The sequence below is a fragment of the Antedon bifida genome, chromosome 7, assembly GCF_963402885.1.
Source record: "Antedon bifida chromosome 7, ecAntBifi1.1, whole genome shotgun sequence".
Lineage (NCBI taxonomy): Eukaryota > Metazoa > Echinodermata > Crinoidea > Comatulida > Antedonidae > Antedon > Antedon bifida.
The window spans coordinates 22,327,951-22,440,619 of NC_136232.1; the positions used below are offsets into that span (position 1 = coordinate 22,327,951).

The following is a 112,669-nucleotide window of genomic DNA, read 5'->3' on the forward strand; positions in this document are numbered from 1 at the left end:
TATAGATAGAGTGAGGCTGGGTGTGTCTAGTTACATTAGATATAGATAGAGTGAGGCTGGGTGTGTCTAGTTTCATTAGATATAGATAGAGTGAGGCTGGGTGTGTCTAGTTACATTAGGTATAGATAGAGTGGGGCTGGGTGTGTCTAGTTTCGTTAGATATAGGTAGAGTGAGGCTGGGTGTGTCTAGTTACATTAGATATAGATAGAGTGAGGCTGGGTGTGTCTAGTTACATTAGATATAGATAGAGTGAGGCTGGGTGTGTCTAGTTTCATTAGATATAGATAGAGTGAGGCTGGGTGTGTCTAGTTACATTAGGTATAGATAGAGTGAGGCTGGGTGTGTCTAGTTTCATTAGATATAGATAGAGTGAGGCTGGGTGTGTCTAGTTACATTAGATATAGATAGAGTGAGGCTGGGTGTGTCTAGTTACATTAGATATAGATAGAGTGAGGCTGGATGTGTCTAGTTTTATTAGATATAGATAGAGTGAGGCTAGGTGTGTCTAGTTACATTAGACATAGATAGAGTGAGGCTAGGTGTGTCTAGTTACATTAGATATAGGTAGAGTGAGGCTGGGTGTGTCTAGTTACATTAGATATAGATAGAGTGAGGCTGGGTGTGTCTAGTTACATTAGATATAGATAGGGTGAGGCTGGGTGTGTCTAGTTACATTAGATATAGATAGAGTGAGGCTAGGTGTGTCTAGTTACATTAGGTATAGATAGAGTGAGGCTGGGTGTGTCTCGTTACATTAGGTATAGATAGAGTGAGGCTGGGTGTGTCTAGTTACATTAGGTATAGATAGAGTGAGGCTGGGTGTGTCTCGTTACATTAGGTATAGATAGAGTGAGGCTGGGTGTGTTCATTCTGCTACTAAAACCTCAGATCTACATTTCATTATGTAGGTCCTATAGTTTCTTTTTTATTCATTGTAAGTTACAGTATTCTCAATACAGGGTTTGCATATATTTATATCTATTATATCATTCTTTTCATAATGTATTATTTGAACATTTTCCTTTTTACGTTTACTCTACATTGAATATCATCAAACTTTGAGAGTAAACAACTTTGTGAAATATGGTGACTATATAGTTTGGTTCCAAGTAGGACGCAACGCAAGGTCGTATGCCGAGTTGACCAATGAAAAGCGACTGTTACGAATAAGCTATCGCTTGTGATTGGTCAGATTTCTTACGTTGCGCTTCCGTCCTTTTGGTTGCGTCCTAGTGAGAACCAAGCTTCAACGACGGTAGTGCGGTGAATCCCCACCATCTAATTAACATTAATCAGTCAATACACAATTAACAATAATCAATACAATACACAATTAACAATAATCAATCAATACAATAACAATGATCAATAAAATACACAATCAACAATAATCAATAGGCCTATAATACCCTCTTTAAATTAAACTTAAAATATGTCATTACAGAAACTCATACGTGATTTTGCGAACCGGGTCCTAAGAAAATTGTTCACAAATTTAAAAAAAGACAGTGATTGATCCTTTATATATATAACTAATATTTAAAATAGAATTATTTAAAAATGACAAACAGACAGTTGCTTTCAGGTAAGAGTGAAATTACATTACGTCTGGTTGCTTTATAGGCCGGGTCGTATTTTATTTATTTTTTTAAGCCTCCCCAACCCCCACCCCATTTCAGTTTTGTTGACAGTAATGAATACATTATTTTTATGTTTAATTATTTCAATTTTTAAATTAAACACCTTTTCTCAGTCATTATAAATCCCAAATCCTTGTAACCATGGCCTATCAACATCCCAACCACATGGTCCACTCCAGACGTTCAATTTAACGTATTATATTAACAGAAAACAAACAAACATTTTTAATTTAATATAATATATATGTAATATAGTGACGCAGAAAAAGCATTGTCTAAGGTGCAATTCTAATGTAGCAAGAATTGTTATCAATAATGCATAATGTTTCGGTTGTGAGTCATTGATTGGCTCACTTAGTAGTGACGTTTCATAATAATATTAAAGTATAATTATCATTCTGCTGATGCAGTTCCGACTGCTTACGTGGGATCGAATCTAGCCACCAGGCAAGCTCGGTGGTTTAGAGTTATAAACGCCAGGCAAGTGATCTATAGGTCATGGGTTCGAATCCCACTGCCGAATTGGTTTGCAACTGTACAAAATTAAGTCAAATCATTATATCCTAATGATGATGATGATAAAGAATGAGGATCTTCAGCTGACATCTATGATGATTTTGTTTTATAATTTAAGATATTGTTTCCTGGTTGCAGATGTTGAATTGGCGTTGTAGTAAACTGCTTCGCATACTGAATTGGAAAATTTTGTTAAAAAATTGTGAATCGATTAAGTTGAAAAAAAACTTTTTTTTTTCTTTATGACGAACAAAAATAATTACTTTTAAAAAGACAAAAATAAACGGTTAAATTCAACCAAAACCCGATAATTTGACTATTTTTTTGCTTTAAGTTAGGCCTACATGAGTACTAGTATATTCAGATATTTTAATTTTGTTTTTCAATTTGAAGTCTTGGTCAAAGCGAATCATTTTTTGTGACATTAAAATGGAATATTCAACAACAACAAATGTTTAAATATTTGTTTTCAGGTGGACAATCTTTAGGCCTAATGTAGAATATTTTTAAAAATTAACAATTTGGTCTATTCTTTAATATTAAGGCAACATCGGTTTTTTTATATGATAAGCTCTGTAATCTTCCTATAACGTATTGAAAGGAAAACGAACGTTGTGAATTCAATATATAATGTATGAACATGTGGTTACAAAAATAACCAGAACAAGTGAGAATATGAAGCATCATAATAATATATAATAATAAAAATGAAATGTTTAGTATTTAAGTAAAAGCTATTTCTTTAATTCTTTCTTAAAGATGTATTGTCCCCCAGAAAAAATAATTCTTAAACATTTTGAATATTCCATTTTAATTTAACATAATAGTTATCCACTTTGGCCAAAAATTGGATCGAAAAAAAATGTTTTTACCTGAAAAAAAAAAGTAATTTAAAGCAAAAAATGGTCAAATTGGCTGCCAGCCAATGGTTTTTGGTTGAATTTAACCATTTATTTTAAGTGAAAACATTATTATTTTTTTTTGTTCTATGGAAGTGATTAACTTTATTAAAACTACAAAATAATATATTCAAAGTCTAATTTAATTAATCTTCAATTTTTCATGTTTTTGGGGGGACAATAAATCTTTGAATTGAACAAAATGTTTGATTTATTTTATATTAATAGGAAGCTTGTTCCATTGGCGGATTACAAACAAAAATGTTTTTTTATCTAGAATATGAAATAATCAAATTTCGAGTATATTATAAGTTTGTCTCGAAAAAAGGCTGAGAGTAACAGAAAGGGCAATAGAAAGAGTACTAATAGGTGTCACAAAGTAAGATATAGTGTCAAATACAAATCTCAGATTTAAATCAGGAGTTCAGGACATAATAAACAGCATAAAGTCAAAGAAATGGAGGTGGGCATGACATTTGGTCAAGAGATATGACAACAGATGGACAGTCAGACTGACAAATTGGACTCCAAGAACCTACAACAGAGGCAGAGGGAGAGAAAAGATGAGACGGAGGAATGAACTAACAACACATGGTAGCATTGCATGACAAAGAGTAGCTAGAGAGAGAAGTGAATGGTCAATTGGTGAAGAGGCCTTCGTCCTGCAGTGGAGAGAAATAAGTTAAGAAAAGAAGAATAAGTTTGAAAATAGTATTAATTGAAATTGGCAATTGGTTATCCCAAGCGTTTATATAAAGCATATATTGAGACTGTGGGCAATGGCGTTCGTTCCACCTGCGTATTTTTAGCTTTCTTCCAATATAATAATATATTTAATATTGTAAGTTTTGACGGAGGAAGATAGTTGCATGTTAATTTATTTAGTACGTACGGAAGTATACGGAAAATAATGTTATCAATTATGCACATATCATAATGGCTTTAATTCAGCTGATGATGTTAACATGTTTCGCTGAAACAATAACATCAGGCTGAATTGGCTGAATATTTGATCACCGTTGTAGGTCGTTGATTTACTTACTTAGCAACCGCTGCGTATTTTGAACTTTCTGTACAACGATTGGACATTATTTATGTCAAGGGGTAATCAGTGACGTAACGCAGAAGAAGCATGAGGCCCCTGGTTTAGGAACCCTATGCGGCCTTCCAACATTGGAGGTTTCTGACGTTTTTAGCCTTTAATTTTGACATATTATTTTAATGCCTGTTTTTTCCTCTGGGCCCTGCTCAGGGGTCCTCATAAGCTCTAGGGCACCTGGGTTTAGCCAGTGACCGCTCATATTTTTGATTTGGACTCATTTAAACAAACCCAATTTGTGTTTTGTATGTATTGTAACATTAGGGTTGAGGGATGGGGAAGAGCGTGTGTACAAAGAGAAACAATTTTTAAATATATTCTTTATCCCCTAAGTAACGAAATATTTGTAAAATAATATACCACTATACAGTAGAACATTTGCGATTTAATACTTTGTGTTAAAACTATCACAGTCATAGTCGATTGAAAAGTACATGTGACAATACACCACTACGACGTTTATATTTTTTTGGAATTATTAATGCAAACGTTGAGAAGCAACTGTCAGTAATAAAGTTTAATTGTATATTATGTGTTTATATATCTAACAGTACCCACACTCGCAGTAAGAAATTTGCTATTCAAATGGCGACCAAAAATGGTTAATACGTATTTACAATATTGTCAAAGTATTACAATACTATATCTAAAGGTTTTAAGTTAAATGCGAAGCATCCTCGTATTATTGTGTGCGGGTATTTTTCAAGATGAACGTACATCCATTAGACAGTATACCACGATCGGAAAACACCCCTATTTGGGGCAAATCGTTGAACCTAAATTCGTTTTAATTGTCAATAACTAATTATCTAACTCAATTTAATTAGTAAACAGGGTTACATCAGGTGTTTAAAATTAGTACCGAAAGTACGAACCAACTGTATATACCATCGAGTAAACATTCTACTGTAGAAGTGACGCGCGATTTACCGAATTTTGCCCTTACGTAAATTTATATATAGAAGCCCCCCTTTTCAATTTTGTAATTTTTTTCTCTTTCGTTTTTGACTTATATTATTGTTTATTGTTTTATACATTTTTTCTGTATATATATGTATGTATTTCTGCATATCTGTATTGTAGGGGCCCTCATGAGACAAGCTATTGCTTCTAGTGCGGGCCTCAGTTTGTCATACTAACTGAATAAATGTGTATGTGAATACAAATTAGTAATTAGCAAACAAAATATTTTGTGTTTTAAGTTTGAGACTTGTATAACTTTTTAGGTTTCATTTTAGTTTGTAAATTGAAACTCAATTCTCCCACTCTTAAATCTTAAATCCTTGTAACCATGGGCTGTCAACATCTCAACCACATGGTTGTTATGCAAGACCCCTGCGTATTGACGTATACAGAAAACAATTGAGTATAATATATAATTTAATATTGTGACGCAGGAACGTATTGTATATACATGTATTTCTAATAATATCGTAAGTATTGTTATCAATTATGCATACTACATAATGGTCTTGATGCAGCTAATGATATTAACAGATTTCTAAACAATATTCTTAGGTTAAATTTGATTGGCTGAATCTTTGGTTTCGGTTGAGTCGTTGATTGGCTTACTTAGTAGTGACGTTTCAACGTTTGAACTTTCTGTGGATTGGATAAAGTTTTTAGATATTAGATATATTAGATATATATGATATACGTTTATAAATTTGAATGTAAATTATTTATGAGATTCTGCTTAATAAAGTGAAACAATAGCATGCTAATTATTATCAACGTTGTTTTATTTCATTGCTGTGAATTCAACAAAATAGAGGGCGTTCAAAATAATATAAATTTAAAAATACTGTCCCTGATTTTTTTTAATATACCATTTTAATGTCGCATAATAGTTATTCACTTTGACAAAAATTTGATCGGAAAGAAAATTGTTTACTTAAAAAAAAAATGTAATTTAAAACAAACAGGCCTAGTCAAAGTCAAAGTGAAGTCATATATGTGTGTGTTTGTTTTTTTCTAAGGAAGTGAAATAACTCAAAGTCTGATTTTATTAATCCTCATTGTTTTGGGGGGACAACATGCCTACATCTTTATAATGATTTCTATGTTTTTTTTAAAAACCACCAAACGTGAAGCTTTGAGCTCTATGAACAACAATGAAAAATGGGGAAACGGCTTTTGCATGCATTGATGCTATTGTGCCAAAGTACCGACTGCTTATTGGGCTCGAATCTAACATCTATTCATCAGCGCAAGCTCGGTGGTCTAGAGGTATGAATGCCAGGCTAGTGATTTGGAGGTCGTGGGTTCGAATGCCACCCAAAAATTACTGTTGGATTTGTTCGCAAGTGTACCAAATTAATTGGTTTATAATATATAAGAAATTGGCTCCTTGCAGATGTTGAATTGGGAAAATGTAAACAAAAATTGTGTGAATCGGTTTAAATTGACAATTATTTTATTTTATTCCTACATCACTTAGTAACCATAAATAGCGCCACCATTCGTTAGTTGTTGTGGGTGGTGGTTGTCGAGTTTGTACTTAAGTTCAAAGGTTGTTACTTTCGCGGTAATGGTGTGTATACGGACGCTAGTCTAAACAAATAAATGTTACGGAAGACACACATAAACTACACACTTATAACTTCTAGATCAAGACACAATCCTTAGGAATAGTTATCGTAGATTGTTCATCCGAACTTAGGTGAAGTATTTCCAATTTCCAAAATGGTGAGTGACAAAGAAAAGAGGAGGTCTCGGTCATCTAAATCAAAATCTGACGTTCCACCAAGTGAGCCAAGGTTATGCACTATTGAAAGAGGACCGGCGGGTTATGGCTTCAATCTCCACGGTGAAAAGGGCCAACACGGCCAATATATCAGGGCGGTTGATCAAGGTAAGTAAACACTCTCGGGCCTAGCCTAGATGATTTATAATTTCTATGTGAATGGTTGCTTCTTTTTGTGACTATCCACTGAGTGCGTGAGCTCTGACTAGACTAAGTACCTGCTTAGCTTGTAGACACTTGTGTTTAGTCTTATGTACAGTAGAGAGGTCTGTATTTTCAATTAAAGGGGCCTATATAAAATAATTAATGTCGGAAATTTTTATGTGGTGTTTTCTAATTTACAATTCTAGAAATTAAGTTCATTTGATTTGTTGTCTTCATTTAATTAAAGGATTAAATAGACAACAATAACAATGAATGATTGTTTCATATGTCATGGTTGAAAGGTGTGACTGTGAACAAAAACATTGTTTTTAATGAAAAAATCATGTTTTTTTAGCAAGTTATTTATGCACTGTATTTTTTGTGTGCATTTTATATTTCTCTGCGACCAACTCTGATACAGATACAGTATATCCAGCCCTCTTGTGATGGACATCAATCCACAGGTGTTCTCATTCAACTTATTGGTCTGAAAATCACCTGCAATAAATTTTACGTTTTACTGGACAAGTACAGTATTTGATACTATTACTGTACTACAGTAATTCTCTTTCTTTGCATAGATAAGTAAATTTAAGAACATGTTGAAGTTCAGAGACACTCTCATGTAATGAACAGTACCATCTAACTGAAATTGGATCATAATCTTTGTGAAATTGGTATTTTATAAAAGAATCCAATAAAAATTGATTCTAGGCCTGATTGTCAAAACCGGTTTTAAAAACAATTTTTTTGCTACAACGCAATCACGGTCTCAATTTGACCTCATCTCAGATGGTTCCTGAATTGCGCGAGCATCTATCTACCGTATTCATGACATCACCAACTACAAACGACCAGCAAATGAGAAACCGGTTTTACTGTAGTACACAGAGTAGTAGCCTACAAAGTGATTTTTGTCAAATTAGTTTCAAAGAGATACCATAAATCTTCTAATAGTAACCCACACTCTAAAAGTAACCCCCCTTCTAATAGTAACCCACCTTATAAGTCAATCTATAATAATAACCCACTACTCTAATAGTAACCCATCTGGGTTACTAGTAGAGTCACAAAAACTACTGACAAAATGACATTATGAAGACGTTTATGACAGCCGTATTGTATAAGGAGATAATGCATGTTGATCTCGAGAGTGGGGGAGGATTGAGTGTTTTTGAGTTTATAAAATAAAGTTAGAGTTCTATTTTATTATTTTGCTATGAGTTGCTGACCGGAAAAGTTGGGGTGGGTTACTATTTTCAGGTGCCTAATTTAAGATTAGTAATACTAGTAACCCACTATCTCTAATAGTAACCTCCCCTAAAAAACAATCAAAGAATAATAACCCAGGGTTACAATTTACGGTATCCGTTCTTTTGGATTTTTTCTATAGAAACATACACTTACAGTACATAGCATTTTCATTTTGTTTATTATTGTGATTTGAGATTTTAATACTGTTATTGGTTGTCATGCAGTGGTTGCCATGATGATTGATGAGTTTAATCCGGTTTCTCCACAGGGAATGTTGGATAATTGGTTAGTAATGCGTACGTTTACACTTTACTCGGTACAGAAAAAACGTAAGCTTTGAGCTTGATCTAACCACATGGTATCAGTGCATTAATGAATAAAGTGATGAAAAAATGCTGGGTACCTTTTATTCATGCACAATACAACTAATATTACAGAATCGAGGTGTTTTATAAAATAAATTGACTGATTGTGAAAATCATCAGTATTGGAAAAATGAAGCGATTAGCTGTGATTAGCACCTGGATGCGAAATCGTGAAACATGTAATTGATTCGTTATAGCTCTCGTATCATTAGATAATTATATTTACCATCGAAATTTGATATCACTTTGAAGAGTGTGTTGTGATTTTATCAATGTTTACCTGGTCAAATTGGCGTCCTAACCAATTGAAACATACAGTTACAGTAATACAGGCCTTGTCTTTTGAAAATTATAAGTGTGCTACAAATTGCACTCCTCAATACATTCAGGGGTGCTCTAGGTGTGCTGTTTGTATTTTGTAGAAGTTTACCAAATTTAAGCGTGTTGTAAATCGCACTCCTCAATGGCAGTTTAGCAGTGTGTTAGGTGAGTGATCGCACTCGCTCGCCTTAAAAAACAAGGCAGTAATATCTTGAAATTGAATATATTGTATTCCATGTTTTTTACTTTGCAAAATGTATGCAAATCATTTTCTACAAAGTGTATTTGCTTTGTATATTTAACCGTATTTATTTGAATAAACTACCCCCATTGTTTATTGTTCAGGAGGGTTTATTTGAGTTTTCTCCCTCAAAATGAAAAAATACAACATCATTAATATAGTGATAATACTGTATATAGTAAAAATTCTATCAAATAAATGCTTTGCCAATCAGGGCCGTACGCAGGGTACCCCCCCCCCCCCAAACTGTAAAAGGTCCACATTTTATAGGGTCTTAAAATAAATAAGTACTCAATATTATGAAAAAGGTCCAAAATATATTAATCTGCACCCACCCAAATAAAATCCTGCGTACGGCCCTGCCAATTATAGATCATGGGAATTCAATAAATTCTACTACACATTACAGTAAATGTCTTATACTGAATACTGTATATATGCATGTGGCGGGCCGTTTGTTTGAGAAAAAAATAAAGGCCCATGGGCATTTATTTGAGAGTAGTGGGGGGTGGGGGGCGTTTATTCCAATCGATGTTCTGTTGAGGACGTTCAGTCGAGGGAGGAGTTTATTTAAAGCCGTGCATTTACTCGAATAAATACGGTAATTTTTTTTGTAATTTTCGACATCTTTAAATTTAGGAAAATTTATTTATTGGTGATGTCACCATTAAAAGCCTATTAAAATCTGGGGGTTCTCAATATTACTGTACTGTATATCTTAATTATGTGCCGAATAAATATAAAATTTAGCCTAGTTTCTACTGTAAGTGATTGATTTAATTTATCAATTTGTATACAACATATTTCAATTTACAGCTAATCGTTACAACGTTTATAGACATTGCATCCTACTGTAATTCATGTAGCCCTAGGAGTCATTTGTAATAAAATCTCGCTTATTAATAATTATAGATTATTTATTATCGTACTACTGTAGTGTAAGTACAAAGGGGTCATTCCATGCCAACTCAACAAATGGGATGGCTGGGTACCCCCTCAGATTTCCTTGAAACTCACATATAATATGCAACTATATGTCTCACGAACACAGCAAAAATTTCAGTTGCCAACTCCAAGTCGTTTAAAAGTTATGGTCATTTGAAAATGTGTCGTCTGTAGAATTTTTGGTCTTAATAAATTACCTTTTTGTAAAGTTGCATTTTTAATTAGCCATATTTTAAAAACTATTAAAGCTAATAAGCTGAATATTGATACATTGACATAATTTTGCTCATAGGTTAAAAATATGAAAAAAAATTTGCTGTATCTCAATTAATTTTCGAGATTTTGGTCCCTAGAGACCCCAATTTATTTTGTCGCAAACAGCTTCGGCAATTTTTACCCCTTATTTAAATATGAAAATACATTTTTAAATTGATTTTTTCCTATACAATGTTAATATATGGTGCTAAATGTATCCATACAAAAAAGTTCATCATTTTAAAAATTCATCCTAGGGGTACACTGCGCGTCAAAAAGTCACTCGGGACACAAAATACAAAAAATCATTACTTTTTCGTTTTGAACTTTGACCTTGTGGGCAATAATTCCCAAAATTAAAACTCATCATATAAGTTCATCAATGCATGATTCAGCTAAGTTCCAAAAACCAGTTTGGTGTCTTTATTCCTTCATGTCCAAATATGACTATTAAATTAGGGCATTTTGTGTATACTTATAGCAATTTCAATGTAAAACGTGCTATCGTCAATTTTCGGAAGATCATAATTTCAGTATTTTATCTCCTAGTGCTATCAATATATTTAATTTTAGACAATTTTTGGCCCTGAATCCATTTCTGCAACATTCAAAGTAACAAAATGAATAGTTTAAGAGATATACGTGGTCAAAAATGGCTCAAGTGCATAAATAGTATGCACATATTGCTACAATCGCGATATTTAAATGGACATAAGTTTTATATTGAAAACCCCTAGAACATCACAACTTGTTATCCTAGCAAAACTTTTGATCCTGAATCCATTTCTGCAACATTTAAAGTAACAAAATGAATAGTTTAAAAGATATATGTGGTCAAAAATGGCTCAAGTGCATAAATAGTGTGCACATATTGCTACAATCGCGATATTTAAATGGACATAAGTTTTATACTGAAACCCCTAGAACATCACAACTTGTTTTCCTAGCAAAACTTTTGATCCTGAATCCATTTTTACAATCAATGAAGTAACAAAATCAATAGTTTTAAAGATACATGTGCTAAAAAATAGCCCTTGAGTGAATGCACACAGCAACAATTGCAAATATGTATATAATATGGGCAATTAATTCCAGCAAAATGTCACCCAGTGCAACAAAAATTTAAATTGACATTGAAAAATCATAAATGGTGTCATTTTAAATATTATTAGTTGAACTTTTATTGATTATAATTGTTTTTTTATATATAAATAATCAGAAAAAAACAAATATTTTGTCTGTTGAATATGTACGTACATTTGAAAAATGTTTTTTTCCCATTTTTTTTCTGAATTTTGCTAAAAATTCAATTTACAAACATATAATGTAAAATGATTTTTCTAACATGATAGGGCAATTTATTTTAATGTTTTTAAAAAGGAAATGCATAATTATTATAATTTTTCCCTAGAAATAAAAAAATTCTGGCTGTGCAAAATTTGTAAATTTTAGGTGTGACGTGTATGTCCATAACAACATTACAACAAATCATTTTTTCTTAGTTGCGTAATTGCATATTGATATGGATTTTTTTTAGCTGAACTATCATTTTTTAGCCTTATGATTAAAAAATAATTCATAAATCATGAACATTTCATTTAATTTTCTTTTCTTTTTGTTGTCGTTATATGGACGTACATTTTTATGTATGTCCATAACAGTACGTCCAAACGTTAGTTGAACGGGCTGAGATGATAAATTTCCTAACAAAATGTATACATCAAATGTTAATATAGGTAGTGGTGTTCCCTCTCAAATATAGTCATCTTTTTATAAAAGTACTTATGATAAAGAATGGAACATTGGAGGAACAATACTTGAAAGATCAGAAGAAAATATGGCCTGGACGTCTATGTAAAATTCATGAACATCCAAGAAGCACACCATCAGTCTAATGAATACTTCAATAAATAATGTACCTCCTGCATTCGATTCATTCTTTTGGTTTACTGTATTCTCTTAAAAACTAAACATTGTATCATTTTGGAGAAGCAGCTACTGTACAGGTGTTTCAGTATACACATGCGGAGAGAGAGAGATGTGACATGCATAATGGTCAAATTTGTGCACATTTTGAGAACTTATGTCTTTAAAACTATTCATTTTGTCACTTTGAATGAAGCAGAAATGGATTCAGGATCAAAAGTTTTGCTATGATAACAAGTTGTGATGTTCTAGGGGTTTCAGTATAAAACTTATGTCCATTTAAATATTGCGATTATAGCAATATGTGCACATTAATTATGCACTTGAGCCATTTTTGCCTATGTATATCTCTTAAACTATTTATTTTGTTACTTTGAATGTTGCAGAAATGGATTCAGGATCAAAAGTTTTGCTAGGATAACAAGTTGTGATGTTCTAGGGGTTTCAGTATAAAACTTATGTCCATTTAAATATCGCGATTGTAGCAATATGTGCACACTATTTATGCACTTGAGCCATTTTTGACCACGTATATCTTTTAAACTATTCATTTTGTTACTGTGAATGTTGCAGAAATGGATTCAGGGCCAAAAATTGTCTAAAATTGAATGTATTAAAAGCAACTAGGAGATAAAATACTGAAATTATGATCTTCCGAAAATTGACGATAGCATGTTTTACATTGAAATTGCTACAATTGGACACAAAACGCCTTCATTTCATAGTCATATTTGGACATGAAGGAATAAAGACACCAAACTGGTATTTGGAACATAGCTGAATCATACATTGATGAACTTATATGATGAGTTTCAACTTCGGGAATAATTGCCCACAAGGTCAAAGTTCAAAACGAAAAAGTAATGATTTTTTGTATTTTGTGTCCCGAGTGACTTTTTGACGCGCAGTGTACCCCTAGGATGAATTTTTAATATGATGAACTTTTTTGTATGGATACATTTAGCACCATATATTAACATTGTATAGGAAAAAATCAATTTAAAAATGTATTTTCATATTTAAATAAGGGGTAAAAATTGCCGAAACTGTTTGCAACAAAATAAATTGGGGTCTCTAGGGACCAAAAACTCGGAAAATAATTGAGATACAGCAAATTTTTTTTCATATTTTTAACCTATGACCAAAATTATGTCAGTGTATCAATATTCAGCTTATTAGCTTTAATAGTTTTTAAAATATGGCTAATTAAAAATGCAACTTTACAAAAAGGTAATTTATTAAGACCAAAATTTCTACAGACGACACATTTTCAAATGGCCATAACTTTTTAACGACTTGGAGTTGGCAACTGAAATTTTTGGTGTGTTCGTGAGACATATTGTTGCATATTATATAAAAGTTTCAAGAAAATCTGAGGGGGTACCCAGCCATGATTTTCAGAAAATTTGTTGAGTTGGCATGGAATGACCCAAAGGTAATTAAATGCTATGCATGGTAATTTGCTGTAGATAATATACTGTATAGTCTTTAAGATTTGTAACTTTTTTTCATGTTCTTTGTTGTCAGTAGCGTAGTGAGCGTCTTTTTTTTAGACGGATGTTTGCGCTTTACAAATTTCCATTATTATTGTTATTATTATCTGTATGTAGTAACTGTAGATCCACCATAAAAAACAAAGAGGCACAGAAGTCCATATTGTGGGGAGACTAGAGGGAGGACAGGTTATTTCTTGTCCCTGTAATGACAGGCTCAGTCTTTCACACCTGTTCCGGCATGGTTCTGGTTCGGCGCCGGCAAATCCAATTGAACGGCAATGTTTTGCTTAGGCGGGAAATAAACAGGCTTTAAACCCCCCCCCCCCCCCCCTCTCAATTCCAATTAAGAGGTGCCATGTCTTTTTAAAATAAAATAATGCTATTTTCATTTTTCTGCAATCCGACGAATGGTTTTTATCACTTATAAAATATTTAGCCCTCTCCCCACCCCCAACCCCAATCTATAATGCTGGATCCGCCCCTGATTGAGGTGTTAAGTTTACTCTGGTATTTCTTAATTATTGAATGAACACTTTGTGTACTCTAAACCAAAACCAGGAAGTACTGTAGTGTTTGAATAGCTAGATCCACTGTACAGTATACTCCTGTCAACATACACTAATTTATTGAAGAATTTTAGAGGAAATTTGCCTCCTTGACAACCGTTTCTTTATATGACCCTTTTGACATTAACAAACTCTGTGTGATGTACATTAATGGCTGAGTTATATGAAATGAAAAATATCGGTATATCTGTAGCTTTCTCTACACTATCTAACTAGTTCATAACAAAAAAGTGTAATGTGCCCAAGTATGGTAGTGATATAACCAAATATGGTAGTGATATGACATCATCATCATTATCATATATGGGCAAATCACATTTTTTTTGTCATATAAAGTTCAATAGTGTAGACAGAGCTTTAGGAATATTTAATTCCAAAGATACCGTAACAGTATTATAGAGTTGAAGGAAAAAAATGAATGAAGTCTCCTTGCAGGATAGGATATGATTGGATCGGGATTATTACAATATCCGGCGGTATTATATACTGTAAGCCAGGAACTGGGAAACCCCAGGAACCATAGGAACACCAACAACCATAAATCAGGATGACCCAGTTCTGAGAACACCAACTGTACTTAAGATATGTTCAGATCATATCGCAAGCAATGTCATATTATACAAATTGTTCAGATTTGCTTAACTAACGTTTTCGTTTGAAACTGAAGTGTCACCGATTTGGGTCTGCAGGAGTAAATTTGATTGGTTAGAAATCAAAATCGTTGATGCATGACTTTTCTATCGTAAGCATCGTTCACTATTCTTGTATTTTGAGCTGTCGGAACGAACTAAAGATCAGTGTCGTAAGAGGTGGCCACTAATCTTTTCCTGGTTCAGACATATGGAGTTGTACGGCACCTACGATAAGAAAGAATAACTAAATAGGTCTGAACAGGCCCTTAGGCTCAGCAAATCAGCAGATGATCTCTCTAACTGTTTTTTATTATACATTATGCCCAACAACTTAATAGCCTAAACCGAAGGATGAGGAGAGAGTATCATCTTTCCTACTGTATTTCACTGACAAGGCACAGACAATAATATACATGTTTACGTGTATTTATAGATATAAAGGTGGTATTCTTCATTGTGCGTGTTATTGATTGGAAATGTGTAATATTAATTGCTACAGTATTTTATACAGTGTACACTGATTCCTCATAGTTGAGTGCATAAACACTGTATTGCTATTTTGTATGTAGAATTGATCTATATCTTAAATACAACAGACTCGCTGTGTTATATTTTGTCTCGATAAGAACAATTATTACATTTTATATCTCAGAAATTCATTAGATTTCTTCTAAAAAACCATTTAGGGATCATGTAAAAAATTATTCTACACTGCAGTAACTACTGTACATTTAAAAGAAAGTACTTTAAACCTGTTTTATTACTGTATGTTATATCATTATTTAGCAAGGTTTTTTTGTCGAAATACACACTATCTATTGCAGTGAGTGATTTTTATTAAATTATTCTACAGAATACTGCAGTAACCAACTTTACATTTAAAAAAAAGTATTTTAACCCGTTTTACTATATTATTATTTAGTAAGTTTTTTTGTCGAAATACACACTATTTATTGCAGTAACTGCCTCATAAGCTTTCTACATTAACACCAACTAATCATACATTATTGCTGTGAAAAAAATGTACAGTAGTTACTGCAGTAACTGCAGTAGAATAAAACAGACATGATCACTTATTCTACAGATAGTTTCCCTTCACACAGAATTAATCACTAGTGGGTACAGTATACAGTTTTGTTTACATGTTTGACTATAATTGTGATTTTTTTTATTTTCGTATATTTGCGTAAATTTTGCTTACAAATTTGTTTTTTTGAGAACATTATGAATAACATAACTGGTTCAGCCTATATATTGTGCCAGTTCTGCGGTACTGTACATTTCATTTCGAAACCTGAGCTGCACTGACGAGATCTAATAAAATCGAAACAGTACTTTGTGCAGATTGGATAAATATATATATATATCGGTTGGGGCGACTTTTTCTCATTCTCACAGATTTCCTCATCTTTATCGTTTCAAATTAATTAATTAAATTTCAGTATATCACCGTGCAGTTTAGAATTAATGTTCTTTGCCTGATGTGTTTATATATATAAAAGTATCTTTTCGGAGATCCCGATTCAAGAATAAAAATACTGAATAGATGAGGGCGTATCAATTTTATCTCTGGTGCGCGTGCGTACAATTGAGGGACTAGTGCTGTTCCGCCGTACCACGCCGAGAATGTTAAAGAATCGCTATCCAATCGAGTTTGAACAATACCATGAAAGCCCCAGTGGTCTAATGGCGACTTTTTCTCATTCTCAGATTTCCTCATCTTTATCGTTTCAAATTAATTAATTAAATTTCAGTATATTACCAGGCGGTTTAGAAGTAATGTTCTTTGCCTGATGTGTTTATATATATAAATATATATTTCATAGCCTGTACAGTACCGTAGTATATCAATTAATATTAGGATTAGGTATTGAGGTGTACTTAGCTAGCAAATGCCTAAGTTTCCGCCTCATTACCCTGCAAACAAAAGATCACCTCAAAAATACATGTCACTCCTGTAGTTGTGATGAATAGCAGGATTTGTATCAAATACATGTTTAATTTTTGTCTGGTGTTTTTGTGTGTGTATAATCTGATAGTGTTTATATTGTTAGACACTGTGTTCATTTTAGTATCCATTCTAGCGTGTATTACACTGTGTGTTATATTTTATACAGTATTTGAAAAAGAAAATAAATTATCAGAGGCAGATCCAGTGGGTACAATACACTATACTGTAGATGTTTTTAAAAAAATGAAAATCTTTTCCGTGTAAATTAGACTGTGTCGTGTTATAGAGTATTTAAAAAGAAAATAAATATCAGAGGCAGATCCAGGGGGTACAGTACACTATACATGATAAAACAAAGCAGTACTGTATATAATAATTACTATTTTTGAATAGTGTAGGCCTAAAAAATACTCCCAAAATAACATGTATAATCTAACTACAGTATGATTTTTTTGGTTTTTTTTCACTTTAGTTTTAAGTGAGTCTAAAATATTCTTCTAATTTTCTCAATATCACTTATCATAATAGTATTATGATAGTACTGTTAGTAGCTAATGATTTAGTGGATGATAAATTATATCTTAGCTCCAATTAAATGTGAAATTTAAGTATACAGTACAATGGCCTAACTAATTAGGCCTATATATCTGAGCAGCTATCCTATAGCACTAGCACTATAGGTCTAATTAATTAAGCCCATATATTTGTATATGTCCTAATATCTGATTAATGAGTATTAGAACTAATGAAGTATTAAAATAATCTTGTTGTTTTGATTAAATTCTTTACATCATGGCTGACGCGTTGCCCAGGCATTCGTGTGCCTTGCTTTAATACATGGATAAACCAAAAATGGCATATTCTCCTCAAAGAGTGATATTTCTGTACAGTATTTCATAAACACATTGAACACCCCTCTCCATAAATGGTACAGTCCGTGACCCATGGCCTCAAGTGGGAACATATACCCACCATCATCATTTGATTTTGCTGTACCCTCTACTATAGTAGCAGAGCCATAGCCACTAGTATGGTTGGTGTTAGGTTTCAACCTGACCACTTTTTCACAGAGGCCTTTGACAACCCAGTGGCTTGAACAGAGAATGTTGCCTTTTCTTGTGAAAATCGCACCATTTTATTTCTTGAGTACAAGGTGTCTAGGTATGCCATGGAAATGAAAGCGGGAGTTGCACCACAGAATTGCTTAAATGCAATTCTGTGATGTTCAATTCCTTCATGTTAAATAAAGTATTGTTTAAGAATATATATGATCTTATTGAGTTCAAGAAACCTGTTGTACCGTACAGGACTAGATACACCATATTGCTTTTATTTTTATGCAATTATGTGGTCTTAAATTACTTCGTGTTAAATAAAGTATTGTTTAAGAATATATAGGATCCTATTGAGTTCAAGAAACTTGTTGTACAAGGCTAGATTTATATTACTGCTTTTGTGCAATTATGTGGTTTTAAATTCCTTCATGTAAATAAAAGTATTGTTTAAGAATATATAGGATCCTATTGAGTTTCAAGAACCATGTTGTACTTGACCTTGAGGTCAATGCTAAACTGTCATCACAACAATGACCAAGTGTACATCTTCGCCTCGTTGAAATATAACCTTTCATCATTCACCTCATGTCATTACTTGTACCAATTACACTCATAAACATTCATTATTTGTATACAGTAATATTCCTACCCATACTTTTTAACACATTTTAAGAGATTTAATGTTGAAACTCTCCAGAATGTATCAGTCCTTGAAATTGTGGAGTTGGGATATTCATATTGTACTGTATAATAAACTGTATTGGTATTTCGTTGTTTTATATAGCGAGTTATGTTAAAATAAGATGTACATTGATACGGCAGTGACAGCTGGAATTCAGGCATCAGGGTGAATTGAAGTGAAAAGATTCACACATTCCTACCATTATATTCAGGTCATAAACATAAACGAAGTATTATAAACACAGATAATACTAGTGAATCTGTATAAATAGAAACAAGTGGTTGTATTATTTTATAGCAGTGTACAAATATGTACAGTACTGGAAAAGGTGTATGTTTGAGAGAGTATAAAACTGTATATTGGGTTATAAATTGCCCAAATATGCTACCTATCAATGCATGTACCAATCATATGCTGAGAGGTTACAGAAGACCACCCTTTTTCCATACCCTTTCTCACTATGCCATGCCATTTTCCTTTCCCCTTTCACCCTTCCATTTTCCTCTCCCCCTTTATCGTCACATTTTCCTCTCCCATTTTCCTCTCCCCCTTTACCGTCACATTTTCCTCTCCCCCTTTACCGTCACATTTTCCTCTCCCCTTTCACCCTCCCATTTTCCTCTCCCCCTTTACCGTCACATTTTCCTCTCCCCCTTTACCGTCACATTTTCCTCTCCCCCTTTACCATCACATTTTCCTCTCCCCTTTCAGCCTCACATTTTTCTCTCCCCTTTTACCCTCACATTTTTCTCTCCCCTTTCACCCTCACATTTTTCTCTCCCCTTTCACCCTCCCATTTTCCTCTCCCCTTTCAGCCTCACATTTTTCTCTCCCCTTTCACCCTCACATTTTCCTCTCCCCTTTCAGCCTCACATTTTTCTCTCCCCTTTCACCCTCACATTTTCCTCTCCCTTTTCACCCTCCCATTTTCCTCTCCCCTTTCAGCCTCACATTTTTCTCTCCCCTTTCACCCTCACATTTTCCTCTCCCCTTTCAGCCTCACATTTTTCTCTCCCCTTTCACCCTCACATTTTCCTCTCCCCTTTCAGCCTCACATTTTTCTCTCCCCTTTTACCCTCACATTTTTCTCTCCCCTTTCACCCTCACATTTTTCTCTCCCCTTTCACCCTCCCATTTTCCTCTCCCCTTTCAGCCTCACATTTTTCTCTCCCCTTTCACCCTCACATTTTCCTCTCCCCTTTCAGCCTCACATTTTTCTCTCCCCTTTCACCCTCACATTTTCCTCTCCCTTTTCACCCTCCCATTTTCCTCTCCCTTTTCACCCTCCCATTTTCCTCTCCCTTTTCACCCTCCCATTTTCCTCTCCCTTTTCACCCTCCTATTTTTCTCTCCCCTTTCAGCCTCACATTTTTCTGTCCCCTTTCACCCTCACATTTTCCTCTCCCCTTTCAGCCTCACATTTTGCTCTCCCCTTTCACCCTCACATTTTCCTCTCCCTTTTCACCCTCCCATTTTCCTCTCCCCTTTCAGCCTCACATTTTCCTCTCCCCTTTCAGCCTCACATTTTCCTCTCCCCTTTCACCCTCCCATTTTTCTCTCCCCTTTCACCCTCACATTTTCCTCTCCCTTTTCACCCTCCCATTTTCCTCTCCCTTTTCACCCTCCCATTTTCCTCTCCCTTTTCACCTTCCCATTTTCCTCTCCCTTTTCACCCTCACATTTTCCCAATCTCCTTTTCCCCTTCCTTCACATTGCTTCCGACATTCTGAAGTTGGCTTGGGCCTTTGTCTATCAGCCTAAATCTGGTAAATGTGTTTGAAAGAGATCTTAAATTATCAAAAATTCCTCTGATCCACCCAGTGATAAGCTGTGTCGCTAGGTGGATCAGTGAACTTCTAGTTACTGTACAGTCATGGTACTGTACACCCATATAAAAGTCCGTCTACTATTACTATACATACAATTCTATCAATATGAAGGCCAGTCTCGGTCACAAAGTATAACTACTGATCCGTTAAATGAGTCACCTATATATATAACCATTCATGTCAACCCAAAAGTATTCTTTGCCTTTGAAATCTTATTGAATTCTGAATGGCAGTTGTTATCGTGGGAGTTTTTCTTTTATTCTTTACACATGGTTGAATTCAAATCCAAGAGTTTTAAAGTTATATTTTAAAAATAAAATGATTACATTCTAGCTCCAATGGCCCATCGACTAGAGAGCAATTGACAGCTCGCGATTGGTTTTACAGTCAGACATGTGAACAAGGTTTAAATAAATCGTGGAGTGTTCCGTTTGCCTTGATTTTTCTATGATTTTATAGTTTTACTTTTAAATTGAGGTGTTGATATTAGCTGTGTCAAATTGTGTTATTATTTGTTACACTTTATTTAAATTTAGTATGAGGTGGTTGAATTACGAAGTTTGTTGATTAAAAATAATGGGTTTTATGTAAAATCAATTGTAAAAAAAAAATAATAAAAAAAAAAAAATTAAAATTAGAAAATATATACAGAAACGGTTAAAAAATCAAAAGCCAAAAAAACTTAGGTGTACCTGTAGACATAATTTTATTTTTATACTTGGTTTTATGTAAAATCAAAATAATTCAACCAAAAAAAATGTTATTTTTATACCTCCATGCTTAAACTGAATGCTGAAAATGTGAACAGATGAAGAAAACATATTTATCTGACAAGTTTTTTCAGAAATAACTTTTAAAATGATTTTTTAGTTTGGAAGAAACCATATCAATTTCAGGAGAATTGAATACCCTTCATGGTAGTGAATTGAAATTTGCATTGTATAGGATAGTAATTACAATAGTAATAGGTGTTGAGTGTTCTTTAGTAAATAATAAATAAACAAACATGGGTGTAGGTTGATGAGTGGGAGAGGGATATAGATTAGTTCCGCCATGACCATGTAAAAATTATTCTACTGCAGTAACTGCAGTAATTACATTTGTTTACTATTTAAACTGTTTATGCAATTATTTGGCAAGCTCTTTTTGGTAAAAAAATCATATACAAGTTGATTGCAGTGACTAACTCAATACCTGGAAACAAAATAATATACATTATTGCAGTAAAAAAATGCGGTTACTGCAGTAACTACAGCAGAATAATTTTGAAATGATTCCTAAATTCACATAACAAATTGTTGAATTTGGTTGTTAATAATATTCTTGATTATTAACACATTTATGAAGTTGTTATTTCACTCTTATATACCAGCTAATCTTTAGTTCTTTACTACTGTAAGCCATCAACCAAATAAAAATTTATTGTTTAAGAAAATGATAATCTGTATTTGAAGAATATACAGTACCGAGAACATAATTTATATTCACTATGGTTTATATTTCAACAAGATAATGTTTGTTTCTTCAAGAATAATATGAATATTAATTAGTTTATTGTCTGTGTCTTCCTTTGTAAATATTAATTATTATTGGTATCTCATTTCAACATACATCATTTATTTAGAAACTTAAATATTAATTATTATTGTTTGTTTCTTTAATAATGTTTAAAATTTGTTCTATGCCTGTTAATTATGAATATTAGGATTTGGTATTTCAGCAACATATTTACCTCCGCCAGAATGGCAGGAGGTTATGAGGTCAATCGGGTGTGTTCCTTTCTGTGTTTGTTAGTTAGCAGGATTACTCAAAAAATGAGTGCTCGATTTTCATAAGATTTTAAAGGATGGTTTTATGGCTGTATGGGAATATGTGATTTTTATATGCCTAGACAGGGGTTTGCGCTCTTGGAGTTTATGTATATTTCTATAGAATATGAATAATTAGTTAGGTGATCATTTAGAATAAAATGATCACCTATTGTTATTGTACAAAATCTTTATTATTATTGTTATTATTCTTCTTTCTGTACACTTTTGTTTAACAATTATCTCAAAAAGTTGAATAACAATGATCACAACAATTTCACAATGTCTTTCAAATACTTTAACTTAGCCATAATAAGCTTTTCAGCGTGATCACTCAACCGTGACGTCATTAATACGCGATTTTATGAAATCACACTATCAATCATATCTCCATAACTCTTTATCACATATCAATAAAATTCACTATACGTAAACTTCAGGTGAAGGATAAAAATATTAACAAATAAAAACTTACATTTTTCAAGGTCATGCACGTGAAATTGCGCGTTAAAAATTTAAAAAGCTCCAAATTAAGTTTTGATCAATTTAGAGCATGAGTTAGGCCATTTGCGTGTTTCAAAAAATTACTGCGCAAAAATGCATTTTTGCGTGCGCAATTCTTAAAATGCGTAAAAAATATGATTTTTTTTTACAAATCGTATTCTACTCACCATCCTTAGTACATTCACCAAATTTGAGTCTGTTCCGACTTAAAATAACGCTATACGAGCAGGTTAAAAATGACAAAATGCGCACATTAATTGTACAAAAGTGCTAAAAATGGTAAAAAATAAGGCCTTTTTAAAATTAATATAACTCTTCAGAATGCACGATGACCCCCAATTTGTTTAACTTATTCTGGAAGCCAATGAGTTGTAGATATAAATGTATATACACATTAGACGTACAAAATGGTATGACGTCATCATTTGGCCACATTAATTTTTAAAATAACGTTTTTTCCCCTTTTGTAATGGACCACCATATTCAACAGAGCGCAACTCGCTTATCTGTGATCGATTTTCTTTAAATTTTTAATATATTCTACCTCAACCAATTATGTTACTTAGGAGTTGCCAATATTTTCATTTGGATGATGTCATCACGTCTTAAAATTTAAATAACGGTGGTTACGTAATTTCACCTACAAGGTATACTTGAATACCTTACAGCTCTTCTGAATTAAAGTTGACCTTGATGTTTATAACTTATTATGAGAGCTGGTGAAATTTAGATATGAATTATTATAAAAATTAAGCCTATCGGATGTTGTGACGTTATCATATGGCCAGTTGAAGTTAAAAAGTAGTTTTTTCATCTCTTTCGTCAAAGTTATACAATTTTTAAAGAGCGCGCACCGCCCTTCTACGTGCCAAATTTTCTTCCAATTGTTATATTTTATTGCTCAATTCATTATCTTTCGATATTGTTATCCACAAATTTATTTTGATAATGTCATCAGTGCCGAAAAATTAGAACATGATGTGTGTCCGTAATTTCACCAATGCTACACTGTATATAGATATACAGTATATACTGTACATAATGTATATGGCATATAATAGGCACAGCACTATAGTATAACCGTATAATAGGATGGCATACATCAACATTTTCTGATTGTATTTTAAAATACGTGCATGTTTAAAAAATATTAATGTCAATAAAATTATAAAAATGATCACCTATAATTCGTCAAAGTGACGAATTAAATTCTAGTTTATTTTAACATTGTCTCTTATGAATAGCTGAGACTGGCTATAGAGCTTCACTGTGTCTTTAGAAAGTGAAATGAAATATGATCAATTTATTTCTTTAGATTCGCCTGCAGAACGAGCAGGACTTTTAGCCGGTGACAGAGTTATTGAAGTAAATCATGTAAATATTGAACGAGAAACACATTCGCAAGTTGTAGCGAGGATAAAAGCGAAACCAGGCGTGACCATTTTATTGGTCGTTGACAAAGACCTAGATGCTTGGTTTAAGAAACGAGGGGTTACCGTAAAAAAAGAAATGATAACGGGATACAAAGAAGAAGAGAAAGAAAAACCACAACAGAATGGAAAAGCAGAAGAAAAGCCTGAGGTAATTTAAAAATAATAATACTATCCTGGATACACCAGCTTAGGAGACGTAAGGAATAAAGAACCCAATAAAGTACCATCAATGTTATAAAGTTCCTAAAGTTGTGAAACCTCTAAGCTCACACCAAACACAAACTGAAGTACTGTATGGGGATGCATCTTTGTCACTAACCAGTGTTCATTGAATTTATTCTTTACAGTCATCCACTGTTGATTATAGTAAATGCCATATACAGTAGACCTCCACATAGAAACAAACTGAATCATGTGTTGGAGTAACAAATGTAGTTACTGCAGTAACTGCAGTAGAAGTTTTGACATGATCCTGAATGTTTTTATATTTATATGTACAGGTAAATGGTGTAAGTCAATCTAGTGAAGAAATTGAAGTTCCAGTAGCTGCTGCGGCAGCAATCGCCATCACAGAAGATCCAGTTGACAACCAAGAAGAGAAAACAGAAGAATACCCAGCACCAGTAGAAACACAATTAGATTCACAAGTAGAAGAACAGCCATCAGATTCTGGCGACGACTTTCCTCCTCCTCCACCACCTGAAGAACCAGAACCAGTACCAGAACCAGAACCAGAACCAGTCCATCAAGAGGAAGATGTGCCATCACCAGTAGTAGTTGTAGAAGAAGAGCATGAAGAAGAGGAAGTACCTATACCAGCCCAAGTAGTCCAAGCTCCAGTAGTACCAGCCCCAGTAGAACCAGCAAAACCACAGGTAAGAGAATGTCCATGTACATCAAACTTAACATATTTCTTTATGATCATAGAGGCCATAGGCTGAACAGATTACACTATTATATTGGTTAATACATTGACTTTGATTGGCACTGGTTCACCTAATTTCAAATTTGATATCTATATGTTGAATGAAGTGAAAAATAGGTTATGAAACAAAGTTATTTCTTCAAAATAACTGCAATTTGCTGAACACAAGCTTGCGGAGGTGCAATACCTCTTCCACATTGCCTAGCAAAACTTGGAGTTTATATATAGTACATCAGGACGTAACAAGGGAGTTTTGTATGGTGTTTGTATACTAGTAGTTTTGCTAGGCAAAAGTTGGTATTATTACCCATTTCTAAAAATATGTTATCACTGAAAATAAGGTCGCAAATGGAGAAAGATTTATTAATATTATTCATCAAATGTTTGAGAATTATGAATTATTAACCCATCATGGTTGGCCTGCATGTTAGAAAAGCCAAGTCATATATTCATGCATAGTTAATGGCTACCTTAGTAGATAATTCTCATGGCCTGCTATCGCCATACCGCACGTATAGGCAATTGTATCATCGTTTCTACTGGTACCGGCCCTAGCAAGCAAACAAAATTACTGATAAAAGAGATCGTTGTCTGTAGACTTTGAGCTGACCATAGTCAACTTATTATAACACCTTGTATGCATGACATTTATTTAAATAAGATCGTCAAAGCTAAGTGGGGCTACTAGGCAATTGCAACACAGATAATTTTATTTTACTTATTGTATATTTATACAGGATACCATTTGACCTAGTAGCTCAATAAAATCCTGCACCTTCATATACTTACAGTATAAACTAAATTTCAGATACCACACACTGTTTAATTATAATCCCAGCACCAACAGTATGTTTAAAAAAAATCATCACATCCTTATGTTGGCACACCTACTTGTTTGCAGTTACGGAAACTATAAACAAATGTTAAAATTTTGAACTGCTCAATTCCGCAATTATTTTCGCACCTCTTTTCTATACATACATACATAAATGACAAATCTACACCTTTTAGTGGGACCATTTTCACATTTAATTTTCACGAATAAGTCGCTGCAATATTACTTTTTGCTTGCGTTTTAATCAGCAATAATACTGGGTTTCAGCTTCAAAGCCGTAACCACCAGTTTGGTTGGTAAGGTTTCAACCTGACCACTTTTTTACATAGGCCTTTGATAACCCAGTGGCTTGAACAGGAATTGTTCCCTTTTTCTTGCGAAAATCGCACAACCTTATTAAGTGGTTGATCCAGGATTTTGAAATAAGAGTGGAGGGGGGGGGGGGGAGATCTCAGGGCCTAAAAATGGTGAAATGAAGGGCTGAGCTTAATTTGATGATCTTCCAACTTTTGCATTACAATTTACGAAATTTAGGTGGGGGAAGTGAGCCAGAGGGACCCCCCTCCCCCTCCCTTGATCCCCCTGTTATTTCTTGTGGCTACATCACTGAGCTTACTACAATTGTGTGTGAATAGAGCTTCTGTGTTGGTACATGATAATACATAATATTTGTAAGTGTGGACATGTAACAATTTCCATCATGCCAGAACAACTAGATCCATGTTGGTAATTTATTACCGGAAAATCAGTGTCAATATCATTGTGGTAGGTCTAATTTCAAGTGCTGTAGAATTTAATTTGGATTACCAGGATGTATATGCAGTGAATTCATTCCTTGTTACTGGTCATTCAACCATTATGAATTGAATGATTATTATCAACTACAAGGTCATTTACATTGGCTGCTAAAATTTTGATTTTCTATTTTTTTATTTATATCAGCTGTCAGCTGCTGCTTTTTAAAGGATTTTTTCCGAGAGTCCTTGATGCTGTCGGAAGTTTGGCAACATTATTCATTTATTTATTTATTTTATTATTTATTTTATTTACTTTTATTTATTCAACTTCTCACTAACACTGTTAGTGAAGGAACGGGACCAATAGGTGGTAAACACCTTTTAAAACGGTCGAGTCCCAATTGCACAGTGGCTGTGTGTGACAGTGGCTGTGTTTTGTGTGGACTAGTACATCGGGGTAGCCCCCTACTCGTCTCGAAAGATGTACTAGGTTCTTTTAAGTGCACATGAGCTATGTGTACACTGGAGCTACAGTTTATAGTCCTTATCCGAGAAGACTCGTTCTACCACCAGAACCATGGAGCGAGTGAGCCTCGAACCCTTGCCGATGTTATGGTTACGTAATTACGGTTCCACTGTCTGAACCGCTCGGCCACTCACTCTATTTCAGGACATCACCCTAAACACTTTGGTGTCAATCAAAGACTTACGAAAGTTGGAAAAAAAAAATCTGTAAAAGCAGAAGCTGATATGAAATTTTTTTTAAAATCAAATCATTTGTTTTAAATTTCTCACTCAGAGTAAGATTTCTTTTTTTCTCAGATCTAACCCTTTCTTTATGCTTTAGAAGAACATAGGTCTACAGTATGTAAATATCATTAGAATGTATACTAACATATGTTTGTGTAGTAGTTCCATTTTATAATTATCTTAGTGTAAACATCATTTCCAATAACAAAATTATGATTTTGATACACATAGACCAAATCGATTGATTCAAATTTCTACCTCAGAGAGTAAAGATTTCTTTTTTTGCCCGAACCTAACCCTTTCTCTACTGTATGCTTCCTTCCTAATCTTTTTTTTTGTATCTCCATTGAGATCCAGCCATTGATACCCACAGCATTGTCATTTTTTCAGTAATTTGCCTTTGGATTTATATATTATATATATAGATATATTATATATATTTGAAACGATAAGGATGAGGAAATCTGTGAGAATGAGAAAAAGTCGCCCCAACCAGATTTCCTCATCTTTATCGTTTCAAATTAATTAATTAAATTTCAGTATATCACCGGGCGGTTTAGAATTAATGTTCTTGCCTGACGTGTTTATATATATAAACACATCAGGTACAGAACATTAATTCTAAACCGAACAGTGATATACTGAAATTTAATTACTTAATTTGAAACGATAAAGATGAGGAAATCTGTGAGAATGAGAAAAAGTCGGCCCAACCGAGACTTGAACCCGGAACCTTCTGCTTGATATGCAGATGTCCTAACCATTAGACCATATATATATATATATATTAATAGCAAGAAATATTTGTAGTTTCATCTGATTGCATCTATGGAAACATCCTTTCCATTTATATAAACATATCCCTCCCCCATACCCCACACCCCCACCCCCAAAATGTCATGTTTATGAACATCATGAACACAAAATATGGATCTATCAGTGAAAAATACAACAATAAAAATTGACATGACAAATGATGTATATTTAAGCTGGCTTGCAATCTGCATGTGTTGTGCCAAACCCTTGCTATATTCCATACGTTCTGTCTTTAAAATTATTCACAAAATAAGTTTAAACATTGTATGTTTGTTATTCAAAAAAGGGATGTAGGACTACGTTTGATTATTTTTTCCTAGAATCTTTATGCCTCTGATCTAAATTCAATTCATAGTTATAAATGTAGTCATGTCGTGCATGTATTATTAAAATATTGGAAAAACATATAGAGGATTATTTACTGTAACATTACATGCATACATTGTGTATTACATTTTGTGTTAGTGTATCATGTATAGGGAGACTTATTTCAAAAGGCCACAACCCCATACATTTTCCGTTGGGATAAGGCACAATCCCATAAACTTTCCATAGGGATATGATGATATTCCTCGGGAGTTTAATTTCATTGTTACTTAATAGACGTGTTGGTTGTGCATTTCCTGTATGCTTTGCCAAGTTCAGTGCTGTGACATCATTCTCTATAAATTAATATCGTGTCATGTTGGATTGGCGACAGAAGCTGTTGGCCTTCTTTGCTACTTCTTGGCACAATAAAGCTATTTGTGCCAAGCTTATTTGTATTTGCCGTAAATTAATCAAATGAAATAAATAATATCATATCATAGAGTATTTTATAGTCTGATATGATTAATTTGTTTTACTGTACATTAACACTGGCTTAAATGAATTCAAATGTTTTTGAGGACACCTTTGGTACCAAAAAATGTGTACCCTGAATATATAGGTGTCATATGGCCATAGTCTTTTAAAACATGTATTTTTTCCTTAATCATTTTTCGTGGATAAGTGTCCCCTTACAGTTACTTTAGTGTGTAACATACACATCTATTTTGTGCCTAGCTTACCTGGATAAACCGACATTAGCCTGTGCTCTCTAGAGCGAGGGCTTAGATACAAAAAGTTAATGTTCCTAGGATACTCCTGAACCATAATGGACTAGTCCGCAACCACGCCCTCGTGTGGGAACATTTGCAAATACAAGCCACCTATTTAACTTTAACTACCTTTTATTCAACTTCAAGTGTACAAATCTATCATCTATGTTTTTGTTTATTCCAGAAAACCAGCGGACTTGACCTATCGGACATGTCGAAGGCACGAAACCTGGCAATGGGCCAATCTAAGAAGAAAAATGCGCACGCTAGCGATTGGAAATCAAAGAACCAAGCATTTAATCAGCTGTAGGCAATAATTAGCCAGAATTAGAGGAAAGAATTAAATATCCGGTCCAGTTGAGAGTAAAAATGAGCTTTACATAATATGAAACATTGCTTATTTTCTAAATATAATTTTAAAATCTATATTCATATAAATTTGTATGATTTGAACATGATATATGTTCATATATGGTAATGTTGATGGGACTATCTATTTTATGAATAAGAATACAGTAGAACTCCTCTATTCAAGGGACACCTCTATTAAGGGGACATCCATATTATGGGTCATTTTCCTATTAAATTGATATTGATAATAATAGTTATAACACTACGACTAGCTTCTTCATGGGACACCCCTATTAAGGACAGTTTCCGTAAATTGCATGAGGTGTAATATATGTTATAACATTACCATCAGCACCTGTTAACCCTTTCACTGCAAGAATTTCTTATAGAAAATATAGTTTTTATCATTGATTCGATAAAAAACACGAAATCCAAAATACCTGTAATGACGTCACATGACGTCATCAATATGCAAATTACTTTTTTTTTTTATACCGGACTGTAGACTAACCCTTTGGCCATCACACACCACAAAAATAATGACACAATTATCTCAATTAGTATTTTTTTGCAATTTATTAATATATCATGTTTTTCTTAAATATATATTACACACAGGTGGGAATAATGCTCCGCAGTGAAAGGGTTAAGGGGGCACTTTGTGGGGTCCTAAAGGTGTGTTCTTAATTAAGGTTCTACTGTATACAATAAAAAAGATTGAATTTCATCAAAATATTAATGTTGAAATTTCTAAAAAAAAATTGAAGAAAACAAAAAAAAATGTAGTATAGGTTTTACGTAATTGTAAAAAGGTATCACAAATAATTTATATGACTAATTTAGAAATATCTACTTATAAAAATTTATTTTAATTTAGATTTTGCATTATTTCTGAAGGATAATCTTTAATGTTATTATTCAAATTCAAATATAAAAATAACTTATACTAAATAACTTATTATTTTAGTTTTATTGTTTTTCCGATATTATTAGTAGAATGTTGAAACTTCAGACATTGCATTTTTTAAAAATATAAAAACATATACCCTAAATAAAGAGCCATATTATTGCAGAATTTGTAAAAATTAAAGTTTCCTTCGGGCAACCAATCTAAATGTGTGTGCCCCAACTAATTTATCTGCTCAATATTTTGGTTAATAATTTGTTTGTGAGAAAAACTAATTAACATTCATTTTACTTTTGATCCATAAAAAGATGCAAATGTTTTTAGCGCAATACTCCTTTTGTAATGATAAGCGATTTCACAGCATGCGTTCCTGCTTCCCGCTCAGGTTGTCTGGTATTCAGTGAATTTAATGTGAATGTTTACAATAATAACATTTTTTTATTTTACTATTAAACTGATTATGCTATGCTATTATGATGCTTAAAATTATATTTTATCATCTAGTATTTGTTACAGTTCTTTTTGCTGGTTAATTTTATTTTTCTATTAAATTGTGATGTGTTAAAATCAAAATATGTTGCAGACTATGCGTATTTATCTATTTTTGTAAATCTTAAAAATGTTGCTTTGTGAATATGATCCTTATATATAATTTTTGTAATAATTATTTTTTTTTTTTCAATGAATTATTAGTGTTGTATTCCTATTGCTGTGTTATTTTTACATTACATAACTTTCTTAAAAATTAATTTCTCTTTTAGAATAAGAATCTTTCTCAAATAAGCACTTATATTTGCACTTATTATTGTAAATGAAGTAAATACATAGTGTGGCAAGTGTCACTTGCCCAAATACTAAATTAAGCAGGTCACATGACACTGACTCCGCAGTGAAACCTAAATTTTATAAGCAATGTTTTGGTTATCATCTTCAATACACCTATTGGACCTATTACAGTATGTTATTTGGTTTCATTAAATGTAATAAATATACTGCTATTTTTGTCAATTGTTATTTAAAAATTATAATTGTTGCATTTTGAAAATCAAATTTGTTTTTGCAAACTTCTGAATACCGTCACTTATTATAACATGGCCAAAGATTTTTATATTTTGTTAAAATAGTATACTTTTATTATACAAAATATTTTGTCTCTAGTCTTTCATATAATCAGTAAACTGATTTTATGATAGTTTAGATAAATTTTGACGCAACAATAGTCTTAATTAAACTGCCAATTTCAGTTTGAGATTGTTCTAATTATAAAGTAAAATTTAGATTTTGGATGTTCAACATTTTGTTCAAGGTTTTATACCCTCTGTAGGTTTTACACAATTGTATTATAAAAGAAAAACAATTAAATATTTTATAAATGAAGCCAAGGACAGCATTGAAAGTGACGATTTTTATTTCATAAGGGATCATGTTAAAATTATTCTACTGCAGTTTACTGCAGTAACTGTATTTTGTTTATTCTTTAACCTGTTTATGTAATTATCTTTTATTGGGGGTGGGGTGGGGGGGGGGGGGTTGTATCATACATATTGTTTATTGCAATGACTGCCTCATAAACTTCTACATTTAAACAAACTAAAATTATACATTGTTGTATGTAATTAATGTAATTACTGCAGTAACTGCAGTGAATAATTTAACATGGTCCCTAAATGAACTAGAACTAGATTGAAGCATTTATTATTTCTACTAAAATATGGAAAACACATAGAACTGTTAAAATATGTATAAAAACACACACACTCTTGTTGTACTATATACAAATGCATTAAGTCGTGTTTTACTTATAGGGCCTATAAATAAACTAGTGCTCAATTACTTTAACAAATGGCATTGAAATAGTGTAGTGTAATATGCTTAGCTGGTTATTGACATGAATGGTATTACAAAATCAATTTATAATGATAAATATATTTATATTATACTTTATTAATTTTGTTTAGATTATCAGCTATAGGTGGATTGTACATGTATTGTGAATTACATTTGTTTATTTGTTGTTTGATTGTATTATTGCAAGCAAATAAAATAATCTGACTAAAAAAGTGAGGTGATAAAAATATGAATTATAGATTATGCCAAATATGTATGTAAATGTATAAAAGCATATTATGATGTGTATTGCTTTTTATTTTTATTTTTTGGTTTTTAGATAAGTTTTAGTGCTCTATCTAACAGTAGGTAATTAACCCCAAGTTATATTAGGGGCATGGGAACGAGTTTAGGAAGTAGTTATAAACTTAATAATATTACCAATATTCTATGAAAATTAAAGCTGTATTCCCACTGAACTTTATTTTGTCAAAAACCGATCGTGGTTCAGCATGTTTAAGTTCGTCTCTCAGTAGAACACAGTGCAACAACGTAGGCACAATGCAAGTGAGTTGACCAATCACACGCGACAGTTCAAGGAAGATGAAAAAGCGTTTGACGAACCAAACTTTTTAAATCAGTTTGATAAAAAAAAGAACATATGCAAAATTGTGTTTTGTAAGATTATTAAACTTTATTATATGACAGGTTAGATTTAAATTCATAGTTTTTTTTTCTTATGACTATTTGATCAATTTATATTAAAACAGGTATCGATCCTTATTTAAAATGACCAAAGTATATCTGTATGTTTCAGGGAAAATTTATTTGGTCGACAAAAATGATAAATAAATTTGAAAGACGTTTACCTTAATATAGCCAACAAATTCTTCAAAATGTTAAATTTGATCAAAAGCTCTGTTCACTTAAATCATAATTTATAATAAAAGGTATGGACATGGTTCTAAAAATTAATTATACCGTTTCAAATTATGGTACATTTTTTTTTATCAATCTTTTCATTGTTTTTTTAAAACAAAGTTTGTCGATATAATTTTAAAATGAAAGTTAATAGCATTCCATAGGTGCAGGTGCAAAAAATAAAATCAAATAATTTAGTTTTGCTTTACAAAAAAGTGTAATAGTTCTAGTTGTAATATTGTGTACAGAGATGAAGCTGAATTGAATGTCCTCTCACAAACTCCCCAAGTAAACAAAATATCCTCTCACAAACTCCCCAAGTTACTGAAAAGTCTGATTATTATTTGAATGTGATGGATAGGTTGGTGGACTGTAGTTAATTTTCCAATGTATTTTAATTCAATTAATAAAAAAACATATACTTTATCATGTGCATTGCATTCATTTGTTATCCAATGTTTTCACCGCCATTTTGATTTGATTATAAATAAAGAGGAATATGTTTTGAATCAATATTATGTTTTTTTGGCTCTCTGTACAATTGTCAAAATGTCAAACGCATGCGTATGATCAAGAGGGGAGAGGGCTGTGTGGGCACTGTACATTTTTTACAATTTTTTTATTGTCACATAATAGTTATTCACTTTGACCAAAAATCGGATCTGAAACAAAATATATACCTGAAAAACTGTAATTGAAAGTCTAAAAATTGTTTTAATTTAACTTTAATTTAGTCTTTTCATAAGCAAAATCATTTTTTGGGGTGGTTTTTTTAGTGTTTTAATTTCTGGTTTCTGAAATTATAGCATGGAGCTATCTTCATGATTATAGATATTATATATTATAATATAATTATGTTTTAATTAAATACAAACAAAAAAAGCGGTAGGTACTGCCCTGGATGGATAAGAATGGGCATTGTCGTGCCAGTTCGGTGTTAATAGCCCTTCACACTTTACACACGACAACGACATATACAAAACATACACGACGACCGGAGAGAGGATGGAGTGCCGTGCGTCGTCTCGTGGTCGTTAGAAATCCGGACAGGTGGCATGCCTAGGCCTAGATTATTTTGACGGAACAGAAGAAAAAATAACAATGTATTCTGTATGTTTTTAATTGATTATATTTCAGAGCTGCGAATTTTCCTACGGTTTGTATATAAAGTACGGGTATGTATGCCGGCCCATGGTCTTCCTATACGAGCTTTTTTCAATCAAAGGCTAGCCTAGCCTAGGCCTAGGCCTAGCTAGTTAAGGCTTGCAGAGCCAATAATATTATATACAGTATTACAGTATCTCTACTAAAATCTCTAATCTAGGCCTAGCCTCTATCTAGAGGTCTAGGCTAGTAGGACCACCTAGACTACTCTACTATCTAGGACCAGGTAGATATAGAGGCTAGCCTCCCAGCTAGCTGGCGTGTATACCAGCATTTACATGGATGGTGTAAAATAATACTGTGAGTGGGGTTATTAAAAGCATTACCATATATTCACAATAAATATTAAATTATATTATTAAATATCGATGCATTTATTTTTATAATAATTATGATGGCCAAATATCCATATTCCGTTCAGTAAAAATAATGAATAGAAAGGAAGATACAGTATCACTATGTGTGGCGTCTACCGAATACTTTTTATAAATAATTGATATTATTAATGACTTTTCAATTTGCATTTCAGGGAAAGTCAACTAATTAATATGTGTGCGACTCACTATACAGGGAAGACATTGCAATGTGTCCTACAATACAAAACAAGTAATGTTATGACATCCGTGTCGTCAAAGCTATTGCCTGTTTTAAAATCTTGCAGTAAAAACAATAACAACCATTGCTGGTTTTCCCAACAATTTCGATACTACTGTCAGAACCCACAAACGAATAAATGCAATTTTATAAAACCAGAATTTTCAAGCAGGTTTCCCATCATTTTACCTTTAACCAGAAAAAATTGTTTGCAGAAGACATTTAAATCTTTCCCTACGTTATTCATTCCTCGAAAACAAACTTTGCATCCGGATTTTGCTAGAACTAATTTGTTAAACTGCGAAGTTAATTATAGATTTATCTGCTCTACTGGTAGTACAGAAACAGATGTACTTGCACCAGACAGTCCTCAATTTCGGTTGTATTTAGAAGAATTATTAAAAGAATTTGATAAAATCTCACAAAAACTGAGCTCTGGGGTTGGTGATGAGGTAGAACAGCAGAAGATTGTAAAGAGGAGACAACAATTGGAACCAATTGTTGAAAAGATTCAAGAATTAAATGCGAAAAAGTTGGAATTGGAAGACGTCAAGTTGTTACTAGAAGGTGAAGAAATGGAAAACCTTATTCACAAAAATTAGTCAAACTAAGTGGTTTAGTCTAGTCGGGGATTAATTGTGGAATGGAGTTGTGACTTGGTGGTTATGATGCTTGGCTACCACTCCAAGGTTCCTGGGTTCAAGTCCCGTCACATGTCAGAGATTGTAATTGTAATTTCACTTTTCCCTGGTCTAGTCAAATCTTCCAATAATTTGTATAGATTAATAATATTTGATTGTATCCCTCAAGAAAACAAAAATCGCGCCCCATGTTAAGCAGAGTAGGTACAGTAGAAACACATAGGGGCCTTCAATTTATTCCAGTTGTTGGTGAAGTATATATTAAAGCCTTTCACCCAACCAAATAATTAATTAGTTTATAATATTAATAATTCATTTAGTATTACTATTGGTTACATACTGTAGATCTCATCTCAAATATTTTTTTAAAACCTGCAGTACAGTGTGTATTTCTCTGAACCTGTACCATCCATTATCCTAAATGCACTGGATGCATGTTCCGTAGTATAGTAGTTTAAAATGTAGTTGCCAAACATCATTAGCTTCTAAAGCTCTGTCTACACTATCAAACTAGTTTGACAAAAAAGTGTGATGTGCCTAAATATGGTAGTGATATGACATCATGTTCATATATGGGCACATGCTATATAATAATATCAAAGAATGTGTAATTTTTGTTTATTCAGATGATGATCCAGAAATGCAACGGTTAGCGAAAGTTGAAAAGAAGAATTGCTTAAATGCTATAGAAGAATTGGAAGATGAGGTTTGATATGATAATGATATATATTTATTGCTTATTTTATTCTGTAGTCAAAGGTGTTTTAAGTAATAATAAATTTATCCATGTATTATACAGTGATACATAAAATTAAGTTACCTATTCAACTGCACCGCTTATTCAACTGTACACCTTGATTGCACCGCTTCGATTGCACCGCTTTGATTGTACCGCTTCGATTGCACCGCTACGATTGCACCGTTTGTTTTTTTTAATGAAAAAAAATCATTAAAATATATACATGCAATAAGAATTGATGAAGTGATAATATTTTAATTATTTTTATATTATTTAGCTTGTATCTGAATTAAAACCAACTAGTGAAATTGATGACAATGACATCGTTGTTGAGCTAACAGCAGGGGTCGGAGGTCAAGAAGCCATGCTGTTTGCATCCGATGTATTTAACATGTATCAGAATTTTGCTCAGTTCAAAAGGTGGAGGTTTAATACTTTGGCATACACTGTAAGTGACTTGGGTAAGTTTTGGAGATATTTTTAAAATATAGTAACAGAATCATACTCAAGAATTAATTTATTCGTAATAAAAAGATACTAAATGTCCAAATGTAACGTGTCATACAATAAGTGTTCAAATTTTAAAGCAGGCATGAGCGATTCCACTTAACTGGGGTAATAATGTTCAGTGCTTAGAGGTTTCACAACATTAGGCGCTATATAAATCCAAGATATTATTATTATTATTGTCCGACGTCCGGGACAACCATAAAATATCTTCAGTTCTTCAAAATGTCTTTTTATTACAGAGCCACTTCCTTTCTTAATTCTCCCTTTAAATGCAATATATTTTATTCTGATTTTAAAACCATGTTTTATAATAATAATACATCTCAAAGATAAGCAATATTTGGTACCAATGTTAATGAATTTTAACATTTTTAATCTGTTTGAGAATTTTAACTATGACCATTTTTCTCCATGCTATGATCCTCATGTATGTTTGGATGTCGTCTGTATCTTTTTGTATTGTTTTTAAGAGGGCCTCTTCAAGTCAGCTGTACTGCTGTAGTAAGCTGTTAGAGCTACCCTTGTAAAACAATGTTAAATACATAAATAAATAATCCATGTTGCTGTCCTGGTACAACTAAAGACATCTGAACCCGTCGTGGTGTGTCTCGTTTTAAATAATTAATACATTCCATGCTAAGCTCATCTTATTGTTTTCATTGTCTGTAATCACATAAACACATGTCTCTATTTCATTGAAAATGCTATTGATATCATCGTAGATAACTTGAAAGTTAACCACCGTTAGAGGGCAGTATTTTAAGTTTGTAAACTTAACGGCGATAACTGGTGCAAATTTTATAATCAACAACTACAACCATACTTATCCTGTTAAGCTCTGTCTACACTATCAAACTAGTTTGACAAAAAAAGTGTGATGTGCCCAAAAATGGTAGTGATGTGCCCAAATATGGTAGTGATGTGCCCAAATATGGTAGTGATGTGACATCGTCATGTCTATATATGGTCACATCACATTTTTTAAAGTTTGATCGTATAGACAGAGCTTTAGAGGTTTTTTAAACTGTATTTATTTATATTTCCAGGTGGTGTACGACATGCAAGTGTAAGCATGCAAGGTCCAGATGTATACAAACTGATGAAATATGAGGGCGGTGTTCATCGCGTTCAGCGAATTCCAAAAACAGAAAAATCTGGCCGAGTGCACACAAGCACGATGACAGTGGCTGTACTACCGCAGCCGAAACAGGTTAAATTATTTTTAGATGTTTTTTTTCTTTCTATTAAAATCATTGTAACTCTGCTAATATTAGGCAAACAAGTGAATTATTTCAAGAGACTGGTAACTAAAAGGGGAATTCCCTAAATCATTAAAGTATCACTTTAAAACAAAAACAGCTTAGAGAGATTTGTACATGAGTTAAATATATACATGATTATTTTTAGGAAATAACATTATTCAAGGACCGAACTTAAGTACAGATTATTACTTGGCAGGATGCCCAGTATGTTTCACTTGCTTTGAACATTTGTTCGTTTGTTTACACGATAACCTCCACGATATTCAAATTATCTTCCTCAATTTACACTTTTCTACAAATAGGTACAGTATAACATCAGACCATTTCTATAATAATAATAATAATATCCTGGAGTTATATAGCGCCTAATGTTGTGAAACCTCTAAGCGCTGAACATTATTACCCCAGTCATTTTTTCCTGATCAAATACCTGTGGAAACATATACTCCCATAATGCAGCTAGTAATCAGCGCAAAGTTGTGTCTTGGTCTAACTGGGTTCCCATTTATACACCTGGGTGGAGAGAGGCAAATGTAAGTAAAGTATCTTGCCTAAGGATACAAGCAATGCGGCGAGAGTTGGATTCGAACCTCGATCTCGCGTTCAGTAGTGGAACGTCCAACTCACTGCGCCACACGCCCTTAACTGAAGATTTCCAAAACATCTTGGTGAATATACATAACTCAAAATTTTGATAATCTTTTGTGAGGTCATCAATAGTATCTGTTTCTTCAATATTTGCTGAAATATTGAACAAAGTGCCCTGTGTCACTCTTTGTAATTTGCTCAGTTTCTGAGCACTTGATTTTATTGTATCATTGAGCACCAATTATGGCATACAGGGTAATGTACCGTTGAACCACAAATATACTGTATTTTTTTTTTGGCACAGTTACTCCGAGCTGGCAGGAAATGTAAACATGAAAATTCCCATTATCATTTACCTCCACCTGGATTAGGCTAATTAGACCAATTTTTCTCAGATTTTTTTTTCTGGCACGATAAAATTGGCAAAAGATAATAACATAAAAATTTCCATAATTGGAACAATCCATGTACAACTTTAATTTATTTTGTCAACTTGAGCGAATAACCTCACTAATGTCTAGTTTATATTGTTCCATAGTTTCTCGTAAAATAATAACTTTCTTTCACTTTCTTGGTAAACATAAAATCAATATTTAATTGTGAAGCTAGGCTCATTGCAGAAAATTTCAATTCACTCCTTTATAAAGTTGAATCTCTATATCAGTCTTTTCTAATTCAGTCCACTCTAATTCACTCTTTTATAAGTTAATATCTAATTCAGTCTTTTCTAATTCAGTCCACTCTAATTCACTCTTTTATAAGTTAATATCTAAGACAGTCTTTTCTAATTCAGTCCACTCTAATTCACTCTTTTATAAGTTAATATCTAATTCAGTCCATTGTTATTCACTCCTTTGTAACTTTGTAAGTTAATCTCTATCAGTCCTTTTAAATTCATTCCATTCCAATTCACTCCTTTATAAGTTAATCTCTGTCAGTACTTCCTAATTCAGTCCACTCCTTTATAAGTTAAGCTCTATGTCAGTCTTTTCTAATTCAATCCACTTCACTTCTTTATAAGTTAATCTCTATGTCAGTACTTCCTAATTCAGTCCACTCCTTTATAAGTTAAGCTCTATGTCAGTCTTTTCTAATTCAATCCACTTCACTCCTTTTTAAGTTAATCTCTTGTCAGTTCTTTCTAATTCAGTCCACTCCTTTATAAGTTAATCTTTGTGTCAGTCTTTTCTACTTCAGTCCACTGCAATTCACTCCTTTATAAGTTAATCTCTGTCAGTCCTGTCAAATTCATTCTATTCCAATTCACTCCTTTATAAGTTAATCTCTGTTAGTCCTTTCTAATTCAGTCCATTCCAATTCACTCCTTTATAAGTCAATCTCTATGTCAGTCTTTTCTAATTCAGTTCACTCCTTTACAAGTTAATCTTCTCTAAAGTCGCATACCTGTATCAACCATAGATAGTTTTTTAACTGTGAGGTTGTTACTACATTTTGTGGTACATGTATGTATCAAGATAAATCACCTAACGGACAGCTCCCTAAGCCTATGATCCATTATCTCTATTAACCAGTATTAAATGTTGAGCTCATTTCATATTATTTTCTGACAGATAAACACATGAATGGCCTACATTAATTCACCTTTTTCCTTGCGGTTAAGTTGATGTACTTGCTTTTTAAGCCCACTGTGAATCATGTTAGATTAAATTGCTAAGAACTAAATATAGTTGAAATACTGTAGATGTGTTAACAATACAATCCTCGCAGTTCTGTTAATGTTTGATGACTTTACATTTGTTTTTATCATAATCTATATTATATTAGAGAAAGCATTTATATGATTGTTTGTTATACAACTTTTTGTTACTGCACGATTACATACAAACAGGGTGTCACAATGACCGCAATTATACTGGAAAGGGTTGAAACAGTCATTCCCATAAAGAGTTGGAGGTGAACTATCAACATGATGCTTTAAACTAAATTTGAACCACCCCCAGGAGGGAAGGGATTGGGGGAGTAATGGATTACTGTACATCAAAATAATTAGGATTTTACTGGAATAAATGTGTTAAAATTCCTGGAGTAGGTTTTTGATGGAACTACTTAAATGATAAAGATATTTTTGAAGCTGTCCATTTTAGAGGCAACATCATAATTTCTGACCATAATGGATGGAGAGCCAACAGCATGGGCGCGTTCATGCTTAATTATTAACCCGGATTAGTTGGTGTTCTTCTGTCCCACCAAAATTGTCGATAATTGGTCCATCAAGAAAACTTACCCGGGTAAATAACTAATAACTGTACAGATCATAAAAAAACAAATAATACTTATTATTTTATTTTTCCCTTTTAGATTGATCTTCAATTGGATGCAAAAGATCTTCGCGTCGAAACAAAGAAAGCTAGTGGGGCAGGAGGGCAGCATGTTAATACGACGGATAGCGCGGTTAGAATTGTTCACATACCTACAGGTAGCCTAATTAACTTTGCCGTTCGTCTTTGATGATAATATGTATTATAGTAATATTCTGATTGTATTTAAATTGTTTTGAAAAAAATGTTGTTGAAAAAGTGTTTTTCCAACTTCCAACTCAAGCAGCATGGATATTTGTTATACAGTGAACTTTACTAATGCTCTGTCTACACTATCAAACTTTATGTTACAACAAAAATTTGATGTGCCCATATATGGACATGATGATGTCATATCACTACCATATTTGGACATATCACTACCATATTTGAGCACATCACACTTTTTTGTCAAACTAGTTTGATAGTGTAGACAAAGCTTAAGGAATATGAACAAGCTGTTTTAACCAAGTTTGAAAGTTCAATGAAAAGAGTGTGGGCCAGTAATGTATGTACTAGCATAGTGTCCTCAACAAATGATTTCACAAATCTTGGTTACTATTATACTATACTATTATTTTGTATCTCCATTAATACCCACCCACTGATACCCACAGCATTGTCATTTTTTCAGTAATTTGCCTTTGGATTTATATTATAATATATATTATATTGGATATATTATATAATTTGAATATACAATTATATTACTAAACTTATTTATAAACTTCATAGGAATATCTGCTGAAAGTCAGCAAGAACGGTCACAACACAAGAACCGACATATTGCCATGACGATGCTCCATGCCCGCATCTACAAAAAACAACTGGAAGAGCAAGAATCGAAAGAGAAACAGATGCGCACTCAGCAAGTTGGAACATCCGGGCGGTCTGAGAAGATACGCACGTACAACTTTAATCAAGATCGCGTAACAGATCATAGAATATCAATGAATACATTCGACGTTGAGGGATTTCTTAACGGCGGCGAACTCCTTGATGGTTTAGTTTCTGAATTGTGTTACCAAGACGAAATGGATATATTGCGAAATACAGTTGAGAATGTATTCAAGGACCACCATCCCATGCAAGATAAAATATGTAAATAATAAAAACTGCTGTATGATCTTGTTTGTCATCAGGATGAAATGGATATATTGCGAAATACAATTGAGAAATGTAGTCAGGGACCACCATCCCATTCAAGATAAAATACGTAAATAATAAAAACTGCTGTATGATCTTGTTATCAGGACGAAATGGATATATTATGCAATAAAATTGAGAATGTATTCAGGGACCATCATCCGATGCAAGACATTAAACGTAAATAATAGAACCAGGATGATTTTTTATCAGAACGTAATGTATGGAAATTGATATATTGCGAAATATTTAGAGCATTATAAAGGAATGTTACGGCCAAGTTTTGAATGTTGTCAAAATATGACCTTTCTGAAGGTCAATATCAATCATAACGCATGGACAGTCCATAAAATAAACTTATTTTTAGCAATGACTATCCAGCATCTATTGACGAACTCCGATGATGGACCTCTTCCATTCCTTCCTATCCTCCATACATGTCTGTTCTTCCAACAGTCTGTTTCCTTATTGCAGCTAAAGCGTGGTTCCCATTAGAGATGCAGTGCTAGAACGTACGTGCAACGCAAATGAGTTGACCAATGACAGCCACTGTTCGAATCACTTGCGCTGCGTCGCTAGTGTTCATACGTTACCGATGTTTACCAGCTAGGCCTAGAAAACTTAGCCTAGCTAGACCGTCCACGAGAGGACATTCACTACTTAGGTAGTGCATTGTTTCTCTCTTTTTATCATAATTTACAATAAAACATACATTTAAGACAAGGAATGACTTAATTTAATGTTTTTAAAGTAATATATATGCATTATTTTTACAAAACTTCACAAATTGTAGGAAATGGGTCTTAATCAAACAATCTTCACATTGATCTTATGCCCTGTGTTGGTCTCAAGATTACCAGCTCCGACGCTACTCTGCCCTTGCACCTTTCACAGTGTCCAGCAAACTGTAACCTCTCTTTCTGTTTAGATCTCCATATAACTCAAACTATAACAATGATCATAATATGCAAAAACTACCACAAATGATAAAGAAAAGAAACACTTCAACATACAGTTTTATTTCAGTATAATTTATTACTTTTTAAAAGTATTTTCAAACGGCAAATAACAAATCAAACACAAAACAAATTTGAAAACTAGAAAGTTCTAACAATGTGCATAAAGTTGACTACAAGGGCTAGGCAATAGGTTGGCAAATGGTACAGATTCTTGGTGGTACTGTATCTCTGCAGTATCAGGCATATTCTATGATACAGCATCTCATATCTTTCACATGTAATGCCTGTATCATAGGAATCATCACCTAAAAACCCTCAACCTATGTGATGAACATGTTTCACTGTATTATAGACTTTGCCTGATAACTCGACATATAATGTGGAGATACAGTACGGAGAATCTGGTGAAACTTGAGGGAGGGGTAGGTAAGTGAAATGTAAAATAGGTATAGGAAGAAGGACATGTTTTGGGCGTGGCCATGGGTAGACAAATAATGGGTAAGAAAACCTGGGGTGATATAATTATAATAGTACCAAAACTTAATTACAATATACAGTAGAAAATTAAACAACCACCATTTTACAGAAAAGAAAATATTCTGTACTACTCTTAGTCTTACTACCAATTTAAACAAAATTCTACGTAAAGACCATTAGTGGTCAAAAAGGTCGGAGGTTCTTTTAAAGATTTTCCAATACAATTTTAACCATATTTTATACTATAATAACAAATATGAAATTTCAATGCATTATGAAGAAATATCTATTCATTTCTTCACGATGTTGTCATAAAATAATGTTTGCATCTTGTTGAATATTGCTCAAGTATTACATTACAAACCACACATCATAGCACCAAGTAGTGGTCATTTGTATCATCCAGTCTAATTGTATTCTACAACATTATTAATCCCCAGGGCTGTATCAAAAGCCGACGTAATATTACATTCTCTTATGTGCTAAGCTTGAATTTTAACATTAACGTTTACCATATTGGGTGAACAACCTTATTTTTATCTTATAAACCTTTATTTTCGTACACAATTCATGAAAATTACATTTATATTGAGGGGGACACCTCTATTCAGGGCATATCTCTATTCAGGGGACACCTCTATTCAAGGGAAACCTCTATTCAAGGGAAACCTCTATTCAAGGGAAACCTCTATTCAAGGGACACCTATTAAGGGGACATCTCTATTCAGTGGACATTTTTATGTGAAAGTAATGAGTGGAAATAAAATTTATGTTTAACCATATCAACACCTAGTAAAGGGAGACCCTTATTAAAAGAGCTCTTTGTTGGGTGCCGAATGTGTCCCCTTAATAGAGGTTCTACTTTAGTTAATACTAGTAACTAAAATGTCAGTAGAATCCATATTTTGGGACACCTCTATTAAGGAGACACTTTCCCATGAAACAAATGAGGGGCAGTATGTTCTAACACTACTGCCAACCCCTAATGAGGGGGAACTCTTTTTTGGGTCCCCCTGCAGGTTTCCCCTTAACAGAGGTTATTAATAAATGTTATCACTATAATCAAAGTTGCTCAAATGATTTGTAGATTTTAAAAATGTATGGTAATGAATGTAGTATAAAAATACTCGGAGGACATTTTAACTACAAAAATCCTGCAATTTTAAAAGGGCCCCTTTACAGTATACTAAGCATATTAGAATGATAATGTTCCTAAAATGAAAAAAAATGGAATAATTTGCAAAAATAAAAATGTGTAACTATGGCTGCAAGAATAAAACTGTGTTGTTAAGTTACACTAAATGTATGTATGCAAAAAAAATGTATATATATATATATATATATAAGTGGTTTGCAATTTTAATAATAAATACCTGATCACATAGTGCAGTGATGCGCAATAAAGGAAGGTTTTTAATACAAAGAAACACGAGTGTAGTAAATTGTATGTACTTGGAGTAAATGACAATGCCCTTGTACTGTTGTCTTTAGAGGCACTTAGACTATTTAAAATCAGTTGATGATACACTAGCATCTGTTTATATAGTACACAGGCAGATCAAATGTATTATCAGTTGCATATGGTTGTGTTCAGGACCTGGGGCAGGGGGAGGGGTTTTAGATTAGAGTAGAGATGTAGATGGTGTATTGCTAGTATGTACACGGGCAGATCAAATGTACTATCAGTTGCATATGGTTGTGTTCAAGACCTGGGGCAGGGGGAGGGGGGTACTATACAGGCAGACAAAATGTATTGCCTTAGTAATATGGTTGTGTTCAAGACCTGGAGCAGGGGAAGGGGTTTTACTATGCAGGCAGACAAAATGTATTGCCTAGTAATATGGTTGTGTTCAGGACCTGGAGCAGGGGAAGGGGTTTTACTATGCAGGCAGACAAAATGTATTGCCTAGTAATATGGTTGTGTTCAGGACCTGGGGCAGGGGAAGGGGTTTTACTAATACTATGCAGGCAGACAAAATGTAATGCCTAGTAATATGGTTGTGTTCAGGACCTGGAGCAGGGGAAGGGGTTTTACTATGCAGGCAGACAAAATGTATTGCCTAGTAATATGGTTGTGTTCAGGACCTGGTTGGGGAAGTGTTAGATTCGTTTACATAGTACACAGGCAGTGCATAACAATGCTTGGCAATAGCCAATTGCAAGACCTGGGGCACAGGGGGAGGGGTTGTAGAGGTAGTAAAATTTGCTACTCCTATTAACAAGAATATACAAGGTTGCTTATAACCCAGCTAAAAAAAGGAAACAAGGTGCGGAGAGAAACACTTCCTTAAATAACAGAAACCAATGATTTTATTCATTTTTTACCTTATATTTGCATTGTGGGATTGATCTGAATGTTACTTTGCTATATTATTTAAAATCTTATGTCTAAATTCTAAGCATTTCTGGGACAAAAACCGCAAGTACCATGTTGTGAGCAAATTGCCACTAAAATGTTTTGGAAATTTTGCATACATATCCAAGTGGGTTGTCATTTACACATGGCTGTTCTACGCTTTATGATTATTCCTTCTTTAATGTTGAGCGACAAAGTAAATAAATGGGAAATCATTTTTTACAACTGGGATTCCAACATATAATCTATAAATCCTTTATACGTTAACCAATTAGGCATTTCGTGTTAAGCGCACAATCTACGATAATCGTCCGATCAGACCATATGCTTGACGCAAAATATCCGACAGACATCACATGACTACTGGATGTCGTGACTTCGTATATATGGCTCCGGTCAAAGCCATTTAAAATTTTGTTTTCACTACTTTGCAGTGATCTAAATCGGCACAAAGGAGGCTATTTGACCTTTCGCAGTGGGTACTGTATACCAACTAAAACTTTACACTCTACGGATGGACGGCCAAATATTTGTCGTGTGTCGAGTACTCAATTTCATTTTAAATTAATAAATGTCTAATTGTAAATCTTCACATGCACAATTAAGTATGAGAGAATATATTCAAAACAATGCTAACCCACATAAAGGCTGTACCATTTTTAAAAAAGAACTTAAACAATATAATAACATTGATATGTAGTTCCTTGATTGTAAACCAGTAATACAATCAAGGAATTACATATCAATATACTATCGAAACCAGAAGAAATGTTTTCACTAATATAATAACAGTATAAATATACACCCAACAATCTACAATTAAACCTAAATATACATAAAGTTATAGACTGTACAAATGAATAGAAATAATATTAGATAATATTTTGAATAAGTATATACTGTACATTTGCTATATTAGAATGATACAAAATGTCTAAACTAATTTTTCAGGAGATATATACAATAAAGATATAATATAGTATAACTATAAGTATAAATATATTTATCATTAAATGATTTTAACATAATATGCCTCTACTATGGACACACACAAACTAGCTAATTAATTAAACTATATAATACTGAATACATGTATGTTTATAACATACAGGCTAATATAAAATAAAATCTCTAATGTGGCCAGGGTTTTACCCCACTAAAATAACAAAAATCCCTCAGCCTTAAACACAATACAGTGTCTATGGATACTGTATAATTTACTGTGCATTGTATTTTCATAAAATGAAAACCTTGGGTCAACAAAAATCCTCGCTTATCTCAATAAATCAAATATAATATCCACAATATACCATAACAAAATATAATAATTAATAAACTAGTTCTAACAATATGATATGATTAAGACATTAGCTTTGTTTTTGTAAAAATACATAAAGTTTCGGTGGGATTTTCTTGTTTATATTTTTGTTGTTAACTAAAATTGGTGGTATATGGAACGTCCATAAAAATATTGCACTTAAGATTAAGATTCTTTGCAACAACAAATTGTAAAGACAAAAAAAAAACCTAAAATGTTATTACAATTAATTGTTTGTAATGTTTGTTTTTAGGTAAAACACAATACATTTTTAAAAACGTATTATATTTACATTTAATATTAACAACAAAAAGAGTACTTTTTTCTTGTAAAACATAAATATTTATATATTCCTGTATGAGTTGAATAATCTATATTTTGAGTAATTTTTCTACATATATGTCAGATGCTTATTATTAGAGGTAAAAATGTAAATATTCAGACTTATCAACAACACGCCCGTTCACACATACGCACACACAAGCTGGCTTATCTAAAACCAGTGATTCTAATTCACCAAAGTGCATCCACTGAAAAAATACACACATTTACTGCAGTAACTACATTTGTTACTGCAGTTAAACGTATGTACAGTAATTGCTTTGTTTTAATGTAGACGTTTATAATAGGCAGTCATTGCAATAAACAGTGTGTATGAATCTATGATTATCCCCAAAAACGCTTGTAAATAATTGCATAATCCAGTTAGAAAGTGAACAAAAAAATGTATTTACTGCAGTTAAATGATTACTATTGAGTTGTTTCTACTAAATCCACCTGTATATTTTCCAAACTTTAAATCGAAAACATCACCAACAGATAATAATTATTGTATAAATATAACATGTCATTAATTCAGTGTACAGTATATCAAGGCTGTTTCACACTAGCAACAATCACTGTACAAGTAGCATGCTGTTCCATGTGTATAAGGCCGATTCACACTAGTTAATTACACGATAATGTTGCTAAAACTATAGAAATTTGGAAGATTTTTAATAAAAACAAGTTTATTTATAGATAAATATCAAGAAAAAATCATGGCTTTATATAGAAGCCAAAAATTTATAATGTAAAATGTTCAGAAACATGAAATGCATAAGTAATGATCGAACCATAACATTTGCCGGTTCAAGTACTACTCCTTTAAGTCTCTCAACTCCGCCATACAGAATGCTATTCCCTTGCAGATATTCGTATCCATGTCCATCGGAAACAGACACACCTCGTTCTCGGTTGAACATGCAGCTTTGAAGTTCTCCATGTACGCGCTACACTTGCGTGATTTCTTATTGTTTTGGGAATTTGTGCCGACAAAGATGAACCGATCTAGAAGCGTGTTCTCGTCTTGAATAAAGTTGATCACTTTATGATCAGACTGTAATAAATAAATGAAATTTATAGCATAATATTTCATCGGTAAATCTACAAAAGCACTTGTAATTTATTAGGAACAATGTCAAAATTTGCGGTAAATGCATTTTTCACTACAACATGTATGATTAGTTTATTAATGTAGAAGTTTATGAGGCAGTCACTGCTATGTGCATGATTACCAAAAAAACTTACTAATGAGTAAACAAGATGTAGCTACTGCAGTAACAAAATGTAGCTATACTGCAGTAACAAAATGTAGCTACTGCAGTAATAAAATGTAGCTACTGCAGTAACAAAATGTAGCTATACTGCAGTAACAAAATTTAGCTACTGCAGTAACAAAATGTAGCTACTGCAGTAACAAAATGTAGCTATACTGCAGTAACAAAATGTAGCTACTGCAGTAACAAAATGTAGCTATACTGCAGTAACTGCAGTAGAATAATTTTGACATGGTTCTTAAAGCTCTGCCTACACTATCAAACTTTATGCGCCATCAAAATGTGATGTGCCTATATATGGACATAATGATGTCATATCACTACCATATTTGGGCACATCATATATTTTTTTCAAACTATTTTTAATCCCAGTTCCCAAATTCTACACCTCACTAAGTGAACATAATTAAGCTTAGGATGGGCTTAGTTTTTGGGCAAGTTGAATTAACTAACCTTGAGTTCCTCTTTAGTAAGTGACGTGTCTGAGACGTCGACAAGAAACGATTCGGCCGTAGCGGATGAGTTATCAATATGAGTGCACAGCGCTTTTAAAACATCCACCTACGAACAAAGTAATTATAAAATTGCATTATGGTATAAAATACAGCTTGGGGATATATACAAGCAGTCACCTGTAATGGGCTCACAAGTACAAATATATTGACATTTAAAAACAAGACAATAATATGCTTGCTTATTTTGTGGAATTCATGTCGTATATTAAATAATATTTGTAAATAAAATGAGGCAACTATTGCATTAAACAAGTAAAATAAAATGGATTGCAAAAAAATAATAATATCTGAGATCTAGTCTTGTGAATTAATGTACTATGAGGGTGAATTTGATCTCTGTTGTGTGTGCGTACAATCACAAGCTAGTGCTGTTCCACTTTACCACGTGAAGGGTTAAAGAGTCACTATCCAATTGGATTTAACCAGTGGTTGGATGTTGAGCATAATATTCTGGGTTTGAATCTGGGTTGAGGGTGGCTTATCATTCTCAGATTCCCTCATCTTGTTAAAAAATGTATCAATTTTTAGTGTATCAGCATCACTCGGCAGTTTGTCTGTGCCTATTATATTATTAATCAACTTGTTAAATTCACAGTCATCATGGTACTAGAATGCTTGAACCTAGAATCCTAAAGAAACAAGCAAGCCGGCAAACGACCAAGCCATTAACGTGTCACTAAACAATGTTTGCTAATATTGTTTGTACAGAATTATTATTTTGAACTGCAGTGGAAACTAAGCCTATTATCTAGCTGTACAATCCACGTATCGTAGATAATTAACAATATAATTGCTTTTGTAAGGTAAACTTGTTAAATGCCTCGAGGATTAATCCAGTAATTTATCCACTACCTTATGATTTATTGTTGCTAAGCATCTCTCATTTTCATTTAACCTTTTGAAAGCAATGTAGGTAGTAAAGTCAATTCAAGCGATATTGCGATATTTTACGGTGACTGACTAAATGACATGGAAAGATATTGTTCTGTTGTCATGTGTATTGGCCTGTTAAATGTTAAATGTATTATTCTTGGTCCTCAAGCTTAACTGGAAACTGAATTAGCAGCGCCTTATTGTAAAATGTAAAGAGACCAGCAAACGGATTTGAACCAATGCCCACATATACAGCACAGCAATGCCACTCTATGCAATGTGTGCTATACTATAAGTACATACATTGCAAATTTAAACCATTTATTTTTTTTATGGGGGGGGGGGGGTAGTTACACTTTGATAAAATAGTATTAAAAAAGGTTAGGCTACCAATTGAGGCTAGGCAGGATAACTATAGTTTTATAGATAGTGTACAGTAACCTCATACAGTACCTCCCCACCTCTGTCTAGCACAATCACGTCTATGTATTTCATTTACATTACAGGGTGCTTAGGAAACCTCCCCACCTCTGTCTAGCACAATCACGTCTATGTATTTCATTTACATTACAGGGTGCTTAGGAAACCTTCCCACCTCTGTCTAGCACAATCACGTCTATGTATTTCATTTACATTACAGGGTGCTTAGGAAAATAAAGCCCTAATTTTGTGTGTTTTGATTTATTAAATGTTGGCTCACCACTGGTCCTAATGGTTTATCTGTTAAATCCTTTAGTACAACCTTTTCCATGTGGTATCGATTTAAATCCAAATTACTGTGAGCATCAGGAGCTGCAAGATTAATCAATAATAATCAATATCAATGAATAAACACAAATAATCAATAATCAATACAATTAAATCATATATCAATTACCAATAATACAAATAATTAATACAACTCATCAATAATATAAATAATCAACAATTACCAATAATACAAATAATCGATACAACTCATCAATAGTATCAATAATCAACAATTACCAATAATACAAATAATCAATACAACTAATCAATAATATCAATAATCAACAAATACCAAAAATCAACAATAATCAATACAACTAGTCAATAATATCAATAATCAACAATTACCAATAATCAATATATACAAATTATAATCAATATTAATAGTGAATAATAATCAATAAAATCAATAGTAAATTAATTTCTATCGAGGTATATTGACAGGGATTGCAAAATGGCAAATTGTCTCAGTCTAAGTATTGGGTAACATAGTCATAACACTACAGTTCAGAAGTTGTGAAATCCTGAATTAAATCAGGACCAAACCTTGGCCAAGCATTTTAACCACGTACAACTTAATTAATTGATAAATTTGTTTATTGTTGGTTTGCCTGTCTCTAAATCTATTCACCAAACAACTTCCAACCTTTGGACCCTAAATCTAATAATGATCAACTCCCCCGAATCCTGATATTGTAAAACTAGTCATTTTAAAACTGACAATATTGTGAATTCCGAAGAACCTAACCGATTTAAAAAATTGATAAAAAAATATTATTTCAGTGTCAAGCAAGGCAATCTAACAACAAGATGCTGAGCTTCGGAGATCAAAGCACTTACAGAAACCAAATACAACCACAGTGTTGATTGTCCTTTTAGGAAGAAACTCCAACTTGTGTCCGAAGAAGTCAGTGACCTGGTGCCAGATAAGGTCCGAGACGCCACTGGACACGTCCACCGATGCCAAGCGACCCTCGTTACGGAAATAGTTCAGGAACCCCTGTACACTCTTCATGTATACTCCATGTCGTTTCTGAAAGCCGAAGAAATCAATTTGATCTAACTTAAAATAGATTTTTAAAATTGTCATCGGATGCTTAAAGGGACCATGTCAAGATTATTCTACTGCAGTTACTGCAGTACCCATCGTTCGTTAAAGCAACACGTGTGATTTGACTACAGTAATCATGACGCGATGAAAGAAATGATCAATCGCATCGTGATTAGTCAAACTACTTGTGTTACACTTACGTTCTTGCGTCCTAGTGGAAACCAATTTTTACTCTTTAACCTGTGTGTGCAATTATTTAGATTTAAAATATATTATTGCAGTAAAAAAAATGTTACTGCAGTAACTGCAATAGTATAATTTTGACATGATACGTATAAACAGAATTGCATTTGGTATATTCAATTGCAGATTTGTCTGTTGATGGTCGGTGATTTTTTCTGTTGAGTATTTTATAGTTAAAACATAGTATTTTAAAACCACCGACCTGAATTTGAATCTAAATAGACGACAAGAAGGCATGTAAATGCATAATATTTTATTCATAATCTTATTAAGCACACGGACTATATTTATCTTGTATTGTTCAAAATAAATGTATTGATCCAAAAATCTATCACCCAATATAAACTAGTATTTTTAATATTCAACTTTGATCTATACTTTAATTACGTTACACAAAATTATTCTATTATAATTCTAGTTAAATTATTTGTAAATGAAATGATCAGAAAATATCGACTTCTCGATCTTTTATGAGCAATATGCAGAATGTGTTGTAGCTATACCGCATAATAAAGTATGATAACTCGGATACGTGTCACACACACATAATATTAAAAAGATCATAAACCAGAGGTACATTTGCACAAGTGCATGTGTCATCAGTCGTAAAAAAAAACCTTACGATAGAATTAATGTATTTTATGCGAAAATCACAAACTACACGTTCTTCAATACACAAAGAAATCTGATGATAAAAAATTTCAAATCAATTTATAAAAAGAAATTAAATATTTTATTATAATATTTAGTTATTTGTTAATGTTTAAGCTATTGACAAATTCAACTTGATTTTGAGTACATACAGTTATAGTAGATAATAATAATATAGATGATTTACAATTGTATTTATTATTATGTATGTGATAGGAGTATACAGTAGTCCAAAGGGGCCTGGGTATAAAATTAAGGGGTGGGATTATATTTGGATTACCTTAATGGACTATACCAAAGTTTTGTGTCCGAATTGAATAGGGGGTGGGGTTATACTTGATAAAGGAAATTTAACTGACAAAATGACAATATGGGTATAGCGGCTGGATCTCAATGGAGAAAATAAAATAAGCAAAAAGCTAAATCAAAACGATGAAGTAAAACAGCCAGAAAGAAATTGCAAAGCTTCCGAGGCAACACTATAGTCCTTGAGTTTCTTCAGTGCAAAAAATAAATAATTAGTAATAAATAAAAATATATTTTGCATTTCAACCGCAATTACCTCAAATGTAATGAAATGTTTTTATCATTATACAGTATACTTCAAGGATAGAATGATGTATTTATATAAAAATATACTTTGCATTTTAAAAGTAGTCCAATTAGCTTCCCGATTAGCTCATATTTAACTATTTAAATTTAAAATTATATATTTTGATCATTATAATTGAAGGATAGATTTAACGTTGTATTTATATAAAAATATACTTTGCATTTTAAAAGCTTCCCGATTAGCTCATATTTAACAATTTAAATTAAATATTTTGATCATTACATACTTGAATGATAAAACGATGTATTTTATATAAAAATATACTTTGCATTTTAAAAGCAGTCCAATTTGCTTATATTTAACCATTTAAATTTTAAATGAAATATTTTGATCATTACACAGTATTATTATACTTGAATATAAAACAATGAATTTATATAAAAATATATGCATCTTAAAAGTAGTCTAATTAGCTTCTCGATTAGCTCATATTTAACTATTTAAATTCAAAATGAAATATTTTGATCATTATAATTGAAGGATAGATTTAACGTTGTATTTATATAAAAATATACTTTGCATCTTAAAAGTAGTCCAATTAGCTTCCCGATTAGCTCATATTTAATTATTTAAATTTAAAATTAAACATTTTCATCATTATATACTTGAATGATAAAACGATGAATTTATATAAAAATATACTTTGCATTTTAAAAGTAGTCCAATTAGCTTCTCCAATTAGCTCATATTTAACCATTTAAAATTAAACATTTTCATCATTATATACTTGAATGATAAAACGATGTATTTTTATGCTACTATACTGCTGCATGATTACTTAACTACAGTGAGATAGCTATACACAGTTAAATTGAAAATGTTTAATATTCTTAAATTGCCCACAAAGTTCAAACAAAGTAGGACTTGCTGCGAGTAGACATTTAGATTTCAGTTGATTAAATCTAAGATATATTTGCCGGAGAATACTCGATGAAGATGAAACAAACAATTAGCCTTGATGAGGTTTTAAGTGTTTTATGAGTTGCGTCTCGTTATCCATCATTTAAATTTATTTGCATTTAAAATACGTACAATTTTGATATCGGCAACCATTCCGAGAATGTTAAAAAAAATAAAGATTTTTCTATACTTTTCAAATAAAACTGCAATAGAAAGAACCCCTCCTTTTGGATATTGTAATATTTATAGGACACCCAGGGGACACTATTTTGGGTGCCAAAAGTTTCCTCTTAATAGGATTCTATCTAGTATTCATACTGTAGGCTGCCGTATACATAAATAATGTATCTTAGGTTTCATAAAATGAGACCCAGTCAACCAACAAAAATGAAGGGATACACAATTAACTTCAAAGCCTTAAAGCTTGGTTCCCACTAGCGACGCAACGTAACCTAAACAACGTAAGAAAATGCCCTTCCAATAATTGTGTTTTCCCCTGCCTGTGTGAAATCAAACCTGCGATGTTTGCAGCACTGTTGCGTCGTCTGTTTCCACTAGTGATTACACAAGACAACACTTTGCGTCAACATGCCGATGCGTTGCGTAATAGCAAAATCATTGTATCAAATATAAATAAATAAATCTACTACCGCATATAAAGGCCCCACTTTGGGACACCAAATGTACTAGACCCAACAGTTCTACAGAATAGGGGTTGGTTGTACAGTACTGTAGCCATGAGAACGCAAGTGGTAATTGCAAAAAGTGAACAATCTTTGTGCAGGCCTCAGGCTTTTGAAAGGCCTATGTGAAAAAGTGGTCAGGTTGAAACCTTACCTACCATACTGGTGGCTTACAACCCTGCAGAAGTATTTAAACATTCCTGCCTCTCATTAGGGCCTTTACGAAACACGACGGGAAGCCATAGGACGGTGCTCATGAATAATTTGCATGAGTTTTAATAAAAGTTGGCGGAACTTAGCGTAACTAATAAAACGGCTATGTTGACTGTATATGATTTTACGCTCTAGCGAACATAGGATATTCTTAGTCCTCCCTAACCGCCGTGTTTCATAAAGGCCGTATTATTTTCATAGGAAAGCATCCCCTTAATAAATGTGTCACAAAAGAATCTCAGTAACAGTACTACTATATAAACTTACTGCTAATCGGCCGGTGTCTACTTCATCACTTTTACCACCTTCCTGCATTTGACTTGGATGCTTTGCACAATGCGCAGTCGCCTGTTTCATAACTGCTTTCTCTGGAATTGCCAAGTTCAGTGCAAAGATATTAGAATACTATGAACAAAACAAATTTAAGCGTTACTCTTATGATTCAGTATGGGACTATGTCAAAATGATTCTACTGCAGTTACTGCAGTAAGTACATTTTGTTTACTCTTTTATTGTTTATGCAATATTTTGGCAAGCTTTTTTGGGTAAATATGAAAATATTGTTTATTACTGACTAGCTCAGAAACTTCTAAATAGAAACAAAATTATTAAATCACACATTTTTGCAGTAAAAAATGTAGTTACTGCAGTAATATAATTTTGACATGATCCCTAAATAAAATCTGTGAATAGAATTAATGACATACTGTACTATTAAATCAATAAAATACTTACCTCAAGAAGGCCATGATTAAAATGTTTTGAGTAATTGAAACATTGCAAATTCTTTTTTTGTTACCATGGATATTAAATACAAAATTCATCACATTGTCAAAGTATTCATTGAAACTTTATCATCCTGGGATACAAATGGTTTAGGCCTTATAATAATAATAATATAAAAATAAATATTAATAATAATAATTACCGATTTCTATAGCACCCTTTTCATGAATAATTATGCTCAAAGGCGCTTTACATAGAACATTATTACCCCGGTCATTTTTTTAGATCAAACATGTATGGAAACATACTGTACTCCCATAATGCAGCTAGTAATCAGTTATCTTGGCTAAGGATACAAGCAATGTGGCGAGAGTTGGATTTAATGATTTTATGATCGGTAATCCAATGTCCAACACACTGCGCCACACGCCTTGGTGAAGTATGAAATGTTCTATTTTCACCTCATGACATTATTTGTACCATTGCACTCATTTATAAACATCCATTATTTCTATAACACAATCAGGAATATCTTAATGTGAACTGGTTTTGAAGTATTACAATCATTAGGTTTATGTAAACCACGAAATAAGTATATGCATATTTATGCAGCATTTCTTGAAAAACAATTTTAATAAATCATCCATGACCTAAGTACTATAGTACTTGATGTTGGTTGACCTCAAGGACAATGATCCAAACAAAAATAAGATGTATCTAAAGGAAAACAAAATCAGAGAATTTAAAACATAATTAAAATCGGATTGCCTGCAGGTGTGATTAGGCCTCAATGAACTTGGTAAATCTTGTTATCAACGAAAATAAATCTACAGATAAAGAATAAACATGTTTTGCAAGACTATTATTACTATAATTTTGTTTTCTTCATGTCCTGGTTCACACTAAGCTTTCCTCTTAATAATACAATTGATATAACCCGGTGTTCACATAGAAATTTCTAAACCTGTACATTTTTATCAGTATTGTTCACACTAAGATTTTCTCTTAATACAATTGATATAACTTGGATGTTCACATTGAAATTTATAACTGTACATTTTTAGCAGTATTGTTCACACTAAGCTTTCAAAACACTGTAGTACTAGTATACATATTCACACTAGCTTTTGTAAATTATTTACAATTTCAATATAGCCTGGTTCACACTGAATTTTATAACTGTACATCCTTAACTAAAACTTGTGTTGAACTTATTAAGTTGAACTTAATAAGTTATTCTGTACATCCTTATCTATATTCCTGGTTCACACTGAGATATTTTTTATTGTACTTCTTTCTCCAGTATACAACAAGTTCAATATCTAGCCTGGTTCACACTGAATTTTATAACTGTACATTCTTTATACTTGTATTCGCATTGAACTTTATTACTGTAGTTATTCTGTAAATTCTTATTTATTCCTGGTTCACACTGAGATACATATTTTTATTTATACTTCTTTCTACAGCATACATTCCGGTTCACACCAAGTTTCATAATTGGTATCATCTTTAAGTAACAACGTGGTTAAAGCTGCATTCACACTTGAAAGATAGCGTATACTGATTTTTCATTACTTAACAAGAGTGCCCTCTTGCATTCCGGGAAAAGTTTGAATAATTTTAACAAACAAACAAACAATAATTTTATAATTAGTTAATTAACTAATTAATTAAGTTAGTAGTTCAATTATTAACTAGTTTCACACTGTGTTTATACAGTAATATAGAAAATTGTTTATTATTAATTTTAATTAATAAATAAGCTTGTTAATTTTCACAATCTCAACAAGGATAAACAGTTAAAAAACACTTAAAAATAAACGCAAGTCATATGTCCTAATAAAGTCATCCTATTGAATAAATACTTTACAACTCATTAAAAATTAACGATACAAAAAATGTCCTAATTAATCCGGATAGTTCATGGTGATGCATAATTAAAAGGCATTTTAATTGGTACATTGAGCTGCACCACGCTATCTCCTCGTACAACCTCGATCACTGTCCATAAATGAACAAAATAACTAGCCTTTGTATTTGTAATATTTTAAACTCGTGGGATATTTTTCACTGCGTGGGTAGGCTATCAACGTAGTATTAATGTGTCTACACTCTTGATATCTTAACCCTAATTAGATCATTATTTTTACCGTTACAGACAGACGCAAATTAAATTCAAAAAATATTTGATACTTTTTCCATTTCTAGACAATTGAGAATTCATACTACAGTATCTAGTATATTTTTCCTTTTTCTTGCGTTTTACGCTTTTTAATGGAACGTTTCCGTGTAATTTGAACTTGGCAGTAATAGCTTTTGCCGATTACAAGATCACGTAAAGTAGGTAGTGAGATGTTATTTTATCGCCCAATTGTTTGTAATAATTATTCTCAGATATCTCACTAATAGACTTTACAGATTATCTTCTGCACGCTCCGTATCTACCAGCGCTACCACACTCTGTGATTTTATTGTTCCTAGACACAAAATTGAATAAACTAAATCGTTATCTGGCTGCCAAATATTTGAATTCCATGTCTACAGATCTCTGAAGTTGTAGTTACATAGGTATTATTTAATAAAGATGTATTGTCCCCAAAAAACATGAAAAATGAAGATTAATAAAATCAGACTTTAAATAGACCAGTTTGCAGTTTTAATAGTTATTCACTTACTGTAAAAAAAAAAAAAAATTATTTCACTTAAAAAGACAAAAGAAACAGTTAATTTTAACCAAAAACTATTGTCTGACAGACAATTTGATCATATTTTGCTTTAATTTACAGTTTTTCAGGTAAATTAATTTTCTTTTTCGATCCAATTTTTCGTCAAAGTGGATTAGGTGACATTAAAATGGCATATTCAACAACAAATTGTAAAAAAAATTGTTTAGGGGGACAATAATATCTTTTTAAAATTATTTTATAATACATTTTTTCATGGGTGTATGTTGTATTTTATGACTTCATCTACTCATGGATCTGTCTATTATCATCTAATCACACGTCATTAACGCTTTCAAATTCGCGGTAATGCCAGCACTTGTAAAAAAATAAATCTCAAAGAGATATTTGATTCCTGATTAATAATAGCTAAGACATGCTTGTGGCTTAATGAAGTAAAAATAGCAAAATAGTAAACAAGTACAGGATGAAAATGAAATACATTTCCGTTAAAGATGTATTGTCCCCCAAAAACATGAAAAATGAAGAATAATAAAATCAGACTTTTAATACAGTAGGCCATTTTGCAGTTTAAAAAAACAAACACAAAATTATTTCATTTATAAAAAGACAAACGAAACAGTTTATTTTAACCAAAAACTCATTGTCTGATAGACAATTTTGCTTTAAATTACATTTTATTAGGTAAATAATTTTTTTTTTCGACCCAGTTTTTTGTCAAAGTGAATAACTATTATGTGACAACAAAATGACATATTCAATAACAAATTTTCAAAAAATTATTTTTCAGGGGGACAATATCTAATAAGTATTATTTTGTTTGTTTTTTTAAGTTCATTGGTCTAGAGTCCTTTCTGATAAAATGTATAAATGTTGGTGATCATTGAACAAGAGCTAAGTTGTGATTGTGTGTTTGTATATTTCGTGGAAAACACCAGGACCACATTTTCGTTTCAATATTTTTTTTTTAGTTAACTTTAGTCCAGAGTTAAATCCTTTTTGATAAAATTTATAAGCGCTTGTGATCATTGAGCAAGAGCTATGTTGTGTGTGCATACTGCAAAACGTTTTGCCGTATGTTTTTTAAAGACATACCTCAATCTTCGGCAGGTGCTTGGCTCTGACTGTATTGTTATAAACAATACCATTGTAACCGAATATAATCCCATGCTCTATTAGTAGTATAATCCCTCCTACTTAATTTAAAATGCTATGTTATTTAATGCAATCCAGTTATAAATACCGCCCCCTCACCCCACCCACCCCCCCCCCCCCCCCCCATCATTTTTCATATCCTACCCATTGGGACCATCTATACAGTAATTATTAATGTGTGCATACCGTTGGTTACATTATCTAATTCCCCGGCGATCATCATCGTTTAATAGATAGTATCAAACGATAATAATTATTTACACAATGAAAAGATAGCATATTCAGTAACAGCCACATACTGCTACACTCTGTCAAGATTAAGCATAAGTATTACAATCACGCTGGCTAATTTGATATATTTTGTTGTAGCTATTTCAATATCAGGCCTGTCATTGCTCTGTGTGTACTGTGCATGTATTCTCATTAGCATATAAATTACTTATTTAGAAAATGACTATTTATATGCACTGTGCATTACCACTGGCTAAGAAATAAATAGCAGATTTTAATTTCCTCATAAAATGTTTTCCCGGCAACAAAATTATTTGCCAATGTCACTAATATAATACAGAACTTCTGATGATATTTATAGTGACAAATATAGTAGAACCCCTATTAAGGGGACACTCTCAGGACCCCAAAAAGGTGTCCCCTAAATAGGATGTCACCTGAATATGGGTTGGCTGTAATATTGAAACATATTTCTATTTCGTTTTAAAGTATTTGAAAGTATCCTTTAATAGGGGGTCCCATGAATACTGTAGCTGTAATGTTATAAATACAACGGTCAACTGTCCAAATACTGGACATGGGCTGGCCCAAATGTCTTTTAGTGCTTAAAGCTCTGTCTACACTATCAAACAAGCTTGACAAAAGTGATGTGACAAAATATGGTAGTGATATGAAATCACCATGTCCATATATGGGCACGTCACATTTTGTTGTCACATAAAGTTAAAAGTGTATACAGAGCTTTAAAACAATTCTAGTTTTGAGAAAGTCTGGTTTCAAGAGATTGTTTAATCTAAAGCATTAAATAATGAAACAACATTTAAAATTAGTAATATTATTAAATTAAACCCCTTCAAAAAACCTACCTTTTTAAGAAACTGACCCATTTCGTAGGAGGGATCCTCACGGATGAACTTGTCACATCGTAGCATATAACGTAGATTTGGTACAAAATCAATTATAAATAGGCCGTCTGGATCTTTTTCGAACTCTCTCTCTAGTAATTCAAGAACCCATTCCAATGTTAAACAATTTGAATTCTCCTGTAATGAAAAATTGTGTAATCCTAATTAAGGGTGATACCACTGTCTTGGAGGGGAGTTTGGAAAAATTGTTTACTTTTCAGGTTATGTTCTCCCCTTGAAGGGGATAAGGCCTATGTCGGTTCATCCAGGTAAGCTAGACACGTAATAGACTAAGAAGCATGTCAAAATTATTGTAACAGTTATGGCACGATTATATTTTATTTACTCATTCATAAACCATTATTCAATTATTTATCAAGAAATAAATTTTAAACAAATATTTATTTTCTAAAGAAACATCAAAAGTCAGAAAAATATGATTAGATTTAATTATTAATCAAGAGAATATAAATCTACACAAAACTATGAAAAAATGTGTAATCCTAATTTAGCATGTCAACATTATTGCAACAATTACTGCAAACCTATATTTTGTATTCATAAACCTTTTAATTCAATTTTAGCAAGAAATACATTTTTAAAATATTTATTTTCTGAAGAAAAATGTGATCAGATTTAATTATTTAATCAATAAAATATAAATCTACACAAAATAAATACGCTTGTGAAGAAAAAACTTGAAGGAAAAAACTAACAAAACAACTTGGCGCCACAGACAATAGCCGACCAATCGGTGTGATATTCCTGAACTCCGAAATGAGCACTTGATATTTAAAATTCCATTAGTAAATCCAAGACAAACGCAATTTTCAATTGAAATGGTTTTCAGATTAATACTATTGTCTATAAAATATCCAATTAAAGAACGATTGAAAACGTATAGCACGGGAATACTTAAAACTTAGAGTACATTAGACTTAGCGGTAACCGTTAAATACTGTAAGCTTGTATCTTCTTGTTATGATTTCTTCGGTTTAATACTCTGACATTTTACAGTTACACGACTTTCTGTCGGCTCTTGTTTAACTTGAAATTTGTAAAGAATTAAATAAAAAATGCACGTTTAAAATGTATTTTAAATGAAAAACAAGAAATATTTCTGATACACAATCGGAAGATAATAAAAAGAACTTTCATTTCATTAAACATGTATTGTCCCCCTGAAAAAATAATTCTTAACAACATTTTTGTTGAATATGCCATTTTAATGTAACATAATAGTTATCCACTTTGACCTAAAATTGGATCGAAAAAAAATGAATTTACCTGAAAAAACTGTAATTTAAAGCAAAAAATGGCCAAATTGGCTGCCAGCCAATGGGTTTTTGGTTGAATTTAACAATTTATTTTGTCAATTTATAGGTGAAAACATTACTTTTTTTCATTTGTTTTCTATGGAAGTGATTAACTTTATTAAAACTACAAATAACAAATTCAAAGTCTGATTTAATTAATCTTCATTTTTCATGTTTTTGGGGGACGATACATCTTTAATAAACAGAATTTTATTTCATTAAAAATTTGAAAGTTTCTTTAAATAGTAGACCTCTGCTTTGGGACACCCCTATTCAGGGAAGACAGTACCTCTGTACCCACGAAACAAAAAAGGGGGGAAAAAACAGTATGTTTTAACTCTATGTCCTACGGCATTCGGGGAACTGAGGGCGTCCCCTTTAATAAGGTTCTAGGGATAATAAGAATTCCTATTAAAACTGCATAAGCGAGAATGTTCTCACTATCGTTACATATTGGAATTTAACATTTTTATTTGCCAGAGAAAAAAAAAATACTGTCTACACTGAAACGAAGGTGAAATTTGCTTTTTTTTTGAGAACTGGTGAAAGGTCGTGATTTATTTTTCGGCAATTGTAAATTCTTTAGCCAAATTTTCTTTTGTGGTTTATGGAAAACTTTACCCAGAGCCAGGCGGACAAATGTTTTTTTAAGGGAAATTTATTTTTGCCAGTTTTGTAAAAAGATATCTTATTTTTTTGCCGTTTAGTAATCAACATTTAAAAATGCAAATGGCCAGCGTAGACTGTACAACTGAATTGAAAATAACATTTTTTTTTAAAATATTGTGTCAATATATTTCTATTTTGAAGGCAGCGGCAAGTCAATTGCATTCAATAAATTATGATTATTATATCATATCACAGAAATATGATAGCTTTTTGTATCCTATAATTTATCACCGAACAATAACAATAAATAAATATTAAGATAGCTTTATGTTAAATAGTAGTACAGTGTTATTGCATATTATAATTAGAATTCCACATCTGACAATTTCTGATAAAATTGTGCATAATATTGTTTTAAAATTCTGAAATAAATTAAATAATTTTTAAATATTTGTTGTAATTTGAATATTTATGAGATGAGATGTTATTTTGACTTGATTACTAGAGGTTGAGTAAACAAATAATAAATAATAATTTCAAAAATATGAAATTAGTAAAATAATATCTTAAATTAATACAGTACTATTACTACTACTACTAGTGTTTGATATTATTATCAGTGCAATTAAGTCTTAAAAAAGTAAAAATGCCGGAATATCATTGATTAAAAAAAATTATATTTAAGGAATATTTAATAGTTTTGACATGATTTTCAAACATCATAAGAAATAAAGCAAGAAATAATATTTTTATTAATAATTTAAAAAATACAACAACAGATAACAGAAGAGTACAGTAATACAAAAAACAAACAATTTAGCAATATTTTTTTAATAGAATGCTCGCTAGTCTGGTTGATTTTGAATCTCCAAAACCAGGGCGAGAGGCGAGCCATGCAAACGTACGCCTCATATTAAAATATCGAATTCAAAAATTCTTTGGACAAATCTGCTAATTATTATTTGCTTAATAATTATTACTCTGTATTGTATGTGTACAGTACTTCTTGTAATGTACTGCATTTTTTACTGTTTTTGAAATTTATTATGAAATGAATGAAATTTGTCCCGTTCACTCCTCAACCCGCCTCGCATTTTAGGTATTTCAAACCTACAACATATTTGGGTGTAACAATGTGTACTGTAAAAGTCAATAAACATTTAATAGTACAGAATATGGATTGTGGAACTGATAAAATGTTGATTATAACTTTGAGGTAAAATACAACTGGGATATCACGTTAAAGCCAAAGTGCTACTAGCGTAATGAAAACACTCGATTTCCATCTAATAAAGGTTTACTGTTTCATGTTTTACTGCACGCTTATGAGTTTGACTGAGAAACACGAACGCAAATTATCATATGCCAACTAAATATCTGGATCATATTTCTAAGTAAATGAACTCAACTGTTCAGCTCATCATCTTTTTCATTTCCTGAGCCTCTGAAATAAACACAGTAGGTATTACTGTCTCGGTTATAAGCCCATCCACTTACAAATTTGAGGGTGGGATTATTTTAAGCCCATCCTTTACAACACAAAAAATGTCAAATTTGAGGGTGGAGTTTAACTATATAACAATTCACATGAACAAAATGGTTTGGTTATTTAACGATTTTGCATGGAGCAATTTATTTATAGGTCAGAGTTTAAAAATACTGTATTTATACAGAATATTTTTGGCAGTACCAGAAAAAGGCCCAAAGAATACCACTCTTCAATAAACGCATGGAGCAGTAATTTATGTAAGTTAATGGAATTTGACCTCTTACCTTAAAGGGTCAGAGTTGAAAAATACTGGATATTTTTTGTCAGTTCCAGAAATAAGCCAAAAAAATACCATTCTTCAATAGAAGTTGTTAAATCAGATCTTTTACAGTACAATAAAATGCAAAGATGACTATGGTGCCCATGTTTGATGATGAGCTTGTCTTTTTGGTGTTTGCACATTGCTCATCTCTTCTCATTTATGCTATCTATTTTGGCCCTAACGGCTGCCCATAGATGACAGGCCCTACTTTACTCAAAGATAAATCATAGAAGATACTGTAGATTGCAATTACTTTCTTCAAGACAATCAACTCAGAGAGAATGGACACTGGCAATATTCCAGGATATTTTCAATTAAGGTAGAGAATGCTTGAAGATGTAGAAATTTATGACCAACATTGGCATTTACTGAAGAGTAGAAATGGGTTTACATTTCACAAGATCCTCGTAAGATGGTGAATTTGACATTATGATATTTCAGATGAATAATTGCAAATATCTTCACAATCATGCGAAAGAAATTTTTAAGAAAATATTTCATTTCTGAGCCTGTGTAGTGTGAACATCGTGGATGAAAAAGAGCCAAAACATATTTTCCATTTTTATTTATAAATATATTTCATTCATTCATGGTGTATGGCAAATATTAAGTGCAACATGAGTTATCTTGCATTTTTATTGTAAAAACATTTTTAATAAAAAAACATTTTTTAAACTGTATCTTTTAAATACTCAAATTAAAGGCTACAAACCATGTTTTTAAATGATAATTTAATTTGATAAATACATTATTGAATACAATTTATTTTTTTCATTGGAACTTTGTCAATGAAAGGGGAAATGTGAACACAAGACACCCATTGATTTATCCCCTCCCCTGATTTTAACCAACATTTTATAAAGAAGATTAAAAATTATAGCATTTTTACTATCAAATAGATATAAAAAAAATACAAAAAAAAAATATACAGAGGTCTAACAATACCTGGATGTTGGATTCAGACAATCCCATGTCAATATAAACTCTACTCAAAGAGACGCAATATTTATTCATTAACACGATTGCGTTCCATCATTGCGATAATTGAATGATGTGATGATACTTACAGACAGTAATTTCGCCATTTCTCTTGTGTTGCCGACAGCGATTGGACTCTGTATTTTCTTGGGAAGCTCTCTTGCAATCATGTCTTCGACTATTAATGACCTGAATCCATACATGTGCACGAGGTCATCCACAATGCGACCCTTCTTTGACCCAGGCCCACCTACAGTAGTCAATTAGGAAAAAAATTAACTTTTAGTTAGCTACTTATTATACACACACCAACAGTGGTGTTAGTGGTCTGTGAGTGCCGCTTACCTGGATAAACCAACAATAGCCATTCTCCTCGAAGAGCGAGATATAACTCAAAATGTAGAAGTTTTCGTTGAATCTAACTTTTTGTTAGCTTAACATATTGGTATACTAAAGAATTGGCAATTATCGGATTTTCAAATAGTAATGCTGTAATTAACAATCTCTTCCTAGGACAACCACACAGGATGCTCTCTACACAAACAAGTTTCGACACAAGTCTTGGGTATATATTAATAGATGTTTTTATTGCCAAAAACACCCCTATTAACGGAACAATTTGTTGGTCTCATAGGTGTCCCCTTAATAGGGGTTCTACTGTGCAGTAGAACTCAGTGAAATACCCATTTATGGGGACACTGTTCTGTGATGAACAAGGGACTGTAATGTTTAAACACTATAGCCAAACCCTACAGTACATCCCTAATACTGTAGGAGGACACATTAGTTCCAAGGGTGTCCCTTTAATAGAGGTTATACTGTACAGTAAAACTCCTATTTAGGGGAACACCCCTTTATGGCGATACTGTCCTGTGAAATGAACAAGGGGCAATGTTTAAAAACTACAGCCAACACCCATCTAGGGGACATGCCTGGTTCCCATTAGAGACGCAACACAACGACGTAACGCAACTTAAGGGATTTGACCAATCACAAGCAAATGCAATGGATTTATTTGACGGTCGCTTGTCATTGGTCAACTGGTTTGCGTTGCGTCTACGTCCTTGGATTGCGTCCTAGTGGGAACCAAGCTTTAAGAGGACACTTGAGTCCCAAAGGTGTCCCCTTAATAGGAGTTCCACTCTACAGTAGCACTGAGGAACTGTAATGTTTAAACACTACAGCCAATTCAGGGTACTGTACATCCCTATAAAGGGACCCAAAGTGTCCCTTTAATAGGGGTTGTAAGGTACAGTATTATAAATTTACAATATCAACAATTTTAAATTGCAATGCTCTTTCTCTCCACATGAAACATTCAAATAATGATAATTTCTGACTATCATACTGCTTATATCATAATTATTGCTATCATCTCAGTCACTGAAAGTGGTACTGATGAATTAGCTTGATCAAGATGAACGCTCCCTGAGGCATTGCATGGATGATGTTGTCACACGTACACACGATGTATTTGCAGCTTAAAACATACAAACACACTACAATATCTAAAGGCTATAATGATAAAGCCATATTGAGTTCCTTTATTAGAAATACCAGTGTGTCTGATCTATAATGTTATGATTTAGGCTAAATGTCAAACTGATTCAATATTATTAAAATAAACATAAGAACATTTAATGTATGTCGTACAGTACAATTCTGTTGTCAAACGTCCACCATTTAATCAGGGACTATTTTTGCCAGTGTACAATATACACTACCAGGGAAAAATGTTCATTAAAAAATTTTTTTTTAGCAATATTGCTAACCAAACTGATTTTTAAGTCGAGAAACATAGTTTTGTATTGTATTTTTTGCTACACAATTTTAGAAATGTGTAGCAATAAGGTTGTTTTGTATAGCTTTTTGCTATGCTACACTGGCGAAAATGTTCCCTGAACTACAATCAACCTCTATTCAGGAGACACTCCAGCTACATACTGTATTATTGCGACATATATTGGGTCCCAAATGTGTCCCCTGAATAGAGGTTCTATCGTAGTAAAATAACTTCAACACAATGTTACATTATTACTGTAGTAAGCACTATATACACACAATAGTCATGTACTGATTTTCAATTGCATAAATATTGATTCTTAAGCAAGGTAAATTTGTAATAGGCTATTAAATTGTCTGATTATTTATTGATTTTTTAGTCAGAGATTTATTGTTATTCCTTCATGGTTTGAGCAGTAAGTTCACGTTGGCAGGCAATCTGGCAGGCAATCAATATGTAAAATTATTCAGCAATTTTTTCGCCTTCATTATACAGTAGCAGGTTCAATCTGTGTACGTTTATATGCAACAGACCTATCAGTGGATTTACTAATAACTGCAATCTGTTGTATTGTAATTTGTATAAGAGTAGAATTTTTACATTATTTTCTATAAATAAATACTGTATTTAATGTTAAAGAATTATTCATTTTATGACTACTTCACAATTATCTGTGAACACTATTATTTCATGGCATTAATTTTTTTAATTCATAAGCATAGAAAAATTATAAAATATAAACCACCCAGTGATATACTGAAAATTAATTAATTTATGATGAAATCTGTGAGATTGTAAAAAAGCACTCTAATCAAGATTTAAACTTTAAACTTCTGCTTGGTTCCTGACATCCTACCACATAGACCATTTGGGGCTTTCATACATAAATGAGATTGAGAAATTAATTTGGATTTGTCTAAGAAGACCTATATAATTTAATTATTTATAAATTATATAAATGAAATTAATCTCATTCAATACAGATAGATACATACAGTATGAATTTCATTATTAATAATAAATATTAGTAAATATAATTAGGCCTAGGCCTAGGCTAGGAAAGAAATCTTTTATTTATGATAGCAAATATATTAATTAGTAATTTTGCCAATAAATATTAATATCCATGTAGGTAGGCCCTAGTCGAGTACAACTAGGCTATATAACACGTTTAGGCTTATTAACTCTAAAAATGAGAAGCAGAGATGATGAACTGACACTGACAGGGCTAAAACAACCCACATAAAGTTATAACCATACAGAACCAGCCAAGGGCGACGAAAGTGCATTTGTACGTTGTCGTCGTACCGCCAACCGTCCGGGTCCTCACTCACGGTGTCCCACTCAATCACCCCAATCACAGATTTATTACGTCATTTTTCTTACCGAATACGAACACAATTCCCGTTTTCTTGACATTGCTGCCAACCTCAATTTCAACAAGGGGTCTTCTGTTAGTGATTCCCCCATCTTCGCTGCTTTCTTCCTTACTATTTCCACATCCCATGTTTAGTAATCCAAATCTGCGTTCCTCCTTTTCATTATGTTCAAAGCAGTGTGGAAAATGGATTAGTTGCTATGTGAGCGTTATGCCTTATAGGGGGCGCTAACAACAGTCGGCGATATCAAAGAAACCATAGTCAATTTCTATTGACTATGAAGAAACGTAACTTCCAGTTTCCAAAAAAAGTTTTGTTTTTTTATCCCAATGTTCTATATCTCTAAAATGTTGTGTGTCACGGATGCCTATTATATCCATTATGTTTTAATACAGCAGTAGTCTTTACTCTTTTTTGCGATTGATCGTATGGATACTACTAATATAAAGTTAAAGTTAACGTTTTACTTGCTCGTGCAAAAGCTCTCGGTCCCTGGCGAGGTACCTACCAAAGATACAATCTAGTTATGGGCACAGACTGGTGTACACATATTTCCGACATGCGGCCTAATATCATCAAAGGGAATGGAGTACACCAAAAAATATTACTTACTACTAATACAAAATATATAAATATATAGGCTACTAATACCAAAGTTTCCTTTGCTAAAAATTCATCGACCGGTTACAATTAAAAAGTTAGTTCAACGGGCCTACCACGTTCGTCTGTCGTGATGATTGGTCAATTCTTTGGAAAGGCCCGGCGCGGAATGATACATAAGTAAAAGAGCACATGTGCTATTTTAATGGACCTCGATTAGTTTCTACCAGAAATTCATTTTTATGTGATGTTGGACACGTTTTAAAACATTATTTTAAGACTTGAGACATTTTTTTATTTTTTTCCATCAAATTTATTTCAATATTTTGGCTTATTGAGAAATTGCATAGAACATATGAACCATTCATTCATTCTTTCGATTAAATGATATTTTCCCAAGCCGTCCAGTATCTTTGTCATGGTCAATAAGAATTTGTATGGTAACAATTCTTACTATCATGAAGTTATTGGACTGGCTTAGGAAAATATTATTTTTATTGAAATTATATGATTATCCTATTGTTACCTTTGTTTCTCCAGGAAAACGTCACTATTATACAGAGAGACCAATGGATCTATGATATCGTATGCCTCCTTAAGTAAGACACAATCGATTAAGTTAAACATGAGATGGCCCATTCTTAATTATTATTTTACTATAATGGACAGTCGGTATAAATATAAAAATATGTATAAATTAATATAACACATCAATATTAGTATTATTAATCATAGGCGCCGCGCGCATAGAATTAAAAACAGTGCCATAGCGGCCAAACATTCATTCAAGTTGTGTATAATAAAGTTGATCGATTTTTGATGGTAAAATTGATTTTTAAAAAAACATATAGAATTTTATTTTTTATATATTTTTATTATTTTTAATTAACAATTTATTTAAAATAAAACATTAATTTTGTTTAAATTAAAAAAAAAAAGAATGTGCGATTTAAAAGGTGGGGATAATGTATGGTGGCTCACTTCATAGTGGATGAATTCTCCCAAAATTCTTTGTGTCGCAATCGGTTGTAAAACAAAGACGAACAGAGTTGACTACACACATTACATACTGGTGAGAATTTTGTTTTTATTTTTTAAATTATTAATCATATCTTATTCTTTATTTATTGAATTTGAGATGTTTGTGTAATATATATTTTTTAGATACAGACTGTGAATATTTGATTAATTTTAATATTGTAATTAGTCAGCATTTTATCGGTTTTATTCCGTTGTATTTGCCCGATATGGCTATCGGCATTTGGCATTTGTGTTGCACGGGTGTCCGTGTTCCGTACCTACCGTGTACAAATTAAACAAAATGCTTCCTCTTTATGTTTAGGCCTAGCTCGAAACTCTAGAGGCCTTGTCTGGGCTACAGTTTTAGTAAAAATGATAGTTAGTGTTTAGTCCTTGCCCCTAATTTTAGTTAGTGGATGGATTTTAAATTTAGCCTACTAATGCTACAGCCAGACGATGTAAAGGGTGTGTGAGATAAAGTTAAAACACTCCCAAAAGTCTACAGACCTGTTTTATAGTGTTTGTAATTTTTTTAGCTAGGCCCTAGCTAGGCTACACTACCTGTAGTAGTACTAAGCCTAGCAGAGTCAAGATTCTCTACCTTTTTGAACTTGACAACACGCCTAAATATTGATTGTATTTTAATGTAAAAAGAAGAAGAGTAAACAATATTTTATTTGTTATACATTTTATGTCCACAGCCTTGATAAAAAAAAGTTCGTGTTTTCAGAGTGCTTTAGCTGGCGCCAATTAACAAAGTGGAAGGGCCACGTCAAGGAAGTGGTGCTTCTCGTGCGTATTACGGTGAATCCAACCGGCAGCAAGAGACACCACAGATTATCAATAGGTACTATCTACAATAATTATGATTTGATTCCGTTATTACCGTATATCCTCTGGTATAATCCCAACACCCCAGAACACAATACAACACACATACCCGGGGAAAACCTGGTTCATAAAAAAAAAAATGATTGGTATGTATTTTTTGTAAAAACTCATCTGAACTAGTCCTAGATAGAGATCAGACCAAACGTCAATACGGGCATATCCCCAAGTATAGTCCTGTTTGTGAAATCAGACATAAAGTAGTGAGTGAGATTAGACTCGAAGTAGGATTATACCCGAGGATATACAATATAATGTTTTATTCATTAGTATAAAGAAATATAACTATTTTTCTTTGATGTTTTAGCGGCTGATCTAGAGGGACAGCGTTTAGGGCACACGCACACTTCTTTGACATAATTAAAATTATAAACTACTTTTTGAAAGACTATTTATATTATATGTTTAAAAAATCCTGGATCCACCCCTACTGTATCTATTTCAATTACTATACATTGTATTAAAAAATGCGTACATGAGTGTATCCAGGGGCGATATTTATTTTCGTAGATAAAGTTAAAAACCCCTAATGAAACGTCACAAAATAAACATGAATATTCATTAGTCATATTCATAAGGTATAACGTAAGAATTGATCTAACTACAATTCACTAATACAAACACTTTCCGTCGAGCCACCTGTGTAGTCGAATGGATTAGACTATGAACTTTGCATGTTGATGTATGGGGTTCGAATCTTTTTACTTTATAGTGAGAGAGATTATTTAGAAGTAGTTTGGCTATCTTTCACATAAGGAGTCCCCAACTTATGTACGAAAAACAAATTGCATTCAGGTGTACTACTGTAGGGCTCACTCTCCTTCCTTTCACAGCTAAAATATCATTTATTTTGCCTCATGCTTGCTTAAGTATAAAGATTTTTTTTTACAGGGAAGATGTGTCAGCGCGAAAATTTCAACGATGGGTTCCTCCAAGCACTCAACGTCATTCAATAATATCAGACTATGAAAAGCATAACATTGTGTTCCGTCGTTGTCGAGGGTTAGTTATTTATCATCAATTTCGAACCAGTGAGTGGCCGAGCGGTTACGACAAGGGAACCGTAATAGCCATAATATTGGCAAGGGTTTGAGCCTCTCTCGCTCCATGGTTCTGGTGGTAGAACGAGTCTTCTTGGATAAGGACTATAAACCATAGGCCAGTGTACACATAATGTTTGTGTGCACTTAAAAGAACCCAGTACTCAGTAGTAGGGGGTTAACCTGGCTTACTAGTTCACACAGCCAATGTCACACACAGCCAATGTCACACACAGCCAATGTCTCACACAGCCAATGTCTCACACAGCCAATGTCTCACACAGCCAATGTCTCACACAGCCAATGTCACACACAGCCAATGTCACACACAGCCAATGTCACACACAGCCAATGTCACACACAGCCAATGTCACACACAGCCAATGTCACACACAGCCAATGTCACACACAGCCAATGTCACACACAGCCAATGTCACACACAGCCAATGTCACACACAGCCACTACTTAAAGTAAGCCTTCATCTTGTTGAAGGCGGCAACTTAATAAAAGGAGAAGATAATCAGTTGACCAATGACGATAATCATTTATATTTGTTGCCCAATAATCATGGTCACAAGTTATTTGGCCAAGTACCATCATGAACATGGCCAATCACGATGCAATTGGACTGTCCCTTGTGATTGGTCACCTCGCATGCATTTTGCCTACAGTATTGCATTGCGTACAAGTATGAACCAAGCTTTAAGATACAGTCATCTGAACCTGGTTTAAAAACTAGTTATAACTTAGTTAAGAATATATAACCTAGTTAAGAATAATTAACTTTAAAGTTAAGATAATGATAATTTTCTTCTTTTTTTTTCAGAATCCTCAATAAAATCGCCCCTGAAAAATTTGACAAACTTTGCAATGATTTACTTAATGTCGGCATAGACTCCAAAGCTATACTTAAAGGAATTATCCTCTTGGTAAGTTAGAATACGTTTACAGTAGAACCTCCTCCCTTTGGGACACCTCTATTCAGGGGACACCCTTATTATTTTCATAAAACAAAAGCATAGCAATTTATGTTTTAACTTTAATTAATCTAATTTCTGACTAACCCCTATTTAGATGACACCTCTTTTGAGGGACGTTTAGTATGTCCTAAATTCGAAATTGGGATAGTGTACCTATGTGGGAGAATCTATGGGTTAGCATTCGATTTACTACAGGTCCAGTAAATCCCATGCCGGGCATGTCAAATATCCTAGTAACTGGCCCATTTTGGCTGGTCATTTTTTCACAGAAAATTTCATGTGTTAAAATTATTAATTAAAACATATAAATGATTTTTGGCCAGTAAAAAATGGTTTGCTGTCTTGTGCCAGTTCCCTGCCCATTATTTTATTTAATTTAGTTGTTGAATCAGATACTTGACATATATTTTATAAATTTAATTTCAGATTTTTGACAAAGCGCTTGAAGAAGCCAAATATAGTTTCACCTACGCTCAGCTATGTAAACGTCTCTGTGAATTAGCCCCCAATTTTGAACCTCCTGGGTCCTCAGGCCCTGCAGTAAGTCAAACTATTTGTTATTTGAAGAAAAATAATATAAAGTTTTGTAGATTTATATAAACTTATTACTATTACAACTGCCAAAATTTCATTTTATTTCACTTTACTAATAACGTATATAAAGTGGAGGAGCCTAAATAAAAGCATAGCTTGTAGTGAATAGGCTCCTTAAAACAAAAAAAATAAAATATAAATAATATAACAAAATTAGGAACTCCAAAAAATAACAACAGACTTCATATAATAATAATAAAGATTATCAAGTTTGAAACATGAAAAACAAGAAAAATAGATTATATAAATTATTTAAGATGAATCCAAACATGTAAATAATAAAAGAAATTACAAAGAACCTTCAACCAATAATAGCTAGAGGTTATAAGGTCAATCAGGTGTGTTTGTTTGTTTCTATATTTGTTAGCAGGATTACTCAAGTTATTGCCCAATTTTCATAAGATTTTAAAGGATAGTTTCATAGCTGTATGGGAACATTGTGTTCAATGTTCATATGTCTAGGCAGAGGTTTTTCGCTCTCTAAGTGTCCTAGTCTCGTTTTATTATCAAACCCAAAAAAATTATTCATTTTCACTTTTAGACTTTCCAGCGTCTCCTTATTGCCAAGTGTCAAGATGAGTTTGAAAACCGGTCAAAGGCGTTCAAAGGTTTGCTGGATTATGATTATGTTTATTTTATAAAACCGCATTCAATGATTTATAGATATTGTTGTTGAAACTGCACTATGCTCGGATACTGCGGGATATTTAGCTAGGGGTGATACCGTTCGAGAATCAGCTGTTTTTTTATATTTTGTTATAATTTAATAATAATAATTAATTTTATAATCTAAATATTTTGTGTACCATATTTAGGGGGTGTTTATTCGAGGAAAGCGTTTATTCGGGAGAAGCGTTTATTTTTTTGGGTGTAATATAGTAACATGTATAATCAAATAAATACCTACTAGATCTGAAAAAATACAACACAATATCAAGATGTGATAGAATACAGTAAAAGTTGTATGCAAATGCTTGGTAAATTGTAGATCATACCAATCAATGAATTCTACTACAAATAGAAATGTGTTGTAATACAATATTGTGTATATATGCATGTGGCAGGGCGTTTATTCGAGGTAGGGGGAATTTATTCAAAATTATGTTCTATGAGTGGGGGTGGGAGGAGAGAGGTGGCGTTTATTCAAAGTGGGAGGTTTATTTGAATAAATACGGTATTTGATGATGGTTTCCCAATTTTAAAATTTTGGATCAACTTTGATATTTCAGCGTACGACAGAGATGGGTACATGGACATGGAGGAAGAGGAGCAGAGGCATGTTGCTAAGCTTAAAATGCTTGGCAACATCAAGTTCATATGTAAGTCACTATTATATTCATAATGATAACAGTATATTATGTATCTGATGCTTGGCCGGAAAGGACACTTCATAGCCCGCTAGCAAACAGCACGATCGTAGCCTACTTTTTCCGCAGGTAAACATACGCGATAAGAAACATTTTTTGCGTTCATCACGAACGTCAAGGGGAAGTCCCCCAATGAAAAAAAAATATGCCTACTCATCAGTAGGACAACTCTGTAGTTGGTCGGAAAGGACACTTCATAGCGCGCTAGCAAACAGCACGATCGTAGCCTAGCCTACTTTTTCCGCCGTTAAACATACGCGATAAGAAACATTTTTTGGACTACACCATGCAGGAACGCACATTTCCAATGATCCGATCCTTTGTCGTTACACGACACGTGAAATTTCTTATCAGAGGGTGCGTGTGCGTCAAATGGAATTGTTTTCCCAATGTATTGAATTACGTATGTTCGATCGGATCGGCGGTGGTGGGAGGATAAGCTAGGAGTGCGTGTAATTTTTTTTCAACGAAGGCAGCTAGCTCGATTATTGAGGCGGGGGTGGTGCGACTTCAATACTTTCAGTGACCTCCGATCGAGGAACATTTTTAGCTTGATTATTAAAAATGTACACCCCTGTATTTTAATGTACTATCTATACCATGATTTACCACGCACACGGCGGCCGGGACGATATTGTTTTGGTTTACACAAATATGTTCGATGTTTTGTCTACTGTGTATTATGCGTTTAGGGAAATTCCTTGCAACGAAGACAGGCGATAGTTTTGCGTCTCGTCTGAGTCGTGTAAACAAATCTTCTTGACATTATTTTCTATCTACTTCAGTGGTTTTTATTGTGGTAAAACTCGGGAAGGGCACTCACGGCCAACGCAAAAAAGGGCAGGCCAGTAGTGGCCGTGGGTGCTGTTCATTTTCGAGGGCATTGAGGACAACTAGGAGGGCACTGACGGCACCGCGGTAAAATTCGAGGCCTGTACGTTACCGACGAAAGATCCCACCGATCCATAGAGAGTCGATAAATAATTCAGTGTGATATTGTTTTAACTGAAAACTTTATTTACAATATACAAGTAAACGCATTTTAGACGATTCAGACAACAGCCAATACTATCGAAAGAGAGACATGGCAGTAACAAAACATGTGTTTACATCTCTCGGCGGCGGCCGGTGAAAGCGCGTCTCAGTTGTTATAACACTTTGTTACGCAATCTTTTGTTTCTTGGCTTGTGGTCATGTCACGTGTCTCGTATGCATTAGGCTCTTTATGCATGCTGCGCCTCAGCTCTAGAAAGTACCTGCCTGTTACTAATCTATTTTTAGATTGGTTGTGGTTGATATTTTTAAGCGTCACGGATAAGGTTTTAAGCGTCACGGCCGACCGTAAAGCGTCACGGTAGAGAACCCAAGCGTCACGGTACCGTGACGCTTCAAAGGCCTGGGGGGAACACTGATGTCCATATCACTTTTTTTGTTAAATAAAGTTTGATAGTGTAGACAGAGCTTAAGCCTCCTGTCCCCATTCCACTAATGTCACTGGCAAGAATATTCCTTGTTCCTTCCCGCAGTTTGCCTGCATAATGTATTTCAAAATCCTAATTTTATAAATCATCTCTAAAGCTCTGTCTACACTGTCAAACTTGATAAAAAAAAGTTTTTTGTCGTATAAAGTTTGATAATGTAGACAGAGCTTAACACCTCTTCCTTGTAGTGCTGATTTTCAGGGATCATGTAAAATGAGTGCAAACATTCAAATAATAATTTTCATAAAAAGAATTTACAAGGTCACTTCAATGACCTAGAAACCTAAAGAAATGGTATTCTGACTTACTATAGAGGGGGTAAACATCTTTTGAAACTCGAGTCGATCACGTTATAAAGCAGTGTATGTGTCGAGGACTATAACATTATTGTGCAATGAATTTTTCATGTAATTTTTTATCGTACAGGCGAACTTGGCAAGTTGGACATGCTTCACGAGTCCATCCTTCACAGGTGTATCAAGCAGGTAACCGTCATTATCTTAATTATTAAAAAGATTAAATAAATGTGGGTTTGTAGAGGGCCTAACCACATTATCAAGGTAACAACTGCCCCTTAAACATCCATAGCTGCAACCTTTAAAGATGTATTGTCCCCCTAAAAAAATAATTTGAAAAAATAATTGTTGTTGAATATTTTAATTTAATGTCACATAATAGTTATCCACTTTGACTAAAAATTGGATAAAACAAAAATTATTTACCTGAAAAAACTATAATTTAAAGTAAAAAATTGTGAAATTGCCTGCCATCCAATGAGTTTTTGGTTTTAAGTTTATATTTTGTTCGTGAAATAATTGATAATGTTTTTAATTTCTTCTTACAGTTGCTTGATAAGAAGAAGCATGAGTCAATTGCTGATAGGGCAGAAGACTTGGAATGCCTCTGTCAAATAATGAAGACTATCGGCCGCAGGCTGGATACAAAGAAAGCCAAGGTAAGAAACCATTATATAGCCACAAATAGTTGACTATAGACACTTTACAGCACTATAAAATGGTCACTTAAAAGTTAAAGATGTAGTGTCCCCAAAAACATGAAAAATGAGGATTAATAATATCAGACTTTAAATAGGCCATTTTGCAGTTTTAATAAAATTATTCACTTCTGTAAAAAAAAAATTATTTCACTTTCACACTTAATTTTAATTTAAGTATTTTTTGCTTTAAATTACATTTTTTTCAGGTAAATAATTTGTTTCATTCCAGTTTTTGGTCAAACTGAATATTAAAATGGCATATCCAACAAAAAATGTGAAAAAAAATTTATTTTTAAAGGAGGATTCAGCGTGATTTTTAACGTATACCTGATTCACATATTAAAACAAGGCCATATATACATGGCTGCAGTTGCATGTGCAAATTTGAGTTAGTGTTTACCAACCGACCGACATAGTGAGCTATAGAGTTTGCACATGACTAAAAATAATTTTAACAAAACGTATTCTTAAAGGCCAGGTGCGGGCAAAAAATTTCTATTGATCATACATTCCAATAATTATCGATCTATAGTTTCCCCTATGTTTCATAATTTTTGGGATTTTATTTGTGTTACACAAGCTTGTTGAAAATAAGCACTTTCTTATTAGTGGGGGGATAGTTCAAATTACACAGTAAAATCTCTATTCTTTTGTACACAAATTTTGTAAATAGAGAGGCATTTTAAAAAGTTATGAAAAATAAACGGTGTGGTAAAAAATGTTATCAGATGACTAAATATAGGTAATATAACTTGAATTTTACATTTCTGGTATTTTTATTCAACTTCAGATTTTTATTTTTATACTATAGCAAATATTATCCACCGTATATCCACCATCTTTTTTCACCTTCTAGGGAGTCACCAGACATGTTATTACATTAGGTTAAACTACCTAACTACTGAAAAAAAGTTTTCCTGGTTTTTATGGCAGAATTTTGCCAAATTTTGTATTTGACCATATTAAGGGAAATTCATGTTTTTTCGTCTTGATTTCTGTTACAAATATTTGATTTATGTACAATTAACCAGATATTATATTTAAAATTCATGCCTGTACCTGAGCTTTAAACTGTTTTTTCATCACTGTTTTTTTTTTGTAGGCCTTGATGGATCAATATTTTGAGAGGATGAAGAAGCTGTCGGTGAACTATGAACTGCCGGCAAGAATTAGGTTCATGTTGCAGGACTGTCTGGAGCTACGTAACAATGAGGTAAGTCTCATTTGATAGAAGAACCTATTGGGGCCAGACCAGATACTGTGAAGTTACAGACCAAGATTAAGTTTGTTAACTTACTGAGATTGGCTGATATAGTCCTTTAGCAATCCCCAGTTCAACATGGGACTATATTTGAATCCTGGTATCTGAAATCTAAACCTAATAAGGCAGTGTGATTTGGAAATTTAAAGACAGTGGGTACGCATCGTCACAAGATGTTTACCAACATCTTTCAGGGCTTTTGCCTTCATTTTCTGAAACATATTTTTATAATTCTGTACAATCCTGTTTCTTGTTTTCCTATGTATTCAGATTTTGTAAATAAATGTCTATTGAATGAATATGGAATACATTTTTATTTATTCAACAAACAACTTAGCTGCTTATCTCAAGTCTAGTTTTATATGTATATATGTATATACATTTTTTTCCTATTACCGTAGTTCCCCGGGTATAATCCCACCCCCCTTGTACGTGAAATTTGCCCGAATTTGGGAGGTGGGACTATACCCGGGGATTTCCTGGTGTATGAACTGAAAATGACAATATTTCTTCTGGCTACGATTTAGGCTATCTAAAGCTATATTCCGATTTAGGCCTAGACATTAGACTGCCAGGTCATCTAGGCCTAGGCGGCCTATGCCTACTGTATAGATTTTCTCCCAGATTTCTACTTAAAAATACCCTAAAATGTGATCTAGGCCTGGCTTCCTAAATAATATCGACATGAACTCATACGAGTTCTCCGTCTCTCCCGATTCCCCACGCTCGAGCTCTGTGCAAATCGCATGTTGTTGCATGTGACACGAACTACAGTACTGCTCCGGTCGGTATAGAGGGCGGTGTTTTTTTTTATGGTAATCAAGCATGCAGTAGTGTAAACAACACGGCGAATACATGATGTGCAGAACGCGATGATCGGGGCGATGATATTAAGGTTGTATTCAACTTTACGATAGCCAATGTTTGATGAGTTTTAAGTCAGCCGAATTCAGGGAAATTACTCTATTTTTTGGTGAGAATTTCTTTTTAAAAAATCGACGTCGGCCTAGCTAGCTAGGCCTACCTGGGGTAGCACTAACATTTCATTTTGTTTAGCCATTTGGCGAAAGTCAAAATATTTTTTTTAGTCAAATCAGTTTATCTATAGCCAAAATGGCTAAAGTTCAATTTTTTTTATTTAGCCAAATGAATCAGTCATTAGCCAAAATTAAAAATTGTTGAAATATAATGGTAAAAACGTTTTAGTTAATTTATCTATGTCAATAGGTCTATACACTGTTCCCTGAACGTTTTTGTAAGGCATTTGGGGAAAGAGAGCCATGCCTAAATCACTGCTGTATATTTGATTTTAAAAAATAATTGTTGTTGTATTTTATATGATCAAAACAATTGTTTTTAATCATACAGCATTCATGCAGTTATCAATTTAATAAGAAACCTTTTACAGTTTTCTGAAATCCCCTGAACGCTATGTTATTTTTGTTTTTTACGCTTGGCTGGTGGCTTCCGTACCACGCGAAAATCGTGTCCTAAGACTTTCACGGTCACCGCCGCGCAGCGGGTGAATGTTTTTAAATTGGGTATGCTCAAGAGGTGCGAAAGCGCAGTAGCGCAGGCCTAGGCCTACAAAATTATGTACGTCGTAGGCCTATATGCTAAAAATATTTCTAGCAAACGAACACTCGTATCGTTGTTGAACGTGCAGATAATATAGGCCAAAGCACAGGGAAAAGGCGTTTCTGTCGGGGGAGAAATTTATACCATCCCGGCTCGATTATTTATTACCCAACAACACAGAAGCCGGCGGCCGGCCTTGCTGTTTATATAGTCCGCAATAAATGCACGTGTGTGTTTAGCTAAATCCCTGTTAGACTCTACCATTTCCCGAATGTTGTTTTGTTTACTCTACTGACGCACTGCACACGCGAGGAAACTTTATTAAGGGTAAAATATGAAACTACATTATTGGAGCCTAAAATGCATAACGCATAAATATTGATTTCGATAAGATCATTCATTGAAGATACTATGTTTTTTTTTAATCTGAAAAGAACACCCTTATCGAAAAATAGACAATCCCGGTAAATAGCCGACCGTCGGCTGTCGAGTCGTCGATCGTTTGTGCAGCGCAACACGTGATAGTTTGGGTAGACTCCATCATCCATGTGTCGTGTAACGTCTGTCTCTCTGTGCAGTCTACCTCTGCTATCTCCATCATATTGAAATAACAAAGAGACGCCTGGTACAACGAAACAAGTTGACGAAAATGGAGCTTGAAATAAACAACACGATAACGAACAAAATAAATGCTTGAAGATCGACAAATGGACCTTTTAGTTGGACTTTATGCTTTCGCCAAAATGATTATTTTATTATCTATTTTATCATATGTCATAGCCAAAATGGCTAAAGTAGCCGTTTTATTTTTCGCCAATCTGGAAACGTTTTCGCCCATGGCGACTTGGCGATCGGCCAGTGCGAGCCCAGCCTACCTCTGTCCTAATGATAAATTATACACTGGGACTTTGCCCGGGGATATGCTTGCGTGCGAAGGTAATCGTAAAGTCGGGGGTGGGATTATACTCGAGGTGGGATTATACCCGAGGAACTACGGTACTATTTTTTTTCCATGGCTGTGGTTGTTAAATAACACTAAACGTGTCTTATTTGATTTGAGGAATTGATTTGTTATATTTTCTAGTGGATGCCAAGACGAGTGATGCGTGACCAGGGTCCTAAATTAATTGAACAAGTGCGCCAAGAAGCAGCACGGGTAAGTTTATATATTTATATTTACAGCATTAAGAATTTTGATTTTTAACAAAAAAAAAGTGTGATGTGCCCGAATATGGTAGTGATATGCTTAAATATAGTGGTGATATGGCATCATGTCCATATATGGGCACATCATTTTTTTGTCACATAAAATTTGATAGTGTGGACAGAGCTTTAGAGAAGTTGTTATATGCGACTACTGTATAAATATGATGTAAAGTGTTTAAAAATGTTGGTATTTGCTGCTATATCAGTCTGACTCAATTCATGACTCAAACTTGTACTTTTGCTTGATGTGCAGACGCCCTACCATTAAACCACTCGTGCTTTTATAGTATGTTCAATTATCCAATTGGATGGCAACATTTTTATATACGCTCAGGACTAGTTATTGATTGACTCGCAGATTTCAAATTGGTACACCTTTCAATTCAATTCAACTTTTATTTCAGACAATTGTCCATATGGTATAATACATTACAAAAAAAAAGATGAAGGAGAGAGGACCAAAACTTTTATCTATTGGTATATAATGCCTCTCTCCATTTGTAGTACATGTTTGAATCCATCAACAAATATTAATGTATAAAAATTAACATTCTGTTTTCGCTTTTCATTATTCTAAGTCGAAATCCTCAAATATTCTTTATCTTAAGCAAAAACAATTACCGTAGTTCCTCGGGTATAATCCCACCTCGGGTATAATCCCACCCCCGACTTTACGATTACCTTCGCACGCAAGCATATCCCCGGGCAAAGTCCCAGTGTATAATTTAACATTAGGCCAGAGGTAGGCCTAGGCCTACTGTAGCTAGCTAGGCCGACGTCAATTTCTCACCAAAAAAATAGAGTAATTTCTCTGAATTTGGCTGACTTAAAACTCATTAAACATTGTTAAGTTGAAAACAACCTTAAGGCTAGCATGCCCCGATCGTCACGTTTTGTACATCCTTTCGCCGTCGTGTACATTCTTTCTTGTTGTTTACACTACTGTGTGCATGCTTGATTACCGTAAAAAAAACACCGCCCTCTATACCGACCGGCTTGTGCAGTAGAGTTTGTGTCACATGCAACAACATGCGATTTACACAGAGCTCGAGCGTGTGGGTGAACATGGAGAACTCGTATGATCGAGTTCATGTCGATTTAGGAAGCTAGGCCTAGATCACATTTTAGGGTATTTTTTAAGTAGAAATCTCGGGGAAAATCTATACGGTAGGCATAGCACAGGTAAGACCAATTAGGCCGTGTAGGCCTAGATGTCCTGGCCGTCTAATTGCTAGGCCTACATCGGAATATAGCTTTTAGATAGCCTAAATCGTAGCTAGAAGAAATATCGTCATTTTCAGTTCATGCAGTGGGAAATCCCCGGGTATAGTCCCACCTCCCAAATTCGGGCAAATTTCACGTACAAGGGGGGTGGGATTATACCCGGGGAACTACGGTATTAAAAAATAACAATTTAGAAAAAAAATAAATATTAATTTTCCATTTCAGGATTTGGGCATCTATATTCCAAGCAAACAAACCGATTTTTTTAGTGGCATAAATGGAGATCGCGGATTTCTTGGACGAGGACAACCAAGGGGAGGTCTCAATGACGTATTTATACAGGGACCAATGGGGAGCAGCGTCGGAACCGGTCCAGGCGTGATTGACCTTGACCCTTACGGAGCCGGAAGTTACAGCCCAAAAACACGTCAGAGAAATTTTAATCGAGATTCGGATTACAAATCTGGTGGTAGGTTTTGAAAAAAGACAAATTATTTTTACTGAATTTGTATGAATATTAAGTTAATCAATGAAATCAATTTTCATTTCATTACATGTATATACTATTTATTAAACATTTGGTAAATAGAAGAAAACCATGGGCCTATTGACCAACACAGTAGTGGGAACTATGCTTTGGTGCTTAACGTCCTTGCTTCCCAAAGTGATTGGTTCAAATCCTGCCTTGGTCACATTAACCAATTTTTCCCTTTATTTAAAAACACTGCCACTACATAGGTCAAAACATAACTCATACAATTTTCTCATAAATTAATGTACAAATTTAAAATACTTTTTTTCCTAATTAATATTGTTATTTATTTTCAAATAGGCTACAGTAATAACTACTCACAGTATGGTAACCAGGGTCGCCAACGGCAACAGAATCAGAACCCTACATATGGTAACCAGGGGCAACAGCAATACCAGAGTCAGTCGCAGTCATACCAGCAGCGTCAGTCGCAAGAGAATTCTGGCTTCGGTCAAACACGTCAAAATACACAAAGCAGAGATATGCCACCACGCTTTTCAAAAGGAGGAGACGAAGTAAGTGTATATATCGTCACTATTCTTTCAATACCTTGTATCACCACAAACATAATTTTACAGTATGATGGTTTTGTATGTTGTGCTTGTAAATGTGTACTGAATTGGAAAAATCCTACAGATTCCAGTAAAATAAAAATGATAATAAATAAATAAATGAAATTCTGGTTTTAAATAAGTATTTTTAAAAATAATATAAAGATAAAAGGTTTTTCCATAGTTTTGGTGACTTTTTCACTCGGATTTTGGTTCCAAAACCCTGTATGTAGAGTGGTTGCTGAAAATAAAATCTTTATCTTTAACCCTATGAAATTATTTGTACCATTGCACTTATTCATTATTTATATACTAATCTGTTACCTTTTTTGTTCACAGGTAAGCCTTCGTCCTAACCAATCAATAATCCTGAAACCTCAAAGCCTCAACATGCTACCCTCAAGCACAAAGAAAACAACTGCACCCCTTACAAAAGCACCCCAATCCCTGCTGAAGCCACAGGTAGCGATGCAGATGAACCCATCGATGGTACCTATCAAACAGGTAGCCATACAAGAGAAACCGAAGCCTGTCAAGAAACGTACCAACAACAAGAAAGATGTCCTTACTGCATTGGTACTTACTATTTCTATGATTATTTAGATTCATGTAGAGATTATGTAGATTTGTAGAGATTATATAGATATGTAGAGATTATGTAGATTTGTAGAGATTATGTAGATATGTAGAGATTATGTAGATATGTAGAGATTATGTAGATTAGTAGAGATTATGTAGATTTATTTAGAGATTACCGTTTCTTGTTTATGATTATTCAGATTTATTTAGAGATTATGTAGATATTAAGTAGAGATTATGTAGATTTATAAAGATTATGTAGAGATTATGTAGATATGTAGAGATTATGTAGATTTATTTAGAGATTATGTAGATTTATTTAGAGATTACCGTTTCTTGTTTTATGATTATTTAGATTTATTTAGAGATTATGTAGGTTTATGTAGAGATTATGTAGGTTTATGTAGAGATTATGTAGAGATTATGTAGGGATTATGTAGGGTTATAGAGATTATGTAGATTTATAAAGATTATGTAGCAATTATTTAGATTTATGTAGAGATTATGTAGATATGTAGAGATTATGTAGATTTATGTGGAGATTATTTAGATATGTAGAGATTATGTAGATTTATGTAGATATATTAATGATTTTTAAATCCTGTCAATTCATTTATTTAAAGAAGCTTTTTTATTAAAATGAATGTTGCTGTCTCTGCTGTACCCAGTATAATGTTATGTTTATCAGCGCTATATAAAAACGAATTATTAATATTTCTTACAATATACAAAATGAAGGAGGCACTGCTTTCAAAAAATGAAAAATGATCATCAAAAATACAATTTAAAAACATTGGCATTATAATTTACATTTTGTGTTTATTATTCAGGAACTAATTCTGCAGGAACTTGACAAAACTGGTTGCATAGAAGATGCAACAAAAAGCTTGAAGGAAAAGGTTCAAAATAAGTTTGTTCCAGCCGTTGTTTGCGCCGTCATGAAACATGGCCTACCGAAAACAGACACAGAGCGTGATATGCTGAGCACGCTCATTGCATCCTTGAAAAAAGAGAATATCGTGAATGCTACTCATTTTATGGAGGTAAATTTTTTTTTTAGAAACTTGAGCAAATTTTTAGTTTGACACAAAAAAAGTAATAATAATAATTTAATTTTTTAAAATTTGTGTAGCACCCTCTCTCGGTTGGCCATGCTTTTATCAATTCTCAAGATATTGAATTTTCCATGTACTGTCATGTTATTAATAAAAAATCTTGTACCTCTAATTACGTACTTGTAATTTGCAATTAGAATTATATATTATAGATATATAATGTGTTAACATTGTATGGATCTTCTGTTTAGTTACATGTATGTGTAGATAGAGGTTCCACTTGAAATGCTTGGTTTGCTAGCCTATTGGTATTGCACTCTCTCAATACCGAACAGCTTTGGACTGGCCCAATATGTATGGTTTTCGGAGAGTCTGGTATTGGGAGAGTTTGCATTTACACATTGAGGTTGAAATTTATATTTTACAGGGTTTTACTGAGCTATTGAGTCAATTAGCCATGCTTGAAGTAGACTATCCGCTCATTAAATCCTCAATTGGCACGTACGCAGCACGAGCAGTTATCGACGACGTCGTCGCATTGTCAGAGCTCTGCGACCCGATGGAAAATGGTGCATATTACCCACTGATCATGTTGTGCCTTCAACGGCTTCAGAAACTGAAAGACAAGGAATGGCTGGTGAAGCTGGTGAATGAGAGCAAGATTAACCTGCTGAAGATGTTGCCAGAGATCGACCAGAACAAAGACAAGATGATCGAAATACTTGATGGAAAAGTTAGTTGTTTGTTTCAAAACCATTCAAATTATATTAAATTCTTAGATATAGTGTCACTCACTTCCTACCCACCAATAGCACTGAATAAATAGAGATGGAAAAATGTGTTGAGCTTGATATGCAGACACCATACAATTAGGCCAGTAATTAGATGGGGAAAAATAAATATTGAACGTGTACACACACCTCCTCTCCTAACACCCTCACACCTCTCTCCTCCTAACACCCTCACACCACTCCCCTCTGGCCACCTACACTCCCCTTCAGACACCCTCACACCACTCCCCTATGGACACCTACACTCCCCTTCAGATACCCTCACACCCCTCCCCTTCAGATACCCTCACACCACTCCCCTCTGGACACCTACACTCCCCTCCTGACACCCTCACATCCCTCCCCTTCAGACACCCTCACACCACTCCCCTCTGGACACCTACACTCCCCTCCTGACACCCTCACACCCCTCTCCTTCAGACACCTTCACACCACCACCCTCCTGACACCCTCACACACCTCCCCTTCAGATACCTTCACACCACTCCCCTCCTGACACCCTCACACCACTCCCCTCACGACACCCACACACCACTCCCCTTCAGACACCTTTACACACCTCCCCTTTCGACAAAGGTGAAGAGTAATTTTATATTACTGTATACACATTACAATGGTTTTATTCTGTTTTTAGAATCTTAGCTTCTTATTCCCACTGTTGCGGCTCCAAGGGGATATTTGGAAGCAGATTAAATCTGATCCTAATCCACAAACACTGTACAAATGGATTAAGGACTCAGTTGATCCCAGCCTACACAAGGAAAAGGGCTTTATAAATGCTTTGACTACAGGGTAAGTTCAGCAAATCTTTTAAGATGCTGTGTACAAAATGTAATCGTCGTTTTAAAATTAAGTAGATGGAGGAGACAAAAAATATAAGTGACTTTTAAGGAAAAGGTTTAAAATGCTTAAAAACTAATGGATCACCATCAAATTGCTTGCAAAATAAACTTTGTAGTAGTGCTACTAGTATCAGACTGAAAATTTGAATTCAAATTCAATTCATTTTTTTTTTTATTATTTCTCTGGGAAATACAATGACTTTTTAACTTATATCCTGTGAAAAATAAAAATAAAATTCATCTGATTTCAAACGTTATTGTACATAATATACGGCGGCTTTTTGTCAATGTCAATTTGTTTCTCCTGCATGCATCCATGCACATGGGATGTCAAAATGACCGGAATTGTACTGGGAAGGTTTTAAAATACATTTGAACACTATTTTTCATTCTAAATTTGTTTTTTCCCATAGGATATTGAAGTACGTTACACAGGAAAGCAGTCTGCAAGAGACTGTTGATTTGAGCGTTGTCCCCGAAAAAGGTGTACAAGAAAAAGAGAAAGTATTACTGGAAAAGTTTAAACCGTTATTGCAACGATTTGTTCACGAGAATGTGAATCTGCAGATGGTGGCGCTGTATGCCCTGCAGACGCTCTGCTTCCACGAAAACTTTCCGAAAGGTTGGTGTGTTGCAGAATTTTTGGTTTTTTTTTAACATCAATTTGAATTTATTTAAAAATTTACATTACTATCAGAACATCTGAGAGTGGATTGGCCGATCAGAAGGTGAGACAGCTTTAGGCCGGGTGGAAGCGATTTAAGCTGTGGTGGGAAAGGTTAGGCTGAGTGGAAGAGTTTTAGGCTGTGGTGGGAAAACATCGGGCTGAGTGTAAGAGTTTTAGGCCGAGTGGAAGAGTTTTAGGCTGAGTGGAAGAGATTAAGGTTGTGTTGGGAAAACGAGCTTTAGACAGAGAAGAAAGAACTTTAGGCTGGAAATTTAAATTGGCTAACCTCTCGCTAACTAACTGTACATGGTAAATACTTATGCTCTGTCTACACTATCAAACTAGTTTGACAAAAACGTGTGATTTGCCCAAATATGGTAGTGGTATGCCTGAATATGGTAGTGATATGACATCATCATGTCCATTTTTAGGCACATCGCATTTATTTGTCACATAAGAGCTATTGGTGTTTTGTTTAGGTATGCTGCTGCGGTTCTTTGTGAATCTTTACGACATGGAGGTAATTGACGAAGAGGCTTTCCTTAACTGGAAGGAAGATGTCACAGATGAGTTTAATGGCAAAGGAGAAGCTCTGTTCCAGGTAATAATAATGAGTCGGGTTTGAATCTCGGTCAGGGCACCTTTTTTAATTTTAACCGTTTATACACACTGATTGAAAATGTTCATCTGGTTTGAAGATACGATATTTTAAAAATCTATTTTGACAAACCATTGCTTTACAATTCTAGGACAACTACCACCCAGACATATACCCCCATTTTACCACACCTTACCCTTGCCTTAACCTTTCAGGGTGTGCATGTGTTTTGGGTGTAAATGCCCTGGTTATAATTGTTCTCTATCCAGATATGTTTTTATAACTCAACAGTTTATATTTCAACTGATAAACACAGTCTATATTCTTGTGTCCTATCATCACGTACAGTATATTATATCTGCCAACTCTTGTGCATAAAGTCTTCTAGGGTACGCAAGTTTTTAGATTTCACGTACCATAAAAATATCTGAAATTAACTTGCCTTATTTGAATAACATAGGGCTATACATAATTTGAATACAAGTCTAGGCTTATATTTTTTTTTTTCATGCTTGAATGAATAAATTGTACAGGAATGCCTATTGTAAGTATTCGATGAAAAATTAAACATAGAGGCGGCAGTTTTTCGTGATAACATTGAGTTATTACTACATAGAGGGTGCTATATACATTTTTTATTTAATGTCTCTTGCAATGGTCATTGACAAAGTTGTCAGATATTGTAATTATATTCTTCCAACAAATTTTATTTCCTTTTTTTTTTCTGTTAGGTGAATCAGTGGTTGACATGGCTGGCAACTGCCGAAGAAGAGGAGTCAGAAGAGGAAGAAGACTAATTAATTATCTAATTAACGACTGGGTAATGAAGATACTAATAATCAAGATAAGAGTTGTCAGTTCTTCAAGTTTTAATATATTGTGCTATCATATAGAGGTTAGATTTCCATGCTATTTCAAGGTATATGGTGGATTAAAAAAAATATTAAAATTAAATTGTATATTTATAACAGACTACCGTAGACCAGCTGGATTTGACCGTTACACTTTGAGAATTTTTGTTTATACTTTTGCATGGTATTTTGTGAATATGCAAGTTTTTTTTAAATGTTAGATTTAGTAAAGATGATATGTCTGGAAAACTAAACTGCAAAACGCTACTTGCGACTAGATAGATCTATACGACTCGTCCAACAGTTAATAAACGCATTTTTTCAGTATGAATATAGTAGTAGTATGAAAAGAATTGCAGAGTATTATTTGTCAAAGGGCATTTATAAACCAATATATAAAATATATAACTACTATTGAAAATAGCCATGTTTCTAAATGAATGGAAAACAACTCTTATTTCTTGATATGGATTCATAATCATAGTGCACTTTGGTTGTTTTCTATTACAAAGTATCATATTGTTTTCTATTAACGCTGTTTGTAGTTTCAGAATCACAAATTAACAGTCTGTTTGTCTGTATGTCTACAGATCGTATATTGTCTTAACATGAAACAAATGTATATAAAGCACAAAAAGGCAAAAAAAAGTTTAATTATGTGACAGTTATAGTAGATAATTTTTTGTTTTGTTTCTATTATATTATTTTAAAAGATGATATAAATAGTGGTAGATATTCGACACTCTCAGCTTTATGTACAGTTAAAATTTAAATATTATAGACTAACCACCTGTAACGCTGGTAGGAATGCTAATAATATACAATTGTACATATTAAATCCTACAAAACACGCAAGAGTGACGCATATGTGCGTTTTTAGTCGTAGCCAATCACCGATTTCTGCACTGCGTATATTCGTAATAAGTTTTAAAGATAATTATTATGTGTGGTTAACCGATTCTCGGTACTGTATCTGTATGTTCAGTATCATAGGCAAATTCTGTTATACAGTGACATATGTATCACATGTGATGCCTGTATTAAAGCCATACACTTTCTTTATTTCCATTCATAAATTCATAAACAAATAATCATAGTACAAAACAAAAGAATGGAAAGGGGGAATCGCTAAAGCATAGCTTATGTGTAGTTAGCCAATTCTCGGTAATACACCTAACGTAACCTAACATTGTACAGGTGTCACATGTGATATATATGACACTGTATTACAGAATTTGCTTATGATACAGGTGTCACATGTGATACATATGTGACATTGTATTACAGAATTTGCTTATGATACTGGCCATTTAATGCCGTATGTGGCGATACAGTTCAGAGAATCGAGTGTTATAGTAGTGTGTTTTTAGATATCAGATATAGACGCAAAGATATGATCCCATCGATAGATCATACAGTTTTCTTTGGTATATTGTCCATAGTTTTGAAAACACTTGTACACTTACTTCTGCATGATATTTTGGTGCTTAGTGTTGTTTAATATAATAAGTAGTTAAGTTTTCATTTATGGATTGGATATTAAAACAAAAAAATATTTATTTTTTGTTTGTTATATAATATCATATTTTACAGACGTGCTTATTAACAAATCCAAATTTCAAAGTTCAAAGGTTATTTATTAATTTGTCTTATTCAAGTTTGAATATTAAATATAAAAATACCAGCAATTATTTTAGATAGCATGATACGCACATTGTGTTGGAAAATGAATTACTAATTAACAATAGAAATAGCAGATTTCAGTACTGCTGTAGGGTAATATTTGGGGCTGTGAAATCAGTCGGTTCCCTTATACACTACTAAACATATTTCACTTGTGTGTTTTAAGAATTATCTGTAACTTTAATTATAGCTTTCTGTATTGCTATAGTTAACCAAAAAGGGTGTGTAGAGTGATTGTATCAATTCCTACACTTTTTTTAAAAAGAAGTCAGTGACCTAACACTGACCTTGTAAAGTCATGTGATTTTAGATTTTTTTTTTTACTTAAGAATTGGTTTTGAAATGAGTTGGGAATGTTTAGTCGGCCTTGGTCAGTGCTTGATTGTCCTGGACTAGTTGTCACAATTCGTTGCCCTGGACTAGTCACTGGCATGTTGATTGTACTAGTGGCTGGCATGTTGATTGCCCTGGACTAGTCTCCAGACACAGTGGTTGCCCTGGACTAGTGGCTAGCACATTGATTTTCCTGGACTAGTCCCCAGACACAGTGGTTGCCCTGGACTAGTCGCTAGCATAATGGTTGCCCTGAACTAGTTACTAGCACAATGGTTGCCCTGGACTAGTTACTAGCACAATGGTTGCCCTGGACTAGTCGCTAGCACAATGGTTGCCCTGGATTAGTCCCCAGACACAGTGGTTGCCCTGGACTAGTCCCCAGACACTGTGGTTGCCCTGGACTAGTTGCTGAAACAATGGTTGCCCTGGACTAGTTGCTGGAAGCACATTCAATAATATGCACCATTTTATAGCTAGACCTATCTAGGTTGTTATGTTTTTACTATTACAGCACAACATATATTTTGCATGCACTGTATTTAAGGTTGTAGTTAATACGCTTAAATCACGACCATTATTAGCATAGTAAAATGTATTGTTCTTAAAATGAAAGGTTAACTCTTATAAAAGCGGAATCTCTTGAAACCAGAATTTAACATAAACCAGATTTTTCCAAATCATAAATTCGATTCATTTCTTGACAGAAAACAATCGGGAAACGAAACTTCTTAGTTTGGCCTAAAGCTCTGTCCACACTATCAGACTAGTTTGAAAAAAGTGTGATGTCCCCAAATAGGGTAGGGATATTCCCAAATATGGTAGTGATATGACATCATCATATCCATATATGGGCACATCACATTTTTTTGTCACATTAAGTTTGATAGTGTAAACAGAGTTGGTGGAGTTTTGTGAGAGTTTATTATATTCATTATGAAGATATTTTTTTGTTAAACTGGTGTTATTTCAAACAGCATTAGCGGCGTATCATTTTCAGGATGGACCACTCGACTTTTTCGCATGCTCTTGTTTCTGCGTGCGTAGAATGACTTCCCGACTCGACAGCTGCTTGGCACGTCTTGAAAATGAATGTTCGCTTTTGTTTATAATACATTACATATTGTTAATACTGTATACATTTTATGCTACCTAGTATACTGTAAATTCATTGTACAGTATAATTCATTGCAGGTACTCTAACATTATAGTATACTCTTAAATTGACGAATTTAAGGTAACTTAAGGGGCTTATATTTTTAGAGATTCATAACACATTTTAAAATAACGCTCATTTATTTTAGATATATTTTGCAAAATAATTTTTTTTTTACTGAAACAGTTAACCATAAAATTAAATTTGTATGAAACCATGGTGATTAGATAATATACAAACAATAAATTAAAAATTATTTAAAAATCATGTTGATGTTAAAAATTCATAAAATTATTCAGTTTTAACTTTTATGTAGGCGAATCCAATCCATATTATAGTTTTTCAAGGCTCAAATTTATGATTTTATGATAAAGGTGGCCTCTCTAATGCGTGGTTCCCACTGGAGACGCAACACAATGACGTAAGGGAGTTGACCAATCACAAGCGATAAATGATTCAATGTGTCGCTTGTCATTGGTCAACTTGCTTGCGTTGCGGAACTAAGCTTAAACATTATGCGTTTCTTTTTCGGCCTAATATATTAATGCTTGTGTGTTATCGTTTAGCTCTTATCCGTGTGTTCAACAATAGTGTAATAAATTCGTATTATTAAACTTTATAGATATCAATTTATTTGTTTTGTATTTAATGTACATAGAGGCCTACTCGAGAATCATTGGGTCTGTTTCTGCTGAATAGCGCCAAATCAACCGATTATTTAAAAAATTTAATTTTATATTGACTGCATTTCTGCTCAATTTTTGCTCCAAAAATAACCGTTAAATCAGTGGGTCGTTAGAATTACCTAAAATTCAATTGCTTCTGGCGGTTAATTCAAACGTTAGTGTAGTTGACTCGAGGTCAGCAGCTGTCAATCAAATAACCGTTATTTCGTGTTGCAGCTACAAATTGCCCAGTCATAACCGGTTAAATTGCGTTCACAGGACAATTTTGTGGTAACCGGTTAAAAGGCAGCGCAAAATAACCGAATTGAATTGGTGTTTTTAACCGGTTATTTTGCGCTGCCTTTTAACCGGTTACCACAAAATTGTCATGTTTCTGCTCCCAAGAAAATGGAGGTAATTTATTCACACCGTTTTTAACCGGTTATTTTTATGCAGCAGAAACAGGACCCGTGAAACAAACTATAAACTCAAGCAATTATGAATTATAAACTCGTTTAAAAAAAGATTTAGATATTCTATCTATATGATAAGTTGTTTCTATTGTTATTCGTTATCTTATCGTCCTAGTGTAAATGGGTCTTTAATCAATGCGAGGAGAGATGTGTGTTCAGACGAGGTCATGCCTTCCTCCCTTTGAACACCGGCGCCCGTTATTTTCGTTGAGCGCAGCAACATTTTATTGGATGGATCAACAATTTAAAAAAAGCTATAATAAAACCCGTTTGCCTATTAGAATATTGGCTAAAGGGTCTTTCACACCTGTTCCGGCACGGTTCCGTTCCGGCGCCGACAAATCCAATCGAACGTCAATGTTTCGTTTCTACGCGGCTACGCGCATACCATAAAACCTCGAAAAGATGGGCTTCTTTTCGAGATGGGCTTCTTTTCGAGAGTACTTTTGCAAACTGTAGAGGGGGGCTTCTTTTCGAAATGAATGCTGTAAATTTTGTGAATTTCTACTACAATAATATGACTTTTAAGACATTTTTTCAACCATGAATACCAATTAAAAAACAATATAAAACAAGAAAAGTCTAGCCAGAAATGCAATCAAGGTATGTTCGTTGAATGGTGCAGATGTTGGACATGTTCCTGAATGTTTGGCTCAGATAATAGCGCCGTTGATGAAAGATAGGTAGTAGTGCAGCTTAAAGCCAAGATAACTGGAATGGAACAAACGGCCTCTGAAGGAAAATTGGTGGAGGTGTGGAAATTCCCTGCCGATTTTACATATTTGCCAACGAAGCAAACAATAAAAAGATACAAGATGCGATCAAAGCACCATTTGGACGACAATAAACTGTAAAATAAATGTTTGATAAACACGATCATACATATTAATTATTATCATCAGTCTGCATCTGAAGTATATGGCATTAAATTATCCTACTATAGTAAACTCTTAATCACGTGTTTGTATTGTTTATTTCTGTTCCTTTGACGTTCAGTTAATAAACCTACATTCTTAATAATACAGTATAGTAGTCTATCTCGAAAAGAAGCCCATACTATCTTGAAAAGAAGCCCAGGGGGCTTCATTTCGAGATGGGCTTCTTTTCGAGAGTACTTTTGCAAACCGTAGAGGGGGCTTCTTTTCGAGATGGGCTTTTTTTCGAGGTTTAAGCCCATAGGCTTCTTTTCGAGGTTTTACGGTATCGATTGGCGCATAGCCGCGTGGATCGTCGTGAAAACGAAACATTGGCGTTTCGATTTGCCGGACCGGACCCGTGCCGGAACAGGTGTGAAAGGCCCTTAAAGCGAGAACAATTTCATTTTTGTAAGTTATAACAAAAAAGTTCGTAACAACAATAATAAAAGATCGGGTCACCGATACCAAATCAATCGATCGTGTTTTCGAGCCATAACTTTATACTGACTATAATATGGGTATACCAAGGTCACTTTTATCCTGTTGAAACCCCGGAGCGGTTTTGGGGCGGTTTTGCCATTTCATTTTATTACATTCATGCCTCAGTGAATGATAAAAGATAATGTATAGTGGTTGGTTTATCCAATCCAAGTATTGGACAATCCAATAATAGAGAAATGAAAGCCTGTAAATATTGTGAAGAAACCTAGTTCCGGTATATTTTAACAAATGTAATGCCATGGACTTTCACGATTGTTTGCGGCCGTCGCATCCGGGGTAGTAGGGTCCTTAAAGTTCTATTAACAACAAACACCACCTAACTGGGCCCTACCACGCGTCGGTGTATAGCCTACACGTATTACCAAAGATCGTATTTTGGTATTAACACTGTCACGTGCGGCGGCGATGCGTGTGGTGTTGTGGTGTCCTGGATCCGCTGAGTGGACCGGCTTGATTTGAAAGTTAATAAATGGGTGTAAATGGGTCTTTAATCAATGCGAGGAGAGATGTGTGTTCAGACGAGGTCATGCCTTCCTCCCTTTGAACACCGGCGCCCGTTATTTTCGTTGAGCGCAGCAACATTTTATTGGATGGATCAACAATTTAAAAAAAGCTATAATAAATCCCGTTTGCCTATTAGAATATCTTTCACACCTGTTCCGGCACGGTTCCGTTCCGGCGCCGACAAATCCAATCGAACGTCAATGTTTCGTTTCTACGCGGCTACGCGCATATCGATTGACACATAGCCGCGTGGAGCGTCGTGAAAAGGAAACATTGGCGTTTCGATTTGCCGGACCGGACCCGTGCCGAAACAGGTGTGAAAGGCCCTTAAAGCGAGAACAATTTCATTTTTGTAAGTTATAACAAAAAGGTTCGTAACAACAATAATAAAAGATCGGGTCACCGATACCAAATCAATCGATCGTGTTTTCGAGCCATAACTTTATACTGACTATAATATGGGTATACCAAGGTCACTTTTATCCTGTTGAAACCCCGGAGCGGTTTTGGGGCGGTTTTGCCATTTCATTTTATTACATTCATGCCTCAGTGAATGATAAAAGATAATGTATAGTGGTTGGTATATCCAATCCAATTATTGGACAATCAAATAATATAGAAATGAAAGCCTGTAAATATTGTGAAGAAACCTAGTTCCGGTATATTGAACAAATTCAATGCCATGGATTCCGCGATTGTTTGCGGCCGTCGTGTCCGGGGTGGTAGGGTCCTTAAAGTTCTATTAACAACAAACACCACCTAACTGGGCCCTACCACGCGTCGGTGTATAGCCTACACGTATTACCAAAGATTGTATTTTGGTATTAACACTGTCAGGTGCGGCTGCGATGCGTGTGGTGTCCCTATAAATTTCGCAAATTGTAATGCAAAAGATAGGACATCAAATTAAGCTGATGACTTCATTCACTACTTTTAGGCCCGGCCAGCAACCCCCAACTATTTCAAAATCCTGGATCCGCTGAGTGGACCGGCTTGATTTGAACGTTAATAAATTGGAAGTAGTAACGGAAACCAACTAGGCTACTGTATTGCATTGAATGCACACTAAACTGAGGCTGTGGACTAAATATATTATTTGTTTAAAAAAGAAAGAATTGTTTAGGTCATTCATTCTGCATGGGGGAATCAGTGGCGTAACGCAGAGGCCTGAGGCCCCTGGTTTAGGAACACTAAGTGACCCCCTTTTCAGCATATGCCTATTTTGATGCCTGTTTTTTGCTCTGGGCACTGCTCAGAGGCCCAATGCTCCGGGCCCCTGGGTTTAGCCAGAGCGCTCATAGTCGTTACGCCACTGGGGGAGGTGGGCCGCGGAATTCGATTCAAACGGATGGAATCTAGTTTCGGAGAATATGGACAGACGTGACATCCGATTAAAAACATGTAAAAGACAACAAGAGACACTTGGGGAAGTCTAATTAGTTTCAATCAACACGCGTACTATGCGTAATAAAAGGACAAAGGAAATTCCTAATAACAACAGGACACTCACTACTGATTTATTGCACTATTTTATAGTATTTATTACTGTTGTGTTATGGTTGTGTGAGCAGTAAGCCAAAGACGAATTCAAATTGTTCAGTTTATCCTACTAAAATATTCATGTCAATTAGAACTATTTCGCGAATAATGACAGTTCGGCGCACCATACATATACCTATAAAATGATGAATGAAGAGATCCTTATGGCAATCCACTCAGTTAAAAATATTTTAGAGCAGGCCTATACTATCGTAATTGCAGTTTTGATTGATTGATTGATTGATTGAGGATTGAATTTATTCGGTTCATACATAAAATACATTTTACAATGGCACAGAAAACATACAAATACATCATTTTAAAAAAATACAGCACCAGAAATAATTATATCACAAAAAATCAAAAGACGTCGAGCAAGAGAAACAGAAAAAAATGAACCAAGGATAATTAGATAAAGTTTCACATTTTCAGTGTAACTTATTTCCATCTGAATCCTTATGTACATTTAACTGAGACATCTTTAAATATAATTATTTTAGTAATAAATTATAATAAACGCAAATATTTTAAGAAAAAATACATAAAAGAACATAATGATACATTTTACATCGCATTTTAAAAATATTCTTTGACTTTATGTTTAAACAGCTTAGTTTAGTTTTTTACTACACAAATATCCACCGGTAAAACATCTTCATAATGGTACTAACTCCACTTAGAAAAAGATTGATCAATCTGATACAACTCCGATGTATTTACATCGGAGTTAACGATACACAAGGGAGTTAAAGGCCAGGTGCAGGCAAAAAATGTCTATTGATCATACATTCCAATAATTATCGATCTATAGTTTCCCCTATGTTTCATAATTTTTGGGATTTTATTTGTGTTACTCGAGCTTGTTGAAAATAAGCACTTTCTTATCAGTGGGGGGATAGTTCAAATTACACAGTAAAATCTCTATTCTTTTGTACACAAATTTTGTAAATAGAGAGGCATTTTAAAAATCTATGAAAACTAAACGGTGTGGTAAAAAATAAATATAGGTAATATAACTTGAATTTTACATTTCTGGTATTTTTATTCAACTTCAGATTTTTATTTTCATGCTATAGCAAAAATTATCCACCGTATTATCCACCATCTTTTTTCACCTTCTAGGGAGTCACCAGACATCTTATTACATTAGGTTAACTACCTAACTACTAAAAAAAAGTCTTCCTGGTTTTTATGGCAGAATTTTGCCCAATTTTGTATTTGACCATATTAAGGGAAATTCATGTTTTTTCGTCTTGATTTCTGTTACAAATATTTGATTTATGTACAATTAACCAGATATTATATTTAAAATTCATGCATGTACCTAAGCTTTAAGCTTGATGTCCACTTGAATGGAAGCAACTTGAGGACTACATGGCGTTTCATACGTATAATACTTTAGCTGAAACACGTACACACAGACAAAAGTCGAAACGCAATTTTAAAAGACAGTAACATTCCTACAGACCTTGGACAAGTTAACAAGTTAATTCTATTTGAACAAATTTGATTTCCACGGCTTAAAAGCTTAATTAACTTAATACTACAACCATGGAGCAACAAAATAAACAGAGGTCATTATACTTTGTTACTAGTTTTGAAATATTCAATCATATGCCTGAATTACGAAGGTTAACCAAGGGTATCTTGCTAGCCTTGGGCTAGGTCTAACTATAAGTTGTTTTATTATTGCACTGCTGCCTTGACCATCGGCACTGTGTCAGTAGACTTGCAAGAGAATTAAGGCCTGGTGGCTAAGAGTTGTTTTAAATATAAAAGTGCATCGGTTTTTGAAAAATAGAACTGGTTAATGATCTCTATTTTTAATAAAACTGAAATTTAAAAAAGTGAGAAAATAAGAAATTGTATAATAAAAAAGATACCGCATCTCTATCAAAAATGTATCTATTTTTCTACGACAGTTTAGCGTGCAATACATATCCACCTCATGAATGTACGTGTAGGCCATTATTGCACGGCTGCGTTGTGTCTGTTACATGTATTTTCGGTCGTGCTCACTGGTTTCCACTTGGACGCAACGCAAGGACGTTTAAGCTTGGTTTTCCACTAGGACGCAACGCAAGGACGTAACGCAACGCAAAGTGATTTTACCAATCACAAGCGATAGCTTATTCGAACAGTCGCGTGAGATTGGTCAACTCGCTTGCGTTGCGTCTACGTCCTTGCGTTGCGTCCTAGTGGGAACCAAGCTTTAGCGCGCCGCAAGTAACTTGGCCAATCACGAGGCGATGGATCGTTCAAACTGTCGGCGGTTTTGTACGCGGTCAATTACTCACTTTCGTTGTGCTTACTCTACGCCCTTGTGTTGCATCCCAAGTGGGTATCGGGATTAAAGCTTGGTTCCCACTAGAACGTAACGCAAGGACGTAAACGCAACGCAAGCGTTTTAACCAATGACAAGCGAAGTTATAGACAGTTAGCAATCACAAGCGAATAAGCCATCGCTTGTGATTGGTCAATTCACTTGCGTTGCGTTACGTCCTTGCGTTGCGTCGCTAGTGGGAACCACGCTTTATGAAGTAGGGTCGTAAGCTTACATACGTAGGCGGGGAAATTAGTTTTGTAACGCAACTCCTTGTCATTGTGTTGAAAGTTAAATAAGGTAGAATAGGAAGTAGAAGCGAAACAAATTAAAGTAGCTATTTCACATTATTATTTCGATCCTTTTAAAATAATTTTGCTGCTGACGACATCTTGTCTCCTTCGCGTCTACCGTCAAATATGAAATCCTACCAATTTTCAGTGTTTTTTTTTTCATTACATAATTTATGTAATGTTGACTGACTGATTCATTTCTTGAGTGAGTCATGTAAAATGTACGCAGAAGTCACGCTCTCTGTATGCCTACATTAAAATAGAAAACGTATTGTAAGTAGACGAAGGTGTACGCCTATAGGCCTACTCGCGCACGTTATAGGACTGTGTTTAACGGAGCTCATTTGCGCGACTATATTGTAGGTGTAATTTACAGTAGGCCTATACAGTGTGTTTTGTTCTTATTTGTTTAATGTGGTTATAATGGTTGACTATCCCTTTAAGGTTTTCAAAGGGCAGCAGGTCGTCGACGCGTCGGCTGAAACAAACGTGAAAGTCAATTGGGGTTATTAGGTTAAAATCAGTCAAGCGTTAAAGAAAAAGTGTAAAGCGAAGGCATAGTGTGGTTTGGTGTTATTTGTATAGTAGGTGCTGAAGTGTCCACACCAATTTATCAGCATGTTCTTATTACGGGTAGCAGTGATTCTTTTCGGCCTTCTTCTCGTCCGTTCCGAAAATGACGCTAAAGTTATTATCATCGGAGCTGGTGCATCAGGTCTGAGAGCTGCTGAGATTTTCCATGAGAAAGGAATGGATGATTTTATAATCATTGAAGGAGCTGACCAAATCGGCGGACGAGTAACCGACGTTCCTTTTGCTGGAACAAATGTGGATATCGGAGCAAGTTGGGCACAACCGGGAAATACCTCAATAGTAAAAGTCGTTAAAGATCTAGGGATTGAACACCATGTGTCTAACTTCGATTCTTTGCTGGTGTACAACCAGACGGGAACCGATGTTACAGATTCTACAGACCCGATCTGGGAAAGATTTGAAGCTGCCATTGAGTATATGAAAGAAAAAGCACAGGAATTAATCGATGAGAAAAAGCCAGACATCTCGCAGCGTACAAGTCTTCGTCTGGGCGGATGGCTGCCAAAAACACCTGTTGAGAAAGCCATCGAGTGGTTTGATTTTGATTTTGAATGGGCAGACATTCCAGCGGTGAGTTTTACCATTTCCGGTCTACGTAACGTGCTGGTGATTTCTTAAATGCAAATTTTCAAGGTCACACAAATCTGTTCCTATTTTATAGGCGTGGCCTTAATTAATATATCCTCTCGCTGGACCTGACTACAGAAGTGCGTGTACTTTTTATTGAATAAACGAAACACTGTCCATTGTATAAAATAGTAGTTTCAGGGATTTAGATTTAACCTCGCTTGTATTTTATTATCTGAACATTAATATTATAGGCTACGTTACTTGTGTGGTGAGCCGCCGAGTCTATTTACATCACGATTCACGACACGACGACTACAGGGAAATAAGTCCAGGGGCCTACTTACTTTCCGTTTAGATATAGTTGTTGATTGTGAACAATACTTTCAGTTTGTATCCATTATTAATCGGATGCAATATGTCGATAGCTATAATAAGATGTGTTATGGTGATGTGGTTATAACTTGATCGATAATTAAATCCACCAGCTAATCGATCATGTTACAAACGTTCAATGACATTAAATAAAACTGTTAATCAAGCATAAGAAAGGACAAAATAGAACAACTAATAAACTTTACCATAGGTTTAGATCAATATCGGTATCTGTCAAAGTGAATCACGTCTGTCAAAACAATACAATGTAAGTACGTACTAGATAATGTCAGTACAATCCGGGTCTACGCATTGTTCGTGAAGATCACAGCAGACGATAACGGGAAGAACAGCTTAGTCCAAGAGCATTAGTTCATAAGTATAGGCAGACCCGGAAATTTCTGGTAACAAGCTAATTTTTTCAGGAAAGGTTGAGAACTATGATTGGAACATCATACTAAAAGTCCCGAAAAATCCTTCTTGTGCTCTCCGAGAAATCCAAGATGGCGTCCAAAATGGCTGCCATTTTAAATTGGTCTATACCTTTGTAACCGCTTGTCGTAGAGTATCGATTTTGGTGTCAAATAGTTCACAATATATACATTCCTATTTGCTCTAACAGAAAATTTTGTCAAAAAATGGCCGCTACTACAGTTTCTGGCAGTTTGACCTTTGACCTGGTCTTATCATATCTCGGTAATGGCTTGTCATAGAGAATTAAGATTAGGCCCAAATTGTTCAGAACATGCATATTTTTATTTGGTGTAATGAAATATTTTATCCCAAAATGACCGGAAGTGAGGTTATTGACCTCTTATTGACCTATTCAAATCTCTTTACCGTATCTCAAGAAATATTTGTCGTAGAGCATTACTTTTGGTGTCATATTGTTTGGAACATATACATTTCTATTTAGTCTAATACAACAGTTTGCCCTCAAATGCTCGGAAGTAAGTTAATTTATTGAAAACTTAAAAAATCAAAGAGCTGCATAGGCAGAGGATATGAATAATGTAGGTAAAATCAAAGTTTTAACTCTGCCTTAAAACATGTTTTGGGCATAGCACATCATCAGGTAAAGTGAATTGTTACAAAAAGAAAATATAAAGTCAATAAATTACAAAGAATAACTGTCACAGTGGCTAATCAAAGTTGGTTAAGTAAACAAAAGACAATTGGCAAATACCTATGTACACAGCACATATCCGACCATTTATATGCAACTTTGAGTTGCGTGCAAACTATGTCGGTCGGTAAACACTAACTCATATTCATATTTTTTCGTTATTTTGACACCGGATATTAATACTTGTAGGCAAATATAAATGTTTTAAAACATTTTTCAACGTTTTTTAACTTTTTCAGCAATTTCGGTCGGTTGGTCAGTCAGTAAACACTAACTCATATTAATATTTTTTCGTTATTTTGACACTGGATATTAATACTTGTAGGCAAATATAAATGTTTTTAAACATTTTTTAACTTTTTCAGCAATTTCGGTCGGTTGATCAGTCAGTAAACACTAACTCATATTCATATTTTTTCGTTATTTTGACACTGGATATTAATACTTGTAGGCAAATATAAATGTTTTTAAACATTTTTCAACATTTTTTAACTTTTTCAGCAATTTCGGTCGGTTGGTCAGTCGGTAAACACTAACTCATATTCATATTTTTTCGTTATTTTGACACTGGATATTATTTATTACTTGGAGGAAAATATAAATGTTTTTAAAAATGTGAACACATCGGTCGGTCGGTCAGTAAACAATAACTCAAATTTACGCACGCGACTGCAGCCATGTATATGGCCTTGTTGACTTTGTAAAAATAATGCATTTTGAAACATTCCTTGCTTTAAATGTTCGTTGTATGGCTTATTTATGATAAAAAGAGAATATACCCTAGGTATTTCAAGTCATACTCTTTACTTGGCATGCATAGACTTTCTTTTACAGATTCAGATTTTATTTGGTCCTTGCTGAATTTCTGGTGACTTCTTCTCTGTTAGTTTCTTCATATGTATGTTCATTGTCATTCTCACTATTTCGTGTCGTATCATCAGTTGTGTCATACACCTCACCATCACTCATTGCATATGGAACATTAGCAGTGTCTAAGCTATTATAATGAGCATTTATATTATTACTAGTTCCATCAGGTTGTGAAGTGTTGTTGCCACACTTTTTCTTTAATAGATAAATGAGAATAAACACTACTATCAACAGAATGACTGTGGTTGATGTATATATTATTGTTATTATTATGCTTACGTTATTGAAATTAGCAGTTGCATCATTTAGCGTAGGCATACTGTCTTTCACTGTAAATTCTATCTCATCAGAGCTGCTTTGAGCAGTAGTTGTCACCAGACATTTTACAACGTAATCACCAGCTGTTAAGTTGGTGAAGCATCTTAGACTTTCATTGCCATTTATGTTTTGTCCATTTAACATCCAAGTATAGTGTTTATCACCAGATCCATCTGTAGCCTCACACTTAAAGCAATGTCCATGTATTGTCTTTATGTTCACTCTTAATTGACTAGGGTAAACTTTTAAAAGTAATGTATAGCACCGATGGTTTTCAATTTTCAATTCGGTAACACAGTAAAAGAATATACCATCTCCCCGTTCATACCCTTTAAATGTCTGATTAAAAGGCAATGCCCTTGTGTTCCTATATAAATTATACGACTTTTTAATGGTATTTTTCCCTTGGATCCATCCAATTGTCATTTGATAATTTTTGTTTGGTTTTGTTATCCGTTTCACTTTACATTTGATTGTTACCTGTTCACCTTCTATGATGTACTCTTCCAAGTCTTCACAGGCAATTCTCCAATTAGGATCTTTCATATCCTTTCTTGTGACAAGGGAAGGAATCAGAAAATACTGATTATCATCTTGGCAGGTGTAAATTCCAGTATCTTGTGCATTGAAGGAGATGAACAGTTCACATTTAACATTTGTCAACTTTGATGAGTATTGTTGGAAGTTTTGTAGCCAAGACTATATTCACTATATAATAATGAAACATTATACTCTTTACTTGACGGTATGATCTTCACAGGTTGCATCCCATTTTTGTTGGAATAATACAGTGAATCAAACTCAACGTCCTGTTCTTCTGCTGTAACATCTCTGACAAATAGCAAACTTACAAACACCATTAAACACAGTATCATTTTTGTTTAGGTTTAATTAATTGGTTTAAACCTCTTGGTTCTTTGATAACTTGGTCTGAGTAAACAGATTCCTATATTCAACTTTATGTATTTCTGCTAATAATGGTGAAACCAAACTAAATGTCCAGTAAAGTTTTCCAAAGGAAATAAAAACCTACAATTTACTTTGTTTTACTGCCGTCATGTGTGTAGTTAAATTCTTATATTAATATTAAAAATATAATAATTACTTTCTATTCCTAATGTAAACTTAATTTGCTGAAATCTATGAAAAATAGATTGGAATACCCGGGCAATGATCCCGGTACCTCTCACATGCTAAGTCCCCCAGTTACATATTTAACTGTTTAAAGTATCGCCATATGCCCTATATATGATTTATTAAATATTAAAAATATGCAAAATAAAGGGTCTTTAAAACACTTCAGCAGCATTCTGTTACATTCATTCATCATCTGATGTTGCATCTTCAACATCTTGGTGTTTGTTGCTTCTTTCACATCATTATCATCATGTTCATATGTATGGGTGTTGTTGCATGTTTGTCCAAAAGTTATGAGGTTAGAGAACATTCAAGAGTGCATTCTCTTTTAAAACAAGGAATGACCTGGTTTCATGTTTTAAAATGCATTATTTTTACAAATAAAATGGTCTTTAACATTTAGTTTTTGACAATCCGGAGTATAATATATGCCATGTACATAGTGTTCCCTGCCAATTGAGCAATTCCATGCGAAATGTATATGACCTGAACATTTCATTCTCACACTCACAGTATCATAAAGTCTATACATTTCCTAAATTACATAAAATTTCTAATTCTCTTAACAAAAATAAATATCATAATCTCTATAATAATAATAATAAAAATAACGACGTGATTTCAACAAAAGCACTAATTCGCGTATGTACTGTAATGCGAGTTACAGACGAATAACGCATTTAAAATGTATTCATGACATCTACATATAGGTGACATTTTGTAGCAATAACTTTTCAACCATAACTAGTATGAGAATTTCAATTAACGTGTCCCATGATATTCTTTGTTCTATCGAAGTTAAATAAATGATTATTTTGGTTTTTTCTTGTATAGTTCATACCCTTACAGGAAAATTTACCCTCAAGGTTACCTGGTGATGTGCTATGCCCAAAACATGTTTTAAGGCAGAGTTAAAATTTAGATTTTTTCTATAGTACTCATATCCTCTGCCTAGTATGTAGCTCTTTGATTTTTAAAGTTTTCAATAAATTAACTTACTTCCGAGCATTTTAGGGCAAACTGTTGTATTAGACTAAATAGAAATGTATATGTTCCAAACAATTTGACACCAAAAGTAATGCTCTACGACAAATATTTCTTGATATACGGTAAAGAGATATGAATAGGTCAATAAGAGGTCAATAACCTCACTTCCGATCATTTTGGGATAAAATATTTCATTACACCAAATAAAAATATGCATGGTCTAAACAATTTGGGCCTAATCTTAATTCTCTATGACAAGCCATTACCGAGATATGATAAGACCAGGTCAAAGGTCAAACTGCCAGAAACTGTAGTAGCGGCCATTTTTTGACAAAATTTTCTGTTAGAGCAAATAGGAATGTATATATTGTGAACTATTTGACACCAAAATCGATACTCTACGACAAGCGGTTACAAAGTTATAGATCAATTTAAAATGGCAGCCATTTTGGACGCCATCTTGGATTTCTCGGAGAGCACAAGGAGGATTTTTCGGGACTTTTAGTATGATGTTCCAATCATAGTTCTCGACCTTTCCTGAAAAAATTAGCTTGTTACCAGAAATTTCCGGGTCAAACCCTAATGCTCTTGGACTAGCTATGACGCGTGTATTATTAAAAAGTAAATTTAACCGGAAGTTGTTTAGCATTGTTTCCAAGTACAATGTTTAATGATAATGTTATACCGAAACAGGATACAAGCATTGCATAGTATGAATATGGTAGTATACCGTGGCCTAACAGTCTCAGCGTTATCGTAGCGCGTTATTGACTCATTTTATAATAGGCCATGGTCCATAAACATGAATAGTAAAATCAAGACGCCATTTATTTTAAATAAACATTCTTAATAATGCAAAATAAATATTTGTGAAACCAATCAATATTGTTAGTTACGGGCTTAGTGAACATTGACATTTTATTTATGCAAAATTTCAACCTTCCGGGCGTTTGAAATAGAATATAGCGCACTGGTTTCCGTGTGGCCATGTTGAGTTTATAGTAGTAGCTGGCCTACTGAATATGCAGATCGGTTTGTAGCCGATTCAAGGCCAATTCCGATCACCCCAAAAAAACTACACACAGCGATATCGAATTATTTGTTGGGTATGGGTTAGGCCAGGGAATTGTATATTTTACCAGTGAGTAAAGCAATTAAAAATTGAGCATTTAGGCACTCCTTGAATTTGTTTCCTTTTAGATTTACGATAAGTAGAATTAAAATCCTTCGATTGGTTGAATTTCGTCTTGATTCAAAGGTATACGATCACTGTTTCTTATTGGAAACAAATTTTAGAAAAAAATACATGCACGAGAAGACTAAAGATTTGAGCTCATCTTTAGACATTAGTTTACAGATTACAGATTCCTTTTATTATCCAATATAATGGAAACTTATTGTTTGAAGGTTTGCATGGCGAAATCAAATGTTGATATAAAGTTTGCGGTACACCACTTATATTCTTTCTGAAAAGAACTATTGAGTTTCTCGACGTTTCGATCAATATGCTTTGATCGTCCTCAGGATTGAGAATGTCTTTTCAGAACTAATATACGTAGTGTAGGCCTACCGGCACAATTTATATCAACATCATAATGGAAATTACATACAATAATGCTCATTATGGACCTATGTTCATATCTTGGCTTGCCTTAAAAAATATAAAAGAACTATACAGTATCTTACAAAACCTTTTGTTATAATTTCGTATCCCAGCTGGGTAGAACGAGTACTCGTAACGGTCCGTCTGCGCATTTACCTTCATGACCTCACCCTACTATACCACGATAACGATAACGGAGCCGATAATGTCGCGCAATCTGTACTTTACGTTGGCGGCAATTATTTTGTATTTATCTTGACCGTATATTAAATATGTGTGCTGTCGCACAACGAATCATTTGGATCATTTTTGTACCCTATCATTACGAACCTTAAAACAAGTTTTTCCATTTTTCAGAATGTAGGCATCTGGCCGCCAAAGCACACGCAGTGCCTTTCACGATCGAGGGCTTTTAGAGCTTGGTTCCCACTAGGACTAGTGCGTGTAAGAACATTGCGTTGCAACAGATGTTTTTCTAGTGTGAACCAAGCTTTATATGAAACAATTGCCACGTTAAATGCTGATGCGTAGCTAGTGGTGGAAACGGGCTTTACAGAACCCACATTCTAATCTATTTTTATTTTTACATTCACAGGTAACGTCAACTAAATCGACCGCATTACTTCCTGCCGATGAGAGTGTGCTTTTTGTTAAAGATCCACGAGGATTCAAGTTCATCTTCAACGCATCAAGTGAATTTCTTTTTAATGATCCAGCATTTGAGTAAGTCACGTGTGTTGATGTCACGTGTGTGTTTAACGTATAACTTATATAGTTTACCTCCGCCAAGGAGGTATATGTAATCGATCTCGTGTGTTTGTCTGTCTGTCTGTCTGTCTGTCTGTCTGTCTGTCTGTCTGTTTGTTAGCAAGATTACTCAAAACGTAATTACAGGATCTTTACCAAAATGAATATACAGATAGATATGTGGTCAAGGACCATTCCATTAAATTTTGGGACCATGGTCCCAATTCTGGACAACTTTTTATTAAACATTTCAGACCTGCTAGTGTTAAAAGATAGGACAGAATTTTTCAAAAGCCGGCGAGCAGTAACAAGTAAACTGAAATTGCATTTTCTCGAGAACTACTTGTCTAAAAAACTTCGTTCGAGGCAAGAGTTATAATTTGTGATTTGTAATTTTAAAACATAATTTGATTTAATGTGCACCTTTGTTGATGCTAGTAGTTTAAAAAACCTATTTCTTTTCAAATTCACTCGTTTGATTTTCGCGTTGCTGTTCTATTGTTAGTCAACTGAAGCTATTGTTAATTGAAAGGCTTGTTACATAACCATTGCACCAAACTCGCATACACATGCTTGTAGTGAAATTAGCCTAAATCACAAACAGCATTAAGACACACGCAAATATATATCTATTTTTTTTCCCCGGAGAAATCTTATGTAGGAGAATTTTACAGTAGGCGGAGGTATGCACTCTCGGAGTGGCTTTCTAGTTTGTGATGTGCTTAGACCTAAATGCAATATCAAACACAGGCTTGTTCCCACTGTATTGGACGCAACGCAAGAACGAAGCGTAATGCAAGTGGTTTGACCAATCGCAGGCAATGGATTATTTAAACTGTTGCTTTCATTGGTCAACACGCTTACGTCCTTGCGTTGTCCTGCTGTAAAGCGTGGTTCCCACTAGAACACAACGTAAAGCGTGGTTCCCACTAGCGACGCAACGCAAGGACGTAACGCAACGCAAGTGAATTGACCAATCACAAGCGATGGCTTATTCGCTTGTGATTGCTAACTGTCTATAACTTCGCTTGTCATTGGTTAAAACGCTTGCGTTGCGTTTACGTCCTTGCGTTACGTTCTAGTGGGAACCAAGCTTAACGCAGCGACGTATCGACGCAATGTACTGTATTGCGTAATCACAAGTGGGAACCGACGACGCAACATTACTGCAAAGTCGCAGGTTTGATTTCACGCAGGCGGAGGCAATTGACCACAAAATAAATTATGGGAGGTTAATATTAGCTTCTTCCCGTCCCTTCATAATATCAGATCTCGCGTAGAATGTCCACGTCCGAAATTTGCTGCTCTTTGATTAAGCGCTATTTGACAATTGTTAAAAAGGTACATACAATAAAATCCAAAATTATTTTATTGATATCATTTGGATTCAACCCTAAAAATCGTTCTGTATATTTTATGTGACCATGAGCTTTCTCCTCTTGCCAAAACAGATGCTCAACCTTCGGGCCAATGCCTGGTGATCTAAATTATGCCATATTGTTTAATTTGTCAATACATTATGTCGTATGCCTACGGTATGACTAAAATCATAACTTTTTTTAATTCTCTTCCTTTAGGTATCCGACTTGCTTAAATTACTCTTCCTTCAAATTTTTGCTCAAGAACCATCTTCTTGTTTAGTTGCTTCTTTTTTCTTTTCTTTTGAGAGAGGGCCAATTTAATTTTTGATTCTAATTTGTTTGTGCTTTATTTTTTATTTTGTTTATGATCGGCTCAGATGGACCACCCTCGTAAAATATTGTTTAAATAAATAAATAAAAATAAATATTTGTTATTGTTTTTGCAGAGGCCGTTTGCATCTGAACAAACGTGTTACTACTATCAATTACTCTGGTGACAGAGTTGTCGTGACAACCTCTGACGGTTCAACGTTTACTGGTGACCAGGTGTTGCTGACGGTTAGTCTCGGAGTGTTGCAGAACAGTGCCGTTGAGTTCCAACCAGATCTCCCTGATTGGAAAATTGAAGAACTGTTTAAATTTATCATGGGAGATTTTACGAAAATCTTCATGCGCTTTGATACTCAATTCTGGCCTACTGATGAATGGTTTATTTATGCCCATGAGAGAAGAGGGTATTTTCCAATCTTCTACAATCTTCAAGCTCAAGGTATGGTACGGTAGTAAAAGTCTTTTCAGGGGTGGATCTATGATTTTGATAAGAGGGGCCGATAATCTACCCCGGGGGAGGGTCCCCGGGGGAGGGTCCCCGGGGCATTCTCCCCCTGGAAAATGTTCTAGACGCCCAGAGATGGCATCTGAGGCGTTTTGGTCAGTCGATTCTGAATATAGTGGGTTTTATAGACCATATTTAATATACGAAACTGTTTTTTTTTTTGCGCCAAAAACCTGTAAAATCGTTGATAAAATCATCACGTTTTGTTTGAAACTAAAATTAAGCTGAAGTATTGTATAATAACATACCAAATATTCCAAAATGTTATTTGTATAAATATGAAATCGAATCGCCGTCTAAAATATATGTATCGCCGTCTAGAATATTAGGTATCGCCGTCTAGTAATATTAGGTATCGCCGTCTAGTAATATAATGTATCGCCGTCTAGTAATATTATGTATCGCCGTCTAGTAATATTATGTATCGCCGTCTAGTAATATTATGTATCGCCGTCTAGTAATATTATGTATCGCCGTCTAGTAATATTATGTATCGCCGTCTAGTAATTATATGTATCGCCGTCTAGTAATTATATGTATCGCCGTCTAGTAATTATATGTATAGCCGTCTAGTAATTATATGTATAGCCGTCTAGGAGGCCTAATATTAGGTATCGCCGTCTAGAATATAATGTATCGCGCGTCTAGAATATTATGTATCGGGTAGCGGCGCTATACAATCTTTGCTATAGCCGTCAAAAATATTCGCCGTCTAGAAATAAGTATCGCCGTCTAGTAATGTATCGCCGTCTAGTAATATTATGTACTGCCGTCTATAATTATGTAAATACGTAACGGTTTTTTCCTTTCATACTTGTTTTAGGATTGTTCCCAAGCGGCACCAATATGCTCTTAGCCTTTGTGACTGGAAACGAAGCTAGACGCATCGAGCACCAGCCTTTAAGTGAAACCAGTGCAGAGATCACCGCTATCCTTCAGACCCTGTTTGGCAACGCGGCGACGGCCCCAGCTGAAATCATCCACTCTGGATGGAGTAACAACCCTTTAACGTATGGCGCTTATTCCAACTGGCCAGTGGAAGTGTCGGAAGAATGCTTTAAAAAGATGCAATCTAGAGTCGGCCAGGTATTCTTTGGCGGGGAACACACCGACGATATCTACAATGGGTATATAATTGGCGGGCAGCGCAGCGGCGAAAGAGAGGCTTTGAAGATACTCGATTGCATGAACAATAAAGACGAGTGTCCTATATGGACAGAAAAGCCCAAGAGTGATTGTGACTGTACGTCTGGTGTTGATAGCCTAACCATTAGTATACTTGCCACTGTTTTGTCTATGTTACTTGCCCGGATGTTCTAATTCAATTATTGTTATTTAGTACATTTAGCTTATTTTTTAGTCAACTGATATAGTTTCTAACGTTTTATCTTACCACCATAAACAAAGGTCAATCCGAGATACGCTTCAGTTTACTGCTGTTTACATGGAAGCCTTACAATACGCTAGTCTTACCCCTGACGTGTGAACACCCTTAATTGTTAGCCATGCTATTCAGTGGTGAGGGTATGAAATGAATGAATGAATTACTAAAGGTCGCTAGTGACGACTTTAAGTTCGTGTACTTACTATGTCTGACTGAAAACATGATCTGTTGTAGTTCTGTTTATAATTTCATAATAAATTCAAAGTGGCATTATAATTACCCGATATTTGGTTTGTTACATGTGTTTTACAGTATTATTTATTTGCGCTCTTTTCGCCGCTAAACTACTACGCAGGTATCATCTAGTCAAAGAATCACGCATTGAAACATACACACGTGCCGGTATTAAAATACATGATACGCACTGCTGAAGTAAAGTTTGGTTCCCACTTGCGACACAACATAATGCAACCTAC

The 112,669-nt window shown here is 33.9% G+C and overlaps 5 protein-coding genes across 8 annotated transcripts; 4 read left to right on the forward strand and 1 right to left on the reverse strand.

Moving 5' to 3' along the window:
• Positions 1–6,676: 6,676 nt before the first annotated feature.
• Positions 6,677–33,882, forward strand: LOC144848534 (uncharacterized). Its single transcript, XM_078705326.1, has 4 exons — positions 6,677–7,009; positions 24,191–24,456; positions 24,809–25,183; positions 29,635–33,882. Exons 1-4 carry the CDS (start codon positions 6,841–6,843, stop codon positions 29,758–29,760), a joined length of 936 nt encoding a protein of 311 aa, XP_078561452.1. The 5' UTR covers positions 6,677–6,840; the 3' UTR covers positions 29,761–33,882.
• A 568-nt stretch (positions 33,883–34,450) lies between these two features.
• Positions 34,451–44,288, forward strand: LOC144848491 (peptide chain release factor 1-like, mitochondrial). Of its 4 annotated transcripts, none has more exons than XM_078705261.1 (7): positions 34,451–34,612; positions 35,150–35,781; positions 36,482–36,561; positions 36,872–37,055; positions 38,151–38,314; positions 41,274–41,391; positions 42,008–44,288. In XM_078705261.1, exons 1-7 carry the CDS (start codon positions 34,569–34,571, stop codon positions 42,379–42,381), a joined length of 1,596 nt encoding a protein of 531 aa, XP_078561387.1. In that variant the 5' UTR covers positions 34,451–34,568; the 3' UTR covers positions 42,382–44,288. The 4 variants fall into 4 exon arrangements, with proteins under 4 accessions (XP_078561387.1, XP_078561390.1, XP_078561388.1 ...); XM_078705264.1 differs by having other exon boundaries at positions 34,454–34,570; positions 35,156–35,781; XM_078705262.1 differs by having other exon boundaries at positions 34,469–34,631.
• Positions 44,289–47,776: 3,488 nt separating this feature from the next.
• Positions 47,777–69,356, reverse strand: LOC144848512 (uncharacterized). The gene is made up of 8 exons (XM_078705295.1): positions 69,206–69,356; positions 66,126–66,286; positions 61,284–61,460; positions 55,886–56,023; positions 52,105–52,297; positions 51,215–51,306; positions 49,580–49,687; positions 47,777–48,906 (listed from the first exon to the last, which is right to left on the reverse strand). The coding sequence occupies exons 1-8, from the start codon at positions 69,324–69,326 to the stop codon at positions 48,667–48,669; spliced, it is 1,230 nt and encodes a 409-aa protein (XP_078561421.1). The 5' UTR covers positions 69,327–69,356; the 3' UTR covers positions 47,777–48,666.
• A 1,834-nt stretch (positions 69,357–71,190) lies between these two features.
• Positions 71,191–93,703, forward strand: LOC144849004 (eukaryotic translation initiation factor 4 gamma 2-like). Its single transcript, XM_078705957.1, has 20 exons — positions 71,191–71,196; positions 71,559–71,665; positions 72,598–72,708; positions 73,575–73,677; positions 74,155–74,268; positions 74,864–74,930; positions 75,552–75,641; positions 77,597–77,655; positions 78,015–78,125; positions 79,270–79,380; positions 82,091–82,162; positions 83,662–83,905; positions 84,269–84,483; positions 84,859–85,095; positions 85,929–86,141; positions 86,581–86,886; positions 87,579–87,736; positions 88,200–88,408; positions 88,933–89,054; positions 89,783–93,703. Exons 1-20 carry the CDS (start codon positions 71,191–71,193, stop codon positions 89,846–89,848), a joined length of 2,721 nt encoding a protein of 906 aa, XP_078562083.1. The 3' UTR covers positions 89,849–93,703.
• Positions 93,704–100,858: 7,155 nt separating this feature from the next.
• LOC144848496 (uncharacterized) lies at positions 100,859–112,469 on the forward strand. Its single transcript, XM_078705270.1, has 4 exons — positions 100,859–101,453; positions 108,462–108,589; positions 110,421–110,743; positions 111,633–112,469. Exons 1-4 carry the CDS (start codon positions 100,908–100,910, stop codon positions 112,127–112,129), a joined length of 1,494 nt encoding a protein of 497 aa, XP_078561396.1. The 5' UTR covers positions 100,859–100,907; the 3' UTR covers positions 112,130–112,469.
• The last annotated feature ends 200 nt before the right edge of the window (positions 112,470–112,669 follow it).

Coding starts and splice junctions, on each gene's coding strand:
- LOC144849004 (XM_078705957.1), top strand. Junction 75,642..77,596: donor TGGCAACATCAAGTTCATAT/GTAAGTCACTAT, acceptor TTTATCGTACAG/GCGAACTTGGCAAGTTGGAC. Junction 86,142..86,580: donor ATGCTACTCATTTTATGGAG/GTAAATTTTTTT, acceptor TATATTTTACAG/GGTTTTACTGAGCTATTGAG.
- LOC144848512 (XM_078705295.1), bottom strand. CDS start 69,326: ATGGGATGTGGAAATAGTAAGGAAGAAAGCAGCGAAGATGGGGGAATC. Junction 66,287..69,205: donor GGGAATTGTGTTCGTATTCG/GTAAGAAAAATG, acceptor TGACTACTGTAG/GTGGGCCTGGGTCAAAGAAG. Junction 48,907..49,579: donor TTACTAAAGAGGAACTCAAG/GTTAGTTAATTC, acceptor TATTTATTACAG/TCTGATCATAAAGTGATCAA.
- LOC144848496 (XM_078705270.1), top strand. CDS start 100,908: ATGTTCTTATTACGGGTAGCAGTGATTCTTTTCGGCCTTCTTCTCGTC. Junction 108,590..110,420: donor TTTAATGATCCAGCATTTGA/GTAAGTCACGTG, acceptor TTGTTTTTGCAG/AGGCCGTTTGCATCTGAACA. Junction 110,744..111,632: donor CTACAATCTTCAAGCTCAAG/GTATGGTACGGT, acceptor TACTTGTTTTAG/GATTGTTCCCAAGCGGCACC.
- LOC144848534 (XM_078705326.1), top strand. CDS start 6,841: ATGGTGAGTGACAAAGAAAAGAGGAGGTCTCGGTCATCTAAATCAAAA. Junction 24,457..24,808: donor AAGCAGAAGAAAAGCCTGAG/GTAATTTAAAAA, acceptor TTATATGTACAG/GTAAATGGTGTAAGTCAATC. Junction 25,184..29,634: donor TAGAACCAGCAAAACCACAG/GTAAGAGAATGT, acceptor TGTTTATTCCAG/AAAACCAGCGGACTTGACCT.
- LOC144848491 (XM_078705261.1), top strand. CDS start 34,569: ATGTTTTTAATTGATTATATTTCAGAGCTGCGAATTTTCCTACG. Junction 34,613..35,149: donor GAGCTGCGAATTTTCCTACG/GTTTGTATATAA, acceptor TTTGCATTTCAG/GGAAAGTCAACTAATTAATA. Junction 38,315..41,273: donor TACTACCGCAGCCGAAACAG/GTTAAATTATTT, acceptor TTTCCCTTTTAG/ATTGATCTTCAATTGGATGC.